At 40.8% G+C, this 144,179-nt stretch overlaps 2 protein-coding genes and 1 long non-coding RNA gene across 9 annotated transcripts; all 3 read right to left on the reverse strand.

Annotated features, from left to right (window-relative positions):
- Nucleotides 1,482-44,214, reverse strand: ATG14 (autophagy related 14). The gene is made up of 10 exons (XM_001924990.5): nucleotides 43,941-44,214; nucleotides 30,259-30,321; nucleotides 28,203-28,245; nucleotides 25,244-25,325; nucleotides 20,951-21,188; nucleotides 17,711-17,940; nucleotides 15,514-15,631; nucleotides 11,655-11,745; nucleotides 11,491-11,576; nucleotides 1,482-4,394 (listed from the first exon to the last, which is right to left on the reverse strand). Exons 1-10 carry the CDS (start codon nucleotides 44,159-44,161, stop codon nucleotides 4,088-4,090), a joined length of 1,479 nt encoding a protein of 492 aa, XP_001925025.3. The 5' UTR covers nucleotides 44,162-44,214; the 3' UTR covers nucleotides 1,482-4,087.
- TBPL2 (TATA-box binding protein like 2) lies at nucleotides 46,181-72,513 on the reverse strand. 7 transcript variants are annotated; one of them, XM_013993442.2, is made up of 7 exons: nucleotides 72,389-72,513; nucleotides 69,414-69,769; nucleotides 68,749-68,836; nucleotides 65,653-65,744; nucleotides 64,121-64,288; nucleotides 53,726-53,820; nucleotides 46,181-46,421 (listed from the first exon to the last, which is right to left on the reverse strand). In XM_013993442.2, the coding sequence occupies exons 1-7, from the start codon at nucleotides 72,440-72,442 to the stop codon at nucleotides 46,345-46,347; spliced, it is 930 nt and encodes a 309-aa protein (XP_013848896.1). In that variant the 5' UTR covers nucleotides 72,443-72,513; the 3' UTR covers nucleotides 46,181-46,344. The 7 variants fall into 7 exon arrangements, with proteins under 7 accessions (XP_013848896.1, XP_020958006.1, XP_020957995.1 ...); XM_021102347.1 differs by having other exon boundaries at nucleotides 53,726-53,784; nucleotides 69,414-69,871; XM_021102336.1 differs by having other exon boundaries at nucleotides 69,414-69,871.
- On the reverse strand, nucleotides 90,410-133,129 carry LOC110262228. Its single transcript, XR_002347029.1, has 4 exons — nucleotides 132,939-133,129; nucleotides 120,920-121,102; nucleotides 92,792-92,964; nucleotides 90,410-92,012 (listed from the first exon to the last, which is right to left on the reverse strand). It is a non-coding gene; the product is annotated as an uncharacterized LOC110262228 (long non-coding RNA).

Genomic DNA, 144,179 nt, shown 5'->3' on the forward strand with positions numbered 1-144,179 from the left:
GTGCTGTCAGATCTGTCCTATTTCTTTTTAAAGGGACCAAAGCCTCCTTCAGATTTTCTCGCTACCAGACTATCCTTCAAAAAGTATCCTTCCTACAAAAAGCACAACAAAAAAGTCACTGACGTGAGTCTTAGTGTTTTAACATCCCTACTAGAAAACATTAAGGTTTCTGGTTAAAAAAATGATTCTACTTCATCTGTGTAACTCTAAGCAGATGGTAAACCACTTTTCCAGGGTACTTTCTCATCATATCTTTAGAATGGGGTACTGGTGGTGCCTTTGAGTGGTTCATAGCTGAAGCTGAGATAATCTGCCCAAAAGCCAGTTTCACATTTCCTGGTATATTTTGTTGAAGTAATTTCCAAATGACCTCCCAACTATTAAGGGCAAAGTTATCCTTAGTTCTTTCCATCTGCTTCCACCTGATTCCCACATCAATCATGCTATAACTCTGAGGGCTGGTAATCTATGTCTACACACTAACTGTTACCCAGGGAGCCTGCAGGACTAACTCTGAAGCACATGCCCTTTCCAGGAACCCTTCCATTTCCTTGCTTGTCCCCCTGTTGCTGGCTGGTCTCCTGCAGTAAAGGGGTAGGATGACCATGACACCAGTTCATTGGTATATCTCTGAGTTGGCCTGCCTGTTCCCCAGTAATAACTCTTGGTATCCCCATCTTGGTATTATATAACCCTGCCCCATAATAATCTCACCTGGAAGGTATAGACTGTCCATCCGGAAGAGACTATGTAGTTAGAAAAAGCAAAGAAGGGGAGGGATTCTCCAAAACTACTTTCTTCTTTCAGCTTTACAGACTCCTTCTACCATTTCCCTTTCTCCCCTGTCATGGAAAGCCAAGGCAAATCCCATGTGGGCAACCCAACCTAGTGGCCCCATCGCTTCTGCCCTTCTCAAAGGGCTGTTGCCAGACACCGACTCACTGCTGGGCACCTGCATCATGTGATGGCTTACAAAGGAAAACTTCATCTTCAGAGAAAGTATGTAATGGATAAGCAACTGGTTTCTGATCTTACTAAAGATGGACCATTATTATTAATACCATCATGATGTATAATTTTTCAAAAGGCATTTTTCATTACCTGGCATTTTTTTTTTTTTTTTGCTTTTGAGGGCCGCACTCATGGCATGTAGAAGTTCCCAGGCTAGGGGTCGAATTGAAGCTACAGCTGCTGGTTTACACCACAGCCACACGGCATGTGAGCCACATCTGCGACCTACACCACAGCTCACGGCAACGCTGAATCCTTAACCCACTGATAAAGGCCAGGGATCGAACCCACATCCTCATGGATCCTAGTTGGGTTCGTTAACCACTGAGCCATGAAAGGAACTCCACCTGGCAAAAAATTCTTTTAAAAAAATTATACTATAATTTGTATAAAACAATCCAGAGTTAGATCTCATTCTTGCTACCTTCAATTTATCAGCAGAACAGCAGATCTTGAAAAAGACATACATATTTGCAAAGTACTGTTAAAAGATTTATTGTAGTAATACAATAAAAGTTTAGAAAAATTCGTATGACTCAAACTGGTTTGGAAGTTGCAGAGCAGTGGGGAACCCCTGCAACATGACACCATGAGGAGATTCTCAGACACTAGAGTTCTTTTAACAGCATGCCAGCAAGCGCTCTTCCCCAAGTTACCAAGTGGGGAATGAATCCTGTCCACTATCCAATGATGACATTGTTTTCCGCCTTAACTTACAGATGTGCAAAACTTTTCTTAGTCGTTCTCCATTATGAAAGAAGTCTTTAACAGACCATTATAAGCAGCCTATTTGGTGCCTGTGAATTTTCTTTTTAGTATTACCTTGTTTCAACAAATTATTTTATTATGGAACACATGACCAAGTTCTATGGCTTTTTTGTTTAAAAAAAAAATACCAGCTTCAATTTACATATAAAAGCTGTTTACATATGGTTCTGGCACCTACCTGAAAGATTTTAATGAGCAGCAAAGAGAGTAGAAAAAACAGTGGTTGAAATGTATATTTAGGAATATTTACAGGGTGGATCCAGTGCAAAATAATGAAAACCAAAATATCTCAGCAGTGTAAGCCAGTATGTTGGTGTTCAAAACCATTCAAGGTTTGATCATTTAACCCTAAGTAAAGTGCCTCTAGTTGATTTTAACAACAACAAAATGCACCCTATCAATCCCTACATTTCCCATATCCTGGAAAGTTATGTTGAATTACTCGTTTGTCATCTCATGGTTTTGTAAGAGGCTTACTTGAGAAAGAAAACCATGACTGTTGTGCATCTTTCAGCTGAAGTCATTCTCTACCCCTAAGCCCCAAATCCCAGTGTTCCAACTCTTAAGATTAAGCTCTTCTAAGGGTCTGAATACCTAGACAACCCCTATCTCAGGATTTTAAGTTCATTTGTATTTGTTCATGTCTGCCACAGGCACTCTCTATGACCTACACTAGAGACCTGCATGAGACAATACAACCCAGCAACCATGAAGCCCAGCACTTAAAACAGATAGCAGCTGTTTAAGAACCCACAAGCGGAAAAGCCTGTTTCCTAAGTGGAAAATTCATAAAGTCAGGGAACGTGGGACTCTTGGATAGCAATAAAGACCCTTCTGCAATTCTACCCAAAACTCTACCACACACTAAATATACCAATAGCAAGGGCTATATATATAGCACCTCGGATTTGGGGCAAAATATCAACTATAATAATTGCAACAAGAAAAGAAGCTAGGGTAGGGCAAACTTCCCAGTGATTTATGAGGTACTATCATGCTAATTACACTAACAAGGTATGGTAATAATGCCTGTTAGGAATATTTCATAGGATTTCTTTTTGTAGTTGTTTCATAGGATTTTTTTGCAGTTATTAAAAATAAAAAACTACTTACATATTTGTACATAATGCCTCTCTACAGTTTTCTTATAAGATTGTCACTAAGAGAATGACAAGACACATTAGCTGAAAATGATCTTTTGGGAAGGGAAAAGACCTTTCTCAGGATAGAGAAGACTGCTACAAGCTATAATGACTTGCTCTGCATTTCAGAGCAAAGGTAGTGTCCTTAGAGCAACAAAGAACTCCAGGAAACAAGCAGGCTAATTTTCCCGGGAAAAACGTACCACCTACTACATCCCTTAGAAAGAAACTAGACACCAGAAGAATGACCAGAGGCCACTTTAGTGGCTTTTAGCCTGTGCCCAGGCAGACATGTAGCTTCCATAAGGGAACAACCTTAATGACTTATTTTTCACTCACAGAAAATAAGTTCAATTTCAAAACATACATACATAATAGCATCGATGGTAGGGATTCAATAATCTAGATAAGAGTGAACTTAATTCCCCTCAAAATACAAGAAAATAGGTGTAAAATCTCTAGGACATTATTGCAGCCAGGATTTCTTCTCTTTATGGACAAGTCCTAAAAAAACACTTTAGTTTCTTTGGTTCATGGGGAGGAAAAAAACAAAACAAAACAGGAATGTCCGACGGGCTACAGCAGAGCAGCACAAGTGAAATCATTTTTAAACTACCTCTCCCTCACCAAGAAAACCTCACCCCTTCCAAACAAAACAAAAATCCTTGACTTTAAAACCTAATGTGACCAAATTATAAAGAAATGAAGTGTGTCAAATTGCCTGCAAAAAATGGCATAAAAACAAACGTACATTAAACAGTTTTTACCTTTCAAGTCCTGATCATCAAGAATCACTTCCTTGTGATTCAGCCTCTGAAACTGTTCACGAACCATTTCTGCCTCACAGCAACAGCACCTGTCTGTGGGGCCTGCGGCGGGATTGGTGGGAGCGCCACACGTTTCTGCCTCAACAGAGCTGGCCGCGGGTACAGGGTCTTTGCTCCAGCAGCTGGTCTGGGAGAAGGACCGTGACCCTCTGTTGTGTTAATTACCATAAACTTGTACATGGCCACTCCCTGCCAGCTGATGAGGAGAAATGCTAGTCTCCCAGCTTCAAAAAAACCCCACGGCTTAACCTCTTTTGTTCCAGGCACTATTTTAACTAAACACATAACCTAGAGCGTAGTGCTTTCTCGACGCGGATCTGGCGTGTCTCCGTCTGCTCGTTAGCGGTGTCCAGTGTAAGCTTTAAACCAGGAGGTGACGGAGGCTGCGGCTGAGGAGATCATGCCGCCGGCACTGCTGCTGGCGATGGGCGGGGACGCCTGGGAACTCCGGCTCTGGGAGACTTCCACGGGCTGGGAGGGGATGTCGCAAAACCGTGGGCTGGGCAGGTTCTCCCAGTCCGTGCCCAGGTCGGTTTCCTCGTCACTTACGCGCTCGTCTCCACTCTCGTCCGATTCTCCAGCAACTCCGGGATCCACAAACTCCATGGACTCCTCCAGGTCGGCTCGCACTTCAAAGGGTCCCGACCTGTGTGCAGATAGTGAGGGCCCTTTAAGACAAGCATCACCCTCACCACCCAAAACTGCACCCACTGCAAGTCCAGGATTGAGTAAGAGCCATCCAAGTCATGAATAAAGCCACTGCAACACACTTTGCCTGTATTCATCCCACTTTATTTGTGAAGACCCAGGTCAGAAAAAACCCTCCCACTGAGACTATGCCTGCTGGTCCAACATATGACTTCCCATGTCCAACAACTGCAGTATCTACCGTCCAGGGAGAGAATTCTGACAAAAAGTCACCTGATGTATACACCAGTGTATTAATGGAATAACAGAAGCATACGGGTGTTCTCTGCCCTTACTGAAGCCCCCAAATTATTAAAGTCTGACTCAAAAGAGGCTAAATGATAGGACTGTATGTCTGTTGGCAAAACGTATTAGTGCCAACATCAAGCTCTTGCACACGTTTTAAGATACCATTGTTTTCTAGGGACACATTTATAGCACTGAATGAGATACAACTATTTAGAATATATTCAGCTGGAATAGTGTGTACTTTTGCACTACACTTTAGGATAAAATGATTTTTATTTCTCAAAGGTCCGTATGACATCATGCCCTATGACTGCTCCTCAGTGCCACTGTGGAACCCTTGTCAGCAAACCCCACAAAGCCCTTGCTGATTATCCTCACCATCTTTCAAATGCCCATCAGCTCCTGCCTCAGGAGAGCCAGGCTGCCTTTCCTTTGTGTGGGCGGGCAGTCCCCCTACCTACTGCCCCTCCAGGGGATTTCTCTGCAGCCAGCCATAGGTGGGACGAAGACACATCAACAGCGCTACCCCCTTCCCCCCCATCCCCAAGATAAAGACACATGCATTGGTTTACCTAAGAGTTTCACTGATAGTGGAGTTCCCGTCGTGGCTCAGCAGGTTAAGAACCTGATTAGTACCCATGAGGATGTAGGTTTGACCCCTGGCCTTGCTCAGCGGGTTAAGGATCCCGTGTTGAAGTGAGCTGTGGTGTATAGCTTGCAGACATGGCTCAGAGTTGCTGTGTCTGTGGCATCGGCCGGCAGCTGCAGCTCCAATTCAACCCCCAGCCTGGGAACTTCCATATGCCACAGGTGTAGCCCTAAAAAGACAACAACAGCAGCAAAAGCTTCACTGACAGTTACTTTGGGGAAAATGACATAAAATAATATACATACATATGAGGAATAGCTTACAATTGTACAGTGTGGAGTTCCCATCGTGGCTCAGCCGTAACAAACCTGACCAGGATCCATGAGGATGCAGGTTCGATCCCTGGCCTCACTCAATGTATTAAGGATCCAGCATTGCTATGAGCTGTGGGGTAGGTCACAGACGTGGCTTGGATCCCAAGTTGCTGGGGCTCTGGCATAGGCTGGTAGCCATAGCTCCGATTCAACCCCTAGCCTGGGAACTTCCACACGCTACAGATTCAGCCCTTAAAAAAAAAAGAAAGAAAAAAAAAATTGTGCAGCCTGCTGTTTTAGGCTATGGTCCAAAATTCTTTGCACCCTGTATCACAATAAAGCCTAGAGTTGGCCTCCAATGCCCCTCCTCAGACCTACAGCTTCTGACTTACTTTTTCCAGGATCAAGCAACCTTCATTCTTCCAAGACCACTCTGCTTCTCATCTACAACACAGCATCAGTAAGAGCTAACATTTCTGTTCCAGGCACTGTTTTTAGAGCTTTATAGGTATTAATGAAATAGGAAGATGTGCCACAGGTTTCCCCTTGGTCTGCAGTGAGTGATTTACATTTCAAGGAGCCCCTGAGATTAGAGGCTCTACTTTGTAAGAGGTGAAGGGAGCAGAACGGGAAGTCTCTCCAACAGTCTCCCTACCTCCCCTGACACGCTCTTACTGCAGTGGGTGCAGTAACCACTGTACCCAGTATCTCAGCTCTTAGTATCCCTGTTCTGTTTCCTAAAAGGGGTCTTCTTGACAGTCCTTTTCTCCCTTCCCCTTTTTCTTTTCCTTGACAAGCATGTCCACCCCGAAGACATTTTCTCAGGCTCTACTCCTCAGTCCCCCCCCCCAGGCTGCCAGAGTTCCCCATATGAGGGTGGCTAATCTTTCAGACCCTTCTTAGGTCTGAGCTAGTCTCAAAACACAAGCCAGCTGCAAATCTCCTCCCTCACATACCTGGCCGCTAAGACCAACAGCCCCCTTTCCATCATGTGTCACTCCAGCCAGATCCTCACAGCACCTCACCCCACCTCCTCTCCAGGGTCCCTCCTCCTCCCCACCTACTCCCCTCATGGCAGCTGCCCATCAAAACTGGTCACAATTTAAGTGCCTTAGCCAGGCTCCCTGTTTTCCTGAAAACAAGGCTCTTGGATTCTATTCCGTTCAGCATCGCTGTCCAGGGGCCTCTGCATCCACCACCGGTTGCATCTCCCAAGCCCCCCAGGCTCCCTCATGGACCCAGATCTCCTCTTGGGTCCCTCTTGGCATGAGAGACCGCCATGACCCCGAGCCCCTCTTTAAGGCAGGAGTGATACAAGGCGGGGATGACCCCTCCTCCAGGCAGAGCTCTCTGCTCCTGGACTCCAGTTCCCTGCTTGGAATTCCACAGGGCAGAGGCCACATGGTGTGGAGAAAGTGCTAATTAATTACTTCAAGTGAAAAACAAACTAGTAGATGATCCCCAAAGCGGCCACTCAGAACAATTTCAGATCCAACACATAAATCACATCTCTGAGAACCTGCAGGAGCAGAAGATGTTTCTCCATTGAGCCGAGCCTCTCTCCCATCACTTCGGGCTCAGAAACCAATTATTTGCCCAGCATACCCCAAGCCACACACACATCACACAGAATTAACCAGCAAAATAATTAAGTCTTTTCACCTAATGCCAATGGGGAACAAAGATTGTAAAATCATTCCTCTAGCTTTCAGCTTAGTGAATAATTTCATGACACTGAAGCCGGAATACTCATTTTTCTCATGATTCTGTAGGGAGTTATTCTTATTAAAATGATTTTTGGCTTTTAAGAAGCCTCTTTTGCAAAACGTTTCAAAAATATTATCTGATAGAATATACAACCTCGAGAGTGATCCCTAATATAATCTATGAACCTTGGATGGAAACGGTATGTTAATTATGGTAAAAATTGGATCAGATAAGAAAAAATTGTACCAAGGACAAGTTGGAAAGCATCTTTTTGGGTGATCAAATTAACATCGCCAATAAGGGACATATGGCCACTGCATTTAGGCCTCCAATTTATAACCTGATCTCATTTTTAGGAAACGTCAAACTCAAAATAAAACTTCTATTTTGTGGCTGTGGTGTAGGCCGACAGCTACAGCTCTGATTCAACCCTTAGCCTGGGAACTTCCATCTGCCGCAGGTGCGGCCCTAAAAAGCGAGGGGAAAAAAAAGGGAAAAATGGTAATGTCATAGATGATGAAGTATTCTGAGAAAATATCCCAGATTTAAAGGAGGTTAAAGAGACACAGCAACTAAGTGAAACATCCAACTCAAGACTGGATCCTGTTACTCAGTGGTGGGGGTGGGAGGTGCTATAAAGGACATGATCTGCTCCATTGACACAATGTGCATATGGGCACTCAGATATTGTATCAATATTAAATTTGCTGATGGTGATCACTGTATTGTGGTTAAAAGAAAGTATCCCTATTTTTCAGAAATACATATTGAACTATTTGGGGTCAAGAGCCATAACGTATGTATCTTATAGAGTTCAGAAAAAAGTTTTAGTGTATGTAAATGTGTGTTTATTTAGACAAGAGAGACAGAGATACTGCACAAATGATAAAGCAAATGTGGTAAAAATCCTAATAAAGGTGATTCTGGGTAAAGGGTATATGTCTCTTTGTACTGCTTTCATTTTTCTTTGCAGTTTTTCTGTTAAGTCTGAATTTATTTCAAAGAAAAAGTTTACGTTGGATTCAGGATGGGCTCCTCATTCAGCTGGTCTCAGAAGAAGCAGGAAGTTGCACCCAGGTTCTATCACCCACCTCTAAAGCCTTCACTCTGACTGAGGCAGGTACAAAAGGGGCTCTTGAAGCTTCTGTTCTGACCTCCTGGCTCACAAACACGACAGCAACCTGGCTGGGCATGTTTACTCCTGTGGGACAGAGCCATCTAATCGGAGAGCTGACTTGAGGGCAGCTCAAAGAAAACTTGAGACCCTCCAAGGAAACCCAGCCTGAGAAGAAGGGTGTCTGTTTTCCCTAAAAAATCAGCCACACTGGTTATTTTTGCCAAACTGATGGCTGAAAACTAGAAAGCTGTTTGGGTTTTTTTGTTTGTTTTCCTTCTTTTTAGGGCCACACCCATGGCATATGGAAGTTCCCAGGCTAGGGGTCAAATTAGAGCAGTAGCTGCTGGCCTACACCACAACCACAGCAATGCAGAAATGCTGCCTATTCTGTTCCACCAGAGGGAACTTGTGAATTAAGGAGTTATTTTTCTTTATTCTCGATTGAAGCTGAAGATTTTTTTCATTTGATACTGACTAGCTGCATTTCTTTTCTGTAAAATGCCTGCCTGAATCCTATGCCTGTTTTTCTTTCTTTTTCTTTTTCTTTTTTTTTTTTGTCTTTTTAGGGCTGCACTCATGGCATATGGAGGTTCCCAGGCTAGGGGTCTAATTGGAGCTGTAGCTGCCGGCCTACACAATAGCTCATGGCAACGCTGGATCCTTAACCCACTGAGCAAGGACAGGGATCAAACCCACAACCTCATGGTTCCTAGTCGGATTTGTTTCTGCTGCACCACGACAGGAACTCCAAATCCTATGCCTATTTTTCTACGAGGTTTTTTATCGATTTGAAAGATTTCTCTAAGTAGTCTAGATTTTAAGCTGTTGTCTATTATAAAGGTTGCAAAACATATTTGTTGCTTGTCTTGTTTATGATATCTTTTACTAGAAACATTTAGTTTTAACACAGTAAAATAGTAAAAATACGTAACTCCTTTCCTTTATAGCTTTTGGGTTTTGCGGCTTGCTTAGGAATTTCCTCCCCAACCTATGATTATAAAACATTGTCTTTTCTCCTAGTTATTTTACAGGTTGGATTTTTTTAAAATAAGATCTTCTACATCATCTGCAATTTATTTTTACATATAACGTGGTATGAATCCAGCTCTTTCCCATATAAATACCCAACTGGCCCACCACCACTGAGCTGCTGCTATTATCTGATGTCTGCACCCCTATCATTATTAACTGCTCCCCCCAACAACCGCCACCACCACACACACACACACACACACACACACACACACACACACACACATTCACACAGGTCTGTTTCTGGACTCTCTATTCTCTTTCTCTAACTGTGCCACCTCTTTGTATGCTAACAGCGCCCTGTTTTAATTACCTTTATACTATATAATAAGTATAAAGTATACAAGCATATATAAATATACTATATAATAATTATACTGTATAATAAGGGTCCAAGCCCAACCCTTATTATTCTTTTTCAAAATTTCCTTTTGGACTCTGCTTCTAGTTGAACTTTAGAATCAGCCTGTCAAAGTTCCAGGAAATATCTTCTCAAATTCTGATCAGGTTTCCTTCTGGGCAGAAGTGGCATTTGTACCACACTCAGTCTTCCCATCCTAGAGAATATCTAAGGGGCTTGCTTTTTTTTTTTCAGTCCCACACCTCAGACAGTAGCCAGTGGACATTCAGGAAATATACGTTAAATAATTTTTCTTATTCACTGCAATGTGGAGGGAGCCAGTCACCCTGGTCAGTGGAGCCGGTCTGTCTCTCCTTTGAGTTCCAATGTCAAAGCAAATGAAAGATGGGGAAGGGAGTCCCAAAGGAACTTTCCTACCTTTTTAGTTTTCTTTGTTCTCTTTCAAAAGTTCAAATGCAGAGTTCCCATTGTGACACAGTGGAAACAAATCTGACTAGGAACCGGGTTTGATCCCTGGCCTCGCTCAATGGGTTAAGGATCTGGAGTTGCCATGAGCTGTGGTGTACATCACAGATGCAGCTCAGATCTGGTGTTCCTGTAGTTGTGGCATAGGCCTGCATCTGCAGCTCTGATTGGACCCCTAGCCTGGGAACCTCCATATGCTGCGGGTGCGACCCTGAAAAGCAAAAAAAAAAAAAAAAAAAAAAAGCTCAAATGCATTAACCAAGTCATATCTGCAGAAATGTAGAGACAGAGCAAGGAAAAAAGCTAAGCACTCAAAGAAGGCATCCCAAAGATACACCTCGTCTATGTCATGCCTCTGTGGGCTGAGACTAATAAACAGATCCCATAGACCAGTCCTGGTTTGTTTTTTTTGTCATTGACTCCTGTTTTTAAGATAATGGATTTCAAACTAGTTCATCTCATAAACTTATAATATCCTTTGTCTCCAACAAATAGTGGCTAGAGGGACTTAGTGACAAAAACAACTATGAAGAACTGTCATGAAGGAACAAGCACAACAAAAAAAATGCACAAGAATCAGGGGAGGAGTTCCCATCATGGCTCAGTGGTTAATGAATTCGACTAGGAACCATCAGGTTGTGGGTTCGATCCCTGGCCTCGCTCAGTGGGTTAAGGATCCAGCGTTGCCGGGAGCTGTTGTGTAGGTCGCAGACGTGGCTCGGATCCCACGTTGCTGTGGCTCTGGTACAGGTCGGCGGCTACAGCTCCAATTCGACCCCTAGCCTGGGAACCTCCATATGCTGTGGGAGTGGCCCAAGAAATGGCAAAAAGCCAAAAAGCCAAAAAAAAAAAAAAAAAAAAAAAAAAAAAAGAATCAGGGGAAACACTAGGCAGAGCTAAGGAGGAAACAGATGTGGATTCAAAGGAGCACCTTTGTCATCAGGGACTACACAAGAAGTCCCCACTCTAGGAATATATGAGTTCTTCTATTTCATATGTTAGAGATATTTCCTCAGAAAAATGACTATATATATGGACTATAAGGATCAAATATGACTAGCCATTGTTTCCTTCTGTACAGGACGGCGTTACCTTTGTCCTTTCTAGAGAGTTTGGGGCTAGGGATCAGACCCCTGTACTCTTGCCCACACGTACAGTAACTCTATTTAGAAGTAGTTACAACAACACTACTAAAAGAAAAGCAACAAACACCCTTCTTACCTGCCTAGGTGTTCAGAGTTCGGACTGACCAAGTACATTAGATTCCTGAGAGTATGCAGTGGTTGTAATTGATCTAAATTTACGTGCTAGAAAAAGGAAAAAATTGATTAATATTTTCAACAATGTAACAAATTAAACATTAGCTCATGGCATATTTTCCATACCTGAGAAAAGCATAGGTAAAGAATATTTGCATTTAGTTTCTTTACTGCTCGAGTAAATTTCTGTCTGCTGAGGTTTTCTCCACAAAATTCACTGTAAAACAAACATACAATTTATAAAGTTGCCATTTATCTGGAAATCCTATGTTAAAATGTTGATTTTGAAAAGTATGCTTTACACTAAAGTTGAGTACAAAACATACCCCATCTCCTTTACCTCTTCATAAACTCCACTTAACAGAAACTTTCTAAGAATGAACTACTGCTCTCACAGAGGGCAATTTCACTGCACCCATGAATGAGTATTACAAATGCACATACCCTCTGACCAAGCAATTCTTTTTTTTCCCCTTTTTTGGCTGCCTCACGGCATATGGAGTTCCAGGCCAGGGAGCAGATCCGAATCACAGTTGCAGCCTAAGCCATGATCCTTAACCCACTGTGCCAGGGCGGGGACTGAACCCGCATCCCAGTGCTCCCAAGATCCCACTGATCCCATTGTACCACAGCAGGAACTCCTGACAAAGCAATTCTACACAAATACTTGCACACTAACGAAATGAAGAATGGTATAGGATTATTCCTTGAAGTATAAACAGGGCACGTAAGAGACTAGTAAGATAATTTTGCAATTATCCACGTTAGGCCAGGTGAATGAAGGCCACTCCATGGCCCTCAGGGCCCCACAGAATCTGCAGCCGTCTGTCCTTGCTGCCTTGTTCCCTCACTTTTCTTGGCTTTGCACCTGCTCTTTCTGCCCCAAATCTCCTTCCCCAAGGACCCCCCTGGCTTGCTCCCAGCCTCCCCCAGGTTCACATGAGCTGCCACACTGCCCACTCAACACAGTAAGCCTGTGCTTAGCCCCACATTCCCTCTCTTTCACCTGCTCTCATGTTCTCCCCACATTCATCACCATCTGACATTTCGTTTGTCTATTATGTGTCTCACCATTAAAATGAAGTGCCAAGAGAGTAGAGACAGTGTTTTCATCACCACTGTACCCTCAAAGCCTAGCACACAGCAGGCTCTCAATAAACCTTTGTAAATAAATAACAAACTTTAAAAGTCAGGGGCAAAACACCTTAGTTTAGCACGATACCTTTTGTGTTTAAAGGGGGGCATGATAATAATACATAGTTATATTTACTTGAAATGCAAGGATAACTGGAGGGAGGTAGGAAGGTCTTAGTAGGTACCGGGTCAACCATAAAATTTTACCATTAAAATTTTTTTTAAACCATTTTTTTTTTCCTGTCTTTTTTTTTTTTTAGGGCTGCACCTGTGGCTTATGGAAGTTCCCAGGCTAGGGGTTGAGTGGGAGCTGTAGCTGCTGGCCTACACCACAGGCACAGCAACACCGGATCCTTAATCCACTGAGTGAGGCCAGGTATCGAACCCGTGTCCTCATGGATACTAGTTGCATTGTTACTGCTGAGCCACAAGGGAACTCCCAACCACATGTTATTTTAAGTTGCTTCCATGTCTTGGCTATTGTAAATAGTGCTGCAATGAACACTGGGGTGTATGTATCTTTTTGAATGATAGTTTTCTCTGGATCTATGCCCAGGAGTGGGATTGCTAGATCATATGGTAGTTTTATATTTAGTTTTTAAAGGAAACTTCATACCGTTCTCCATAGTGGTTGCACCAACCTACATTCCCACTGGCAGTGTAGGAGGGTTTCCTTTATTCCATACCCTCTCCAGTCTTTATTGTTTGTAGACTTTTTGATGATGGTCATTTTTTTTTTTTTTTTTTTTGGTCTTTTTGCCTTTTCTAGGGCCACTCTCGCGGCATACGGAGGTTCCCAGGTTAGGGGTCTAATCGGAGCTGTAGCCACTGGCCTACGCCAGAGCCACAGCAACACGGGATCCAAGCAGTGTCTCCGACCTACACCACAGCTCACGGCAATGCCAGATCCTTAACCCACTGCGGATCGAACCCGAAACCTCATGGTTCCTAGTTGGATTTGTTAACCACTGTGCCATGACGGGAACTCCTGATGATGGTCATTCTGACTGGTATGAGGTGATATACCTCACTGCAGTTTTGATTTACATTTCTCTAATAATTAGAGGTGTTGAGCACCTATTCATGTTTTTTAGCCATCTGTCTATTTATTTTTGAGAAATGTCTATTTAGATCTTCTGACCATTTTATGACTGGGCTAGCCAAAACATGAAAGCAATCTAAGTGTCCATCAACAGAGGACTGGATAAAGAAGATGTGGTACATACATAAAATGGAACATTACTTAGCCATAAAAAGAATGAAATAATGCCATTTGTGGCAACATGGATGGACCTAGAAATTATCATACTGAATAAAGTCAGACAGACAATTATCACAGGAGATCACTAACATGTGGAATCTAATAAAAATGATATAAAAGAACTTATTCACGGAGTTCCCATCGTGGCGCAGTGGTTAACGAATCCGACTGGGAACCATGAGGTTGCGGGTTCGGTCCCTCCCCTTGCTCAGTGGGTTAATGATCTGGCGTTGCCGTGAGCTGTGGTGTAGGTTGCAGACGCGGCTCGGATCCAGCTTTGCTGTGGCTCTGGCATAGGCCGGTGGCTACAGCTCTGATTCAACCCCTAGCCTGGGAACCTCCATATGCCGTGGGAGCGGCCTAAGAAATAGCAAAAAGACAAAAAAAAAAACAAAAAACAAAAAAAAACAAACAAACTTATTCACAAAGCAGACTCAGAGATTTCAAAACCAAAGTTATGGTTACCAAAGGGGAAACACTGTGGTGAGGAATGGTTTGGGAGGTTGGGACTGGCCTATACATACCACTATATATAAAATCGATCAGTAATAAGGACCTACTACTATACAGCTCAGGGAAATCTATTCAATAATCTGTGATAATATATATGGGCAAAGAATATGAAAAAGAATGGATATATATGTACGTGTATGGCTGATTCACTTTACTGTACACCTGAAACTAACAAAACATTTTAAGTCACCAATACTCCAATAAAATTTATTAAAAAAAAATAACTATGGAGTTCCCTTTGTGGCTCAGCAGTTAACGAACCCGACTAGGATCCATGAGGATGTGGGTTTGATCCCTGGCTTTGCTCAGTGGGTTAAGGATCTGGCACTGCTGTGAGCTATAGTGTAGGCTGCAGATGCAGCTTGGATCACGTGTTGCTGTGGCTGTGGTGTAGGCCAGTGGCTACAGCTCCGATTCAACCGTTAACCTGGGAACCTCCATATGCTGCGGGTGAGGCCCTAAAATAGCAAAAAACAAAAAAACAAAAAACAAAAACAAAACCAAACACTGTTACTTAAAAAAAAACCAAAACAATATTAAAGTGTTACAATTCACTTGTTCTTACCCATAAGCATACCCTCTGAATATCCTGGTTTTTCCTTCAGTTATCTTTTCACATGGGAGAAATCTGTGGTCTTTTTAAAGACCTCATGGGCAATTTTAAGACAATGTCATGAATTTGCACATTAGGCTTATGCAATCAGTCTCAATATCTCATGGTCAGACTTTTTCTGTCTGAATAATACTTAAATTCTTGTTTGTTTGTTTTTGCTTTTTAAGGCCACACCTGGGACACGGAAGTTTGCAGGCTCGGGGTCCAGGTGGAGCTGCAGCTGCTGGCCTATACCACAGCCACAGCAACTCCAGATCTGATCCTCATCTGCAAACTACACCACAGCTCACAGCAACGCTAGATCCTTAACCCACTGAGCGAGGCCAGGGATCGCACTCGCATCCTCATGATACTAGTTTGGTTTGTTACCACTGAGCCACAATGGGAACTCCACTGTTTTCGTTCTAATTAAAATAAACACAATAGGAAAATGAGAGAGCCATGATAAAGATGACATCACTTGCCTGTTGCACAACTTTTTGGGAAGGTTCACGTCGAGTATATGAGATAAAATGTTGACCAGCTGAGTGGCGTAGCATAGTGCAGCACTGATTGTGTAAGCAGGGTTATTATGCTCCATGTCTAAAGAATAAAAACAAGAGCCACACAGAAGAAACTTTAATTTCAACAAAAATATTAATGAACCTAGATTTCTGAGATGTGTGGTTTTATCAAGACATTATTGATGGCTATGCTTTACTCTAATAAAAGTCCATGGCTAGACATTATTATTTCATTGTTTACGACTTTTGCTGTGTGGAATGTAACCTAAGCAAATGGGCCTAAATGGACCCAGCAAAAATGAAAGTGAAGTCTGAGCTGCTTGGACGTAAGGTATTATTTATCTGAACAATTAATGCTCAAATTAAACGTCACCTCCTCAGAGAGGCCTCCCCTGACTACCCTGTAGAAAAGTAAGCTCTTCCTTGGTAGCCCCATCCCACAATGGTGCTGGTTCCGTCCATAACCCACACTCAATGTGTGATGCCTTTGATCATGACTGCTTCCTTTCCTCTCCACAGAAAGGTAAAGTCACCTGTGCCTGTCTTGGCGACATCACCTCTGTATCACCAGCACCCAGCACTGTGGGTGACAGAAAGCACATACTCGCTAAATACTTGCTGGATGGTTAAATGAGTAATCTTTCTCCACAAAAAAGAAGCTATTGAGTTTTTAAAATTTTTTTTATTTAACTTTTTAGGGCTGCATCTTTGGCATTTGGAAGGAAGTTCCTGAGCTAGAGGTTGAATTGGAGTTGCAGGTGTATACCACAGCCACAGCAATGCCAGATCTGAGCCACATCTGCGACCTATGCCACAGCTTACAGCAGTGCCAGATCCTTAATCCACTGAGCAAGGCCAGGGATCAAACCTGCATCTTCACAGATAATAGTCGGGTTCTTCTTCTTCTTCTTCTTCTTCTTATTTTTTTGTCTCTTTGCTATTTCTTGGACCACTCCCGCGGCATATGGAGGTTCCCAGGCTAGGGGTCGAATCGGAGCTGTAGCCACCGGCCTATGCCAGAGCCAAAAAACACGGGATCTGAGCTGTGTCTGTAACCTACACCACAGCTCACGGCAATGCCGAATCGTTAACCCACTGAGCAAGGGCAGGGATCGAACCCGCAACCTCATGGTTCCTAGTCGGATTCATTAACCACTGCACCACAACAGGAACTCCAATAGTCGGGTTCTTAATCTGCTGAGCCACAACAGGAACTCTAGCTATTGGGGTTTTAAAGAGTTTTTCTACTGTGGTATTTCAATCTCCATTTAGGACTGGTTAAAAAAAAAAAGTTTTTTATAAACTTGGAAACTATAAAAATAGGACCCAAAAGGCTAAAGACACTTCTTTAAACAGTGAGATCTTTTCATATAAATAAAACAATACTGACCCCCAAAGGTGAAATATCTTAAAAAATACATGTTTTCAGTCCATCCACAATGGGTAAACAAAATGTGGCATATCCATGCAATGGAATATTATTCAGCCATAAAAAGAATGAAATGCTGATACACACTACATACAATGTGAATGAACCTTGAAAACATTATGCTAAACAAAAAAAGCCAGACACTAAAGGCCACATACTACATGATCCCATTTATATGAAATATCCAGAAAAGACACATCTATGAAAACAAAAAGCAGGAGAGTGGCTGCCAAGGCCTGAGGAGTGGAGGGGGTGGGGAATGACTGATTCAAGCCCCAGAGTTTCTGTCTGGGTGATAAAAATACTTTGGAACCAGACAGAGGTATTGGTTGCACAACACTGAGAACGCACCAAATGCCACTGAATTGCTTAGTTTAAAATTGTTCATTTTGTTACATAAATTTTACTTCCATTAAAAAATATACTTTGGAGTTCCTATCACGGCTCAGCAGAAACCAATCTGACTAGGATTCATGAGGATGCAGGTTCGATCCCTGGCCTTGCTCAGTGGGTTAAGGATCCAGCGTTGCAGTGAGCTGTGGTATAAGCCTGCAGCTGCAACTTCAATTCGACCCCTAGCCTGGGAACTTCCATATGCTGCAGGTGTGGCCCTAAAGAAACAAAAATAAATGAATAAATCAATCAATCAAGCAAGCAAGCCAGCCAGCCTGAAACTTGAAAAATATACATATATTTATACGAGTTTTCAAAGACTATCCTGCTTCTCACCAGGGCCCTGCGTGGTTTTCTTTTCTTCCACCCAATTGTAGTAGGCAGAGTAGTCTCCGTTGTTGGGAAGGCTAATCCAAGGCCCCGTGATGCTAATGCTGGTGTCGCCATTGTGGTCATCACAGACCCATCTGCCCGAGAGGTAAGTCGTCCTCCGGGCTTCGGCGAGCTTGCTCACAGTGCTGGAGGTCATAGCACTGTCACTCTCTGAAGACACATCTGCAGGATCTCTACAAACCAAAGATGCATATGGATGTCAGGGGACTGGGTTTTTTAGAACATGAAATTACTTGGTAGATATGCAAAAGACTGGGAAGATGCACATGAGAAATAGGAGTTTAATTGGAATATAGAGATGAAGAATTCCATCACATATGAAAATCAAACCAGCTGTGGCACAGAAGCTCACAGCATGTGAGGAAGATGGCATCATGCATTAAGTCTTCCAGTATAAGCTCCTCAAACTATCTGGTCTCAAGACCCCATTACATGCTTAAAAATACTTTGAGGACCCCAAAGAGCTTTCATGGATGTGGGTTAGCTCTATTAATATTTACTGTATTAGAAATCTGAGAAAATTTTAGAGCATTTCCCTTTCCCTTGTGGCTCAGCAGAAATGAACCCAACTAGTATCCATGAGGACATGGGCTCAATTCCTGGCCTCACTCAGTGGGTTAAGGATCCTGCATTGCCATGAGCTGTGGGGTAGGTCACAGATGTGGCTCAGATCTGGTGTTGCTGTGGCTGTGGTGTATAGGCCGGCAGCTGTAACTCTGATTCAACCCCTAGCCCAGGAACTTTCATGTGCTGTGGATGACTCATTACATGTAACATATTTTTATGAAAAAAAAATCTGTATTTCTCAAAACAAGAAAACAGTCAAGAGTGACATTATGTGTTGACCAGTTGAGTCATCCAGCACAGTGTAGCACTGATTATGACTTCTGAAGATCTCTTTAATACCTACGTCCTTCTGTTGTTCTTTCAAGTAGATACAACATCCCATGAAAAAAACCCAACTCCTTCTGCTTGCAACTCACTTAGGGTCTTTTCCTTGAGCTACTTCAGTGTGCATGCAGCATGCTTTCTGCAGACTGTCCATCTCACTGCACCGTTCAGTCAAAAGATATAAACACGGGAATCAAGACTTAATAAAATGTAAATAAAATTAATAATTTATATTGCTCCATCAGTAATATTTTTGATGTGAAACTGGCTGGTCTTTTACAGTCCCAGGACAGGGATGGAATACAACGACCAGTTTGGTGTCATTGCCTTGAAATCTGTCAAAGCAACAGAGGTTTTACCCTCCATGGCTTTGGAGCTGCCAGTGCAAATGTCAACACAGTGAAAGGGTAAATGAAGTGTTAGCATTATTACAAAAACAGTTTTAACCTGCATGGACCCCCTGAAAGGGTCTCAGGGACCCAGAGTGGCCCACAGACCGCACTTTGAGAATTGGTGGTCTAGAGAGTGGGAATGGGGGGTGGGGAGAACATGGGAGCAGAGAGGATCAGCATGATGGCAGGCAGAAGGCACGAGGGACGGGAGACGGTGCTGAAAATGGACAGGCTGGGAAGGGCCTTCTGTGCTACACTAAGTAAGGAAGAGAAAGAAAGCTTTCCATGTCTTCTCTTCTGAGACTCGGTATTCCGCTGTCAATTTCCCTAGTCTCCTCAACTCTGGAATAGTATCTTAGTCTTGGTTTATTGTAATGTGTTCCAAGATTGAAATGTTGGCCCAAGAAAACTTAATTTAGAATTATGTTTCTATATGTCAGCTTTTTTTTCCCTTCAAAGGCCCGGCCAGCTGTCTTTCTGCCAATTTTTGATAATCCAACTTTTCCACAGATTCAAAATGCCCACTGCGGCGAGCAAGGCCAGGGATTGAACCTGCAACCTCATGGTTCCTAGTTGGATTCGTTTCTGCTTTGCCACAATGGGAACTCCCATGAACTTTCATTTCTTCTCTATTTTTATCTGCCTTTTTACTTTTATAGTTGCCATCTGTTACTAATGACAAATTACTCGGTAAGAGTCAAAGAGCAAGAGTTAGTTCCCCTTGTGGCGCAGTGGTAAGCAACCCAACTAGTATCCATGAGACCACAGGTTTGATCCCTGGCCTCCATCAGTGGTTTAAGGATCCAGCATTGCCATGAGCTGTGGTGTAGGTTGCAGATGCGGCTTGGATCTGATTTTGCTGTCGCTGTGGTATAGGCCTGTGGCTGGAGCTCCAATTCAACCCCTAGCCTGGGAACTTCCATATGCTGTAGGTACGGCCCTAAAAAGCATAAAGAAAAAAGAAAAAGTCAGAGAGCAGTTTTTCAAGCCAGAAGCAATTCCTAGGCTTTTAAGACACTAATTCTGGCAACAGAGGAAAAAACAGGTTGAAGCAGAGGCAGAAAATATTAAGCTCTAAGAAGCAATAGCTGACTGACTGTCCAGTTATAGGGAAAGGTGCAAGAGAGGGCCAACAGGACAGACAAGAAAACCCTCAACTGGATCAACCTGATGGTTAGTGAGAAAGCAAACGAAACTCTTCAGTGGAAGTTTCCAAACCTGGATGATCCCCAGCATCATCTGGGGAAGATAATAAAGTATCACGAGATGGACTGGGAGGCTGGAACTGCGTCCCTGGAACCTGTCTTTTTCTAAAGTTCCTGGATGACTAAGGAACAGCTGGGTGAAAACAACCACCACAAAGACTCCTCAGGGTGTCTGTGCACTACTGCCTGACTCAACATCCACGATCCAGTGCCCTAGGTGTTAATTACCAGGAAAAGGCTGAGTCAGCAAGTCTTGCCCACCAATTAATAGACCCCTAGGTGTTTTCTCCCACCTCAGCTCAGGATGTCTCTGTGAAGTAGGCATTTCTCACTCGCCTCTAACAGACAAGGAAACCAGACTTCCAGGCTCAAGAACCTGCTTCACAGCACTGAACTACTGAACAGCTCAACTGGTCCTGCAGCCACACCAGGTGGTTCCTGATCAGGGGCATGAGCCCACACCTCATCTCTGAGAGAGCACAGGTCTGCCCCCCGCCCAGGGCCACTGCCCTTCACCCTGGCCTCCTCCTCAACTTTGTCCCAGTGTGTACTGTTTGCTGAAGCCGATAAGACTTAAGTTTCATTACCAGGAAAACCCAGAATGAGGCCCAATAAATGAGGTGCTGACATACTTGAAAGACACTTGATCTTTGGAACCTGCGTTTTCCTAGAGTCAAAAGACTCGAGTACCATACCTCACACTAGTCTTTACTTCCTCGATTGGAAAAATGACAGAGGTGAGCTCCAATATGTGAGATCGCCGAAGATTTGCCAGACGCTCATAATGACCTCGTAAGTCAGTGGTTTTTTTTTCTACCAGGTCACCAAGTTTGCGATTGTGCCTCTGAATCTTCTCCTTTTTCTCCTGATGCCGTTGTGCTCGAGTATAAAGTTTCTGATTCTTTTCCTTGGTTTTGAGGAGGCCTTCAGAATCTAAAATGAATAAATCACACCCAACAATTATCTCTAAGGATGGTTCCTGGCTACTATGGACTCCCCACCTCTTCCTGCCCCCAAAGCCTAAATGCTTCCCTGCAGTCTCAACTGAAGGCAAAACCTCAATAAAATTAACTACAAGATGTTCACTAAGTATGGAGACAGAGTTCAGTTCAAGTAGGTATTACACATGGAGCAAAGGGGACCATGACTTAAGTGACTCTGGGTCTCCCTTTGTAATCAACATTAGTGAGCATCACTCAAGACTATCAGGTTTGAGTTTAGTACCTGCCTTTCTCACAGCAGGCTCTGAACAAAAGCCACACTGGGCAGAAAAGAGATCTAAGTTTGAAAAACTTACTGGCTATCTGATTTTCCTTAGAAAACTATTAAGTGTGCCTCAGGCTACATCCAGAGAACCCAGGGATAATCTCATGGCAGGTGATCATGCAGCAGAGAGACCAGGAGTATAGCAAAGTCACAGTGGAGTGCGGCAGCCCCCACAGGGTGGGAGCGCCTCTCATCCACCAGCATTATAAGCACTTCGAGGGGGCAGTCAGAGCCTGGTGACATAACCAAGAAAACAGGTAGACACTTTGTCCTGCTCAATGTATGTCTTTTTTATGAAGCCCTTACAGACCTGCTACAGTTATAGTGTTGTGGCTAAACTTCTCTAAAGTAGCAATAACAGGTTCTAAAATCTCAGACACCCAAGAACACCCATGGGGCTCAAACAAGTTCAAAAACAAGCTCATTATCTTTTCTCTTAACCTATTTTAAGCTAGGTTCCCTCCTTCACAATTACTTTTGACCTGTCCACTTCCTAAATTAATCTTTTGATGGCCCATTCCATGAGCTGTCCTATGGTTCCTTATATCTAGGTCTTTCATTCCCACGTCACAATACTGGTCTCACCCAAACTCTGCCTACCTCCAGTTGGCTCCACCCCACACACCTCCTGCCTCTCACTGGCTCAGTCTTCATAAAGTATAGCCAGTGTCAGCGGTTCTCCACTGCTGATCAAATACCGACGAGACCCCTCAATTCCTGGCCACCACCAGACTGGCACATACCCTATAGTCCCCTTCTGCACATCCTTCCCCCCTCTCAATTACCAGATACCTCAAATCCTTTCCACAAGGTGGAACTACTTAAATAAGCCTTGTCGGGAGTTCCCATTGTGACTCAGCGTTAACGAATCTAACTAGTATCCACGAGGATGAGGGTTTGATCCCTGGTCCTGCTCAGTGGGTTAAGGATCTGGTGTTGCTGCTAACTGTGGTGTAGGTTGGAAGATTAGGCTCACATCTAGCTTTGCTGCAGCTGTGGCATAGGCCGGCAGTTATGGCTCTGATTTGACCCCTAGCCTGGAAACTTCCATATGCCTCAGGTGGGGCCCTAAAAAGCAAAACAAAACAAAAAAAGGCTTGTCATCTCCTAACTGGGATAGAAGCAGTTGATAAATGCCTGTGGACCAAAACCACCCTCCTCAACTGAGGACCAATGAACCTAGTTATCTCATTGCAAGCATAAGGTTTCTTACTTTTTTTCCCCCTCAGATACATCTCTTCACCATTCCTGCTCAATACGAATGTCCTAAAAGTTAAATCTCTGGTTCTATCACACATTTTGCAGTAAGTTCATTCATTTTCATGATCTCTATTGAGCTCTTAACAATGCTCAAACATACCTAACTAGCCATGGCCTGAGCACCTGAACTGTATGGTGGTCAGATTTTTAAAGGACATTTTCCAGTTTATTATCAGGACTCCTCAAGGTAGCAGGAAATCATCAGTCACCCAACCTTCACTAGTGCAGACTCAGAATTTAATTCGCCCTTCTCTCCATGCCATTTCTCCTTGACCATTAAAACATTTGGATGCTGTGCCTATAATCTACACTTGCTTTTCTGGACAAGTAACTGTCTGTATCACAGATCAAATCAACTCTGAGATTTCAAATACAATCCAACTGCTCCTATCTATGCCATATTATTTCATATCATGGGACTTTAAATGAAAAGATTCTGGAGAAATATTTATCAGGCTCTACAGTTTATAATTTATGTCCTTTTCTGGATATATTTGATATTTTGACAACAAAAATCAGATATTTTTTGAAAAGGACAGAGTACTTATTAAGTAGCAATCTCTTAATCTAATCCTAGACTTGAGCTCATGCATAGCTTTCGGAATCCATTAACTCTCTTAAAATTGTTTGCAAAGTTTTATGAGTCTGGTCTAGAGGGTGGCAACCAGACTCTATTTATGTTCTAAAGAGAAGTGGTCCCCCAGGCTCACAGATCATCAGAACAGTGCTACTACTAGAGCATGAGCTATGGATCTGGCCTGTCTGCAAACTTTTACCAGACAAGAGAAGTAAAGAAATATAGATCAAACCCTCCGGGATATGGAGTTTCCCGGCCAGGGATCATATCTGAACCATAGTTGTAACCTAGGCCACAGCTGTGGCAACACCGGATCCTAAACCCGCTATGCTGCCCTGATGCTCCCAAGATGCCAGCGGTCCTGCTGTGCCATAGCGGGAACTCCAGGAACTTTTTTTTTGACATAGCTATTTGACAGTGCCATGATATCCAGGTGTACGATCATTTTTCTAGTAACTACATCATATTTCACAAAAGTATTAGTATCAGTTTACAACACATTGTAAAAGAAAGGGAAAGCAGTCTTTTACTAGAGACAGTTGAAGAACTATTGGCCTCAGTCCCCGTGCATGAGATGTTAACTTCCTAAGTTCAGGGCAGGTCCCAGGGTTCTCTCTCTACATCTTAAAAAAGGTTGCCAGGTGATCCTGATGATTTGCTAGGGATGAAAACCACACTTATGGGGTCCACTAAATTAGAACCGTATCTTTTATTTTCTGCGGTTGCTGCTTCTGTATTTTGGGGTCAGGAACCTATTAAAAAGAGCTGATTGAAGCTTTGAACTTGCTCATCAGGAGTTCCCGTCAGGGCGTAGCAGAAACGAATCCCACTAGGAACCATGAGGTTGAGGGTTCGATCCCTGACCTCTCTCAGTGGGTTAAGGATCCGGTGTTGCCATGAGCTGTGTTGTAGGTTGCAGATGAGGCTCAGATCTGGCATGGCTGTGGCTGCGGTGCAGGCCAGCAGCTGTAGCTCTCTCTGACTCAACCCCTAGCCTGGGAAACTCCATATGCCGCAAGTGTGGCCCTAAAATAAAATAAACTTGCTCATCAGAGAAGTGCACAAGCCCAGTAAATCCAGCAATTGCAGGAGGTTCTCAAATGGCCCATGGCAAATTCCTAACATGACAAACAGGGAGGAGGGGAAAGGGAGTGAACCCATGGCAAGTCATGAGCCCCTGCACAGCTACTGGCCTGGAGCCTGGGCAGAGCACAAGCCATACTCCAGAGTGGCTGCTATAGTCCTGAACACCGCCTCACTGGGGTACCCTGGTTCTCTAGCTTACTAATCCTGTGAAACTTGATGCAAGCACTTTACCAGGACAAGCATTCTCAAAGGCAGCGTTTACACCATTACATCCCACTATAAAATACTTGCTTCTGAAAGCAATAAATGGACAAGAAAGCGAGTCACAAGGTTATGATGGCAACCCATTCTAAACTTTAAACACTGATCTTTAAAAATACAAGGGTTACTTCTAAGGACACAAGAGTTCTAAAAAGACGCTTCTAAATCTGGACAACCATATGTGATAAGGTAGGAAGTACACAAATGTAATGCAAGATCGATACAGATTAAAATATGTGTAATACTCCTTGATGGAGAAAAAGCCAATATTCTGTGCTTCTGGTATGAACTAATAATTACCATACCTGAGTACCAAGAAAAATGCTGAGCTTCCTGTCAGCTAAGTGACATGGGACACATACATTCTTTAACTTTTTTAATTTAGAAAAGTAGCAGTTTATAGAAAGGCAAGCAGTAAAATCTTCCAGGTTGCTGTTGCCTCTCCCCTCCCTTCAGTCTCTCTAGTTTCTTAACCCCACAAGATTCCACATGAGCCCTTTATTAGGGATGATAGAGAGAAGTGAGCAAAATTACTTACTTTTCTTCATTTCTTCATTTCCTTTACATATAGTTTGTTTCAGTTGTTCAATCCTCATCTTGTAGGACATTATTTTCCATCTCTTAAAAAAGGTATGCAATAAATATCACAAATGTTGGTCTCTTATGATTAATTAAGATTATCCATCTGGGACCACTACTTATTTTGAGGTATATCTCAGAAAATGTAAGGAAGAAAAGACCAATATATTTATTATAGCTTTTGTAACTAGTGGATTATAGAAAAGAATAAATGTTATTCTGGTTCAGTGCAGAAACCACAAGAGAGAAGGAGAAATTTACATAGTTCTTTTATGTGTTAATAAGCACAGAGAAAAATGTTGAAGGATATTCCTTTAACTTACCCCATCTAATATATAGCTACTAGTCTCATGTGGCTATCTGAAAGTCAATTAGATTACATAAAATTTAAAAATCCAGCTCCTACTCATACTACCCACATGGCAGGTGGTACACGTCAACACTACGTGTGGCTAATAGTACATAGCCAGCAGTAAAGACAGAGAATATGTGCATCATCAGAGACTTCTATGGATGCCCAGCTCTAAACTCTCAGTGCTGGTAACTGAGGAGACCATCACTGTATCATCTCACTGATATAACAAGCAAATACTACTTGCAAAAAATAAAAACTGCAATAAAACAGAAGCTTTTTTTTTTTTTTTTTTTTTTTTGGTCTTCTTGCCTTTTCTAGGGCCACTCCTGCGGCATATGGAGGTTCCCAAGCTAGGGGTCTAATCAGAGCTGTAGCCACCGGCCTAAGCCAGAGCCACAGCAACGCCAGATCCAAGCTGCATCTGTGACCTACACCACAGCTCAGAGCAACACCGGATCATTAACCCACTGAGCAAGGCCAGGGATCGAACCTGCAACCTCATGGTTCCTAGTCAGATTCGCTAAACACCGCACCTCTACAGGAACTCCTTTTTTTTTTTTTTTTTTTTTTTTAAAGTGTATAACTCATGTAAGACTTCTTGAAAAGCATCAGAAAATATGAAACATGAAACTGCTTTTATACAACTCCAGGATTTTGGTACGGCTTCTCCAAAGAAAATAAGGGATCAGTAAAAATCCGACCTATTAGTTTTAAAAAGACTGATTATCTATTCCATAATGCCTTCATAAATGGGGATAACAGAAAATTTACAGTAACACACAAGTGTTTACCATGTTTAACACTTGTCTAAAGTAGCCTGATGATACAAGATAGAGAGTCAATTATAGGGATGTGTGGTGGTCTAAACGCTCTCTTCTCCAGTGGAGTGAGAGAAACATTTGAGAATAGATTCATGGGAGCTGGTGGATTCAGGAATGAACTCACAATTAGATGTCTTAATATATAAGTTTTTGGTTGAAAAACTTGAAACAGTAGAAGGAATTTAGAAAAACTAGGATGAGATTCTTTGATAATCTTTTCCTATATAACATACTACTTTATATACATAACATTCAGAGCATAAGCAGAATTCACTTATATCATGCTTCAAGTATTAGTTAAAAATTTTGAATGATGCTTATTACTGTGAAAAAATTAAGCATCACAAAAGAAAAGAAAAGTTAGGTTGATTCCTTCCCACTCTTCAGGGGTGATCTCAAAGTTTGATATGTGTCTTTTCAGGGTTTTTTTAAGAGAAAATATATTTAAAACATATGCACGAATAGAATCATACTTTACCCTAGCCCACCTTCTGTTTGATTTTTCATTAAAAAAATATATCTTGGGAGTTCCTGTGTGGCTCAGTCCAGGTCACTGCTGTGGCATGGGTTCAACCCCTGACCCAGGAACTTCCACACGCCATGGAAGTGCCCCCCTCCCCCCAAAAAAACAAACAAAACACCTTGACTATCATTCCATACCTACACATGAAAACTGACCACCTTCTTTTCAATAGCTACGGAGTACCATAATTATCTTATTCTATTTGATGAGTATTTAGATTATTTATATATTAACTTTAGTATCAATGACACACACAATCAACTTCTTTACCCATAAATCTCTACATTCATGTGCATTTTCTAAGAAGGAAAATTGCTGGCTATACCATATGTGCATTAAAAAAAAACCCAACAAATCACCATCAAATTGTCTCCCAAACAATTATGTCAATATACAATCCAATTAACAGTGAATAAAAGTGTAATCAATCAAACCCCTTATTTTCATATGCTATACTTTTTTGCTAGGGTCTTTAACATATAGGACTTTTAAACTTTTATGTAACCTGTCATATTTTCCTTCATGGCTTCTAAAGGTCTGCTCACCTACAGATTAAATAAATAATCTCTCATATTTTCTTTTAATATTTTTTAGTTTATTTTTCACATCTAACCATTAATCCATCTAGAAAGTATGTGTTTACAATAAGAGAGTTTTTTCAGGAGTTCCCATCATGGCTCAGTGGTTAACGAATCCGACTAGGAACCATGAGGTTGCGGGTTTGATCCCTGGCCTTGCTCAGTGGGTTAAGGATCTGGCATTGCTGTGAGCTGTGGCATAGGCTGCAGACACGGCTCGGATCCCAAGTTGCTGTGGCTCTGGTGTAGGACAGTGGCTACAGCTCCAATTAGACCCCTAGCCTGGGAACCTCCATATGCCATGGAAGTGGCCCTAGAAATGGCAAAAAGACCAAAAAAAAAAAAAAAAAAAAAAAAAGTGAGTTTTTTTCAAAAAGGACACCTCACTCTTCTTGTATGTCTATGTCAATACTGGATTTCATAGTTATTCCTTACGGCGGTTCCATTATTAATCGCCAACACCTCATTTTGGTATCTAGGTGAAATATCTGAAAGCCCACACTACAAATATATTCACGGAGGGCTGCCAAAAAACGATCAAAAATAAATTTAAATTCAAAATGATTCTTTAAGGTCTGTCAACTTAAAAACATGTAACCTCAGATATAAAAGGTATTATTTATATACTTCTTAGAGCTTACCAACTGATCTGTTATCCATTTTCCTTCCACAACTTTTAACACTCTGTATGGAGAAGAAGAAAAAGGAAATAAGTCCTTAATAAATTTGCTGAAGCTCAAAAACCCCAAATCAACAACTTTTTAAAATAAGGTCTTAAAAATGGCTGGAAACACCAAAATGTTTTCCAAAGTCCCTGCTCTCTGCGATTTTTTTTCTTGCCTCCTTCCTTCTGCGATTTTTTTTTTCTTTTCAGTGCCACACTTGCCACATGTGGAAGTTCCCAGGCAAGGGAACAACCACAGCAACTCCAGATCCGAGCCTCATCTGTGACCTACACCACAACTGGTGGCAACCACTTAACCCACTGAGTAAGGCCAGGGATCGAACCCTTGTCCTCATGGATACTAGTCAAGTTTGTTACAGCTGAGCCACAATCGGAAATCCAAACATAATTCTCAACCTTTTTTTTTTTTTTTTTTGGTCTTTTTAGGGCTGCATCTGCAGCATATGGAGGTTCCTAGGCTAGGGGTCGAATTGGCCTCTTGCACTTTTAATACAACTTAGGGCTTTCTGTAAATGCTCACAATAAACTTCCCTAAAGCCATAGCCTTTGTCCTCCATTATAATCAATAAATTCTGAGTTCCCATCGTGGTGCAGTGGTTAACGAATCCGACTAGGAACCATGAGGTTGTGGTTCGGCCCCTGCCCCTGCTCAGTGGGTTAACGATCCAGTGTTGCCGTGAGCTGTGGTGTATGTCGCAGACGCAGCTTGGATCCCACACTGCTGTGGCTCTGGCATAGGCCGGTGGCTACAGCTCTAATTCAGCCCGTAGCCTGGGAACCTCCATATGCCTCAGGAGTGGCCCTAGAAAAGACAAAAAGACAAAAATAAATAAATAAATTCCATCAGTCATAATTAATTAATAAATGATAGTTACTAGAGAATTCATGATCCAAAATGCTGCTGTCTATTTCTCTCAAAATGGCACAAGCCGGCTCTGATAAACATTTATTTTAGGAGTGAAGTGTTCTACGGAAAATAAAGTTTCTGCGACAGAGTAAGTTCAAGAAATGACGGAGTTAAATAAATCCAAGCCAGTATCTCCAAATCTAGGCATCTCCAAAGACTTCGTCTGCTTATACCTGTGTTAATCAGACTTGGGGTGTGCTGGAGAATAGTGGTTAGTCAGTTTGGGACACGAGGCTCTGCAAGAGAATTCTCAAATCCAGAGGATGAGATTCAGCAGGGATGCTTGTTAATACTCAGATTCCTGGGCCTCCCTTTAAACCTACTGAATCCTAACATCAGGATAGGATTTCAAGAATCTGCATTTTTTTACCATTACGCAAGTTAATGAATTCTTATGTAGATGATCTGCAGATCACACTTTGTAAAATCTTAACATAGAAGAATGAAGCAATAATGTCCTACAAGCGCCACCACCAATAATTCAGGTCTAATAAGCCTTCTGTCTTGGAGCCATTTACTACACATCAATTAACAGGGCCGGGGGGGGGGGGGGGCTGATTCATCCATCCAGTCACTGCCTGTTGTGAATCAGGCACCAGGTCTGATCCCAGTGTTTTCTAGAAACTTAATCTCTCCTATTTTGCTTCTCCCAGATTCAATGCTTTTCACACTTTAAAACTGTATCCTAGGAGTTCCCGTCGTGGCGCAGTGGTTAACGAATCCGACTAGGAACCATGAGGTTGCGGGTTCGGTCCCTGCCCTTGCTCAGTGGGTTAACGATCCCGTGTTGCCGTGAGCTGTGGTGTAGGTTGCAGACGTGGCTCGGATCCCGTGTTGCTGTGGCTCTGGCGTAGGCCGGTGGCTACAGCTCCGATTAGACCCCTAGCCTGGGAACCTCCATATGCCGCGGGAGCGGCCCAAGAAATAGCAACAACAACAAAAGACAAAAGACAAAAAACAAACAAACAAACAAACAAACAAAAAACTGTATCCTAAACTTAGTATAGTAAATTCACAATCCATATATCTGCACACCATAGCACAGAATTACACCATGTGGTGACTAGATAACCTCCACGAATTAAAAAGCAAAACGAAAACTCACTCTTTTTGAAATTCTTCTTGCTTGCTCTTAAGTTGGCTTAACCTTTCCTTCTTGTCTATAAACCTGTAAGAAAAAAAATTCAATGTTCATTTTTTTTTCTGTTGAATGAAATTATGCAATTCCTGAGAGCCAATCTTTTCTGCAGACTCATCCAGAAATGTCACTGTTTGAACATATCTTCTCAATGCGATGCACACAGCTTACCATTTGGTTATTTAAAACTAAGTTCGAATTCTCAGCTTTAAAACTCTTTCATGGGTTTATAAAATGTCTATAGGTTTTTTCCACCCCTAGGTTAAATGGTCTTTCAAAACAAGCAAATCAGAGCATGAAAGTGGATCTGCATTCAAGGAAACTGAGACTTCCATTATAAAAATAATTTTAATTATTAAGCTTAATTTAACCTTGCTCTCAACTATAAACTGGTCCCTTATAATTCTTAAAGAACATTTTTTTTCTAATTTTATTGCTAGATATTATGGGCTAGAAAGTTACTTAATAAAAATTATCAAAAAGGAATAACACTTTGCAGTTCACTTTCGCTGTTTGTCATATTTCTACCCTTATCCTTATTTTCTTCCCAGTACCTTATTTGGGATTTAGTTTGCTTTTTTAATTTTTTGCAGTTTAAGGCAGAAACTTAGATCAGCGACTTTAGGTCTCTCCCTTTTTAATATAACCATATAAAGTTATAAATTTCCCCCAAAGTATTGCTTACGCTAAACCCTAAAAATTTTAATATGGTGTATGTTATCATTTAATTGAAATTTCTAATTTTTCATAAAATTTCCTCTTTGACCCATATTGTTCAAATTCCAGACATGTGGGATTTTTTGGGTAACTTACTATTGTTTTCTATTTCAACTCTGATATTGTCACAGAACATACTCTATGAGATTTCAACCACTGATGTGAGGCTCTCTTGACAACCCTACATATGATAGGCCTTGGTGTAAGTTCCACTTGAAAGGTTGTGTATTCTACAGCTGCTCGGTACAGGGTTCTATCAAATGTCAACCACCTGACAGTGGCTAGCAGTGATACTCAGATCTTCTAGACCTGTGCTGGGCAGTTAGGTAGCCATCAAGCACGCGAGGCTACTGAGGACCTACAGTGTGGCTTGTTGCTTAACAAGAATTTGGGTAAAAAAAAAAAAAATCTATGACTAACATCATGCAACTGATGTAGAATGGAAAATTGCTCATGATTTTCAAAGAAACAGAGGTAATGCCACATTCTATGGAGTAGCATGGTATGGAGTCCAAGATTAGGCTTTTGGCTATCTCCTTAATTCCTAGCCTAAATGAAAACAATTTAACAGAACCATAACAGTCCTAAAAATCTCTTCCTTAAAATGATCCAGACATCTAACGCTAACATGCTATTTCTATCATCCAACATCTGAAGCATACCCAGATATCTTCTTCTAAATGGAAAGGATAGAATGGTCTAATTATGACCCTACCATTTTAAACTTCAGTCACTGGGGAAATCCCTTTGTGGCTCAGCAGTTAATGAGTCCAACTGGGATCTCCAAGGATGCCGGTTCGATTCCTAGCCTTAGTCAGTGGGTTAAGGATCCAGCATTGCCATGAGTTCTAATGTAGGTCACAGATGCAGCTTGGATCTGGTGTAGCTGTGGCACAGGCCAGCAGCTGTAGCTCCAACTTGACCCCTAGCCTGGGAACTTCCAAGTGCCACAAGTGTGGCCCTGGAAGAAAAAAAAAGTCACCAAAAATGTACAACATGTATTAAACTAGAGAGCAAATCAGGCAATATAATATGTGACAGAATTGTACACTTATGTGACAAAATTAAAATTAAATGAAAAAGTCAATTTCTCAGTTGCATTACCCACATTTCAAGAGCCACATATGTCTGGGGGCTACCTTACTGGACAGCACAGACACAGAACATCACTGCACAAAGCTCTATTGCATAGCACTGCAATAGCCAGTGATGCAGTAACCACATCAAACAGTGTTAGGAAAACTGAGAAACCAATGTGGGATGTAGACAAATTCACAGATTCACCAGTTTATCAGGCAGCAACTTCTAACACAGCATCTTACACAATACTAAGAAATCGAATCATACATTCTTCTGCAACTGGCTGCATCCTGGACATGTTACTTAACTGTTACATGTTTCCATTTCCTTGTATCCAAAATGAGAAATGTGGTATTTACCTCTACCTCACTGAGGCAATGTCATGATTCATGCTCTAAGAACCTGAAGGAGCTGACAAACTCACAAGACTCATCCAACTGTGCAAACAAAGGGTGGCATGGAGAATAAAATCCTGCTTTAGAGGCTAAAAAAGTTCCTTTTAGATCTGTTGTAAAAATGTCACTTTGCATTCAAATAAATTTGGATAGCACTGTCCAGCTTTATATCAAGCTGGTTAGTTCTCTTGGGCCTTGGATTTTAAAAAATAAAATAAAATAAAACAATAACAAACTTAAAATATAGTTTAAGATGACTGGAAAATGACTGGAGAAAACCAAACAGAAGATAACAATCCCTACTGTATCAGACACTTCATGATTAATACTATTCTTCATGGAGGAAATTAAAAATACTTGGTGTTAGCAAAGCTAAAGAGCAGATGAATATAAAGAATGTATCTGGTCAGCATGTCAACTGCTCATCAGCACACTCATCCATTCTCCATCCAAGGACTCACGGAGATTTAAAAAAAAGAAGGGGGGAAGCATATTTTATACAACATGTTTTCAAGCTGGGTTGATCACATGATATGTTTTGCATCTTTTTTGATGTCAGAACATACAGACCTATTTCATTCTTTAGTAGGTACACAGAATTTCACTGAATGGATGTCATATAATTTATTTATAGAAACTCCTATTGATTGCCATCACTTCCAATTTTTCACTATTATCAGTAATGTTAGAAAATGAGGATCCTGGTGCCCAAGTCTTTACAAGCTTTTAGGTTTTCCTATGAGAAATTCCTACAGATAAAATAAATTGTTGGGTCAAATATTTACATGCAAACAGATGGCAGGTATCTCTAAATTTCCTCTGAATCATTTCGTAATATTTACAACCTTTAACAACCTGTTTTCTTACTCTCTCCCTCAACAGTGCAGTTTGGTATTTGCTAACCTGACTGGCCTCCTACTCCTTCCCCTCAAAGATAGTTCACAATTCATTTATTTGCCCTTCTTCATTTCACTGTGAGAAATGTGAACACTGTTTCTTATCTTACTGGTACTTTTCTTTTGTTATTCCCATATGTCCTTTGTTCATTTTTTCTAGTTTTTTGGTTTTTAAAATTTTTTTTGTCTTCTAGGGCTGCACTCATGGCATATGGAGGTTCCCAGGCTAGGGGTTGCTGGCCTACACCACAGCCACAGCAACGGGGGATCTGAGCCGTTTCTGTGACCTATATCACAGCTCACGGCAACACCATATCCTGAACCCACTGAACGAGGCCAGGGATCAAACCCACATCCTCTTGGGTACCAGTCAGGTTCATTAACCACTGAGTCACAATGGGAAATCCTTAAAGGGTTACTTACTAGAGAAATAATCCATTTCCCTGTCCTACATCTTCAAATTATTCTTATGCCTAGTAACTAATTTTGTTTCTGCTCTACAAATTTTCCAAAACCTTACGCAATTTTTTTTTTTTTTTGTCTTTTGTTGTTGTTGTTGTTGTTGCTATTTCTTGGGCCGCTCCTGCGGCATGTGGAGATTCCCAGGCTAGGGGTTGAATCGGAGCTGTAGCCACCGGCCTACGCCAGAGCCACAGCAACGAGGGATCCGAGCCGCGTCTGCAACCTACACCACAGCTCACGGCAACGCCGGATCGTCAACCCACTGAGCAAGGGCAGGGACCGAACCCGCAACCTCATGGTTCCTAGTCAGATTCGTTAACCACTGCGCCACGACGGGAACTCCGCAATTTTGTTGTTTAATGGCTGTGTAGTTTTGTTTTGTTTTCTGAAAGGAATGTGCCAGTGAATGTGTACCATGTACCATGGCTTTATACTATTTCTTACAGTTTTTCTTTCCTAATTTAAAAATGCCTCCTACATTATTTACCAATTCCTCCAGACTTATGTTTGCTTTTTACTCCTAAAAAAGTACTGCCTTAAATCAACTTTAAATAGTCCTCCAGTAATAGAGACTGATGAGAAAGAGGAGTGGTTGGTCACACACCCCATCTCAGGCTTGAAGGCAGCTCTCCGGGGTCCCACCTGCCCAGGCTGCAACTTGAGGATGAGTTAGAGTCAGCCATGTGAAGCCGAGGCAGGCATTAGAGGCAGAGGACATTCTGCTGTTTCACAAGGGAAGAATTGCCCTGCCCCAAAGAATTTCAACACACTGGTGAGACAGCAGGGATGGGAGTGTGCTGCTGCTGGGGATCAGGTAAGAGCATGAGCTGCATCGCTTCATGCTGTACCCCTGCCAGAGACCTGCATGGGCGAGCGAGCCATCGGCTCTCACCACAGGTGAGACTAGTCACATCAATCTGCCCCACATGCACATAAGGGATCCTACCAGTAATTTTTAAAAAAAATCTTTTTAGGGCCACACCTGTGGGAAATAGATGTTCCCAGGCTAGGAGTCCAACTGGAGCTACAGCTGCCAGCCTACACCACAGCCACAGCAACTTGGGATCTGAGCTGTGTCTGTGATTTACACCACAGCTCATGGCAATGCCAGATCCTTAACCCACTGAGTGAGGCCAGGGGTTGAACCTGCATCCTCATGGATACTAGTTGGGTTCATTTCCGCTAAGCCACGAAGAGAACCCTTGGTAATTCTGGGCCAGGTGATAATCAACACCGTCATCACACCCACAACTCACTGAGCGCTGAGTCCCAAGCGTTAATACCTTTCATAAACCTAATCTGTGCATTTGCCTTCCCAGTCCTCTCCCTTGTCCTAGTAGTTTAGCTTTACTTTGGGCCTAGGGTTATGGTAGTAGAATAGTCCAAGAAACACTACTAACGTATTTCAAGAAAGGCAAAAAAAAAAAACCCAATGAAGAGCCCACAAAAATAACCTTTTCAAATATGCAACTGAGGGCCTTAAAAAAAAAGTGTTAAACCTTTTGAATCAGTTATGCAGTTCAATGAAAAGATCAGAGAGGAGGAAGGTTTATGTTTGAAGGAGCCAAGTGTGAAAACAATCATAAGAGCAAAACCTGGAAACTTTAGTGTCCAAGGGGAGAATGATTATCAAGTCACCTTATTGCCAGGAAGGACACTGCTCCCCCTTTGAGGATCATATCCACTATAAATAAAAACATACACAATCCCCTAAAAGTGTCTAAAGTCCTGAGGCCTCTTGACACAGATTATCTATAGGTTCCTTAAGTCAAGGGGGGTGGGGGGAGAAGTGAGCACCCAACAATTTTTAGGTCAGTGGTGGGGAACTTTCCCCATCTGATGTGGATACAGGTTTGGTAAAGAGTTCATGATTCTGGCTGTAGCAATAAGGCAGCAAGGCTTCTGGGGTAAGAGAGAACACAGATGCACCTAAGGAAGAGCACAGCAATCATCTTTATTTGAGAGGAAATGGTTAAGGAACTGAGTATTTCTTGAACTAGGATACTAACACAGCAAGAATTACTAGCCACCAAATTTTCTTCCCTTAAATTCTTCAGTCATTCAAATGCATGATGTTCACAACAAATGCAAAATGAAAACACAGTCCTTATCTGATGGTTCTTCTATGTTAGAATATTTGGAGCGTGAGAAAATACACAGCTGATCCTTGAACAATGTGGGTTTGAACTGTGTGGGTCCACCTATACGCAGATATTTTTCAACAGTAAATACTACAGTATTTAGCTGAATCCACAGATGAGGAAGAATAGTCAATATGGTGGGCTGACTATAAATTATAGGCGAATTAACCCCTGCTGTTCAAGGGTCAACTGTAATAAAAACTTACTCCACTAGGAGGAATGAAGGTTAAGTCATTAACAGGAACAAGAAACAAAGCATTGTTTAGTTTTCTCACCTATAAAATGGGAATAATGATTACCCTACTTGGTTATATGGATTAAACAAGATAAACGTGAGTGAAAGCATTAGACACAGGCACTCAGCACATGATATAGGCTAGTTTCCCTTCATTGCAATGAGTGATTTAGCACTGAATATTACTAATGTGTTAAACTGAATATATTTCAGATCTGGAAGTAAATTTAAGAATTAGCATAGCCCAGTACTAAGTAAGGCACAACCACCTGAGTTTCCTCATTTTAAACACAGGTTAATAACTCATGGCTTTGTGGTAGAGAAAAAATGAGATAATAAATGTGAAATCCTATTATAAATTCTAAAAGGTGCATATAATGCTAAGAGTGGCCAGTGATATGAACTGAAAGCAAAAGTTGAGTGCCTGTTGTGGTGCAGTGGAAACGACTCTGACTAGTCAGTATCTGTGAGGATGAGGGTTTGATCCCTGGCCTCACTTAGTGGGTCAGGGATCCAGTGTTGCCGTGAGCTGTGGTGTAGGTAAAAGACATGGCTTGGATCCTGCATTGCTGTGGCTGTGGTGTAGGGCAGCAGCTAGCTCCAATTTGACCCCTAGCCTGTGAACCTCCATACACCACAGGTGAGGCCCTAAAAAGCAAAAAAAAAAAAAAAAAAAAAAAAAAAAGGAAGAAAGAAAAAGAAAACAAAAGTTGTATTTTCTTAGCAGATCCACATATACTGGTGTAAACACAATTAATAAGCTGCATGGGATGGGAATTGTGACCATTCCAAAAGACATAACCAAAGAACAGTCAGGGTGATAGACTCTTGTCCTAAAGATGGGGAACCAGCTACCCATACAGCTTTTGCTCTGCTGAGTGGGGTACATAAATGTGGGTCTAGAAGTGAATTTTCATGACAAGAGTTTTTTTTTTTTTTTTTGGTCTTCTTCGGGTTGCACCCGTGGCATATGGAGGTTCCTAGGCTAGGGGTCAAATTGGAGCTGTAGCTGCTGGCCCACACCACAGCCACGCCAGATTCAAGCCGAATCTGCGACCTACACCAGAGTTCACGGCAATGCCAGATCCTTAACCCACTGAGCGAGGCCAGGGATAGAACCTGTGTCCTCACAGATACTAGTCAAATTCATTTGTGCTGAGCCATGATGGGAAATGCAAGAAGAGATTTTTATACAGTGAGTGACAACCAAAAAGACACTAGAGGAAGAACAGAAATGTCTAAAGGATAGGTTTTTGGATGCTGGCTGTGTCTTGCCTGTGAAATCTTCTGTAACATCTAAATTTCATGCTTGTCCTTTATTCCACCTCTCAGTTTGTTTAGCACCCATATTTCTGTTTCCTGGTAAAGGTATAGTCATATAGTCTTAAAACTCATCAGTGAAGGTAATGCTGCGTTATTCCTGAAAGTATACTTATGAAAGTAATATCCATATGCTCATAAAACATGCCCTTCTTTTTGACCCACACTTTAAAAATAATAACTGGTTCCTAAACTAGCAGGCAGATTTTCCTGGGTTGCTATGGTCTCTGAGTATCCTCAGATTATGCTTCCCATCTCATTCCCACACCTGTCATAAACTGGTGACCAACTGTTGCCAGTTTTGTGTGGAGACATTACTTCAATTCATCAGTTATCTATTGTATTGGGTAACAGTGTTAGTTTTGGTGTCAGATAAATGTATATAAGCTAGAAAATTATGTCCCTGTTAAAAGACCTATAACTGAATTCCTGCTGTGGCGCAACAGAATCGGCGGCATCTTGGGAGCACTGAGATGCAGGTTCCATCTATGGCCCAGGGAAGTGGGTTAAGGATCCAGTGTTGCCACAGCTGTGGCTTAGGCCACAACTGCATCTTGGATGTGATCCCTGGCTTGGGAACTCCATATGTTGTGAGGCAGGGAAGGAAGGAATGGAGGGAGGGAGAGAGGGAAAGAAAGAAAGAGTTCTGAAAGAAAGAAGAAAGAAAGAAAGGGAGAGAAAAGGAAGGAAGAAGGGGGAGGGAAGGAGGGAAGAAGGGAGGGAGGAAAGAAGGAAGGAACCTGCAACTTTAAAATGTTCACCAGTACAAGACCCAAAGAAGACTGTGTTGAAAGTACTGCTTGAAATCATTCTTCATCTCTTAAGGAGGAACACAAGTGAAAAGGTAGATAAAAGAGTAGAGAAGAAAATGGGCACTATTTTAGGACTAAGCCAAGATGGGAGATAAGGAAAGGACAGTGCTTGATAAGGAAACTAAGGTTGTAAGGAAGTGTTTCCTCTGAACAATGACAAAAAGCCATGAGTTTAGATACTTTTCAATCAATCTAACTGCCAAACTGATACAGTCTACAAAATTATATATAGACACATGTTCCCTTCTTGTCAAAAGAACTGTTTTTGGTTTTTTTTGTTTGTTTGTTTGTTTTTTGCTTTTTAAGGGCCACACCTGCAGCATATGTAAGTTACCAGGCTGGGGGTCAAATTGAAGCTAGAGCTGCCAGCGTACACCACAGCCACGCCAGATCTGAGCCAATCTTCAACCTACACTGCAGCTCATGGCAATGGCAGATCCTTAACTCACTGAATGGGGCCAGGGATCAAACCTGAATTCTTACCTGATACTAGTCAGGTTTTTCTTTTTTCTTTCTTTTTTTTGTCTTTTTGTCTTTTCTAGGACCGCTCTTGTGGCATATGGAGGTTCCCAGGCTAGGGGTCTGTCTAATCGGAGCTGCAGCCACCGGCCTACAACACAGCCACAGCAACTCGGGATCCGAGCCGCGTCTGCGTCCTACACCACAACTGCCAGCAATGCCAGTTCCTTAACCCACTGAGCAAGGCCAGGGATTGAACCTGCAACCTCATGGTTCCTAGCCAGATTCGTTAACCACTGAGCCATGACAGGAACTCTACTAGTCAGGTTTTTCACCTGCTGAGCCATAACAGGAACTCTCAAAGGAAGTAATTATTAGGAAACAGATTTGTTATTTAGTATCTAATTTTCCTTGATCTGCTAAACCATCAGAACCTTTTATTTAGCTAGTCTATTAATAAAACCTGAAAAATGTATTTACATTTACAGGAATGTCGATATGCACATGGCATTCAAGATCCATGTAAGCACAGCTAATGTGACTAGTTTACTGAAAAGAATCAGAACTTAAACAAAGGTATTTAAATGCTTTTGTTTTTGGTCACGTCTGAAACATGTGGAAGTTCCTGGGCGAGGGATGGAACCTGTGCCACAGCAGTGACCCAAGCTGCTGCAGTAACAACACTAGATCCTTAAACCTCTGTAAGCTTCTATATTTTACTTCCAAGTGGTTTTCTCACAGTTAGTGAGGAGATTTTCATAAAGTAAAAGAGTCTGAAAGCAAAGCACAGAATACAGAATTTTTCGTAAATACTGAAGACAGTAGAATATCTCACAATCAACCTCTGGCCCAAGAAACTGAAGGCTTATTAGTAGCTCCACTGAGAGCAAAGACCTGCCTTTCTCTTCTGTAACTGCCAGAATATTTTATGCAAATAGCCTTACCCAATGATTTTGCCATTAAGACAGTGGTCCTGGGTCTCAAGGGATTCTCACATCCTACTACATACTAGACACTTCTGGGAAGAAAGGAACAGAAGTGAATTCCTTTTTGGATTACAGTTCAGAACAGGGAACCATGGCAAGTGAAGCTGCTGAGCAGTTCTGTTACCCCTGAGCCCTAAAGTTTCTTTTTCATTTCTAAATGAGAATGGTTCTGGTATTTATTTTTCATTTTTCTGTTAAAAGAAATCCACTATTGGAGTTCCTGTCGTGGTGCAGCGGAAACGAACCCGACTAGGAACCATGAGGTTGTGGGTTTGATCCCTGGCCTTGCTCAGTGGGTTAAGGATCAGGCGTTGCCATGAGCTGTGGTGTAGATCACAGACTCAGCTCAGATCCTGCGGTGCTGTGACTGTGGTGTAGGCCGGCAGCTGTAGCTCCAATTAGACCCCTAGCCTGGGAACCTCCATATGCCACAAGTGTGGCCCTAAAAAGACAAAAAGACAAATAAATAAATAAATAAAAAGAAAAAAGAAATCCACTATTACACACTCCTCTGAAAACAATTTGTACTTCAGGGGTTTTTTTTGGTCATGCCCCTCCCCAAAAAAGAAGTTCCTAAGCCAGGGATTGAAACAAAGCCGTGGCAGTGACCATGCTGGATCCTTAACCCTCTGAGCCACCAGATAACTTCTGAACTTAAAATTTTAAAGTTGTCTTGCCTTTGCCATTCCTTCAACAATCTGCCTGCTCCATGCTACCCACTGCCACTGCACAAGTGCTGAGGATCTGACCGAACAAAACTAGAACTCATGCCTGCGTAGAACTACATTCTGGATGTGGTATTTGGATCTTCCTCAAATAAGTGACACCACTTACCATGCTCAATTCCATGAAAGAATTGAGAACTATACCAGAAAATAATGGGGGGAGAGATGGAAATAGGGACATACCTTAATGAAGGTTAGGGACGGCCTCGCTGAGACAGTGACTTTTAAATTGAGACATTAAAGGCAAGATGCTAATCAGGAGGAAAAGTGTTGCAGGCAGAGGGCACAGCATGGGAAAAGGTGGGAGTGGGGGTGGCGTTTCATGTGTTTGAGGATGTGAGAGAAGGCCCCTGCTTACTGAGCTGTGAACATGAGGGAGCATGGCATGCTCCATTTGCAAGTACTTCAGTGCATGCTCTTATGTAATTGCTACCAGAAATTTATGAAGTTAGATACCTCACCATTTTCAAAATGAAATAAGCTCAGGAGAGATTAAGAAACTTGTTCAAGATCACATAACAAGTGGTGGAGCTTGGAGTCAATTCAATGAAGCTTGAATCCAAAGATCACATTTTCAACTCAAGCTTAAAGTCAAAGTTAGATGGTAGGCAGTAACCAAATCACCTGGGGCCTAATATGCTATAGCAAAGAGCTTGAATTTAATTTTAAAAAGCCACTAAAAGATTTAAGCAAAAGAGTAACATTATCTAATTTACATTTCTACTGTGGCTGCTGGGTGAGGCCAGAGGGAGGCCAGGGAGGAGCTGTATGTGTACAAGAAAAGAAATTAATATGTAGCCAGGAGAGAAATGATAGTAGTCTGGACTAGAAAGAGAATAAAGATCTACTTTGGAACAGATCAAATTAGACTTGTCAATGATTTGGATACATGGGATAAGAAAAAAGGAAAAGCTAGGATAACTCTCAGGTTTCTGCCTTTAGTAACAAATGGGTCATGATTTATAACAATGAAGTGGTTCGGAATCAGGCTAAGCTGGAAAAGAATAGTAGATTCATTCAATAATTTGACAAATATTCACTAAGCTTCTACTATGTGAGGCTATAGCACAGTACGTAACTGTCTTGTTATCACAGGGCCTTACATCCTTGGAGTGAGGGGGGGGCACAGTTGGACATATTTATATGTAAACCATAAGATGGTGATAAGTGCTATAAAAAATAAGGCAGGTTAAGTGGGAAAGGAGGTTACTATTTTAATTAAATGATCAGAAAGAGTTTCTCTAATGCATGAGCAGAAGTCTAAAGGAAACAAAGGAAGCAGCCCTGAAACCTTCTGGGAAAAGAGTTCCTGGAGGTCTGAATAAGACTGCTGTGGTCCTGAAGCAGGCATGTTCTTGGTATGTTTGAGGACTGGAAAGGGGGCCAGGGTGGTACTGCAAGTAGGTAAGGGGAAAAAATAGGCAATCTGAGGAGGAACAGACAATAGAGAACTATGGTTAAGGCTTTTTTTTTTTTTTTTTCCTTTGGGTAAAACAGAAAAGCCCTGGAAGATGTGAACAGAGGAATGGAGGAGTAGTGTTACTCTAGCTGCAATATGGAAATAATACTATAAAGGAGCAAAGGTGGGAGCTAAAGGGGCAATAATCCTCTGGTAGATCAGACCAGGAGGTAGTGAAAGGGCTGGCTTTAGGATAGGTTTTGTAAGGCAGATGGGATTTGTTGATGGGATTAGATATGGTGGCATTAGAAAGGAGTCAAGGGGACTGGGTCTTTTGGCCTGCACCAAAGAATAAGGCTATCATTTACTGGGTTGGGATGAGCATGAAAGGAACAGATTTATGATGGATAACTGTGATATCTGTCATATCAAGATGGAGATCCTGGAGTTCCAATCATCACTCAGTGGTTAATGAACCCAACCAGTATCCCTGAGGACTAGGGTTCGATCCCTGGCCTCCCTCAGTGGGCTAAGGATCCCATGTTGCTGTGAGCTGTGGTATAGGCAGGCAGCTGTAGCTCCAACTCGACCTCTAGCCTGGGAACCTCCAGATGCCTTTGGGGGGCGAGGGGTGATAAAAAAAGAAAAGAAAAAAAAAGATGGAGATCCTCATTACAAATTTAAGTACAGAAAGAGGAGGCAGCTGTCTTCTTGATTTTACAAAGGCCCGAGTTGGAGATATAAGTCTGGTGTCTTCAGCCTATATAAGATATTTAAATTATGGGAATGGATCTAGGTAAAAGTATAAAGAGAAGAGGATCCAGAACTGAACCCGTGATAAACTCCTTAAGTTAAACAATTCCACCTCATACCTAGGATTCTTACAGTAAAATTGTTTTAATTTTTAAAGCTATCACTTACTACACACGAACAGTTTCTAAAGCCATCAAGTACATCAATGAGGCATAGCAACTAACTAAAAGATTACACCATACAAATCTCAAGAAAAAGAAATAAATTCCATTCATGAACAGAGGACTACCAGGAACTCAAAAAAATTTCCAAATATAGATGTTGTACAATCCAGTGGTTAAGTGCATGGCATAGGGCTCAGGCTGCCTGGATATTAATTCTGGTCCCTACACTTATTATCTGTGACCCAGGGCAAGGTATCGTGCAGTTTCCTTAGCAGTTACGTTGAGGATAATAACTTACTGGGTTGTTGTAATGAATACCTGAACTTTTGCACTCAAAATATTAGATCTTTTACTATCACTAAGTTACTGACACAAATGTTGGGGCTGAGAGACCTTGCAGCTAATCACACTAATTTTTCAATTATCTTAACCAAGGACTTGTCTCTGTTTAACAAATTTCAAAAGAAGGCCAAAACGTGTTCCTAAATTCAATTCTCTTAACTAAGGGCTTGCAACTCCCAGTCTGGATTTTAAAACAAAGCCAAAACACATCCCCAAACTTCTCAGCACCCAAAACAATCTTTGGAGGCAGAGAGCGGAAAAGGGAGGACTAACTAGCCTAATTAACACATTACAGTAAGCATGTCTGATAACAAGGTCCATCTGTGACAGGCTACCAGGGCCCAAAAATCTTTTATTTTATTCCCTTCTGGACTCTCCTCTAGAAAATGAACGTGCTTTCGAAGGTAAAGGTTAAACCAAGCTTCTGAATGGGAGTGTAGCAAAGTACTGAGAATCCAACTCTACAGCAGTAACAGGGGAAGACCTCTCCACAGTCACATCTATCTCTTTTCCGGAGTACCCAGGAGCATCGTGAGGTGGGACTCCTCCCCAGTGAGTTATGAGGAAATGACAACCTTCATCTTCTGGCCCCCATCCTGGAACCTGTACTCTGGGAGGAAAGCGCTAGCGCAAAGCAGCTACCCTCCCAACCTCCCCCTTCTCTCGCCAGGCTCCGGGGCACGTACTCTGGTCCCAGGCTCCTGTCTCGTAGCCGGTGGTGACTCCCGGAGAAAAAACAATGGGGCCGTGGCGGCTGCCGTACCTTTCACGGTCGCGGCCGTCGAAGTAGACGAAATCGCCGCTCTGGACGCACTTGGCGCAGGTCAGCCGCCGGCGGGTAGTGTTGCACAGCGGACACCGCTCCACCGCCACGTACAGCCCCTCCGCGTCGTCCACGGAGTCCACCAAGTCCCGGGCGAGTGGCTGGGGCCCACAGCCAGGAGCCTCCGGCGCCCGGGATCCCTTCCCACTGGGAGACGCCATGATGGCCTGAGAGAAGAGCCAGTCACGTGGGATTTTGTTTTCAACCAGGTGCATCCTGGGCGAGGAGGTGGGGCCTGGGAGGGGCCTAAGGAGGCGCCGGGAGCGCCGCGGGGGTCCCGCCACCTCCAAGCCCAGCCTTGCCTAGCCCTTGACCGCTGCAGCCCGAGGCGCTGTCGGTTTTCCTGACATCTCAGGGCTGGCCGATCTCGCGGCAGGAATTACGTTAGTGGGCCGAGTCACCCCAACAAAATGTCATCAGCTGCTCGATCATGACCAGCCTACAAGTTAACGCCTCAAATTTGTGCAAGAAATAGTAAAACGATGCCGTAAGGATTCTGGGAAAACCGATTGGGAACACAATAGGGAGTTTCTGTAATTCTCTGTGGATGTTTTTAAATTTGGCTAAAAGTACAGCGGAGTTGGGTAGGGAACTGGGTCTTGGAGCTAGACTGAATTTTGCCTCACCCACCTCCCTAATAGCTATGTAATTTGGGGCAAATTACTCACCTCACTGTGCCTGTGTTCTTACGTGATTTAAAGGTAGAGAATTACAGAACCCACCGTAACACCCTGAGGAGTCATAAGTAAATCTGTTTGGTAGGAGTCTGCTAAGTACTCTACTGATAATAGCTAACCAGTGGAAACTGTACTGAATGTGGAAATCAAAGATGTATCTTTCTGAAAAACAAATTTTTAAATTAAGGTGCAGCATTCCGCTCCTACTCTGGGCCGTGCTCTGAGAAAAAATTTGAACTAGGTAGAATTGAACATAGTTACATTTTTCCAAGTTTGTTTCTGTGGGGATAAATAGGGTGGGTCGGAGGATTTTTATCAGAGTAATTAGTGTTTGAATATGTCTATAAACTACAGAAGGAAAAATATTGGGCTCCTAGGTCAAATGATCTACACCAGTGAGTCTCAAAGATTATTTTGGCAGGCTGTAAATTAATGACTGCCCTAAATTTTCTCTCCAGCTAGGGTTTCTCTCCCCTGCCCTTCCATACCCCAAAATTCATAACTGCTTACACTAGGTCTAAAGTAGTGTACAGTGAACACCACAAACTCAGTAATTTGGAAACTGAACTGAAAACCAACCTTTCCCTCCCTGCCTATGTTTTCTCATCTTAATGAAAGACATATTCACTGACCACTTGGAATCAAGGTCCATAACTCCTGTTAGCCCAACCCTCCTTGTTAATCTCCACATCTCCATCAAATGGGGATAATTCCACAACCTAATTAGGCCTTGAGTCTGTAAACTCTGTTCCAGGCTCTTAATCTATTTTAACATAATTACATAGGATTATAAAAGTATGAAAAAAGCACAAAATCCCCAAACACTTTTCAAAATAAACTTTCAGGAACCATTCAGGTTTAGTGTAAGCTCTAAGATTTATTTTTAAGGAAGAGATAATAATTTTCTCTGACCATTTCAAAGAAAAGAATGTTTATCTTGTTTTCAGACCTTCATGTTTCATTTGTACTCTGACAAGATCCTTCACAAGCCTGTACCTAATGGCCAGGATCATCTACTTGATATTTTAAAAAGCAAAAAATATACAATTTCTATCCTACTTTATGCAGCTATATGAAATTTCTACATATTGCTATGTATTTTCAGAGAACACATGTTAATGGACTACATCTTTAACAAGAGTAAATTTTAATGTTACAATATCACTCTAGCAAGGCCCTAAACCTTTCAAATTCTGAAATGTTTACTTTTTTCATTTAAAAAATAACATAGTTATTTTGAAAAAAAATTTTCTTCACTTCTTAAGCATGAATACACGTATAGAATCACACTTTAATAACTAAAGGCAAGGAGTTCCTGTCGTGGCGCAGCGGAAATGAATCTGACTAGGAACCATGAAGTCAAGGGTTCACTTCCTGGCCTCGCCCAGTGGGTTAAGGATCCAGTGTTGCCGTGAGCTGTGGTGTAGGTTCCAGATGTGGCTTGGATCTGATGCTGCTCTGGCTGTGGCCAGCAGATGTAGCTCCAATTGGACCCCTAGCCTGGAAACCTCCATGTGCCTCAGGTGTGGCCCTAAAAAGCAAAAAAATTAAAAAATTAAAAAAAAATAAAGTCAAAATGTTCATGGAACAGTAACAATCCAGCCATTTCTGTGCTGGGCTTATGTATACATTCAAACTAATATACTGTAAGATACTGAATACTGTATTCAGGCTTTTTTGAAGTCCTTTAGAATAGGATAGATGTTTTCAAATGCTTCATAGATCTCAGAACGTTCTTTGGCACCTATAAAGAAATCCATGTTTACATAATCTTTAATATTAAAACAATAGTAGAAATTTTTAAGGCTAAAATTTCATTGTCAACCCCAATTGCTTTTAATTCAATGACATCTCTGTAGGTATCCCTGAGAAATGACATTTATTCCTGGTAAAGACAAAAGAATTTGGTGACTAGAGCCACATTTCCCTACACACATACCTAGAGCAGAGTTTTATAATACTTCTGCTATATAGACACATCAGTACATCTTTGGCTTCACAGGGAATAGTATGAAATATGGAATCTTGTTTCTCAGGGTGTCATGGATGTGACCACAGAACATGACCTTCATCAGCATCTGTGGGCCCTTAGCTACCAGCAAAAGGGACGTCCTTTGATCTGCTCACCTCTAGTAGACATTCTGATTCCCTGGTTTTGACCAACAGAGTGAGACAAACTGGAACTATTCTAAAGTTTTAAATTTTAGTGTATGGAAAGGGACTATTAGTTAGAAAACTGGGGAAATCTTGAAATCTTACCACCGTCGCCCTAAGTTTCAAGGGATCTTTAATTGTAACTGCTGTAGGTATTAAAATGGATTAAAAACATGAATTAGATACAGTTCCTACCCTTGAAAGAGATTATCAGTCTGTTCTACTCCTATCTCACCACTGCCAACCCGCTACTAACTACCTTCTACTTTCAAAACTATTCAGGCACATTATACTAAGAGTTAATTCCTGGTAGTACTTGTGTTTACATGGAACTGTCAGCTAATCAGGAAACTGTTATCTAATAGTACTGTGCAGAAGGCAAGGAAATTAATGAAAAGCATTTAAAAACTTTTATCATGGAGAAAAATGAAAAATAGTTTAAGCTGATAAATTCTTAAAAATAGTTTAAGCTATAAACGTCGAGAGGAGGAAGGCTCTGTAAGAGAGCAGGAACGACCTGTGAGAAGTGGTTGTCTGGTTTAATGACGGGACTAGTGAGAGGGAATTAGTCCCAAAGGACTAATCACCAAAAGGAGTATCACCGGATTTGAGAAGCAAGTAGAAATCAGGATTCAGAATCCAGGACGAACAATAATAATTTTAAAAATGGAAAATAGCAAGTGTTCACAAAGAGCCTGAGAAATTGAACTCTCATACATTGCTGGTGGGAACATAAAATCATTCAGCTACCATGGAAAATGGGTTGGTGGTTCTTCAAAAATGTTAAAGTAAAAATTACCATGTGACCCAACAGTTTCACTCCTGGGTATCTGGGTATATACCCCCCAAATTGAAAAAAAATCTTTAAACCAGTAACACATGTAGACACATATTCATGGTAGTACTATTCATAGTAGCCTCAAAGTGGAAACAACCCTAGTGTCTACTAAAAGATGAATGTATAAGCAAACTGTGATGAATATCATATATATATATACAATGGAATATTATTCTGCCATAAAAAGGAGTGAAGCACTGATACACACTACAGTGTAGATGTACCTCAAAAACATTATACTAAATGAAAGCAGCCAGACATGAAAGATCACGTATTGTATAATTCCATTTACATGAAATCTCCAGAATAGGTAAATTCACACAGACAGAATGAAGACTGGTGTTTGCCAGGAGCTGGGGGAGGAAGGAATGGGGAAAAAGTGCCTAATGATATGGGACTTTATTTTGGAGTAGTGGAAATGTTTTGGCACTAGACAGAGGTGGTAGTTCCACAACATTGTGAATGAACAAAAATGGTTAAATTTATGCTGTGTGAATTTCACCTCAATAAATTAAAAAAAAAACTTTTTCTTTTTAGGGCCACACCTGCAGTCTATTTAAGTTCCCAGGCTAGGGGTTGAATCAGAGATGCAGCTGCCGGCCACAGCAACACCAGATCTGAGCTGCATCTGTAACATATCTTGCTGCAACTCCAGATCCTTAACCCACTGGGCAAGGCCAGGGATGGACTCCTCATCCTCAGAGACAACGTTGGGCTCCTAACCTGCTGAGCCACAATGGGAACTCCTAAAATTTTTTTTAAGAAATCAAAAAAAGTACTTGTAAGCTTAAAATGGGGGGGGGGGTAGATAAGGGCAAAAGGTTACTTATTCATTGCTTAAGAGTTTACTTTCTGAGTCTCTACCCTTGAAGATGATGGGTAGGGAGGAGGGTAACAGAAGCTCTGTACCTTTGGGATAGGAAACATCCCTTTAGTTTTCAGCACTAAAATTTTAGTTTCTAAAGATACTGGTTTTGGAGTTCCCAGGTGGCCTAACAGTTAAGGACTTGGCATTATTACCGCTGCAGCTCAGGTAATGTGGCATGCTGTAGGCATGAAGGGAGAGAGGGTGGGAGGAAAGGAGGAAGGGAGGAAGGGATTGGTTTTATAGAAACTAAACAGTGAGTAGAGAAGCAGAAAGTAAAACACCATTGCAACAAGACTCTCTGCCTCTGGTTTGATGGACTTTTTCAGCTTCTGGAAACATTTGAATAGAACAAACTCCTTAACTGGGAAACAGTGAAGTATGGTAGATATACCAAACACACACACACATTCACCCCACGCCATTAAACCACATGAAGATTGTTTAACTTCTGAAGTTTCTGTTTCCTTATATATAAAGGACAATAGCCTTTTCATAAGGTTAGTATAGGACTGCATGAACAAATGGTTGCAAAAAAAGTCCTTTACAAACCATAACGCTTAACAAGATATAACCCATTTTTACTGTCCTAAAAGAATGTACTTCAGGATTAGGGATGTTGGGATGGCTGGTCCAAGTACATACGGCTTATCATTTGGTTCTCTGAGAGCCAGTATCATGTAATTTGTCTCCTTTACCAGGGCTGGGTTTTTGCCAGATGAGGGGTGTGTTCTATTTGCTAATCTCTTAGCACCTAAAACAATACATGTACCTGGTAAGTAGGTACCCAACATTTATTAAACATCTATCACCTGTCGATAAGGTTCATAAGCTCATCCCTACCCCTTAGCCAGCCCATATATCAATTTCCAATCCTACTTGGATTTTCTAATTCTATTCTTACACTAAGCCACAACCACATATCTTATTTTCCTAAGTGATACCATATGTGTGTGCATATAAATGAAAATCTTACAAATTGGGAGAGGGGGACAACCCAGCATCAAACCCCTCAAGGTATACATTTTACAGTATATATCAAGCTGCTATTAGTGGTGGATTACCAGGAATGACTAACTTCTGAAGTTTCTGTTTCCTTATCTATAAAGGACAATAGCCTTTTCATAGGGTTAGTATAGGACTGAATGAACTGTTTTCATAGGCCTCTAAGGAGCTGGAGGACAGGGTTAACACGTGAAGATGGTGGGCTCTGAAGCCAGGCTGCTTAAGTTCCCACATATTGCAGCATGTACAACTGTTTGAAATTTTTAAGGATGCCTAACCTCTCCATTGTCCTCATTTTACAGGTGATGAGACAGCTATTATGTACAGCCACACAGAGCTAACTAGAACCCACACAAAAGCACTCACTTATCACAAGGCCTGGCACATGACTGCCCAACATATGGTAACTATTACATCTCAGAAGTGAAAGTTGACATATTTGCTATTCATTGTTCCAACAGATCCTAGCTATACAATTCATTTTACTATGATTTAAGAAAAAGCATGGGTCCTAAATGTCACATCAACCATTGAAAAGAAGCACGGATCTGGGAAAGCAGTGTTAAGCTTGACCAAGGTCCGTTTGCTGTTTGTTGTCCGGGAACTTGACAAGTGGGATAGGAGGACCTCTTTGTCCTCAGCTCAAGTAACTATTCATTCATTCAGATGTTGCCTTGGACATGGGGGCTACAGCTTGAATGCCTTGAGGAGTAAGACAATTTTACACGGATAAATTATTTTCAAAGCCCCTGCAAATGGCATATGATACATAAATTTCAAATTACCACTCATCTGTACTATGTGCATTGGTGTTTGACAGTCTGTACCCAAGGAAGAACTGAGATCCATTATTTAATTCAGTGAAGTTCAAAGTGCATTTGTAATTTCAATACTCTAACATTTTCTAGGCAAAAGTTATTCACATTTGTTGGGACTTGGCTTTTAAAACAGCTCTGCAGGAGTTCCCATTTTGGCTCAGTGGATTAAGAACCCAGCTAGTATTCATGAGGATGCAGGTTTGATCCCTGGCCTCACTCAGTGGGTTAAGGATCTGTTGCTGCAATCTTCGGTGTAGGTCACAGATGTGGCTTGGATCCCACGTTGCTGTGGCTGTGGTGTAGGCTGGCAGCTGTAGTTCCAATTCAATTCCTGGCCTGGGAGTTTCCATATGCCACAGGTGAGGCCCATAAAATAAATAGTAAAATAAAATAAGTAGCTTGCAGAGTCTTGCCACATTGGACTAGACCATGGGAGCCTCTAGAACTCCACTGGGTGCTCCACAACCAACCCCCACTGAGGTTCTAGAGACAAGGCTGAAAGGAGGCCTCCTTGGTCCCTCTTCCAGGTTCATACCCAAAATTGGGTCCTTGAGTTTTTAAATCCCTTAGCAGGTGAAAAGAGTCTAGGTAACTAAGGTTAAAGAATGAGGAGCATTTGTCTGCAGTTTGGAGCAAAAGTTACCTAAACCATGTGGTTTCAGATAAAGTACTTTAAGACACTATGGCATAAACAGGGAAAAATCTCAATAGAGGGTAATTACTCATATTTCAGCAGTAAAGCATTGATTGGATTATACTTCATAATACATATAAGTAGAAATTTGAATTTCAGTTAATACACCTCATTCCCCCTCCACAAAAATGATCTGTGTCTTGGAAGGATAAAAAAACAGCTTTGGCCTGTTCTCTGGGCTGAACACATTAGTAAATTTTAAGAAGTGTATTGTATGGTCTTCAGTACTGTATGTTGACAACCATTTACTTTTGTGATTTGAAACTTCTAGCAAATGTGCACATGAAAAATTCGTTTTTTCCTTTTAGTAGGAAAGGTGGTCTGAATTAAGGATATTTAGAGAAACTTATTCTTATGTACGTATAATAGGAACTTAGCCTGTACTTGGCAATTTTGCACTTTTTTCTTCCTTTTTTGGCCATCATGGGGCATATGGAAGTTCCTGGGCCAGGTATCTAATCCAAGCCAGAGTTGCAACCTACACCACAGCTACAGCAATGCCAGATCCTTAACCCACTGTGCTGGGCCAGGGACTGAACCAGTGTCCATACCACTGCAGAGACACCAATGGTCCTGTTGCACCACAATGGGAACTCTGGCAAATTGCATTTTTAATAAAACAGATTCACAATGACACATAGCACACAGATGAAAGCATCCTTATAAAGGTCTTGAAAAGTATGTTCCCTTAAGTAGGGCACATATGGCCTCCATTCAATTTACCTGGCAGGCTTCCTCACCTTCCTTTAGGGCAGATAGAGGTAAACTTTATGTCAGTCACTAGGAGGTCTTAATTATTCCAGACACTAAATTGGTGGCATCTGAGGAATTGTAACTTTGTTGTATTCAAAAGATTCTTAAATTCCAAGTGGGCTTTTCCCAATTTGAAGACACATTAGACAAAAATAAACTCTACAATTTAGCATTCTAAAAAAAGATTTAATAACAGGCCCTCCATGTTTTTGGATGCTGAGTGATAACTTTGTAAATGTTTCTCAAATTAATTCAGCTAATGCAGAAATCTCAATTGTTCTAAATTGGGCAAGATGCTATAAAAACTTTTAAGTTTATTTGGAAGAATAAACATTTGAGAGGAGCTAATAAAAAGAGAAGAAATGAGAAGAAACAGACCCTATCAGATATAGGGACCACTAGAACTAAAGCATATTTAATACAATAGGATATCATAGTATAATTCTGGAGCAAAGGCCGAATTGCTGAACAGATTCGTATATAAAAATAAAGGTCAAAAAGAGTCATCACAAATTAATAAGAAGACTGTGTAGTTTTAATATGGCTGGCTAACTATTTGGGGGTAGGTAAAATTAATCTGGATCATGCCATATAAACTTGATATTCATCCTGGTACAGGAGAGTAATATGTGTAAAATAAGGCAAAAAGAGCAAGCTTTAGCAGAATGTTATGAAAGAGTCTCAATCATCTACTTCAAGAATTTTAAAAGCATTTATGCAAAATTAAGTCAACTGGAAAAAATCACAAATAAAACATTAATTTTCAATATTATGGTGAACTCATACAAATCTTTAGGGATAAAAACATCAATAAAAACTAAGTAGACAAAAGGAGTAAATTATGTACATACTACTTATGAAAGATAAAATGCTATTTACTGGATGTGTTGAAAAGTGGTCAATTTCTATTTATGATTACCACTTAAAGCAGTGAGATCATTTTAATTTATATAGGTAAAAATTTTCTTTTGTACAGTTTTGTTTTGAATGCTGCTTTGGGTTGTTAAAGATACTTAGGTACATTGCTGGTAGAAATTATGATACAGGAGAAATGTATTATACAACCCTTTATAAAACAATTTAGTAATTTGTATTAAGAACCTTAAAAATGGTCCTATTCTTAGAAAACAGTCCCATTTCTGAGCATTTCCACTAAAAAATGATTCTACACACATAAAAATAGCCACGTTTGCGCCTTTTATAACCAGCAGACAGAGAAAGAACATACAGAACATATAAACATCTGACAATGGGAGAATAAAGTTGATGCATAGCAAGTTAGAAGAGAGGTTGGAAAGCTTAACTCTGCTGAATAAACCTAGTCTGCTGCCTGTTTTTGTATAGCCTGTTTTTGTATAGAGCTAAGAGTGATTTTAGTATTTGACCCTTTGCAGAAAAACTTTGAACAGAACACTGTTCAACAATTAACAGCCTTCATTAAAAGTTTTTAACAATGAGTTAAGATAAGCAATGAGATCCTGTTGTATAGCACTGGGAACTATATCTAGTCACTTATGATGGTACATGATAATGTGAGAAAAAAGAATGTATACATAATACGTGTAACTGGGTCGCCTTGCTCTACATAGAAAATTGACAAAATACTGTAAACCAGCTATAATGAAAAAATAAAAATCATTATAAAAAATGAGTTAAGCTACATATGTTATAATGGTTATTAAAAAGGCAGGATGTAAAGATGAATATACATATCAAATGACATGAAAACATGAGAAAAAAGCTATATTGACTACTAAGACCCATAGGTGATGTTATAGTTCTACTTTTCTCCCCCCCCACCCCCAGGTAATTCTATAATAGCAAGAACTGTCTCATAGTGGTGACCAAAGCTATTTAAAAGGTAAAGCAAAGCACATGTAAAGCTACTGAATTTTATGAAAGTCAGAATCTTAGAACTTACCTGTCAACACAACTTTTCCAGATACAAAGATAAGTAACACAATTTGTGGTTTCACCATTCTGTAAATAAGGCCAGGAAACAGTTCAGGTTCATAACTGTTAATATATAAAGGAAAAAGTGAAAAATAGCACTACGCAATTATTTCCTCATGACATTTCAGATCCAGAACACAAAAGCAGTTTTAAAAAGCTATTTTAACAAAAACTTTCTGGTTAACTTGATAAAAGAAGTCTTGAGTGTCCTAGGTAATTTCTGTGGCAATCAACAACACAATTCGCTGTTTGTCATTGTATTTTTCACGTGCCAGTAATCCTAAACTATTAGAAATTAAGGTAATTTAGGGCATCAGATTGTATAAAGATCTTATTAGTTAAATGTTCTCCATCTTTCAAAAAAAGTCTATCAGTAAAAATACATAAACACATTTTCTAAATATTCAAAGTTCTTCAATAATGAGAACATTTTTTATATATTTATAAAATACAAAAATTTTTAGCAGATAAAACCTAAAAAGTGTTCTAGACCACTATTAATTTTTTTTGGATAGGTGCTGTATAAAGAAAACTAAACCATCCCAACTTTTAAAAATTCAAGACTTGTTCCTATAAATAGTAACTCACTCATATTTACTACTAAATGTAAGCTGATTTCTCTGAGGAACAAAGGATGATTGGGCTAAGAACTGCTTCTCCACACCAGCATAGAAAAGAGGGATTCCCAGAAAAGCTTGAGGAGCCTACAAAAAAGAAGTCAGTAGTTAAGAGGAAGTTGATAAATAAAACTATTCTCAAGACAATGGAGACACAAGGAAAAAACCAAATCTGAGAAATGGAACATTATAAAGCACATGAATTTTAGCACTTAAAAGGGTGAGTTCAGATCACACAGAAAAACTCCATTCTATTCTGCAATGAATAAGATCCATAGCACGGCAGATGTGAAACCTCTTATTGGCACCAGAAAGATTTATCACAGTAGAGAGGCTACCCATCTGAAGTATATGGAGGTTGTTGAGTGGACATGTCTACCTGGGAAAGCCCATCAGGACTTCTGGACACTGAGGAGACAATGATACTATGCAGAGCCCTGGAAAACTTCTGTGGGAACTGCAAGGTTGGAGTCAAGAAAGTGAAGACTTGGGGGGCACAGAAGAAATGTTTCCATCTGATCTTCTGACAAAATCTTAAGATACTAAGAGGGAAAAGAGAAAATAAAAGTCTTTGGTAGGTAAATATTTGTGAACTTTGCTAACCTGGGAAAGGAAACAGACATACAAATCTGGGAAGCATGAAGAGTCCCAAACAGAATCAACCCAAAGAGGACCACAGTAAGACACACAATAATTAAAATGACAAAAATTAAAGATAAGAAAGAATAGTAAAAGCAGAAAAGGAAAAGCAAGAAGTTACATACAAGGGAAGTTCCATAAGGCTATCACAGCTGATTTTTCAGCAGAAACTCTGCAGGCCAGGAAGAAATAGCACAATACATTTAACATGATGAAAAGGAAAAGCCTACAACCAAGAACATTCTATCCAAGCAGACCGTCATTCAGATTTCATGAACAGAGCAAAAAAGTTTTATAGACAAGCAAAAGCTAAAAGAGTTCAGGTCCACCAAATCAGCTTTATGGACCTATTCTGGGCAACAAAGTAAAGGCCACAACTGGAAACATACAAATTATGAAAGTAAAAAGCTCGTTGGCAAAGGCAAATACACAGTAAAGGTAGTAAATCAACCATGTTCAAAGCTAGCAGAGAGGTTAAAAAACAGAAGCACTAAAATAATCTGTATCCACACTAAGTAGTTAAGGAATATACAAAAGAAAAAGATGTAAAATATGTCAAAAAGAGTAATCATGGGAGGACGGTAGTAAAAAACAGGCTTGAACTTAAGAAATAAGTTAAAAAAGATACACGCACACACACATATATCTTTATATTTATTTATTCATGGTAACCACAAACTAAACATCTAAAATAGATACACACAAAAAAGAGAAAGGAATTCAAACCTAACACTACAGACAGCTATCAAATCACAAGCAAAGAGATCAAAAGAAGAAACAAATAGAAAAAACCTACAAAAACAACCCCAAAGCAATTAACAACATGACAATAAGAATACACTTATCAATAATTACTTTAAGTTGTAAATGGACAAAGTGCTCCCATCAAAAGACACAGCCTGGCTAAATGGATACAAAAACAAGATTTGTGTAAAAGATGCCTACAAGAGACTTACTTCAGATCTAAAGTCACACACGAACTGAAAGTGAGAAGATGGAAAAAAGATATTCCATGCAAATGGAAATCAAAAGAAAGGTAGGATGCAATCCTTAAATTACACAAAAATACTTAAAAAAAAAAGACTTTAAAACAAGAGACAAAGAAGGACATTACCTAATAATCAAAGGATCAATTCAAAAAGAAGATATAACAATTGTAAATACATATGAACCCAACACAGGCACACCTAAATATGTAAAGCAAATACTAACAGACATAAAGGGAGAAGTTGACAGTAACACAATAATAGTAGGAGATCTTTAACACCCCACTTAATGTCAATGGATAGATCATTAAGACAGAAAATCAACATAGAGGAGTTCTTGTTGTGGCTCAGTGGTTAACAAATCTGACTAGGAACCATGAGGTTGTGGGCTTGGCCCCTGGCCTTGCTCAGTGGGTTAGGGATCTGGTGTTGCCGTGAGCTGTGGTGTAGGTCACAGACATGGCTCAGACCCCACAATGCTGTGGCTGTGGTGTAGGCCGGCAGCTACAGCTCCGATTGGACCCCTAGCCTGGGAACCTCCATATGCCGCAGGAGCAGCCCTAGAAAAGGCAAAAAGACAAAAGAAAAAAAGAAAAGAAAAGAAAATCAACATAGAAACACCGACCTTAAATGACACATTAGATCAAATGGATTTAATAAATATATTTAGAACATTCCATACAAAAACAAGATACACATTATTTTCAAATGGACATGAAACATTCTCCAAGATAGATCGCATGCTAGTCCACAAACAAGCTTTGGTAAATTTTAAAAAATTGAAATCATACCGAACATCTTTTCTAACTACAACATCATGAGACTAAAAATTATCTACAAAAACACAAACAAGTGGAGGCTAAACAATATGCTATTAAATAATCAATGAATCGGAGTTCCCGTCGTGGCGCAGTGGTTAACGAATCCGACTAGGAACCATGAGGTTGCGGGTTCGGTCCCTGCCCTTGCTCAGTGGGTTAACGATCCAGCGTTGCCGTGAGCTGTGGTGTAGGTTGCAGACGCGGCTCGGATCCTGCGTTGCTGTGGCTCTGGCGTAGGCCGGTGGCTACAGCTCCGATTCAACCCCTAGCCTGGGAACCTCCATATGCCGCGGGAGCGGCCCAAGAAATAGCAACAACAACAACAACAAAAAGACAAAAACACACACACACACACAAAAAAAAAAAAAAAAAAAAAAAAAGAAGTAAGAGAGGCTACAACTCTATTAAAAAAAAAATAATCAATGAATCATTGAAGAAATCAAAGAAATTTAAAAATACCTGAAAAAAATATTTCTTATATGTATGTGCATGTATATGTGTGTGTGTGTATAAATATATATCTTGAGTACACCAGAAACTAACACAACATTCAACTATACTTCAGTTAAAATACCTGGAGACAAATAAAACAATGATCCAAAATTGATGGGATGCAGCAAAAGCAGTTCTAAGAGCAAAGTTTACAATGATACAAGCCTACTTCAGAAAACAAGAAAAATCTCAAAAAACCTAACCTTGCACATAAAGGAACTAAAGAAAGAAGAACAAACAAAATCCAAAATTAGTAGAAAGAAGGAAATGATAAGACTAGAGGAAAAAAATAAATGAAATAGAGACTAAAAAAAAAAAAGATCATTGAAACCAAGATCTAGTTATTTGAAAAGATACACACAACTGATAAACCTTTAGTCAAACTCATCAAGGAAAAAATAGGGAAAGCCTCTATCAATAAAGTCAGAAGTTACAACTGACATCACAGAAATACAAAGGATCATAAGTGACTACTATGAATAACTATACATCAATAAAATGGACAACCTAAAAGAAATAGACAAATGGATAAATTCCTAGAAATGTACAAACTTTCAGACTGACCCTAGACAACATGAACAGATGCATTATTTGTAATGAAATTCAATCAATTGTTTAAAAACTCCTAACAGGAGTTCCCATTGTGATGCAGCAGAAACGAATCTGACTAGGAACCATGAGGTTGTGGGTTTGATACCTGGCCTCGCTCAGTGGGTTAAGGATCCAGCATTGCAGTGAGCTGTGTTGTAGGTCGCAAATGCGGCTCGGATCTGGTGTGGCTGTGGCATAAGCTGGCAGCTACAGCTCTGATTAGACCCCTGGGCTGGGAACCTCCATATGCCACAGGTGCGGCCCTCAAAAAGACAAAAGACAAAAAAACAAAAAAACAAAAAAACTCCCAACAAACAGAAGTCCAGGACCAGATGGCTTCACAGGTGAATTCTACCAAATATTTAGAGAAGAGTTGACACATATCCTTCTCAAACTATTCCAAAAAAAATTGCAGAGGAAGGAATCCTTCCAAACTCACTGTACAAGACCAGCATCGCCCTGACACTAAAACCAGACAGAGATGTCACACTCACAAAAAAAATTCACAGGCCAATATCACTTAAGAATACAGATGCAAAAAAAATTCAACAAAACATTAACAAACCTAATTCAACAATACATTGAAATGATCATACATCATGAACAAGTGGGATTTATTCCAGGGATGCAAGGATGTGTTCAAGGTCTACAAATCAGTCAATGTGATACACCACATTAACAAATCAAAGAATAAAATTCATGATTATCTCAATAATGCAGAAAATGCTTTTGACAAAATTCAACATCCATTTATGATAGAAACTCTCCACAAAGCAGGTATAGAGGGCATGTACCTCAACATAATGTTAACAATGTTTGATAAGACCATTCCTAACATCAGACTCAATTATGAAAAGCTGGAAACATTTCCTTTAAGATCAGGAATAAGACAAGAATGCCCACTCTTGTCACATTCATTCACAATAGTATTGGAAGTATGAGCTACAGTAAATAAGACAAGAAATAGAAAGAATCTAAACTGGAAAGGAAGAAGTTAAATTGTCACTGTTTGCAGATGACATGATATCATACTTAGAAAATACTCGAGCCAGCACCACAAACTGCTAGAGCTCATCAATGAATTCAATGAAGTTGCAGGATACAAGAGTAACACACAGAAATGTGTTGCATTTCTATATACTAACAATGAACTATTAGAAATTAAGTAAATAATCCTATTCAGAATCACATTAGAAAGAATAAAATACGTACGAATAAATCTAATGAAGGAAGTAAAAGGCCTATCCTTGCAAAACTGTAAGATAGTGATGAAAGCAACTGAAGATGACATAAGATATGGAAAGATATCCTGTGTTCTTGGATTGGAAGAATTAATATTGTTAAAATACCATACTACTGAAAGCAATCTACAGATTCAATGCAATCCCTATCAAAATACCAATGGCATTTTTCACAAAACTAGAACAAGTAATTCTAAAATTTATATGGAAATACAAAAGACCCCACATAGCTAAAGCAATTTTGAGAACGAAGAACAGAGTGGGAGGTATCACATTCCCTGGTTTCAGATTATACTATGAAGCTACAGTCATCAAAATATTATGGTACCAGCACAAAAACAAACATACTGATCAATGGAATGGAATAGAGAGCCCGGAAATAAACCCAAACACCTATGGTCAATTAATCTACAACAAAGGAGGCAAGAATATACAATAGGGAAAAGACCATCTTTTTGATAAGTAGTGCTGGGAAAACTGGTAACCTACATGTTTAAAAATGAAATTAGAAATTCTCTAATACTGCATACAAAAATAAACTCAGAATGGATTAGAAACCCAAATGTAAGGCCAGAAACTTTAAAACTCCAGAAGAAAACATAAGCAGGACACTCTTTAACATAAATTCTATCAATATTTTGGATCTGTGCTAAGACACAGGAAACAAAAAACAAAAATAAACAAATCATACGTAATTAAACTTAAAACCTTTTGCACAGCAAAGGAAACCAATGACAAAACAAAAAGATGACCTACTGAATGCAAGAAAATATTTGCAAATTATGCACTCAAATAGGGGTTAATTTCCAAAATATATAAATAGCTCATAAAACAACATCAAAAAAAAAACCAAATTAAAAAATGAGCATAGACATTTTTCCAGAGAAGACATGCAGATGGCCAAAAGGCACATGAAAAGATGCTCAACATCATTAATCATCAGAGAAATGCAAATCAAAACCACAGTGATACATCACCTCACACTTGCTAAAAAAGCTATCATCAAAAAGATTACAAATAACAAACATTGGTGAGGGTGTGGAGAAAAGTAAACCCCTGTACATTACTTGTGGGAATATAAATTAGTGCAGCCACTATGGAAATCAGTATGGAGGTTTTGCCAAAAAAACCCTAAGAACAGAACTACCTTATGATTCAGCAATTCTACCTCTGGATATATATCCAAGGAACATGAAAACATTAATGCAAAAAGATGTGCACCAAAGTTCACAGCAACATTATTTACAATAGCCAAGATACAGAAGCAACCTAAGTGTCCAATAGATGAATGGATACAGAGGGTGTGACAATGTGTACATGCACACACAAAATGGAATAATGCTCATCCATAAAAAATAATGAAATTTTGCCATTTGCAACAACACTGACGGATTTGGAGGGTACTATTCTAAGTGAAATAAGTCAGGCAGAGAAAGACAAATACTGTATTTATGTGATATCATTTAGAGGTGGAATCTAAGAAATAAAACTAGGGAGTATAACAAAAAAGAAACAGGTAGAGAAAACAAACAAAGCTTACCAATGAGAGAGGGAGGCGGGGAGGGGCTAGAGGTACTGGCTTAAGAGGTACAAACTACTATGTATAACAGAAATAAGCTACAAGGATATAATGTACACTACAGGGAATAGAGCCAATATTTTATAATAACATTAAATGGATTATAATCTATAAAAATTTTGAATCACTATGTTGTACACCTGGAACTAATATAATATTGTAAATCAACTATGCCTCAATAAAAAATACATACATACTATGAAAAAAATCTTTGGTATGTAAATGATGGTGAACTGCTTTTGGCTTTGAGAACCATGATTTTAATGTACCAGCATGCTGACTACCAATTAGAGATTTACTTCATCTTATTTATTCTCTACCTTAATTCAAAACAAAGTTGATACAGGAGAAAAAAAAGGTTTTGGTTAGAAACAGAAAACATTTCATGAAGATGGAGAACAACAAACAGCTGCCAATCTCTTGGGCAACTCAATTTCAACTCATTGTTCAAGTTTCAGCTTAAACGACACTTTCCTCAGGACGTTTTCCTTGATCTCCTTCCCATTCCTTCCCCCACCCTCAGCCCATTACATTAAGTATCCTGCTTGAAGGTACCTTAACACTCCAAGAGGTGTTCTCCTTCATAGTTATATTTCATTAATGTCTTCAGTTCTGTTTTCCCTTGTAGATAGTGGTTCCATATGGGGAAAGGACCACAGCTGTATTGATTGTCTCTACCACCACAGCATCTGCTACACAGTAGCCACCTAGATTTTACTCATTTAAGAAATATTTAAGATATCTTTGGTTTAAAAATTGAAGGGAAGAAAGGAAAATGCTCAGGGAAAACTGAAAACAATTGCGGCATAGAAAGATTGATGGAGCAGATGCCCAGTAACAAGAGATACTCGTATTACCAAATGCTGATATACATATTTGTAGAATCAAGGGAGTTAAAGTAACTTGAAGTTTTAACATAAAGCAAATTTGACCTGATAATAAGTGATATGTTCCATGGTTACTCACAGGGCTATAAGCAATTAAAGAGACTCCTCATTTTAAAGACACAAACCTGCTGAGAGAGAGGTATCTTAATGCCCCAGTGTAAATACACACACTAGAGTTGAAATCCCTAACCTAAGAATGAGACTAGAAAGGGATAGCTGTGAGACTATAAAACAAGTTTCCTGGCCAAAATTTTTTTAAAAAGATGGATGAGATCACAAAACTGGCTCATGAGGAAGAAAGAACAGTGATGGACTACTCCAAGTGACTAAAAGTAATGCATACAATGAATTTTCATCATGCCCTATTGGCAATTTTATCCTTCAGAGGTAGAAGTAGTGACAAGGGACACCGCCACTCCAGACTTAAGTCTGACCTACAAAGACGATCTTGGTGAAAAAGAAATGAAATTTGGGAGGAATTGTGCACATCACTTTAGAGCCCTAATGTCCAGAAAGGGGAATGCTAAGCTAATATAGACAGATACCTTAGAATTGAGGCAGACATCTTTCACACATTCAGAAAAAGTTGTTTCAGAGAAAGAGAGACTAGAGGTCCAAGGTTGAAGATCTGAAATATAAGGTGGTGCATGTGTTGAAAGACTCTTAAAAATGAGGGTTTTACTATGAATCTATGAGTTATTCCAAGATTGAAGAAAGAAAAGAACATATAAAGAGGCAATGTCTTGCCTATTGGGCTTCCCAGTGAACTCAGTGGGTACCTCATATACTTAATAAGCATATGCTGCAAAAAAATGATGCAGGAGTTCCCTTCGTGGCGCAGTGGTTAACGAATCCGACTAGGAACCATGAGGTTGCGGGTTCGATCCCTGCCCTTGCTCAGTGGGTCAAGGTTCCGGCGTTGCCGTGAGCTGTGGTGTAGGTCGCAGACGCGGCTCGGATCCTGCGTTGCTGTGGCTCTGGCGTAGGCTGGCAGCTACAGCTCCGATTTGACCCCTAGCCTGGGAACCTCCATATGCCGCGGGAGCGGCCCAAGAAATGGCAAAAAGACAAAAAAAAAAAAAAAAAAAAAAAAAAAAAAAAAATGATGCAGAGAAAAAAAGAAAATATAATCAAGGGGAAAATAAATATTGCCGAAAGAGTATCAAAAAAGTGAAATCTCAGAATGAACAATACTTTTTGAAAGTTGGGAAAAAACAAAGCAATTTCTAACTTCTGTTCAGGTCATGTCTCAAAGGAAAGCTAACAAATGTTAGAAAAAGCACAACTATTTGATCCTTTCCCACCGTATTAAACAGAATGATCGCTCAAAGGTAAAGGGAAGGATAAGCAGAGTGAATGGACTTCAGTTCAAGCTCCTTCAAGAGAACTTAAGAGCATCTGTGGTTCTAAGCCAGTTCAAGTGCCCTGGCCTCAGTGCGTATCTCAAAGGGTGGTGGGATTTGGTGTTTGTCGGTCAACTTCTGTCACTGCTCTCTGGGGGCCTGAGGCAGGCTGGGAGAAGCACCAAAGGAGCTGAGGCAGTTGAGAGGAGGAGAAGCGTTTGCTATTGAAATAAGTTACACGGAGTTCCCGTCGTGGCACAGTGGTTAATGAATCCGACTAGGAACCATGAGGTGTGGGTTCGGTTCCTGCCCTTGCTCAGTGGGTTAACAATCCGGCATTGCCGTGAGCTGTGGTGTAGGTTGCAGACGTGGTTCGGATCCCACGTTGCTGTGGCTCTGGCGTAGGCCGGTGGCTACAGCTCTGATTAGACCCCTAGCCTGGGAACTTCCATATGCCGCGGCCCAAGAAATAGCAAAAAGACCAAAAAAAAAAAAAAAAAAAAGTTACGTTCGAAGAAGCCAGGCAGGCTAGAGATACTCCCCCAGGAATATGAATCTGTGACAAAACAAACTGTGGTGGGGGCTATAGCTACACACACAGAAAAAGAAAACCTTGAACAAACTCAACAGGACAACAACTAGATAGGATTGCCTTCATAGCATGTGCAATGGTTTTTCTTTTTTCAATCTTCTCTCCAGCCCTTTCTCTCCTCACTGGCTGTCAGCCCTTCCTATTTACCTAATCCCTAACAGACCTGTTTATCTTCTCTCCATTGCCACCCCTGCCCCAGCCAGGTGTGCCTATTTTAGAAATCCGTACATCAGTGGGTCTCAAGGTGTAGGCCTCTCGCCAGCAGCACCAGCATCACCTGTGAGATTGTTGGAACTGCAAAGCCAAGCAGAATCTCTGGGGACCTCAGCCCAGTAGCAATGTGGTTTGATAAGCTGTCTGGGTGATTACTATGCAACTGAATTTTGAGAATCACTATTTCAGAAGATATGGACAAATGTGGTAACCAACGAGGACATAACTATAGCATCTTAACCCTTTCACTTATTGTGAGTTTAAAAAATACACTTTCTCTGAAAGTTACATTCATATAAGCAGCCCATAATACGACTTTAATATCTTGGTAACCTCAAAGTTATGTTATGCAACGATCGTACCTACTGAACTCCGGATGGGTTAGCACCAAACCTTCCAGCCTGATAGGGAACCTCACATCACAGCTTCCAACCATGTTCTGAATTTTAAAATTGAGGAATCTGGCAGGAAAGCCCAGCTTCTGCACCACACGAGCATACTTTCTTGATGCAAGTCGAGACTGCTCTTCACTGGGGAAGGGTAAACACAATTAAAGACTTCTTAATCACCATGACGGCTATGCTAGGTGGGCTGTATTCACACACTTCTCTGGTTTTAGTTTTAGCATTTGTATCGTGTTTATCATTCAGTGTATCCTATGAACCTGTGAATTTTGAGGACAAGGACCTACCTCTCTCACTTGTATCCCTAGCACCTAGAAAAAAGTATGGTACAATGAATACTGTTTTTGTGTTTTGTTTTTTGGCTTTTTAGGGCCTCACATGAAGCATATGGAAGTTCCCAGGCTAGGGGCTGAATTGAAGCTGTGCTGCAGGCTCTGCCACAGCCACAGCAATGCTAGATCTGAGCACCTATGCCACAGCTTACAGCAATGCCAGATCCTTAACCCACTGAGCGAGGCCCGGGATTGAACCCTCATCCTCGTGGATTCTAGTCAGGTTCTTAACCCACTGAGCCACAACAGAACTCCAAACATTGTTGAACTTAAACATATTTTTTCATTTGTTGTCTTTCACATAGAAGTTGATTTTTGTCTTTTCTTTGTTTTAAGTGCTTTTAGATAAAATTAAATGAACACCAGGTACATCTCTTGGGAAAGAAGAAACTGGTACAACCCTTCGGGGGGGAGTTTACTACTCATCTTCTAACACTTAGAAGGAAGAGAAGCTTTCCCACAATTTTCTGGCCAAAGGATGCACAGCAGCACAGGGCACCTCTGCCGGAGATCCAGGAAAGATGAGCCTTTTAATGGATGCTGAAGATCCTGAGTGAATGCTCAAGCTAATGGTCAAGAAATGTCTAATTTCCCTCCTTTAAAAATTCTGTTCATCTGTCTGCCTACCACAAGGAAAATACACAAGAACTACTTCCCCAGGTCTCCAACAGGATTTACCAAGACTATAGCTATTTTTGTCCCCTTTCTAAATACACCTTACAAACAAGTTGTAACAGCATAGTGAGGCCTCCTCCTCCTTCACTGTGGGGGACTGCAAAATGGGATATAAGTCATTATTTTGAGGCTGAATGTTTTTCATCCCAAAATTTGGCATTTCGAGAATTTAACTCTTCAGCAAAGAAAAGTATTTTGCTTCTATTTTTTTTTTTTTCTTTTTAGGGCCACACCCATGGTATATGGAAGTTCCTAGGCTAGGGGCCAAATCTCAGCTGCAGCTGCCAGGCTATGCCACAGCCACAGCAATGCCAGATCCTTAACCCAATGAGCAAGGCCGGGATCTAACCCATGTCCTCATGCATACTAGTTGGATTTGTTACTACTGAGCCAGTACTCTGTGATTTAGAACATTAATGCTATCTTTTCTTGTTTTATACACTGAATTATTTGTCAGGCATGGTGGAGGGTGGTTCCTCTTACCTTTTGGCTCCTGTGCAGACCATTTTCCCAGAGCTAAATATGAGGGCTGTTGTCCTGGGCTCTCGGATCCTCATTATGACAGCGGCAAGCCTCTGCACACAGAAGCCAAAAGGACAATTAGCCTCTGCTAGTAGTTAATACTACTCTGGACCAACAGCTGAGCTGGACATGAAAGCAGTGTTGAATAAATTGAAATTTAATGGGAAAACTGTAAAATATAAGGTTAATGAAATGATTATAATTCTAAAATATTCTTATAAAAAAAGAGATCATAAAAGATGTAAAGCTAAAATTTGAGTTAGACCCAATGCTACGACCTTAACAGATTTCATTATGTTCATCCTCATGACAGGCCTATGTTGAGCCCATTTTAATTCTCATTTAGTACACAGGGAGACTAAGTAGTTTAGCTTCAACATTATGCAGGAAACAGTAAAGTTGAGATTTAAAACTACGACTAATCACCACAAATAACAAATGCTAGAGAAGGTGTAGAAAAAAGGAAATCTTCCTACACTATTGGTAGGAATATAAGTTGTTGCAGCCACAATAGAAAACAGTATGGAGGTTCCTTAAAAAGCTAAAAATGGAGTTGTCATGTGATCCAGCAATTCCACTCCTGGGCATATATCTGAAGAAAACTATAATTCAAAAAGATACATGCATTCCTATGTTCATGGCAGCACTATTCATAATAGCCAAGACGTGGAAACAACCTAAATGTCCATCAACAGATGAATGGATAAAGAAGATGTGGTACATGTATACAATGAAATACTATTTAGCTATAAAAAAAGAATGAAATAATGCCATTTGCATTATGGATGGACCTAGACATTATCATAATAAGTCAGGGAGAGAAAGACAAATACCATATAATATCACTTATATGCCGAATCTAAAAAAAATGACACAGAAAAGTCTATCTACAAAATAGAAACAGAGGAGTTCCCATCATGAATCAGTGGTTAATGAACCCGACTAGGATCCATGAGGATGAGGGTTCAATCCCTGGCCTGGATCAGTGGGTTAAGAATCTGGCATTGCCATGAGCTGTGGTGTAGGTCACAGACGGGGCTCAGATCCTGCATTGCTGTGGCTGTGGCGTAGGCCAGCAGCTATAGTTCTGATTTGACCCCCTAGCCTGGGAACTTCCACATGCTGTGGGTGTGGCCCTAAAAAAGAAAAGAAATAAAAGAAAAGAAAACCATGAATAATCAGACTCTATGCTTTTTGCTTTTATATTTTTTTTCTCAAAGATTCTTTGAAGGAAAAATGAGTATGAAGTATGTTACAGGATTGCTAAGAATCTAGATGTACTAAAAACCAGCCAAAATATAAAACATAATACATATATTGATGGGCATTCTGAAGATGTCTGACAAAAAAGTGTGTTTTTCCAGTTCTTGCCTGCCATAGCTCTCAGTATGTGCCCTAGGCTGGCAGCATTCACAAGTCCTCTAGGTGGTGCTGATGCAGGAGAGGATGGATAACGACTGGTCTGCCACACGGACATGTCTCTAAATGATGTGTCCTCCTGCTGGCCTACATTGACTCTCACCTCCCCTTCTCTCCCCAGTGAAGCTGAGAAGGAAACTAGGGTGGGTACCATGCAAGGCTGAAGTTCCATGGGTCGGGGCCACTCCACAGGACAATAGGTTACTTGAAGGCCAGACTGGCAATTTCAGATTTTAAGTGTGGACAGTAAAGAACCCCGAGTCAGCACTACACAGAACCGATCAAGTTCTTTTAATGTTTCCCAGGTATTTACTAAAAAGGTAGCACTCTCACTTGGTTCTCATTTAAATTCTTAAGGCAGCTTAAGCGCCAAGCCAGAATTTTTCTGGCTGTCAAGTCTGACTGTGGACAGATCCTATACACTAAACTAAAAAGAGAGGAGAGCTGAGGATGGTGGAGAATAAACCATGCTTAAAATGCTGATTGCTCAATAGTGCAGTCAATCATAGCTGCAGCTACAAAAGTCCTAGCTCATCACTGGGTTTCTGTCCTCATCATAGCCAGCTACATGATATGAAAATAGGAAAGTTCTGTTGCACTCCATAACATTCAGGTAACATTTCAATTGAGATTTCAGCAACAACTCTACCACAGCAAGAAAAAACAAATACAATCCATAAACAGTGAGGCTGGCAAGGTCCTCTGGGTTCCTACTAATAATGGCCTTTTTCATCCAACTCCCTAAATCCTCCATCACCCAAGACAGTGAAATTTTCTTAGTCGGGACAGGGCCTCACTCATCTTTGTACTCCTAAGTACAGAGCCCAACAATTGTTAAATGTTGATTGAATCAACAAATCTAATTCCTAAGTAAACAGACCATTGAAAATGGGATGCCTGGCCTTGGAAAGGACACAAGAAAGAATAGATTTTCTTAAATTTTGGGTGGAAAAAAATCCCTGCATCTTATACTAGTAAGTAGATGTTTGGACTTTACTCTTTAAACAATTGAGCTTTCTCAGGTAAGAGAAACTATAAATGGAAAAAACAGACAAGCATCAGCTAATGGGACAACAATTAGAAAAAATAATTTCCAGACATATGATGATACTGTAAGAAAGTTAGCACCTCCATAGTCAGGCTGAAAATAGTTATACTGAAAGATTTTTCCAAATGATAAGGGAAGGATCTTGACTTTTAGGAACTGCTCAATAATTGCTCAGTTCAGCACAGAAAATGATATTATTTTTTATAAGTTAGAAACAAAGGATGAAGCAATTAACCTTTGAGTTGCCAAAAGCTGTTAACCAACAAATTTTTTCTTTTTGAAAAATAAGGAGTTCCCATTGTGGCTCAGCAGATTAGGGGCCCAATGTTGTCTCTGTGAGGATGAGGGTTTGATCCTCACTCAGTGGGCTGAGGATTGGGCACTGCTGCAAGCTGTGGCGTAGGTTGCAGATGTGGCTCGGATCCAGCATTGCCATGGCTAGGGTATAGACCACAGCTACAGCTCTGATGCAGTCCCTGACTCAGGAACTTCCATATGCTGCAGGTGTGGCCATAAAAAGAAAAAAAAAAAAAAAAAAAAACAAAATGAGGTAGAAGCTAATTGTTGAAATAATTACTGAGAAAACTTACCTTTGGGTTATATTCTGCATTTTTTGCATGCAAAGCTATTTTCTTCAGATCCAATTTACAGGCCAGGTTTACAGTGGAAACTATATTCCTAAAGAAATAAGTGGACCTAAGTTATACTAGATATAAAGAGTAAAAAATAATTAAAATGTGTTAACTTCCTCATTTCATTGGTTTAGATGACTTCCTAGGGGGAGAATTATTTCAAATGTAAAATGTATAGTAATATGGTCCCCAGTAAAATATGAAAATCCTAAAGTACTAAAATAGCTTTTTCTAAAAGTTCATGACTAGCTAAAATAAGGCTTTAGATCATTTTCAAAATGCCTCAAAATAGAAAACACAATATTCAATCAACTCTCAAACCAAATTCAATTTTATTTTTTTATCCTTTGTGTTTTTCCAACACCAACCATGATTTTCAGCAACTATATTGCTTTAGTATAAACAATACAATCCTTTAAGAATTAACTCTCTCTTAGAAGAACAAGAGTTAATGCTTCATTTTACAGATAACCAAACTGTCTAAAGTCAAAGCCATTAAGAACTGATCAAGCAAAGGATGATGAAATCTGAAGTTCTCTTCCCTACTCTATTACTGTCACATTCAGGACTATAAAATGTGTACTCAGAAGTGTTACCCATTGAAAACCACAACAACAACTTACTGTAGTTGAGGTACAATTCCAGAACATTCTGAAACTGGGATCATTGGTGTCATGGGAGTTAATGACGTCAGAGGCAAGAAGTGTTGCTTCTCAGGAGAGAGCTGGACTGACTCAGCATCACCAGGGTGCAGAGGTGAATGGGAATTTGACCCACTGCCACTGTTTAAGGCCAGGCTAGCATCCTGTTGGCTGGGTAATGGCAACCTACTTGGCTGACTTAGAGTTTTACCATTTTCTTCAGTTTCAGGCTGGCTTCTATTGACAGTCTGGTCTATATTTTCTTGGGTAAGCTCATCTGGTAGGAAGCTAAGATCCATAGACGAGAAGTGGCCAGATGTTTCTTTGACTTCTTCAAGCTGTGAATTAAATGCAGTCTCTGGATTGGATGAATTAAGTATGTGCACATCATAAGGCACAACTGGGCTGAGCAGGGGTGATCTGGGTGGGGCAAGGTCATCCTAGGCCATTCCCAAAACAGACAAAACACACAACAAACAGAACATCACGTCACACCAAAGGGATAGCTTGTATTCATGACCTGCTCTTTCCACACAGCATCATTGAACTTCTCCTATAGGGTTACAACACACTTAATGAAAACAGAAAAGCCTAGGTGAAAATGCAGAAGCATTTTTCATAAAGAGTTTTCTCTACTTTGGTTAGTAGTAAGTTGCTACTCTAAATCCAATTTTGTAATTGAGGCAATTTGGCAACTACGGTCTAAACTGCACATATGTTGAAGAGTACAGATTTAAAGATTCTGGGGGAGTTTTAAATTCACATTTTAAAAAGAAGAACGAAGAAAAGAAGTGAAGGAAGCTGAGTAGAGAACCTTGAGTAGAGAACCTTGAGTGCTAATCAGGGCCCATCTTTATTCCTTCTAATCAAAAGAGAGCTAAGAAATCATTCCATTTATGTTAATGTACAATAGGAAAAAAGTTATTGAAATGTAAATGGAAAGACTCATTTAAATCAATGTATTGTATTTCCAGTCCAAGGAAGGCTGCTCCTCTTTCATTACCATCAACCCAGGGAATGAGGTATGCAACTGAGGGAAGCAGCTATGTAAAATTCATGGCCTTCGTTATAGAAAAAAATCCCCGGTATATAATACATTACTACCCGCTTTGCCCAAGTTGCAGGTCTGGATTCTAGATTTTGAGCACTGCTGGCAGGATAACCTCATCCCTTAGAAGGTCTTACTTCTGACAACTGAGCATTCAGGAATGCCTGTGCTGCATCTTCTTGATGACAAAGCTACCTCAGGTACTAATCTGTCTGGATCCTATTGAATTGTTCTGTTACTCTAAGTCCAGCAGATGGCAGGGGTGACTAATATTATAAGAAAACACTTAGAAGAATTCAGTTATTCTCTTGAAATAAGATTTCTTGGAGTTCCTGTTGTGGCTCAGTGAGTTAAGAACCTAATATCCATGAGGATGTGGGTTTGATCCATGGCATCAATCAGTGGGTTAAAGGATCCGGTGCTGCCACGTGCTGTGGTGTAGGTTGAAGACGAGGCTCGGATCCCAAGTTGCTGTGGCTGTGCTGTAGCCCAGCAGCTGCAGCTGCAGTTTGACCCCTAGCCTTGGAACTTCCAAATGTTGCAAGTGTGCCCCCCCAAAAAGACAAAAAGTATATATTTCTGACCTTATTTCTCTCTTTTTTTTTTTTGGTCTTTTTAGGGCAGCACCCATGGCATATGGAGGTTTCCAGGCTAGGGGTCTAATCAGAGGTGTTGCCGCTGGCCTACGCCACAGCCACAGCAACACCAAATCAGAGCCATATCTGTGACCTACACCACAGCTCACGGCAATGCCAGACCTTTAACCACTGAGTGAGGCCAGGGATCGAACCCACAACCTCATGGTTCCTAATCAGGTTCATTTCCACTGCGCCACAAAGGGAACTCCTTTTTCCCTTTCTTTCCTTCTTTCTCTTTCCTTCCTCCCTTCCTTCTTTCCTTTGGCTGCGCTTTCAGGGCCAGTGATTGAACCCAAACCACAGCAGTGACAACACTCAATCCTTAACCTCTAGGCTATCAGGGAACTCCTAACCTTATTTCATTTTGAATTATGTTATTACTCTCTCTTTCCCTCCACCCTCCCCCACAGATGGGCCCTAAGGAAAAGTGGGGTGAGGACAATGCCCCAGATTCCTCTCCATTGCTTCTCTGGCCTCTTGTTCTAGCTGGAAAAGATCCCATCAGCCAGCCGATTTGTATTAAAGCACTAATATTTACAATAATTGGTGTCTCTCCTTTTTCCCATGATGGCACTTTAGCAGAGGACAAAGCTTCCACCCAAAGAACTAAACGTCAACAAGGAAATTTAAGGCAATGGCAACAAGATATCGAAGGGGGATGTTTTATGGCAGTGGTACCCTGACAGCCTCCTTTCCAGCTCACTTGCAGAAATACACCTCAGAGAATATACTTACAGAGTATTCCCTGCATCCTTGGATTTATATCTGAAGAAACTTTTTGTTAAACTTCTTTGCAGAGCCATTAACTCATCTTTCCCAGAACCTTTCCTGCCTGGCCTCCTTTGCGATGTTAAGGCTGTGGGATTTCTACCTCATTGCTAATCATTGTCTCTTTAAAAATCTCCCTTCTCATAAATTGCTCTCTTACCTTTATTTTTGAAGATACCTTCCACTCTTTTCTACAGTTCATAAATTAAAAAACAAAAACAAAAAATCCTAAGAATCACAAACTGATCACAGGTGCCTCCAACCTGGATTCACGCTAGACCAAGTTCGAGTGCTGCTGGCAACCTTGGGTAAGTTATTTCATCTCTCAAAGTTTCTATTTTTTTCCACGAAAAGAGGGAGATAATTAAGCCCACCTCCTAGGGTCACTAGTTTTTAAAAGAGAAAATGAAGGCAGAGTCCTTGGTGCGCAGGACCCTGCTCTCAGCCATAAGGCAGGACGAGGGCACAAAATCTGGGACAGTGCTGGTGGCTTCCAGGCTCACCTGGGCGGCCCACCGGTCCAGGTAGAGCTCCAGGTACATCTTCTCCTCCTCCATGGGTGGAGGGCTCACTGTCTCAGGTAAGGAAGTTGGAAATTTGCAGGAAGGGCCAGCGCTACTTGAGCTGGGCAGCGTCAGGCCAAGCACGCAGTGAGCAGGAGCCATTTATCAGCCCTGGGGTTCACGTGGCGAGGCGGGGCCCGGGAGGGGGCTGGGGCCTAGTGGGGCCAGGTGTGGGCCCTCGGCCAGTCCACAATGGTTTGAGGGCATGGATGGTGAGCCAGGGAGGGGGGTGCGGTACTCAGCACCAGGCTCAAGGTCTGGTCTCTGAGCAAGGAAAGGAGGGCTGGGGCTGGCCCTGGGACGGGAAAACTCTTTTTGCCAGGGTGCAAGCACTGCACTCTGTCTGCAGCTGAGAGACAGCTCAGCCTGCAAATCTGGAGATTTCTGTCAGTAACTGCAAATGCTGCCTTTGCCTCCTGAAGGAGAGAAGGTGCAGCCGAGGGCTGATAAATGGCTTCAGGTTTTGTAGATCTAATTAAGGTCCCAAATCAGTCAACTTTAAGAAAGAGAGACAGATTATCCTGGGTGAGCCTGACCTAATCTCCTAATCAGGAGAGCCCTTAAAAGGAACTGGGCTCTTTGGGAGAAAGATCCAAAGCTTAAGGAAGAATTACCATAAGAGAGATTGTCCACTGCTGCTTTGGAGATGGACGGGGTCATGTTGCAAGGAAGGTGGGTGACCTGCGGAGCTGAGAGTGGCCTGCATGATAGCCAGCAAGGATATGGGAACCTCAGTCCTGTAGCTGCAAGGAACTGAATTTGGCCACAACAAAGAAAGGAGTTCTTGAAAGGAGCTCAGCCTGGCTGCTGAGTCAGCTTACATTCATTTCAGCCTTGTAAATTCGGAGCAGAGAACCCAGCCATGCTGTGCTTAGACTTCTGACCTGAACACCTGTGATCTTATAAATCGGTGTTGTTTTAAGCCACCAAAATTGTGGTAATTTGTTACTCAGAAATAGAAAATGAATACATCATAAAAATATGAATAAGAAGTAGGGACACAGATTTGAGGTGATCTGCAGAGCAAATGATAAGGTAAATTAGGAACTCCTGCTGTGGCACAACAGGAACAGTCGGTGCCTTGGGAGCCACTGGGATGAGGGTTCAATCCCTGACCCTGCACAGTGGGTTAGGGATCCTGTGTTGGTGGAGCTATGGCTTAGGTCACCACTGTGGCTCCAAACTGATCCCTGGCCTGGGAGCTCCATATCCCAAGGGCAACCCAAGAATTCCAAAAAAAAAGCTAAGGCAAGTAAAATGTTAACAATTCTAAATTTGAAATTATTTTCAAATGAAAAGTTTCAAAATGAAACTTGAGTGACTGTTTTTCTAGATGTTTCCAGTTTTGGTAAGAGTTAATTTATTCAAAATCTTAAATTCTTCAATTTCTAAGAATCAGAGATCGGTATGGTTTGAATAATAATTGGTTGCTGGCATTCACTGAACTCTTACTATGGGCCAAGCACTAGTCTAAGTATTTCATATATACAAATTCACTTAGATACTACAACAGCCCTGTGAATAAGTATCCTTTTATTCTCATTTTATAGTTGAGGATACTGAGGCACAGAGAGGTTAGTAACTTGTCCCAGGTCACCCAGCTCCTATTCATAATATCTGATTCTAAAGCCACATGCTATGTATCATCCGTCATTGAAGTCTACATGTGACATTTTTTTTTTTTTTTTTGTCTTTTTGCTATTTCTTTGGGCCGCTCCCGCGGCATATGGAGATTCCCAGGCTAGGGGTCCAATCGGAGCTGTAGCCACCGGCCTACGCCAGAGCCACAGCAACGCGGGATCCGAGCTGAGTCTGCAACCTACACCACAGCTCACGGCAACGCCGGATCGTTAACCCACTGAGCAGGGGCAGGGGCCGAACCGCAACCTCATGGTTCCTAGTCGGATTCGTTAACCACTGTGCCACGACGGGAACTCCTACATGTGACATTTAGTAGTTTGTTTTCATCTTAATTGTGCTTCTTTTTTTTTTTTTTATTTTCCCACTGTATAGCAAGGGGATCAAGTTATCCTTACATGTATACATTACAATTACATTTTTTCCCCCACCCTTTCTTCTGTTGCAACATGAGTATCTAGACAAAGTTCTCAATGCTATTCAGCAGGATCTCCTTGTAAATCTATTCTAAGTTGTGTCTGATAAGCCCAAGCACCCGATCCCTCCCACTCCCTCCCCCTTCCATCAGGCAGCCACAAGTCTATTCTCCAAGTCCATGATTTTCTTTTCTGAGGAGATGTTCATTTGTGCTGGATATTAGACTCCAGTTATAAGTGATATCATATGGTATTTGTCTTTGTCTTTCTGGCTCATTTCACTCAGGATGAGATTCTCTAGTTCCATCCATGTTGCTGCAAATGGCATTATGTCATTCTTTTTTATGGCTGAGTAGTATTCCATTGTGTATATATACCACCTCTTCCAAATCCAATCATCTGTCGATGGACATTTGGGTTGTTTCCATGTCCTGGCTATTGTGAATAGTGCTGCAATGAACATGCGGGTGCATGTGTCTCTTTTAAGTAGAGTTTTGTCCGGATAGATGCCCAAGAGTGGGATTGTGGGGTCATATGGAAGTTCTATGTATAGATTTCTAAGGTATCTCCAAACTGTTCTCCATAGTGGCTGTACCAGTTTACATTCCCACCAGCAGTGCAGGAGGGTTCCCTTTTCTCCACAGCCCCTCCAGCACTTGTTATTTGTGGACTTTTAATTGTGCTTCTTAATCTGTTTTGATTCTGATGGTTTTCTCTTTGGTTTTTGCTTCAGAATTTGTAATATTTTGTACTTTGGCAAAGAAGAAGAAAAGGAGAAAAACCAAAAAAATCCACCTTATCCAAAAATCTTAATTCATTATTTCTTAATTTACTATTGTAAATATTTGAATGGGAGTATATGTAAACTTTTATTGGGGACTCCACAATATAAAGTATTCTTGTTAATGTCTTTAAGAGAGTAACATCCAAACTTAGATGGACCATGTCAGTGATCATGAAGACTCTTTGAGAGAGGTCAACTCTGTGAAAAAAAAGGCTTTTAACTCTTATTTTAAGAGGCTTTGTCCCTCATCATAGAAAATATTAAAAATTACATCTCACATTAGATGTAATTTGTAACCATTAATAGTTGAATTGCTGTGACTAGTTGATATGTCACATTTTATAGACATTTAATCAAATTTACTAGCTTCAGTTTTGGAACTTAAAAAGCTTTTTCTCAGCTCTCAATTTTATTTTCTCTTGACAGGCTTCTGGGCCCTGGGCATTGGGCCTTAGCCTCTAACCTGCAGTCACACTGCCATAAAACAGAGGTGGAACTTCACTGTTGAAGGACTGTTGGGAAACTCTGTTTCACTAGGGGGTGCTCTTTCATCTCCACGAAGGGAATTTCTTTGTTTTGGGGAGCAAACAGCTTTTGGAGCCCAAGTACAAAGGGCTCCATGCCTCCCCTTGATGTTAAAATAAAAAGTGAATACTGCTCTGTGTCAGAAGACCAGGGGATACTTCCAGAACTAAATAGGATTAGTCACTGTACAGATCAATGCAAATATATTTGTACATATTTGTACAAGGAGATTCAGTTTTTTCAGTGGTTAACCTCACTGAAAATGCTTGTAGGGTAATCTGGGTTCATATTATCTTGATATGCACTCTATGTGAGGGGCAACTGTGTTGTCTAGGAATAAGCTGAGAAGCAAGTGTTTGCATTAATGTGATTAGGTTTCTTGAGGCTAAGATAGGAGAACATTTTTTTAATGCGGTGGCAATTTTGCTGGACTTAGTCTTCTCTTTCTTTTAGGAGTCCTGGGCATTCATTGTGATGAATTTCTTCATTGTGCTGTCAGTTCTCCTGACAGGGAATTTATGCACAAGGATATGAAGGATTTGAGCTTTGCTTGAAAGTCTCATCTAGATCAAAATTTGATGAATTTTTATCCTTCCAGTAATCATTTGAAATAAAAACAGCCTACAATAACTCATCCTTCCCCCTCTCAGTGGATATGGAGCATACACAGCAGCATCTGGGAAGCAGCTTGTGTTAGAACTTAATGGAGTCCTAGCTGTTGCAAATGACTTTCTTCGTTGCCATAGCCTTGGCTCACAATCTCAATCCATTGAAAATCCTGAATGGTAATGGCATCACAGTGTCTCCCCAATAATGCCACTGCTTTCTTTCTCAGGTGGTACCGTGCTCTGGATGTGCGAAGACATGTTGGATTTTAATTTTCCAGGAAAATGGCTCAACTTTCATGTAAAATTAAAGAGACAAGGTAAAATTTCACAAGCTTAAGCTTTGTGCAGTGGCAGTATTGTAGCCAATGAGGTTTACCTGAGGAGCAATTATTGCTATTTGAAAATTTCACAGGCTTTTTAAAAATTAATCCCTATTATTTTATTTCTATATGGACATATACCATCAAAGAGTTTCTACAATAAAGAATCATTATTTTTTTAAAAAACATATAAGTAGGAAATGTTATTTCCGAGCATAATTTTAGCAGTTGTTACATGGAAATTGAACCAAATCAGTCAGTACAGATTCTGGGCAGAAGAGAGTTGCTTTACCATTTCCCAAACTGAACCCATCCAGGAAAGTCTGATCCCAGATAACAGCAACCTGCCCCCTGCCATGCACTGCAGATTAGGTTTTACAATATTTGCTTGGGAAAAATACATAAAAGGATTTCAGCTTCTGTTTTCTCACTGAACTGCACTTTGTACACACCTCACTGCAATACAAATCTTTGCACATGCCTGCACTTGCCTGCTGTATAATTAGAGTCAAGTTGGAAATGACTCTCCAATACCATATCTCCCTCCCCAAGAATGAACATGTAAACATTTAATTGTGATATACATCCTCTGGAAACTTGAAACATGTTTATGTTTCTTATGCAAAATCTGGTTAAACTTGTGAAATTGCAGCTGTTTACCCATCTGTGAAGAGTTTGCCTCAGTAGTTCTAATTTTGGGAAATGCAAGAAGATTGCTATTTTCATTCTCCACTTTGGTATCAAATGGACCTCCTTTTTGTATTTATGGAGAGAGAAATATATGGATGCATGTTGGGAGATAGGGATGTTCAGTGGAGAAGAGCCTCAACTTGGGATATAGATAGTCGGAATCTTTGCTTAGTCATACACAAGGATTGTGACTTTAGGCAAGTTATTTAATATCTGGAAGCCTTCAGTTTCTCTCCTGAGAAATGGAGCTAATCATAGTTCTCTCCTAGAGCTGGAGTAGGAATTACAGGAGATAACTGGTTGAGCACAGTGTCTGGCACATACTGAGTGCCTAGTCAGCGCTGGTGGTGTTACTAGGAATATTATCTGCAGCTAGGTAGGAGCGACTACCAGCCCTCACTCCTAATAGTGAACATCTTTAAGAAAACTTTAGAATATTCTAAAAGACAGAACCATTTGTCAAAAACTTGTCCTTTTAGAAATAATCCATGGAATCACATGGAGGAGAATATGGAGTGTAGAGAGAACCACAGTGAACTGAAGGCTTCCAAAATACCAAGAGGCCCTGGAGGGGAGCAACTTTTGGGAGGAGGCCCAGGGCCAAGGTGAGTCAGCACACCTACCCAGTTCCTGAGAGAAGGCTTCCTAGAGTCACTGAGTCACTCTTCCCTGAAACCAGGAGTTAGGTTCCCCCCCACCTCCTTTTTTCCTTTCTATTTCAGTCACATCAGGGCTGCGAAGTACAATCAGAATAATAAAATATAATTATCATGATGACAAATCTGCAGATGATGTATTTTATGAAAATGAATTCTCCTTTTGATATGCTGTGCTTACTCAGAAGAGCCACTGAGTGGCACATTTGCAAACTGTACTTCTCGTAGGTCAAAGGGAGTAACTCTTGGCAGAATTGTCCTAGGAGTGACCAAGAAGAGACTCTCCACCTTTAGGGAAGACCGGGCACTTTGCTGCTGATGAAGTGCTGGATAGAGCACTCATCCTCTTCATAACGTTTCCAAACACGTCTCTGTGTTGACATTTTTATTTCAAGACAACGTATCCGTCATCGTCTCCCAATATGGTCACTCATCCGTTACTCTGTGCAAGACACTTCAGATGCCGTGGAGGATAAAGAGATCTTTAAAGAACTTAGAATATAGTAGGGAAGCTGAAAATCACAACAATGATAATGATAATAATAGCACTAACTGATGACTTACTATGTCCAGCACTGCTTTAAGTTCCTTAAAATGTCTTTGTACCAAAGCAATGCTATAAGTAGATGTATCTTATCATCTCAGGGTTTTACCTTTTTTTTTTTTTTAGGGCTGCACCCACAGCATATGGAAGTTCTCAGGCTAGCGGTCAAATCAGAGCTGTAGCTGCTGGCCTACACCACAGTCACACCAACTCGGGATCTGAGTCGCATTTGCTGCTTACACCACAGCTCACAGCAACACTGGATCCTTCAGCAACTCACTGAGGGAGGCCAGGGATCGAAACTGCATCCTCATGGATACTAGTCAGATTCGTTTCTGCTGAGCCATGATGGAAATTCCTATCATTTCAGTTTTATTTACTTATTTATTTATTTTTTTGTCTTTTTGCTATTTCTTGGGCTGCTCCCGTGGCATATGGAGGTTCCCAGGCTAGGGGTTGAATCGGAGCCGTAGCCACCGGCCTACACCAGAGCCACAGCAACAGCAACGCAGGATCCGAGCCGCGTCTGCAACCTACACCACAGCTCACGGCAACGCCGGATCGTTAACCCACTGAGCAGGGGCAGGGACCGAACCTGCAACCTCATGGTTCCTAGTCAGATTCGTTCACCACTGCGCCACGACGGGAAATCCTCATTTCAGTTTTAAAGATGAGGAAACTGAGGCCTGTGGGACTCAGGAAACTCACAAAAAGTTAAGTCCTGCATACAAACACGCAGTAACACCATGTAGAATTTAGTTCAATGTCCTGGAAGTTTATAGGAGGAAAAGATTATTTCCTGTGGATTGGCATCAGGGCATACATCACAGAGGAGGCTGCCATATAGCAAAGTCTTTTAAAATAATTTTTTATTATAGTTGATTTACACTGTTCTGTCAATTTCTGCTGTAAAACAAAGTGGCTCAGCTATACATATATATATATATATATATACATTCTTGTTCTCATATTGTCTTCTATCGTTTCACAAGTAATTGGATACAGTTCCTTGTGCTATACAGCAGGACCTCATTGCTCATCCATTCTAAATGTAATAGTTTGCATCCACTAACCCCAAACTCCCAGGCCATCCCACTCCCTCCCCCTTTCCCTTGGCAACCACAAGTGGTTCTCTACATCTGTGAGTCTGTTTCTGTTTTTGTGGATAGGTTCATTTGTGCCATATTTTAGATTTCACATATAAGTGATATCATATGGTATTTGTCTTTCTCTTTCTGACTTACTTCACTCAGTATGAGACTCTCTAGTTCCATCCATGTTGCTGCAAATGGCATGATTTTGTTCTTTTTTTATGGCTGAGTAGTATTCTAGAGCAAAGTCTTGAAGGGCATAGGGGGTTGAACTGTGCCTTCAAGAATCTTGTTCTCCCAAAACCTGTGAATGTGACCTTATTTGGAAAATGAGTTACTGAGCTGTAATTAAGTTGAGAACTTGAGATGAGATCATACTGGACTAAGGTTGGGTCCTAAATCCTTTAACAAGTGACCTTATAAGAGAAAGGTGGAGGGAGATTGCAGATGCAGACATGGAGGAAGATGAATGCCATGGGAAGATGAAGGCAGAAACTGGCAGCTGGAAGCCAGGGTGCTGGCAGCCGCAGATGCCAGGAAAGAGGCATGGAACAGATCATGCCTCAGAGCCTCCTGAAAGAACCAACCCTGCCAGTACCTTGATTTTGGACTCGTGGCTTCCAGGACTGCAAGAGAATACATTTCTCTTGTTTTGAGTTACCCAGTTTGTGACAATTTGTTGTGAGAGCTCTGGGAAACAAACACAAAGAGTATGTGAGAATCGCTGGGAAACAACAGCTCAAGCAAAGACACTGAAGGAAAAATACAGAGGTTTGAGTGTGTGTCTATTTTGGTTTGGCTGAAGCATAAGGATCCTAAGAGGGAACAGGCTGTTTAAGATGGAGGTCATATCCTCTGATGGAGGGATTTGAATGTCAGGTTAGGAAATGTAGATTTTGTTTGCTGAGCAATGAGGAACTTGATGAGAGTTGTATATTTAGAAAATTAAAGTGTCCCTGAGCTGGCAGAAGGTGATAGGGTCCTGAATTGGGGCAAGGGCAGTGGGGATGAAGAGAAGAGATGGAGGAAAAGTGTCTTGTAGGAATCCGAGAGACTTGGCAATTAAGAGATCTCAGTCTGACTTGCTAAGTAGCTTGATTCATATTTTACCTGCTGTTCTTTATGCACTTTTGTCTTCTGGGCTGCATCATACCCACAAGGTAAATGAGCTACCCCAAGTCTTTTGGCTGCCTGTCAAATTGGATTATTAAGTTGTTCAGGCTTCCTCGCAATCAGGCTGTGCTCAAGGTTGGGGACTTTTTCTGAATCTTGGAATTATCTTTTTGGCTTTCTCTGCCTCTGCTCCTCCTATGTGAGCAGAACCTTTGGAAGTTGTTTTGGTGCCCTTAGTTACTTCTTCTTGGCTCCCACACACCTGAGCTGGGAGGAGGGGGCAGGGTTTCAGGGCTGTTGTGCTGCCCTCACTCCAGCATTCTAGAATAGCCCTTGTCTTAACATTTGATGCTAAAGTGTGATGGAGCAGCAGCATTGATCAAGCTATGACATCTGGAACAGATGCAAATCTCAGAGCCATCCAGAAGATTTGGACATTGGCTATGCCCTGGGGACCTTTAATGTGGTCTGAGTCTTCAAGCTTCATTGGCATCTTATTCCTTTGGTTGGAGTCCCCAAATAGCACTGACCCTCTTGATCTGGCTTTAGATTATGAGACCAATGGGAGGAAAAGAAGGGGAGTCAGAGTTTCCTGAGGGCTGACTCAATGTCAGTTATCATGCAAGGTGCTTTGCACATGTTATCTCATTTCATCTTTGTGTCAGAACTCTGAGGCAGATGCTATTATCCTCATTTTACAGATGAGGAAATTGAAGCTTAAAGCAATTAGGTCATAGAGTGAGTGGTGCTGCCAGGATTCAACCTTGGGCCTTTCCCAGAGACCAAACCACCTCCTACATAAGAGATTATTTTCAGTCAGTGCCACTAAAGCAGTAGAATTCAGTTTGGGGCATATGTGCAGAACTTTCCTGTGCCTGCTGGTTTTTTTACTTCATGTCATGATTTTGTATGATCGTTTCTCCTATGGTCCCTCCTAGAGCCTAGGCACTGACCTTGTACTTCCTGGACCTCTGCTCCAAGAATGTTTGAAGACTTTCTAGGCTGATGAACTTGTGCTATTTCCCAAAAGAACAAAAGCGTATTTCAGCATCAGAGTGCAGTTTGGTCATACTGGGAAAGAGGGAATAAAATGGGTCCTCTTATGTAGCCTGCATCTCTATAGTGGTCTGGGAAAAGGAAATGGCTTTGACACAGTGTCATGTTGGTAGTGACTGCAAAACTTGTGAACTGGGAAATTCTATTTGCAGTTTCCAAACCCAGGCCAATATCCCCAAGTCCACAACCCTAACAGTCTTGTGCATGTTGTTTTGTCCTATCTTCCTCCTGCTCAGTCCCAGAATGTGTTTTTCCCTCCTTTCTGCAATTCCGATCCTAAAATTCCTTCTTGGCTCAGTCCCAGCTTCCTTCCTCCATTAAGCACCTCCTGATTAGCTTTCCTTTTCTGGTTTCCTGCAACAAGTTTGCTTCTATGACACTCCTCCCCAGCTCTCTTTCTGATTCTGGGTCTGTGCACTATCTCTTTAATTGATTGTAGCCTCTTAGAGTAAGGAGCGTGGTCTTCCTTTTGGTGCCATGGGCCTGGCCAAATGCAGGGCATACAACAAGGGCATTAATTACTGATTGAATCTGTAAGTTGCAACTACATTTTTTTTTTTTTTTTTGTCTTTTTGGTATTTCTTGGGCCGCTCCCGCAGCATATAGAGATTCCCAGGCTAGGGGTCCAATCGGAGCTGTAGCTGCTGGCCTACACCAGAGCCACAGCAACTCAGGATCCGAGCTGCGTCTGCAGCCTACACCACAGCTCCCGGCAACTCGGGATCGTTAACTCACTGAGCAAGGCCAGGGACCGAACCCACAACCTCATGGTTCCTAGTCGGATTCGTTAACCACTGCACCACGATGGGAACTCCACACCTACATTTTTGGAACACAGACTATCTTACAAAATCTCATTGTTACCCCACTGTGTATAGAATAAAGTGCAAATTTCTAAGTTCGAAATTTTTTTTAAGCAAAAACAAAAGCAAAAAAATCAAACCTCTCCATCTTCACTTTCCAAACTACTTCCAGCTTCTGAAAAATTGTTAGCGTTGCTCTTATAGTTCTCCCAGCTGGAAACACCATTTCCAGATTCTCTGCCCCCTGGAAATTTTCCCTAGTTTTCAAATGCTGCCTTTTGTATGGAGCTGTTCTTGATCTTCCAAGACACAACTAAGACACGATTTTCCTTCTGAATGCCTGTACCATGTCACTTTAGCTCCATTTGGCCTTTATTCCATTTAACCTTGCCCTATATTTATTTCATCATTTACACTCCCTCTGGACTGCACACTGCTTAAGGAGAGGAAGGGTGCTGATTCACTTTTGCACCCAGTTAATGCCTAACGTAGGATAAGCAGCCTTTCATTAAGCCTGGCTAGGCTTGGCATAATTCCTACCCGATAGGAATCAGCAACAATTCTAAAGTGCTTTCTCATAGCAGCTGCTTGTAGAGGAGCTAAAAGAGGAGGGCTAGGAGAGAAGGTACCTGTTTCTTCCTTCTTTACACCTCCCTCCCTGGTGGCAGAGGCAGGGTTCCTATGTCTCATTCTGCACACTTAGTTGGCAACCTCTCTTTGCTGGAGAGAAAATGGAAATCATTCCCGATTCAAGTGCACACAGCACATCAGAGACAGGCCAGGGCCCCTATGGCTTATGAGTCAGCAGGCATTAGACCAAGCTCATCTCTTTCCTTACCTCTAAAAGCCACAAGGCAGAGAACTCATTATCACCGCACAGGGAATCATGAGTATTAGGCCAAGGTCAGAGCAGCCTGGATTGTTGCGGGGGCTGCTTTTTCTTTTTCTTTTTTTTTCCAGGGATGGTGCAGTGAGCCAGTTTCCTTCAATTGCTCATGACTTACATGACTTGCTGACAGTGAACCAGAGACATCCATTGACATCATTAGTCGTGTGAGCCAGATGTCAGCAGCTAGCTGTTTCAAACTTCCCCAGCTTGCTGACCTCATCTGGTCCTTTATGATTTAGGAAAAATTATCTCCAGTCTTCATCCCTTATGCAGGAAGTAGCCCAGATGCTTTCCCAGTAGCTCTGAAAAGTCTTCCTCCAGCACAAACAGAAGGACCTACCTTCTCTGTTTCCACTGCTTTCTTGCATTCTGCCTCCCGTTTGCCCTGTTCCCTTTACATATAGTGTGTACTTACCAAAACCCTTACAAACCGTCAGTACCCAGAGCACCACTGTGGGTGCCACAGACTTTATTGATGTTTTGGGAAATGCAGTGCATGCATGCATGAGTGTGTGTGTGTTAGGGTTAGGAATCTTACATCACAGAGAAGAAAGGCAAAACACTTGCAACTGAATATTTAACCATCTCAGTTTGGAAAAGTCCCTCCACCATTCCATCCTCTGGAGAACTTCCTGTGGTCCTCTCTTCCCCTCGGCTCCCTACCAGGTTGCTGGACCCATTCTGGACCCTCTTCTTGGACTTCTCTTTGCTTCATTGTGGTTCACTCAACAACTCTAACAATTACTGTACACTTCTGATGTAAAACAGTTTAACTGTTTTCCTTTCTCTACAAATCATCCAGATGCGGCCTAGAAGGCCATCCTAATAACTAAAAAGTGCATTTAAGATGTTTCTAGGAGTTCCCGTCGTGGCGCAGTGGTTAACGAATCCGACTAGGAACCATGAGGTTGCGGGTTCGGTCCCTGCCCTTGCTCAGTGGGTTAACGATCCGGCGTTGCCGTGAGCTGTGGTGTAGGTTGCAGACGCGGCTCGGATCCCACGTTGCTGTGGCTCTGGCGTAGGCGGGTGGCTACAGCTCCGATTCAACCCCTAGCCTGGAAACCTCCATATGCCGCGGAAGCGGCCCAAGAGATAGCAACAACAACAACAACAAAAGACAAAAAAGAAAAAAAAAAAAAAGATGTTTCTAACCAAGTTCTCTGCCTGAGGAGAAATTCTGTGATCAGCTCCGACAGAAACATTTTTTCTCCCCCCATCAGTAAAGAAAATGAAATTACTTATTGTTCTAAGTATTTCAGTGAGCTGGGTACATTAAAAAAATAATAATGCCTCCAGCACAAAAGGAGGGGAAAAGAAAGCAGAAATGATAGTAAGCATAGGTTGTTCATCTTAGGCCAGGGATGGGCAGTTCATTACCCCTCCTTCTCCTGGAAGGTATACTGTAAATATGGCCCTCTTTTCTGCTAAGCAAGGACATGTCTCAGAATCCTTCTCTACAGTGTTGATTCAGCTGTCATTATGAGTCCATGGGAGTGGACGAGAAAGACTAAACCAATTTGCCACCAATATTCTAGATATGCTGTGGAGCAAGTTTTATGCTTTTGGTGATTACTTCTATTTCTATTCATTAACAGTTGCCAGTTTGGGGAAATGAGTAGAGTGTAGAAAATGAGATTTCTGTGTCAGTCAGTATAAACTGACCCCCAAATCTCAGTATTTCTTGCTCATGCCTCCCATCCTTTCAGGATCTGCTGAATGTCTGCTCTGTGTCACCTTTGTCCAGGGAGTCAGGCTACCAGAGCAGCCTCCATCTGGACCATTGCTGGTCTTGTGGCAGAAGGAAACAGGTCATAGTGAACCCTGTACTGACTCTAAAATCATCTGCTTGTAAGTAACTCATGTCGCTTTTACTCACATTTCATTGGCCAACCTAATGACAGGGAGGTAGGCAAGTATGATCCTCCCTAAGGCTGGGAAGCAAACACAGTAATTCTATTTATATCTGACACTTACATTTTATTGTTCTTAAATAAATGTAGTGAAGGAAAATAAAGAACTTTCTGTTTATTATCAGATTTTAATGGCTATATTTTATTCTTCTTACTATATATAGTAGAAATCTTATTTTGAGGTTTAAAGAATAAAAATACACATTTGATGTGATTAACATCAGGATTCTTATTATTCAATGTCTTTTCTTCAGCTGGGATATAATTAGTTTTAACAGAAGGCTTCTTAATAGTCAAAATACATTATAGTATTAATGTAGAATAAAATAATAATCTTAGTGATTAAATTTGGACTCTAATTATCCAACAGAATAGTGTTGTCTTTAATGTAGCTTCATAGTGGAATAAGGTAAACCTAACAATATTAACCTCATGAATCATGCCCTCTTTAACCTTCTTTTGGTGATGGTGTGGGGGGAGGCTGTGTGCAGGGGCTTGATGTGGGAACTCAGTTCCCAGATCAGCGACTGAACATAGACCACAGTGTGAAAGTGCCAACGCCTCACTACTAGACTACCAGGGAACTCCCCACCACCGCTTTAACATTTTGAAAATATGTTTTACACTTATACATACTTTTAATAGAAAATAATCTTTTCAGGAGTTCCCGTCGTGGCGCAGTGGTTAACGAATCCGACTAGGAACCATGAGGTTGCGGGTTCGGTCCCTGCCCTTGCTCAGTAGGTTAATGATCCGGCGTTGCCGTGAGCTGTGGTGTAGGTTGCAGACGCGGCTCGGATCCCGCGTTGCTGTGGCTCTGGCGTAGGCCTGCGGCTACAGCTCCAATTCAACCCCAAGCCTGGGAACCTCCATATGCTGTGGGAGCTGCCCAAGAAATAGCTAAAAAGACCAAAAAAAAAAAAAAAAAAAAAAAAAAAGAAAGAAAAGAAAAGAATCTTTTCACATTGAAATATATTAAAACGGATATCAAAACAATGATTACATGCTGTGATAATTATTCACTTCATCCCATTAATGTAAGAGTTTCAGCATGTGACATACAAAGCAGTTTCTAAAGGATGTATGGAAGAACACTAGTTTAGAAAATGTTAATAGATGTTACATTTAAAAAGATTTAGTGAGGAGTTCCCATTGCGACTCAGCAGAAATGAACCCAACTAGTATACATGAGGACTGAGGACACAGGTTCCATCCCTGGCCTTGCTCAGTGGGCTAAGGATCCAGCATTGCTGTGAGCTGTGGTGTAGGTTGAAGACATGGTTTGGATTTGGTGTTGCTGGGGCTGTGATGTGGGCCAGTGGCTACAGCTCTGATTCGACCCCTAGCCTGGGAGCCTTCATATGCCACAGACGTGGCCTTAAAAAGACAACAAATAAACAAAATAAAAAATAAAAATAAAAAGATTTAGTGATTCAAGGGTTCAAGGAGTGCTTGGTTAAATACACTAAGCAGGTTTCTGTAATGCAAAGTGTTTCCTAATCTTCATGATGCATTATTGGTACATAAGCCATTTATCTGGTTATATTCTTCAGAACACACTCTGGGAAATGCTGACTTACACCTTTCAACCAGTCCCATCACAACTGCTTTTCCATCTCACTGGAAAGCCAATCCTTCAAGCCTTCTGTTGGCTTCTAATTAACCAGCCCTCTGCTTTCTCTGCTTCCCTGTTCATCCACCTTAGACTGAATGAGTCATCATTTTAGTAACATGCTTGGCCAATTATATAAGCCCCCTTATCTCTTATTTGTACCAATCTGGCAAAACCCAGCTGTGGATGAATCCAACTTTCTGCTTTCACCAAGCCCTGCTGGAGAAAGCCATATGATAATTAACTTCAAATGGGCCCTTGCTACCTGGCAATCCTACTCTGTTTCCTGTGCAGTTTACATCCTGCTCTCTCACTCTCCCACGCCCTATCACACTATATCAATCCCTTTTTACTTACTGGATTCTACAACTACCTCTCCCTACCCTACTCATACCCTACCCACCGAGCTTCTTTACCTAGTACAGTTGTGCCTGGTTTCCCAGTCCTACTATAGCTGCCCCCATTCCAGACTCCTTTTCCCCTGTGTGGATAGCAGAAATGTCTCCTCTGTCTAAGAACAATTCCTCTACTGGTACTTTGATTTCTATACCCTCTCAACTTTCCCAGGACATGACACTATTGATTATAATTTCTTTTTCTTAGAGTCAATTTTACTTTTCAATTGTTTTTACATATGTGCCTCTCCCATTATGAAAAGGAAAGAAAGAAGAAAGGAAGGAAGGAATAAAACAGAGGGAGAGGAAAATTCTCCCTTGACATCACATTCTCTTCTAGCTAGTGAGCACTTCCTCCCAAAGTCTCATATTTCTATTTCCTCTTCTTCTACTCTTGACTCAGTTTGCTTCCATCTAATGTTTTAAATTTAAATCAAGATTTATCACACGTATGGTAATGTAAAATCATCCTAAATGTACAGCACAATGAGTTTTACATATTTATACACCCCATGTAGCTACCACCCAGATCAAGATATAGAGCATTTCTAAGCACAAAAAGTAACAATATCCTCAATGTTTAGAAACTTGTTATCTTCACTTAGCAATATATCCTGAAGGTCAGTCAACAGTAGTGCATCAACACCTTCATTTTTTTTCTCAACTGAAAATTGTGCTTCACTATGTAGCTGTGCCACCATTTATCAGTATTCTGCAGGTAGACATTTAGATTGATTCCAGTCTTTTGCTATTACAAATAGTTTTCAACAAAGAGCTATGAACAGACATCATTTTGTATTTCTGCCAATGTATGTTTGGTACAGATTCTTAGAAGTGAAATTACTGGGCCAAAGGTTAAGTACATTTGTAATTTGGCTAGATGCTGTCAAATCCTCTCTATAGAGGTTGTACCATCTGCATTCCCAGTAGTACTATATTCCCCCCCACAGACTTGCTAACAATATATGTTAATACTTTTGAATATTATATGCTAATATTTTTTTCTTATTTTCTTGCAGCTTACTTGAGCTATAACTGACATACAATATACAGCACACAATGTGATGAGTTTTGTCATATGTATACAACAATGAACCATCCTATAATCAAGATAATGGATACATACATCTCACCCCAAAATGTCTTTATGCTTCTTTGTAATCTGTGTTTCCCTGCACAATCCCATCTCCAAACATTTTAATTCTCAAACACCCTTTTCTCAAGGTATCAGGAGGAATGTCTCCCAACACAAGGGAGTAAATTAAGAGAGAAGGAAACAGGAGGGAGAAAAGACAATCCTTTCTCAGCCTGAGAGTAAAGGAAAGTTCAACCTATGGCTGCAATTCAGGCTGACAAACATCAGCATGAAGGGCAACCAGTATGGATTTGGAGCGGTCATAAGACTCTAGGACGGATGAAGAAGATGAAATCGGGAGTTTCCTGTGTAGCTCATCGGATTAAGAACTCAATGTTGTCTCTGTGAGGATATGGGTTTGATCCCTGGCTTCCATCAGTGGGTTAAGGATCCTGCATTGTCATGAGCTGCAGCGTAGGTCGCAGATGTGTCTTGGATCAGCTCTTGCCCTGTCTATGGCTTAGACTCCTGGCCCAAGAACTTCCATATGCTGCAGGCGTGGCCATAAAAAAGGAAAAAACAAAATTTAAATCAATGTAAAACTTGATATCTCAAAAAATTTGGAGTGGAGACTTAGAGACATAAACAAAATGTTTGTGGCTGAAAGCTCAGAAAATGAAAAAGATGATAAGGAAAGAAAGGAAAAATTATCCTAATAGGCCAAATTGCTCAGCTATGGGTAGTATTTGCATTGCAACTATAATGTAAATATTGAAGCTGATTTAGCCAGAATTATGATATGGGTCTCTCAGGGGAAAGGCAGAATGGGAGAGGCAGTGCATGTGGTAGGGGTGAAACAAGGCTACATTCTTATCTTCCCAGAGGGCAAGCTGGAAGAGGTTTTTTTTTTTTTTTGGTGGGGGTGCTTTTTAGGGCTGCACCCATGGCATATGGAGGTTCCCAGGCTAGGGGTGGAATAGGAACTGTAGGCGCAGCCACAGCCACACTAGATCTGAGCCCTGTCTGACCTACACCACAGCTCAGGGCAATGCAGGATCCTTAACCCACTGAGAGAGGCCAGGGATCAAACCTGTGTCCTCATGGATACTAGTCAGATTCGTTTCTGCTAAGCCATTTTTCCTAGAATAGCCAGTGACTGAGTGGCATGGGACACAGCGAGACTGGCAATGCTTCCTCCAGAGATCCCCACCAGGCTGGCTGAGACTTTGCCAGCCTTGCACTGCTGTACTATTCCGCTGCTCGATTCTGCTTCTGCTTCCTTAATGTCACAGGTGTTGATCCCTGACAAACATCTTATACCCCAAGCTCTGTCTTACTATCTGCTTTCAGAGACCCTAACTGGCAACATGACCTATACCATGTCCCCTTGGTTTTCGAGTATCTCAGCTGGTTGGGATTTTTTACCTGATGAAGTGAACCAAACCTTAATTTTTGTGGGAGCTCAGCCTCTTGTGGCCCAGTTGCTATCGAGTTATGTGGTTTTCCACTTACTTCTACCATTGGCAGTGGAGGAGGCAGTCCACTGGTTCCCTTGAGTTCCATCCATAATCCTTTTTCCCCTCACTGTGCATCATGTTGCCAGTTGGGGTCTCCGAAAGCAGATAGTAAGACAGAGTTTGGGGTGTAAGATGTTTGTTAGGGATCAACCCCAATGACTTTAAGGGAGCAGAAGCAGAATTAAGCAGTGGTATAGAACAGCAGTGCAAGGCTGGGAAAGTCTCAGCCAGCCTGGTGGGGATCTCTGGAGGAAGCATTGCCAGTTCCTGCTGTGTCCCATGCCACTCAGTCACTGGCTATCCTAGGAAGAGTGTGGTATGTACAAGGTGGCTAAGGACCTGATATCTGGAAGCTGGCTGCTGACCGAATTGCCCGTAGCTGAGCTGCAAGTCTTTCTTTCAAAGGATTCTAGCTGGATCATCTCTGCATTTTCCACAGGCAGCAATTTCATTTCCCCTTAGGAGCCAAGCACAATCAGCCCATCAACATTGTAAACCCTTCTTTTTATGTCTGTTCAGCCAATGACATGTGGAAACCTCAAATTCCAATCCATTAGAACCATAATTGCCTCTGCTAGTTGAAGCATTCCTCCCCTGGGCATGACAAAGCACGGAACTTTGAAGATGAGCAATGAAAATTTTGCAAGTAGGTCACTGAGTGGAATGATCAAAGGTGCCTCCTCCACCCCATTTGTCATTTGGAGCACATAGTTGAAAATATTGTAGTTTTAGGAAAACAGAGATTAATGTGTTTTTGTCAGAAATGTACTCCTAGAAAAAAAATCTGCATGTAAGTCAAGTTGTGGCAAACTGAATTGTGTTTTAAATGCATTTGAGGAGTTCATAATGTAAAAGAATTGTTCAACAAAAAGAAAATTTTTTGTTAATCAGTCACTTTTCACTCTCTAACCTCCTTTTCCCACCTGCTCTCCATCTCCAGTAAAATTAATGTATCTTATCAATTAACGTGTTTGATATTGAGTTTAGAAGTAATACACACCTGCACTGTTAAACTACAATTTAATATCCTATAATATTTCCTGGCAATACTGGTGTCTTATTCCTGGTAAGAGCTTATGAAATTACCCCAGCAGGTGGTAACAGAAAAGTGAATGTAAAACCTTTCTGTTAGTGAATGAGAAAATTAAATAAATGCCCCTCTGGAAGGGCCCTAAGCACTTAGTCTCATTAAGAAAAATGCACAGTAGGAGTTCCCATCGTGGCAACATGATGCACAGTGAGGGGAAAAAGGATTATGGATGGAACTCAAGGGAACCAGTGGACTGCCTCCTCCACTGCCAATGGTAGAAGTAAGTGGAAAACCACATAACTCGATAGCAACTGGGCCACAAGAGGCTGAGCTCCCACAAAAATTAAGGTTTGGTTCACTTCATCAGGTAAAAAATCCCAACCAGCTGAGATACTCGAAAACCAAGGGGACAGGGTATAGGTGGTGGAAAAATAAGTCATAAACAATTCCACTATCACAGTGAAATTTGAACATACTTTTCTCAGTAACTGCTGTATTAAGTAGACATATAAACAAACAAGCAAAAAACCCCACCAAAAAATCCTTATCCCCAACAAGGCTATGGAAGATTTGAGCACTATGATCAATAAGCTTGATTTCCTGGACAGACAGGAAAGCTTCCACTCAGTAACTGAAGAACACACATTCCTTTCTAGCATACATGGAATGTTAGGGTACTCTGTTCGTGCCACAAACAAAAATCACAAGAAATTGCTATCATACAGAGCACAATGTTAGACCTTAAAGTAATTAAGTTAGAGAATCAACTTACTCTCTTCTAGACTTCTCCACTTCCTTTTTAGAAGGTACAGTACATTCACCAAATACCAGGATAGGCTTGATCCCATGAGACAGTAATATGTTTACAAATTTCCTACAAAATCCTACATACCTATAAAAATAAAGAAAAACATTTAAGGAATAAAGAAAAACATACATTCACCTTTCAATAATGACTTCTCCTCTGCTCTCCATCCCTGATCCTCCACCCTACCCCCCTCTCCAAAAACCAAAAAGGATTATTATTGTCCATTGTACTTAAGTCAATCATACTAAGATCTGTGGACCTTTCCACTAGGAGATAAATGATATATGCAAAAAAGAAAATACACAAGTGTCCAAATCTCTGTGGTAAATCTCTGCCCCCAAACTATGCTATGCTTGCTTGTTTTTCTATTGTTCCTATTTAAAATATAAACAGAATATTTGCCTTGTATCACATAAGGTCACAGAATCAGGACTGGATGTCAACAAGGCCACGTTTTTTAGCCCCAAGTGAAGTAAAAGAGAATCAGAATTCACCTTGTCCCTTAGAAGCAAATGCCTTGTTTTGTTAACAGGGTTTAGCAGTGCATTGACTGTACCCAAGAAAGTGGGAGTCTGAAATCACCATGGATTTTTAGATGATTGTGACAAGGTTAATCTTAGATAAAGAATAAAGGAGAGTCTTTGGTCTTTGTCCACTGGTGTCCTAATACTCTGGCTTATGAGAATGCAAACCAGACCTGTATCTCAGAAGGAAATGTTTCCTGATTTGGCAATATCCTAAAGCACACACTCTCCCTTCGTGATAAACCTGGCATTGAATGAGAATGATCCCACTGAAGAATTAGTCTTCATTATAAGTCTTGTTCTTAGTTGGCAAAGAATTAATACAAGGTTCAAACTTACTTATCGGTAGGCTCTCCTTTGGCTAGTTTTTCAGCACATGCAACAGCTCCTGTGTGAAGCCAGCAGTGTGTATCCATAGCTACTACATGTCCTTTATATATCCTCACTGGACAGGTTGAGAAGCTTCTTTGATAAACTGCAGTAATCCTTGGATCCCCAGAGTGCCAAGTTAACTACAGGATGTGAAAAGAGTAAGGGAAAGCAGTAACATTTAAAACAAAATATATTTACCCCCCAAGTCTGGAAAAATAAAGAAAAAGAACGTGGAAACTGGAAAAAAAAGAAAAGAAAAAGAAGTCGTAAATACTAATTTTGGTATTTATACAACATTGCAGAAATAAGAACAATTTCATCAACTCATGTTTTCTTCTCTGCTGTGTCATGTATGTGCTTATGTACTTTAATTTCCCCTCTTCTTTCTTTTTCCTTTCTTTCCGCAGTTACATAGAGACAGCATACTGGTGATAGTTAACTTTAACTTTTATTCTACATATTACAGATGATAAATAAAGACTATGGCAGAACAAAAGACAAATGGACATCTCCTAGATATCCTGGACTTAAGCTGGATGTAGTAACTAGACTTTGAGAATTTATTTATGTATTTATTTATTTGCTTTTTTTTTAGGACTGCACCTGTGGCATATGGAGGTTCCCAGACTAGGGGTTGAATCGGAGCTACAGCTGCTGGCTTACATCGCAGCCACGGTTACAGCCACGCAGGATCTGAGCTGCATCTGCAACCTACACCACAGTTCACAGCAACGCTAGATCCTTAACTCACTGAGTGAGACCAGGGATTGAACCCACAACCTTATGGTTTCTAGTTGGATTCATTTCCTCTGCACCATGACAGGAACTCCAACTTTGAGAATTTAAAGAAGGGGTGAATATATTTTTGTTTGCATAAGGTAACTTAATTTTGTTGGGTGAAAGTGCACTGGGAATTATAAATGTGAAGAAAGGTATTTATTGATACTGGGCTATGAAGGAATGGAGAGGAAGAAGGAAGAGGAAGAGGAGGAGGAAAAAGCAGAGAAGGAAGAGAAGAGGAAGAAGAGGGGAAGCTTAAATAGGAGATGAAGAATTTCTTTAATAAATCTAACATTTACTGGGCACTAGAATTAACTTATGTAATGAGTTAAGTCATTTAATCCTCAGGACAGCACTATGAGAATAGTACTATTATCTCTAAGATGAAATGGAGGCTTCTGTAGTTTAACTTGGCCACAGTTGAATAGTGTTTGCCCTCAGGCATTGTGTGTATAGAACTCATGTGCTATATGGACTTATTTTACGTAGCAAAGATATGTCATTTTTTTAGGTTTCCCAGCATCTGAATCCCAAACTATGTTTGGGAAATTGTCCTTCACAGTCTGGGTGGGAGACAGAGCCCAGTGGCTTCTACAAATCTGAAAGTGCTGATACTCATTTCCTGGTTTCCCTTGCATCTTGGGTGTGGATGTGTGATCCAGGCTGACCCATCAGGTGCATGATCTCTGGTGACCACTGCAACAAGATCAAGTTTCAGGAGCACAGGGGCAGTACTGCTAGTGGTAGTCTCCAGTGCCCAGTGCCAGGGATGTGGGGCCATAAGCTGCTATTTCCACTCCTTGGCAGTAGCAATAGGCCTCTCCTCACTAGACCAGTCTTGAAGCATTATTTCGGATGTTCTTGGCTATAAACACTTCAAGGTTGCTATGCTGCCTTCCTAACAATTCTGAGGTACCCAATATTCTGATTTGTAGCAACAGCCTTCATAGATGTTCAGCTTTATTTATAAAATGAAATAGTAGCTTCACATACATAGCTCACAGTTTTTTTTTTTTTCTATACCAGGCACTGTTTTAAGTGCATTTCATACATGTGTCAAATGAAGTCTTAGAAACTCTTAAGACATCACTTCAACAATTGTCCTCATTTTACAATGAGAAGTCCTAGGTATAGAGAGCTTAAATGACCTGTCCAATGTTATGCAGAGATGTGATTCAAGCCCAGGTAGTCTGTCACCAAAGTCTATACTCACCACCAGTCTTTTTCCCAGAGCTCTTTCTTTTATAAAATCTTTGGTTTTGAGTTATCCTTTCTTAGATAACTACATTTTATCATCAGAGTTTTGTTTTGTATTCTTTTTCAAAAGAGCTCTTAGCTATTGTTTTGTTTGAGTTCTCTCATGCTGGAGCTTATTTGCCTTTTGCATTTATTTATGAAAAACAAATTTGTAAATATAAACTCTTTTAATATAAATTCCTAGGTCACAATTTCTTATAAAACTCTCCAGACATTGTTCTGCTTTCTTTTGGAACAGATGATTTTTGTGGTGAAGTCTAAGTGTCACTGGATTTTTCTTTCTTGTGTGAAACTTTTTATTTTTTGATTTGTACATAATTTTTGCTTTTCTGATTGGATTGGTCCTTTTCCCTTCATTAGAATATATCTTTGTTTGGAGCAAAACCTCAGTTTTTCCTGGTCATGTTATGGCTTTTTGTCCTGAGGACTCCAATTTTTATTTTGGAATAGTTTTCTTCTATCACTTTTTTTGTAAAAAATTTTAAAATTTGTTTGGTTCTACTCTTTGGGAACATCAAATATGTGTCATTACTTAGACATTTCTTCAAAGAAGACATACACGTGGCCAAAAGGCACATGTAAAGATGTTCATCATCGCTAATTATTAGAGAAATGCAAATCAAAACTGCAGTGAGATACCACTTCACACTGGTCAGAATGGCCATCATTAATAAGTCTACAAATAACAAATGCTGGAGGCATGGAGAAAAGGGAACCCTCCTACACTGCTGGTAGGAATGTAATTTGGCACAGCCACTATGGAAAACACTATGGAGGTACCTCAGAAAACTAAAAATAGAGTTGCCATATGATCCTATAATCCTACTCCTAGGCATATATCCAGACAGAACTGTAATTTGAAAAGATACACGCACCCCTATGTTCATAGCAGCACTATTTACAATAGCCAAGACATGGAACAACCTAAATAGCCATTGACAGACAAATGGATAAAGCACGTGGTATGTGTATCTAAGTGTAAACACACACACTCACACAAAATGCAGTATTACGCAGCCCTAAAAAGAATGAAATAGTACCATTTGCACCAACATGGATGGACCTAGAGATTACAAGCAAAGTAGGTCAGAAAGAGAAAGAGAAATACCGTATGATATCACTTATATGTGGAATCTAAACTATGACACAGCCAAGGGGGCTTGGGGGAGGAAAGGATTAGGAGTTTGGGATTAGCAGATGCAAACTATTATATATAGGATAGGTAAATAAGGTCCTTTTTGTACAGCACAGGGAACTATATTCAATGTCCTATGATAAACCATAATGGAAAAGAATATGAAATATGAATAGGTATAGATGTATAACTGAATCACTTTGCTGTACAGCAGAAATTAACACAACATTGTAAATCAACTATACATCAATAAAATTTAAAAAATTAAAAAACTATGTGTCTGTTAGAGCTACTTTGACTTCTGTGTCTATCATCTTCTCTAATGTTTTCTATATCATTTCCCCTTTCCATCTCTTTCTGGGGTTTAGAAAAGCGTGTCATTTATGTTCTTTAAAATGTTTTGATTGTGTTCTTTCCACTTTTATTTGTCATGTAGTGTATTTTGGTAATGACTTTCTATCTCCAGTCTACCATTTCTCCTGAGCTCTGCTGGCTTGCCTTTTATCCCTATTGTTTTTTGAACCCTTCCTTTGTTTCCTTGGATAATTCCTCTTCTATCTATATTCTTTATCTTTAGTTTGATTACATGCCTTTTCTCTTTTCTTCCTTCCTCCAGAATATATGCAGACAGCCTGGATGGTTTTACGATACCAACAGGGGAAGATTTGTGGGAGGAGGAGGTCAGGAACAATTGGGTAGTTTTCAGCATCCTATAACTGTGACTTCCTCTTTCCTAAGGGTTCACATACTCTTCATATTTGGCATTCAGGAGGTTAGTGTGGTGTGCAGAAAAATCCCTGAAACTACCTCTGAAAACTCCCTTAAACTCTCTCTTTATCAGCCAGCTCCTAGATCAGATTAGAGACAAAACAACTTACTGCTATCATGGGCTCTCTTTCAGCTGTCCCTCCCCTGCCACTTTACACTGCCGAACTGGAGTCTCACTAGGGGCAACCACTGCTTCTGCCATGGTCTCCCCACGTCCCTTAGTCTTGGTGCTTCAATTAAAGACTCTTTGGAACTGTCATCTATTTTCAGAAATATATATACTCCCACCTGAGGTCCAAGGCTCTCAGTGTTCTCCATCATTTCTGTTCAAATTTGAAAGTGTGTGGCAAACATTCTTCATGATTGATGTTTGGAATGGTATTATTTCCCAGTTTCACTGAAGATGGGATTAGGAATCAAGGAGTGGCTTATCTACATGGTTCCAGGTGGTTCAATCTCTCATGAGATTACAGTCATCTCAAAGCTTGAGTGAGGCTGGAGAATCCCCTCCCAAGCTATAATAGTTGCTGGCAGGTTTCAGTTCTTCCCTGACAATTGACCAGAGGCTTTAGCTCCCACCACATGGGCCTCTCCAAAGGGCTGCTAACACATAGCAACTTGCTTCCCCAGAGAATGTGATGAAAGTGATAGGAACAAAGTTAGAGGGAGCATAAGAGAGCACCCCAAATAGCAATCATATTCTTTTTGTTTGTTTCTTGTCCTTTTAGGACCGCACTCGTGGCATATGGAGGTTCCCAGGCTAGGGGTCTAATCAGAGCTGTTGCTGCTGGCCTACTCCAGAGCCAAGCAATGCCAGATCCGAGCCACGTCTGCAACCTTCATCACAGCTCATGGCAACGCTGGATCCTTAATCCACTGAGCAAGGCCAGGGGTCGAACCCTCAACCTCATGGTTCCTAGTCAGATTTGTTTCCGCTGTGCCACAATGGAAACTCCAGCCATCATATTCTTTTATAACAATTCCAAAAGTGACACCATTACTTCTGCTGTACTCTATTGTTCACAAAGATCAACCCTGGTACAAGGGGAGAGAGGACTGCACCAGGGCATGAATACCAGAAGGTAGGGATCATAAAGGCTATCTTGGAAGATGGTTACCACAAGCATATGTGTGTGTCTACTTGTACATGTATGTATATGTGGAAATGTATATATAATATCATACACACACAAGTTAACTAGAAGAATGTTTACAACAATTCTAATTTTGAATGTACTTAACACTATAGCTTTAAAATATATGAATCAAATACTGATAAAACTACAAAGAGAAATAGATAAATCCCCCATCATAGTGAAAGATTTTAGCTCCTTTACCCAGTAATGAATAGATCAAACAGATCCAATAAAAATACCAGTAAAGATAGATAATTTTTTTTGTTTGTTTGTTTTTTGCTTTTTAGGGCCACACCTGCAGCACATGGAAGTTTCCAGGCTAGGGGTCAAATGGGAGCTGTAGCCGCTGGCCTACACCATAGACACAGCAATGCCGGATCCAAGCTGCATCTTCGACCTACACCATAGCTCACAGCAACACCAGATGCTTAACCCACTGAGCAAGGCCAGGGATCAAACCCACATCCTCATGGATACCAGATGGGTTTGTTACTGCTGAGCCACAATGGGAACTCCAAAGACAGATAAATTTTGAATACGACAATTAACAAGCTCCATATAGGAGTTTCCTTGTGGCACAGCGGGTTAAGGATCTGACACTGTCACTTCAAGGGCTTGGGTCGCCATGGGCACAGCCAAAAGATTAAAATAAAAAAAAAGCTTGATTTAATGAGTGTATATAGGATCCCATAAAACAATTTGAGAATGCACATTCTTTTCATGCTACACAGAACATTACAAAATTTGACTACTTAATAGTCCACAGTTTTTTTAATTAATGATTTTTACTTTTTTCCATTATAGCTGTTTTACAGTGTTCTGTCAATTTTCTAATGTACAGCAAGGTGACCCAGTCACACATATATATATACATTATTTTTTCTCACTTTATCACACTCCATCATAAGTGACTAGATATAGTTCCCAGTGCTATACAGCAGGATCTCATAGCTTATCCATTCCAAAGGCAATTGTTTGCATCTATTAACTCCAAATTCCCAGTCCTTCCCACTCCCTCCCCTTTCCCCTGGCAACCACAAGTCTGTTGTTCACATCCATGATTTTCTTTCTGTGGAAATGTCCATTTGTGCCATACATTAGATTCCAGATATAAGTGATATCATATGGTATTTGTCTTTCTCTTTCTGAATAGTCCACAATTTAAGTGTCAATGCATTTTGAAGAACTGGAAACACAATTTTTGACCACAATGCAGTTAAAATTCAAATGAATTTATAAAAAGATGACCATGAAAATCTTAGTTGCTAGCAAATTTTAAAATAAACTGCTAAGTTATTCGCAGGTGGTAGAGGAAATCATAATGGAAAATTTAAAATACACAGAACTGAAAAATAAAAACAAGTGCAAAATGTAGAAAATTTAGAGATTCAGGAGTTTCCATCGTGGCGCAGTGGTTAACGAATCCAACTAGGAAGCATGAGGTTGCGGGTTCGATCCCTGGCCTTGCTCAGTGGGTTAAGGATCCGGCGTTGCTGTGAGTTGTGTTGTAGGTTGCAGAGGCGGCTCGGATCCTGCATTGCTGTGGCTACAGCTCTGATTAGACCCCTAGCCTGGGAACCTCCATATGCCGTGGGAAGCGGCCCTAGAAAAGGCAAAAAGACCAAAAAAAAAAAAAAAAAAAATTTAGAGATTCAGCTACAGCAATGCATAAAGGGAAATTTGTAATCATAAGTGGATAATTTAGAAAAGCTAAAAGATCAAAAATTAATGGCAAATTTAAGTTATTAAAGTTACAAAAGAATAAACCTATGAGCAGTAATAGAAGCATGGAAATAATAAGACAGAAATTAATGAAAACAAACGTAAAAAGGAATCAAAAAGCAAAAGCCTGGTTCTTTAAAATTACTAATAAAATTAACATACCTCTGGAAGTTTAGTTTAAAAAGAGAGATGATGAAAAAAAATAAAATATAAAGAGAGATGATGCCTGAAAAACCCTCTCAATCAGCCTCTGATGCTCATGTTGGGATCCCAGCAGCTGCCTTTTTCTTTCATGATCAAACAAATGATCTCTGTCCTAGTGTTTATGAATCACAGTTGCAGAATTCTTGTTGATTTGTCTATTTTTTCCCTTCTCTGAGTTTATCTTTTACTTCCAGGGGAGGCATTTATTTTCAACAGGCCACAGAATCTTTCTTTTGTGGCATTATGCTAAAGGTATGGCTTTGGAGTAAGACATACTCCATTTAGACCTATAAAACTATGAAGTATCAGGGCAATTTATTCAACATGGCAATTTTCAACTTTTTTTTTCTGCTCAATTTTCTCATTTGTTAACAATGATTCTTATCTTGCAGGGTAGTTATGGACTGAATGTTTGTGTCCCCCTAATATTTATATGTTGAAACCCTACCCCCCACCTTTATACTCCAATGTGATTGTATTGGGAGTTTTTTAGGATTGGGTCATGAGGGTGGTGCCCTCAGGAATGGGATTAGTGTTCCTGCATGAGTCACGGGAGACAGCTTGCTCTATTTTATTGCTCTCGGCCAGGTAAGGATGCGACTAGAAGTCTGCCCCTGGACAGAAGGCTTTCACCAAAACTCAACTATTCTGGCATCCGCATCTCAAATTTCCAGCCTTTAGAACTGTGAGAACTAAATTTTTGTTGTTTATAACCTATCCATCCTATGGTATTTCTGTTAAAGCAGCACAAAACCATTCTATGGTACTTCTCTTAAAGACAGTAGTAATAAGGTTAGAATAAAAGTACTTAGCATGATGCTTGGAACCCAGTAAACACGCAATGCACGCTGATCATTATTATTATAATCCCCATTCCCAAGGGCAATTTTCTGTGTATTTTAGGCATAAATAGATCTTTGCATTTTTTATTCTAATTTCTATCAATCATCTATTGACTTTATTTATTTGGGGAAAGGGCACATTTTTTAATTTTGATATTTAAATACCCTTTATTGATATGTAATACCTGAGATCTCTGGGAACATGATGGTGATGGCTTGTGTCTCTAATTGCCTTTAATGTACTCACAGCCTCCCTGTGAAACTGTATCAAGTCCTTATGAATTCTCTTAACTATTCAGATGGCAAAGTCTCTTGCTTTCAAGACTCTCAACAGTGAATTGATATTTAAATAAGTCAGCAGGCCAGGAGTTCCCGCCATGGCTTAGTGGTTAACAAATCTGACTAGCATCCATGAGGACACAGATTCAATCCCTGACCTTGTTCAGTGGGTTAATTATCTGGCATTGCCGTGAGCTGCAGTGTAGGTCGCAGATGCGGCTCAGATTCCAAGTTGCTGTGGCTGTGGCGTAGGCCAGCAGCTACAGCTACAATTCACCCCTTAGCCTGGGAATCTCCACATGCTGCAGATGTGGCCCTAAAAAGAAAAAAAAATAACTCAGCAGGCCAGATGGTATCATTTTCCTTGTGGTTATCTCACAGATGCTCACAAGGCAGTTTTTCTCACACCTCCGGCCTCTTTAAACCATTTATTAATATTTGGCCCATTTGTGAACTGAAATTTTTAGGTGAAAGTTTTAAAAGATTGATCATTAGTAAAAAGTAATATTAAAAATTCATGAAGATCATTTCAGATTTTTAAGAGAGATGACATTGAATGCAATTTTTGTCAAGCCAGTGTCAAAAATAACTTGAGCTGTAGGTCACATTGGTTTCTTACTATTTATTTCTAACTCAGAAAATTCAAACTCACAACCAAAAGTGGCTGAGAATAGTATCAGGCGTGAATAGTACCAGGATTTTCTTTCAGACAATTTTTGCTATTATTTGGATAGATGTGGATAACTATTTTCAAAGAGCAACATCCCCCATCCCATAGCTATTTGCAGTAATCCTCTGCTCCTCCTTTCATTAGGTGAGCTCTCTTCCATCCTCTGCATAGTTTTTCCCTTTGGAATGCTCCTTTTTGGAACCCAGCCATCATGCTTTCAGAAGGTGCAAGCCATCCATGTGAAGGAGAACCTAGGTGTCCCAGGGACAGCCCCAACTGTGCTCCCAGCCAGCAGCCAGAATGGACTGCCTGCTCTGTGCATAATGCCATTCTCAGACAGAGGAATCTTCCCCCTGCTCCCCAACCCCCTTTCTAAAGTTTGCTTTATGCCACTTTGCTTTTATGAAAGACCTTGTTTAGTGCTCACTTGTTTCTACAAACCCAAAGAAATCCAAAGGGAATTCGTGTTTATAGTGAAAGGTGAAATTAATGTTTAGCCTTCACTTTGCATCAGCCCTTATACAAACATGCAGCCAGAGCAGCAAGGGAGGCACCACCAAGCTCCCTCCCAGGAAACTACTCTCAGCATCTCATCATCAAGCTGCTACATCTTTGAATTGTGCACATTCCTTAGCAAGATGTGTCCTAAGGTAATTGTATCTGTGCTTTATGCCAGTTCGGCTTAAGAAAGCTTTCCTAGGAACACTTCTTCTGATAGCAAGGAAACCTGTAGCCCAGCTCCTGGTTAGGCTGCCCCAAGGGAACAGCAGTGGCTCAGAGACAAGCTGTTCCTGCTGAGCCCTGTCCAAATTACAGAATGTATACAAACATACGATGTTGTTTTAGACCACTAAGTTTGGGGGCAATCTGCATGCAGAAATAGAAAACTACTTTAGGGCTCCATCAGATGCCAGGACTGTAGCTTATCACACTCAGCCACTGAAGTTTTAACCTGTTGGCTTAAGAGAGGTGGGATAAATGGATTCTCATTCATTCATTCATTCATTCAAATTCATTTTTTGGTCATAGTAGACTCTGGAAGTGATTAATTCACTGTTGCACCTTTTGACTGTGATTTCAAATAGGCTGATAATATCATTGATTTATTTCCCAGATATCTGAAGAATCATCAGGAGTTAGTGAAAAGTTAAGGTCTTAGTGATTGAGCCAATTGTACACGATTCAGTTTTCTGAAGAAATCCTGATATTTTATCCTCAACATTAAAAATCTAGATAAATGGGAGTTCCCGTCGTGGCTCAGTGGTTAACGAATCTGACTAGGAATCATGAGGTTGAGGGTTCGATCCCTGGCCTTGCTCAGTGAGTTAAGGATCCAGTGTTGCCGTGAGCTGTGCTGAAGGTCACAGACGTAGCTTGGATCCTGCTCTGCTGTGGCTCTGGCACAGGCCGGTGGCTACAGCTCTGATTAGACCCCTAGCCTGGGAATCTCCATATGCCATGGGAGCGGCCCTAGAAAAGGCAAAAAGCCAAAAAATAAAAAATAAAAAAAAAAATCTAGATAAATGGTGCCTAAAGTCAGCTTCAGGTAAGTTTCAGATACACCTTATGCTCCTGAGATTTCCTTGGATACTCCATCCTAAAACCCTTAGCCACTTATTCTACCCCAGCCACAGTCAAAGCCAAAAAACTCCACTGTAGCCCCCAAGGTTCTGCTTCCCGAGCCTGACCAGCCTGTCACTGTGAGCTGGGTCACTCCTTTTGCTGGGATCCTCATCTAGGCCAACTATCCCTGGGCCTGGTAGTTCTGGTGCCTCCTGTCCCTTCTGGATCTGGATAGATACCATACCTCAGGGCATGGGGTCTACCTTTCCAGAGGTCACCAAAGGGTCTTTTATTTATGAAAGTAAGTTCTCCAGAGACATACAAACAGTGTGGGTGTGTGTAAAACAGCCTACTATTCTCTCTGAATAAAGTACAGTGTGGATTAGCATTCAGGTGTAGCCTCTTTTTATTTGAATATCATTTTTTTTGTCACACCCACAGCATATGGAAGTATCCAAAGCCAGGGACTGAATTCAAGCTTCAGCTGTGACCTATGACCATAGCTATGGCAATGTCAAATCTTTTAACCCATTGTGCTGGGCTGGAAATCAAACTTGCACCTCTCTAGCCACCCAAGTGGCTGCAGTCAGGTTCTTAATTCACTGTGCCACAGTGGGAATTCCCTTTAATATCATTCTTATTACATACCTTCCTGGTGCTTTCAGTGAAGATCTCAGCACACTTCTTCCTGTTAAGATTATGACTCACAGGGAGTTCCCGTTGCAGCTCAATGGTAACAAACTGGACTAGCATCCATGAAGACGCAGGTTCAATCCCTGGCCTTGCTTGGTGGGTTAAGGATCCAGTACTGCAGTGAGCTACGGTGTAGGCTGCAGACACAGCTCTGGCGTAGGCCAGCAGCTACAGCTCCAGTTTGACCCCTAGCCTGGGAACTTGCACATGCCAAAGGTGCAGCCCTAAAAAGCAAAAGGCAAAAAAAAGATTATGATTCATCGAATTTGGGTAACCAAACAAATAATTAGCATGGGTTTTTAGGAATAAGGAGAACAAAAAGTCATCAAGAACTTCTCACTCACATATTATATCACAATATGCCAAGGGCTGATTTATACGCTGGTACGCATCAGTGATTTCTTCCTACTGTGAAGTACTAGCATGCATGCACAATGGGTAGTAACTGCTCCTCCACCATGTGTGCCTTTGTTATTAGCTTCCACAATAGAGTCATTCATTAAAGGATTTGCCAATAGCTTTTTCTGTCTTCTCTCTGAATATGATTCTTATCTTTTGCTTTGCAACTATTGTTCAGCAATGCCATGACATGTATCTACTTTTAATAAGACTTATAAGAATGAATGATAGGCATTGTTTTGCTCTAGCAGCACATTTAATCGCTTTCATATTGGAGAACATTATTTTCTGTTTGTCTTAGAATAGAACAGATGCTTGGTTCATCTGAGTGGTCATGTTGCTTTGTTTGAATATTACACAGAGGATTCATGCTACTATTTGACAACATTCTGAAGCAGACAACATGCTGAGAACTGGAGAAGAATAAATTGATGAATGAACATCATTCAATTTCAAAGATTCATCGTATTTCCTTCTTGTATTTTTCAACTTTGGTTACTTGTAAGAAATCAGTATACTCATAGACTCACTTGTCCCAGCATGACTAGGCTCACAGTCTATATTTATTCTAGATTTCTGGTCACTTTTTATATTTATCTGGTTATTCTCAATTATAGGGTTTATATTATTATTTTCATTACTATATTTACACTTCAATGAACAATTTTTAAGCTACTGTTGCACTGGACATAAAAATATAATAAAGAGTAAACAACAAATATAAGCACTATTAAATGATGTAAAAATATGTTCGCTGAGATAAATTATTCCACATTAATTGAATATAACCTGAAGCAAACTGATTGAAGTAGTCCTTGTAACATATTTACAACTCTAAGAATGTAATGATTAAAAAAAAAAAAAAGTGGAGTTCCCATTGTGGCACAGTGATTAATGAATCCAACTAGGAACCATGAGGTTGTGGGTTCGACCCCTGGCCTTGCTCAGTGGGTTATGGATCTGGTATTGCCGTGAGCTGTGGTGTAGGTTGCAGACACGGCTCAGATCCTGCGTTGCTATGGCTCTGGTGTAGGCCGGTGGCTATGGTTCTGATTAGACCCCTAGCCTGGGAATCTCCATATGCTGCAGGAGCAGCCCTAGAAAAGGCAGAAAGACAAAAAAAAATAAATAAATAAATATTAAAAAGAAAAAGGTGATCCGTGTAATCAAGATGGCAGAGTAGAAGGATGTGAACTCACTTCTTCTCATAAATACATAAAAAATACATCTACCAATGGAACAATTCTCACAGAACATCTACTGAACACTAGTAGAAGTCCTCAAACCCTGGAAAGGACAAGGAACATTTCCACATAACCAGGTAGGATGAAAAGAAAAAAAAGGGGGGGAGGGATAGGATGGGACCTGCACCCCTGGGAGGGAGCTGAAAAGAGGAAAGTTTCCTGAATCCTAAGAAGCCCTCTCACCATCAGAGAGATCAGCCAGGACAGAAAGGGAGCTTCAGAGGTTCAGAGGAGAGTGTAACAACTGGTCTATGGCATGCGGAACAGGGAGAGACTTGCACAGACAGTCCTGCCACCACCCTACACGCCCCAGCATGAGATGCACATGCAGGTGGAGGCTGGGGGCTGGAACTCAGGGTTTAGTGGATAGACCCGTGAAAAGACTGCTATTGGCTGTTTGGGACAGCCTGAAGGAGCTGGAATGTGGTACAGATGCAACTGGGGGTGTTTGTGGAGGAAGCCCGGGTCTGCCATAGAACTGAAGTGCCAGTGTTAAGTGGCATGGGAAGGGAGAAGAGGGGGGGTCCCAGAAGCCTCTTTCTCCACATTCCAGCCCACCTCCAGGGGCTCTAGGAGAGTGTGCCCCAGCCACTACCTCAACAGATGCCAGCAGGTTGTCCACGTGCAAAGGTGGGGCTGAAACCACAACTGAGACCTAGCTGAGACTTAGAAAGCAGAGCTGAAATCTCTCCCTGTGGCTGTGTGGGCCTCAGATTTACACCTCCATCACCTGCTGTGTAAATTCAGAGCCTGAAGGACATCTGAGTGGACAATAGTTGCTCCCAATGCTGGGGAGGCCCTGGCCTTAGCAGCTATGGGCTTTGTGGAAATGTGCATGCAGGGGCTAAGCCAGGCCAAGTTCTGAGTTCCAGCCATAATTCCCACAGCAGGTCCAGGTATACAACTAATACAGTCCTGGGGCCTGACTTCAGTGGATCTGTGCTGGTAGCCTTGTGGAAACAACACCTGAGGGGCACCAGGGCCAACTGCCAGCATTCCCAAGGTTGAGTTGGGGCTGAGGACAGAGCCAATAACAGTGTACTTTGTGAGCTCAAACAACAGATGACAGGTGACACAACAGAGCACAGTCACTGGTGAACATCTCTGGCAGAGGAATATGCAGTGGCTTCTCTCTCAGGGGGAGCAGTCCATTCCTTACCTACCTTATACCACAGCTCAGAAACAGATTTGGCCTTCCACTCCAACAACTAGGGAACAGACCCTGACACCCTGACAGGGCAGTGAAAACCAGAGAACAAAGAGGAGGTGTATCTCAATATCCAGTGCAGGCTCTGGTCACCATAACACACCTCCTATCAAGGGGATAATGGCAAGCATACACTGAGAAAAGAGGCAGCAGTCATTCACACTAAAAACAGCTCTCATGTAAAAAAATATTAAGCCCACACAAGCTACTCAGAGATGATCCCACATAAAAATAGCCCTCTAAGACCACAGTAGATAACTGTTCCTCATAAGTAAAATGAAGAAAAAGAGGAGCCGCTCCCAATTAAACGATCAAGAGAAATCCCCTGAAAGAATAAACAATGAAATAGACTTCACTGAGCTTGACACTGAGTTCAAAAGGGAGATAGTGAAAATATGGAAGGCGTTTAAAAGGATTATTGGTAGAAATGCAGATTACTGTAAAAAGGAACTAGAAACTACAAAGAGGAGTCAAGAAAATTATAAAATTCATTTGCCAAGATGAATGTTGAGCTAAAAGCAATGAATAGCAGAATGAATAATGCAGAATAATAAGAAATAAGAAAAATCTCAAATAAACAACCTAACCCATCACCTAAAAGAATGAGAAGGAGTTCCCCCTATGGCACAGTGAGTTAAGAATCCAACTGTAGTGGCTTGGGTTGCTGCAGAGGTGTGGGTTGGATCCTTGGCCCAGTGAAGTGCATTAAAGGATCCCATGTTGCTACAGCTGTGCCATAGGTTGCAGCTAAGGCTCATATTCAAACCCTGGCCTGGGAACTTCCATATGTTATGGGTGCAGCCGTTAAAAAAAAAAAAAAGAATTAGAAAAAGAAGAACAAACAAAACCTAAAGTTAGCAGAAGGAAGGTGATGATAAGGACTGGAGAAGAAATGAATAAAATAGAGATTACAAAAACAATAGAAAGAAAATCAATAAAACTAAGAGCTGGTTCTTTGATCTTTGAAAGGGTAAACAAAACTGATAGACCTCTGGCCAGGCTCACCAAGAAGAAAAGAGAGGAGACACAAACAAAATAAGAAATGAAAGAGTAGAAATCAAAACTGATACAACAGAAATACAAAAACCCATAAGAGAATACTATGAAGGATTACATGCCAACAAACTTGACAACCTAGGTGAAATGGACAACTTTCTAGAAATACACAGCCCACCAAAACTGAATCAAGAAGAAATAGAGGAGTTCCCGTCGTGGCGCAGTGGTTAACGAATCCGACTAGGAACCATGAGGTTGCGGGTTCGGTCCCTGCCCTTGCTCAGTGGGTTAAGGATCCGGCGTTGCCGTGAGCTGTGGTGTAGGTCACAGAGGTGGCTCGGATCCCGCGTTGCTGTGGCTCTGGCGTAGGCTGGCAGCTACAGCTCCGATTCGACCCCTAGCCTGGGAACCTCCATATGCCGCGGGAGCAGCCCAAGAAATAGCAAAAAGACAAAAAAAAAAAAAGAAGAAATAGATAACTTGAATAAACCAATCACTAGAAGTGAAATAGAATCTGAAATAATTTTTAAAAAAACTCCTTACAAATGAAAGTCCAGGACCAGATGGCTTCAGAGGTGAATTCTATTAAACATATGAAGAAAAACACATACTAATTCTTCTCAAACTTCTTCAAAAGATTGAAGAGGAAGGAACACTCCTAAAGACATTCTATGAAACCACCATTGCCCTGATACCCAAACCAGAAAAAGACACCATTCTAAAAAAAATCAGGCTAATATATCCGATATACATAGATGCGAAAATTCTCAACAAACTATTATCAAACAGAATCCAAAAACACAAAAAGATCATACATCGTGATTAAATTGGAATTTTTTTTTTGTCCTTTTTTTTTTTTTTTTTTTTTTGCCTTTTCTTGAGCTGTTCCTGCGGCATATGGAGGTTCCCAGGCTAGAGGTCTAATCAGAGCTGTAGCCACCGGACTGTGCCAGAGCCACAGCAACGTGGAATTCGAGCCGAGTCTGTGACCCACACCACAGCTCGTGGCAACGCCAAATCCTTAACCCACTGAGCAAGGCCAGGGATTGAACCCTCAACCTCATGGTTCCTAGTCAGATTCATTAGCCACTGTGCCATGATGGGAACTCCGTAGAATTAGATTTAGAATGGAGGAGCTCCATGATTAAACTGGTTTTATCCCAGGGTCACAACGATGGTTCAACATACAGAAATCAATCAATATGATACACCACATCAGCAAAAGAAAAGACAAAAGTGACATGATTATCTCAATAGATGCAGGAAAAACATGTGATAAAATTCAGCATCCACTCATAATAAATACCCTTACGAAAGTGGGTATAGAGAGAACATATCTCAACATAATAAAAGCTATTTATGACAAACCCACAAACAATACTCAATGGTGAAAAGCTGAATAACTTCCCACTAAAATCTGAAACAAGACAAAGATGCCCACTCTCAACCGCTTTCATTCAACATAGTATTGGAAGTCCTAGCCACAGCAATTAGGCAAATGAAAGAAATAAAAGGTATCCAAATTGGAAGAGAAGAGGTAAAACTGCCACTATATACAGAAGATATGGTACTATATACAAAGAACTCTAAGGACTCGACACAAAAACTCCTTGAACTGATCAACGAATTCAGCTGCTGTGTATGTTAGTAGCAAACCACTCATAGCTGCACCTTTTATTCCCCCCCCCGCCCCCGCCCCCACCCCCAGATAATTGCTCTACCAGAGAGAACCAGCTCATCTAGAGGTGGCTGGGAGGTTGTTAGCCACTTCCCCTCACCCTACCAGTAACTGACTGATGTGGGGATCAAAGCTCTTGCCTCAAGGGAGGGCTAACTGATGCAAGACACATTCCAAAGCCCCAAATAGGAGCAGTGTGAAGATAGACTCCAGCTGAAAGTATGGCTTTGCTTGGCTTTTACTCCTGTCCTATCCTGTTACCCTTCTACCTTGCAGGTTTCTCCAGAGAGCACTGCTCAATAAATGACTGACCAATCCCATCTCAGGCTTTACTTCTAGGTAACCAGACCCAAGTCTTTAAAAGTTATTATGCTCATTCTTTCACTGATATGTCTAGAAGTTTCCAGGTTTTTTAATTTAATGGTCCAGTATAGTTTTTTAAATTTTTATTTATTTTTTTAAATTTATCTTTTATTTTTGTTTTTTCTTTTTTGGCCACCCTGTGGCATATGGGGTTCCTAGGCCAGGGATCATATCCGAGCTGGAGCTGCAACCCACACAGCAGCCTGTAGCAGTACTGGTCCTTAACCACTGTGCTGGGGTGGGACTCAAACCTGTGTCCCAGTGCTCCAGAGACACTGCCAATCCAGTTTCACCCAGAGGGAAAGTTACTTTTTTAAACTGGCGGACCATCATGGGGTTATTAACTTCTAGTTTTGCAAATAAAAATTGAGGAAAAATCCTATGACAGACACTATTGCTAGCATATTAAAATTTCATGTGCTTTTGTTTTCAGAATCCAGTTTTATTCAGGTATCTGGTAGTCAGGGGATTCGGGTTAATTGGGCTCATCTTTGGCAACAAGGAGTGAATTTTGATAGTATAAGCCAATAATGTAATCCCCTTGCCACCAATCTGTGTAGGAGTGAGACTTTACTTAGTTTTAGCCAATGAGATCTAAAGCAGGAGTTCTGGGAAAGGTTTTTCTTTCTTTCAAAAGGAGAGGTACATGAAGAAACAGTGCTCTTCAGGGTAGGATTGGGTTGTAGGACTTGAAGCTTATACAATTTGGGGGGCCCTTTTAAGGAAGAGGGTATACAATTGTCTTGCTTTTTCACAGTTTACAAAAATATATGACCAGGTGAATGCATTACTAGGGTCCTCTCCAGGAATTTGGAAGGAACCTGTGTAAGCAAAGGATTCTAAATATTGAGCTTCTTCAGTTTTTTGGTAAATCACTACTGGCAGCCTTTTTTTCTTTTTCTTTTTTTGGCCACTCTGCAGAATATGTAGTTCCTGGGCCAGAGGTCAGATCTGAGCTGCAGTTGTGACCTATGATGCAGTTTTGACCTTTGCTGCAGCTGCGGCAATGCCAGATGCTTTAACACACTGTGCCAGGCTGGGGATTGAACCTGAGTCCTGGGACTGCAGAGATGCTGCCAATCCTGTTGAGACATATTGTTGTCTTCATGGGACAAATGGAACTGTTGCAGCCATCTTGGGACCATGAGGAAAGTCACCTTAAGGGGACAAGCCAAAACACTGCAGATGACTCAGTGAGAAGGAAGGAAACTTGTTGGAATCACAGCACTGGATCTTCCTTGGAACCCCTTTAAGTTTCCATTTAAGTGCAGGCTTCTTGTATGAAAGGTGCTAAAAATCTTTACTATTTAATCTACTTTTCAAATAATCTATAAAAAGCATCCAAAGACAACTATCATTTACTGTCTCCATTGTTTCACACACACACAAATACGCACAACCCTAAATATGTAGAAGGGAGATAATGTCAGAATATAGGATGGTCCTTTACATGAAAATAAATTGGCTTTATGAAGACATGGAAACAACCCAAATGTCCATTGACAGATGATTGGATTAAGAAGATGTGGTATATATACACAATGGAATACGACTCAGCCATAAAAAAGAACAAAATAATGCCATTTGAAGCAACATGGATGGAACTAGAGACTCTCATACTGAATGAAATAAGTCAGAAAGAGAAAAATAAATGCCATATGATATCACTCATATCTGGTATCTAATATAGAGCACAAATTAACCTTTACACAGAAAAGAAAATCATGGACTTGGAGAACAGACTTGTGGTTGCCCAGGGGGAGGGGGAGGGAGGGGGAGAGAGTGGGAGGGATTGGGAGCTTAGGGTTAACGGATGCAAACTATGCTCTTGGAATGGATTTACAATGAGATCCTGCTGTGTAGCACTGAGAACTATGTCTAGATGCTTACTTCACAGCACAATGGAAGAAAAAATTATGTATACATGTATGTGTAACTGGGTCCCTATGCTATACAGTGAGGAAAAAATAAATAAAATAAAAAAAACCCCAAACAAACAAACTCTCTACTAATAGACCATTAAGTAAAAAAAAAAATAAAAAAATAAATTGGCTTTATGGAAAACTCAATTCATTATCTTTTTTTTTTTTTTTTTTTTTGTCATTTTGTCCTTTTAGGGCTGCACCTGCAGCATATGGAGGTTCCCAGGCTAGGGGGTCTAATCAGAGCTGTAGCTGCTGGCCTACCCCAGAGCCACAGCAATGCCAGATCCGAGCTTCCTCTGCGACCTACACCACAGCTCATAGCAACACCGGATCCTTAACCAAGGATGCCAGGGATCGAACCCACAACCTCATGGCTCCCAGTCAGATTCGTCTCTGCTGTGCCATGACAGGAACTTCGATTATCTTTTTTTTCTCATTGGCTGTATACCCAATGAAAACTTCACCATGGTATTTGGGCAGCACTGGCCTATACCAGTGTTACTCAAAGTGTGGTTGATGGACTAGTGCCAGTCTGTGAGCTGTTTGTTACCCACCTATAATGAGATAAGTACCAAAACTGAGAGAAATTTTAAAAACTTGTACAGCATTTAGAGATTTGACAGTAATTTTGTTATAATTAATGAACCAATATTGATACATTATTATCAATAAAGTCTATACTTTATTCAGATCTCCTTAGTTTTTATCCAACGTCCCTTTCTATTCCGGAATTCCACACAGGACACCATGTTACATTTAGTTGTTATGACACCTTAGGCTCCTCTTGGCTGTGACAGTTTTTCAGACTTTGCTTCGTCTTGATGGTCTTGATAGTTTTGAGAACTGATCAGATGTGTTGTAAAACATCCCTTGCCATTAGGGTGTTTTGTTTGTTTCTTTTCTCTCTTAATTTCACTGCAGCAAGTAACTTGAGCATTGACAGCCAAACTTTCTCCATTATATCACATTCTGTGGTGGGTTATCACTGTCACAGTCATCTTTTTTTTTTTTTTTTTTTATGCTTCCTCTGATATATTTGTGTTGATATAAGGAGTCCCCTAAACCTTGCTTCTTTGGGGATTTTTTCTTTGATCCTTGTGTCGAGAAACCTTGCTATAATGAGCCTGCTTGGGCTTTGATGATAAAAGCCTCACTCAGTATGTGTTTCCTCTCTGGAACTTGATTTCTCCAGTTGCAAGATGTGTGTTAAACAGTGTATATAAACCATTGTATGCCACTTCCTTTTATTTATTTTTGTAATTTATTAAAGTATAGAGGGGTTTTTTTTCCTGTGTTTAATGTAATAGCCTGTAATTTTTGGCTTAGATCTCCTTTTTGCTTTTGAAGCTTTTGATTTCACCTTGAAAACCTAGCTCTTATTTCTTGCCTTACTTATTTTGAAGGACACAGCCATGAGCTTGAGTTTTTTTTTATTGGTTGTCCAATAAGTCAACTAAGTAGGTGTGGAGGTTTTTCAAGAAAAACCTTTGCCTTAAGGCTTTTGACTCTTATTTTAAAATTGTGTTAGGACTGTCCTTGCCCCTGTCGTGATCTTTACATAACAGGTGGCAACACAGAAGGATGAAGAAAAGCACATGTAAGACTATATTTTTATTCAGTGATGTTCATGTGTAAGATACTATTTCTGCCCCAGCATTTCTCGGCTTGCTTCAAAGGTAAATTGCTCCCGTTTATTGCAGGAAACAGGGAACAGGGATATATTTTTAAAATGTTGTGCCAGAGCCATTTTTTTCCCGAATGTATTTCTTTGGAATAATATTATTTTCTTGCTACACTTTTGTCTGTATTTGCCTCTGATCTGGAACTATAACTTCTAGATGTCTGTTGTGATTTGTTTATAGCCTTTCCTCTTTTTTTTTTTTTTTTTTGCTTTTTAGGGTGGCACCCACGGCACATGGAGGTTCCCAGGCTAGGGGTCTAACTGGAGCCACAGCTGCTGGCCTAGCCACAGCCATAGCAACGCGGGATCCGAGCTGCATCTTCGACCTACACCACAGCTCATGGCAACGCTGGATCCTTAACCCACTAAGTGAGGCCAGGATCGAACCCACAACCTCACGGTTCCTACTTGGATTCATTTCTGCTGCGCCCTGAGGGGAATTCCTCCTATCTCATTTTTTAAACAATTCAAGGAAAGACAAATTATATATTCTCCTGTAGGTCTTTCTTGCCAAATGTGATTTTGCCATGGGGTCATTTGTTTATTCGCTCATTCATTTATCCATAGAGTCAGCACATGTTTAGAGAGAACTTGTTATGGGGCAAGGCTAGGGTGAGGTATTGGAGATACAGTGGTGAAGAGAGACAAAACTCTTAATGAGAAGCTTTTGATTTAGTGGGAAAGAGACACATTAAGTATATATTTGCATATATATTTAAAGATGAAGAGATTCTGATCAAGGCTGTGCAGAATAAGTAAAATTGCCCTAGTTTTTTGATTGGAGATGGGGTGGGGTACAAAGGCTTTCCTTTTTAGAGAAATGGCATTTAGACTGAGACTTGAGGGTAAGGTAACTGATCAGGTGAGGTGGAACAAAAGACCTTTCTACAGTGAATCCATATGCTGGGCAAATCTGATTCTCTTTGCTTTTTTCTTTATCCTGGAAGAACTCACTCATTCAAATAATATTGAGAATCTACTATGTGCCAAGCAGAGATGAAAACTTGTGTGTGGAAAGAATGTTGTATTAAATGCCCTTTAATGGTAAAGAGAAATAATTTCATTTATAATTCTGAGATCAGTTTTGCCTCTAGAGTTTATTTCTTTTATTTCAGCAATTGATTATGAAAATACTTAAATAATAGCACTAAGGATAGAGGGGTGGATATTCATCATAATAAAATAATATTAATTGTGAACTTATCAATAATTTTTTCTGAGTTTCAATTTCTTCCTCTTTAATATGATGAACTTGATATTGTGCAGTGCTTCTCTAAGCTTGAAGTTTTGGTTAAGAGTCACTAACTTTCAGTGTTTGTCTATGAGAAATAATTTTGGCAGCATTATTACTTGGAAAGTTTTGCATAAAATATACCAAAGAACTACTTCTGTGAATATGGTTTTGAATTACATGAAGATGTTTTCAAGATCTTATTTTAATACAGCTGTCAGTAAATTTCTTATCATTGTTTATTTCTGTTTCAATTCACCAAATATACTATTGCTTGGAAACTTGAACTCAAGGAACACTAAACTAATCAAGTGTATATTCAGGCAAGTATAATCAGTTATGTAGTTAATTATGTATATAAATTTCTTTTTTAATCTACTGCTGTTTAAGCCCTGAGATTTAAAACTGTTATTTGGAACTGGAAAGCAAAATTTAATGCCAGGCATTAGATATTTTCCCCCTCCTGCTCAGTTGCAGAAAATTACAAGATACTAAATCTCAGCCTGAGAGTGCAGTTATGAAATGTTATATTTTTCATGTAATCTGTGCACACATATATACACTTATATTGCTTGAAGGGATATGCAAATACTGTTAAATGTGTTACTGTTTTGGCCAGAAACAAAACCTCTGGCAAAAGACTGAGAGAGGGCTATAGCATTATGCCAATTTTAAACCGGCTTCTATTATTCCTCTTCTGATTTCTGGCTGAAACATGAGCCACCTTTATCTTTCTGCATAGATGGCACCAACCCAGCTATTCCCTCATCAAAGTAATTAATAAAGATTCCAAATGAGTCATAATTTCATATAAGGAGTGGTTTTGGCAAGAAGATGACTTGGCTGAACTCTCTTGCTTCTCTTTATCCAAAGAGAATATTAGAGTCCTGGCTGCATTTCTGCAGTGTATCCCTATACACCACCACCTGCCACAGGATAGAATGGGAGGTTTTGCTTCCCACTCTAAAGATGACAACACAGAGAAGAAAACGTCTACTATACTCAGGAGGGAAAAATAAACCTAATAACTGCTTAGGTGGGGAATGGGTATGGGGTCTGATAAGGTAGGATTGGAATACTGTTTTCATCAGCTATTTGCTGTATAACTTCAGGGTCCCTTTCTAAAAATGGGGTAATGACACTGTAACCTACATCACAGCCACAGCAACACAGGATCTGAGCCACATCTGTGACTTACAACACAGGTCACGGCAACACCGGATCCTTAATCCACTGAGCGAGGCCAGGGATCAAACCCGCATCCTCATGGATCCTAGTTGGGTATGTTAACCGCTGAGCCATGAAGAGAATGCCACCCCTTGCTTTCTTAAGATGTAGGTCAGTATACTGACATTTCTGTGGAAAAAAATAAACTAAAATCCACATTGAAAAGTGATGAAGGCCGAGGAGTTTACTTAGGAAAAAAAGAGGATTACATTGCACAACACCTACCAGGCTCTTTAAAACTCCTCTTACAACACTTTTACTTTGCCAGATTTCAGTACCTATATCAAATTTCATATGCATTAGTTAGGGTAATGATAAGTTACCATAACAAAGAGTCCAAAAATGCAGTGATCAAAAGAAAAAAGGGTTTTTTCTCTCTCTTGAAACAGCTAGAATGTAAATGATCCTGGTCAGCAGCACAGCTCTGCTCCTCTGTTATTCAAGAACCCAGATTCATTCTAAAGCCCTGTACTGATATCATCTGCATAATAAAACTGGATGGATTCCAGATGGAGGGAAGGGAAAAGAGGGTGTTGAGGCACAACTCTACATCTGAAGACCCAGGCTCATAAATTCATATTTCACTTCTGCTAACATTTTATCTTAACTTGCCGATAACTTAATCACCTGACCACACCTACTGTAGCAGTTTGCAAACTGGCCACAATTTTTCACTCTGCCCTATACCTAACCTTTTTCATGTGACTTTGCAGCTCATCTGATTTAAGAGGTAGAATTTGTTTCTCTTCCTCTTCCAACCTGGCCTGGACTTGTGATTGATGAATTATGGCAGAAGTGATGTGGCAGTTCAGAGCCTAGATTTCAAGGGCTTTCTACTTTACCTCTTGGATCCTTTCTATCTGCCATGTGAAAAGTGTCCATTTTATTTATTTATTTATTTATTTATTTATTTTGTCTTTTTGCCATTTCTTCGGGCGCTCCTGCGGCATATGGAGGTTCCCAGGCTAGGGGTCGAATTGGATCTATAGCCGCCGGCCTATGCCAGAGCCACAGCGACGCGGGATCCGAGCCATGTCTGCAGCCTACAGCTCACAGCAACACCAGATCCTTAACCCGCTGAGCAAGGCCAGGGATCGAACCCACAACCTCATGGTTCCTAGTCGGATTCATTAACCACTGCGTCACGATGGGAACTCTGAAAAGTGTCCATTAAAAAAAAAAATATACAACCTAAAAGTTGAGAGTTAAGTTTTATTTGGGGCAAAACAAGGTATATAGCCTGGGAGGCAGCATTTCAAAAAGCTCTGAAATACCACCCCAAAGAGGTAGGGGAAATGTCAGTATATATGAGATTTTGGTGACAGGGCAGGGGTATGGAGGTACCTGCAACCGAGCACACATTTTTACAAAAGGTTGCTGCTAGTATCTTGACGGTTATTGCTAGTCACACAGAGCCGAAGTCACCATGAAGGATGTTAGTGCTTTTCTAGATATGAGGAGATGCAAGAATTAGACTCACCAAATCTCCTGAAAATATCTATTGGAAGACCTGTTCTGCCAGTTTTCCCAGAGGACAGAGTGCCTCACTCCTGATCTCCAACCTAAGCTCCTTTTGGGGGGGTGTTCAGGGTTGGCAGCTACAGCAGCTCATGATTCAATCTGTGTAGAGGCAGAAGGCAAGCAGCAATCTCCAGTTCACAAAAGTGAACAAGTCTCTGTGAATAAATCCAAGTAGCCTGCTGGAAGATGAGAGACCATGCAACAGAGATGAGACTCCCCAGCTGAGCCCAGCCCAAATCCATGACCCACAGAATTATGAGCTAAATAAATGGTTATTTGCTTCAAGTTGGGTTCTCTGGGAAGCAGATGCTGAGACGGACTCAGGAATACAAAATACCTGTGAAAGGAAAAGGAAGGAAGCAGGGTTTGGTGGGGGGCCATCAGAGCATGATGTTTCTGACAAAGCTCCATCAGCCCAGTGAGGAGGTCCAGAGCAAAAACTGCCCCTTAGAGAAGCCCTGTACTGGACAGAAATGGCTAGACCTTTGTACTACTGCCTTTCTTTAGTCATGGGCTAGGTCCTACCATGAGAAGAGAATGGCTTCAGTGTGAAAGCTGTCAGATAATTTCACTTCTTGCTTCCAAGTAGTGAGTTCTCACTCGAAGACTCTGAATGGTTTATCTCCATGTATGCCACATTGTTTTAAACTAAGTTTTAGGGTTATTTGTTATGCAGCAAATGCTAACTGATTCACATAATTGTAAGTGAGGCTGGGAAATATAATTCAGCTGGGCAGCCTTAGCAAACAAAAGTATCAACCATTTTTAGAAAGAGAGTAAGTGTAGATATGTATGTATGTATGTAGGTGATCACAAATGCTTAAGTCAATATTTAGCCTTCATTACCTACCCCCCCTTTTTTTTTGGTCTTTTTGCCATTTTGGGGGCTGCTCCCGTGGCATATGGAGGTTCCCAGGCTAGGGGTCTAATCAGAGCCATAGCCACCAGCCTACGCCAGAGCCGCAGCAACTTGGGATCTGAACCGCATCTGCAACCTACACCACAGCTCATGGCAACTCCGGATCCTTAACCCACTGAGCAAGGCCAGGGATCGAACCTGCAACCTTGTGGTTCCTAGTCGGATTCGTTAACCACTGCGCCACGATGGGAACTCCTTCATTACCTACCTTTATGTAATTGTATGTATTGTGAAAATGACAGCTAATAATATATAAAGTACCTAGTATAGTGCTCAAAGCTGGATCCAGGTTTTGTGGACCAGAAGCTTATGTAACTTGAAGGTCCTTTTTTAAAGAAAAAGAACACAAAATTATACAAAAACAAAATGAAGTGCAAGACCTTAGAAAGGCCCTTGTAAGTGACAGCCCTGAAACTTCTCCTTCATTAGCTTTATAGTAAATCTGCTCCTGATGATGCTGATAGATGGTAGATGTCGTCAAGTGTATGCTATTATTTGTCCATGAAAACAAATTCACATAGCCGTTAATTTATTAGTCGTCAGCATTTGCACAAACAAGATGTCATCAAGTTCACTTAGGTGCAAAATATACACCAACTTCAATTTCCTTTTGAGGGGAGTGGGAGGTCCTTACCATAGGCAGAGGTCACTCATTCTTTTTGTCTTTCTATACTATGAACCTGTGACAGGGAAATCTGCAGCTTTGGGAGGCAGAGTCAGGCTTTCACTCTAGAAGCTGAAACTACCAGAAATGCACTTTCTGAGCCTGCTGCAGCCAAGGCAGAGGCATAGCACCAATCATTCAGAGTACATGACCTGGACTTTGAAATGAGAATAATGGTGAGAAAGGAGCCCAGTAGAATGCGGTCTGGTAGCTGTTTGGAGACACAAGTGCAGTGTCTCTGGCAACAGTGCCCAGTGTCCAGTGTCGGTGGGGTGGAAGTGCAAGTTGCAGTGGCTGCACCCAGGGACAACAGCATCAGTGCATAGAGATCCTGCACCAGTCTGAATATAGATCCGGGCCTGGTTCTCAGTTGCCCAAATCACCTTCCATGAAATGTCTAATACCTTTTCAATAGATTTCCTTTCTTGCTTAAGTTAGCCAGAGTAGTTTTCTCCTGCTTGTGCGTGAAACCCTGACTGACATACTACACACGGATTTTTAATTTCAGCAAACCCAACTGGGGAGCAGGAAATGTTCCCTTCCATTTTGGGTGAATTCTTACATCTGGGGATGCTGTGGAAAGAAGACTGCTTACATGAGAATCCAATGAAAAGCATTTTCCTCCTTCAAGTCAGATTATTTTTTTGATGTTTTCAGCCGTTTACTTGCTATATGACCTTGCTATATGGCCACACAAGAAACTCGGTTTCTGGAGTTCCCGTTGTGGCGCAGTGGTTAACGAATCCGACTAGGAACCATGAGGTTGCGGGTTCGATCCCTGTCCTTGCTCAGTGGGTTAACGATCTGGCGTCACCATGAGCTGTGGTGTAGGTTGCAGACTCGGCTCGGATCCTGCGTTGCTGTGGCTCTGGCGTAGGCCAGTGGCTACAGCTCCGATTCGACCCCTAGCCTGGGAACCTCCATATGCCGTGGGAGCGGCCCAAGAAATGGCAAAAAAAAAAGACACACACAAAAAAAAGAAACTCAGTTTCTAAAATTTCTAAGATATCACTTAGAATGCATGCACCTGAGGTTGGTGTGAGACTTAAATGTGACAGCATATTTGAAAGTGATCTTTAAATTAAGGAGTCAACAAATCTAAGTTATTTTTAAATATAAAAACACTACCAAGCTCTTGCTCCAAAACTAATACAATAATTCCCCCCTTTGGATAGTAATTACGAGCCTTTACATATTCTTCACATAATCTGAGCTTGTTCCATCTTGTTGGTATAGTTAATTGGTAGCATTTACTGTGTCAAATGTACATTTGTAATTTCCTTCTTGCTGTATAAGTTGTAGGAGTCACCCATCTCAACTACCCTTAGATTTTTTTTTAAATTTGTGAAGGAATAAATTTTATCATTTGGGTTCTTAAAAAAAAAAGAAACGTAATGTGGGAGAAAATAATAATTTCATGATTACTTATTCAATCCACAGATTGATCTTAGCTCTTAGCACTTAGCTCTTAACACTGTAAACCAGTAATAATGGGGAAATAAAATCACTAAAAAAGAAAAAAGAAATTATCATGCTAAGTGAAGTCAGTCAGACAGTGAGATACCAATGTCATATGCTATCACTTACATGTGGAATCTAAAAACGGACACAATGAACTTCTTTGCAGAACAGATACTGACTCACAGACTTTGAAAAACTTATGGTTTCCAAAGGAGATAGGTTGGGGGGTGGGGGGATGGGCTGGGGGTTTGGGATGGAAAAGTTGGGTTGTAATGATTGTTGTACAACTATAATTGTAATAAAATTCATTGAGTTAAAAAAAGAAGAAAAAAAGAAAAATTTTCATTTTTTGGCCTTTAGTTACCTATTGTTGAGTTTATTTTGTATATTATTATGCATTGTTGCATAACACACAGCTCCAAATTTTGTGCCACAAGACATTTTATGATACACACAGAGTCTGTGTGTCAGGAGTTCAGATGGGGGACCTAGGAGCAGCTTGTCTCTGCTCCATGATGTTGAGGCCTCACCTGGAAAGGGACTGCTGGTACCTCAGAAGCGGTGACTGGAATCATCCAGTGGCTTCTTCACTCACAGATCTGCTGGTTGTGCTGGGATGACGCAAGGCCAGACCCGGCTGGGATTCTTGCCTGGAGCCTGGAGGTTTGGCCTCTCTGTGTGGTCTGGGCTTCTCACAGCATGGCAGTTGGGTTCTGAGAAGAATTATTCAGAAGAAACTTCAGGAGAGGGAGCATTCCAAGAGAACCAGGCAGAAACTTTCTGACATTTTATGGATTAACTTCAGAATTCAGAGTGTCACTTCTGCTATACTCTATTGGTCAGAACAGCCACAAGCTTGCCCAGATCCAGGGGAGGGGAACCACAGACCCCACCATTCAGTGGAAGAAGAATCAGAGAATTTGAGGGCCACATTTAAAACACATACTTTGGAGGATTTTTCTGTATGGCTTCCACAATATTCTCATACATACATATGTATTTAAATACATTTTAAAAACAAAGATTAGACCATACCATGAATTCTGTATTAAGCATGATTTTATGTAACAAGAAAATGAAAGTTTTTCCACTGACCAAAGAATGGATTAAGAAGATGTAGTACATGTACACAATGGAATACTACTCAGCCATAAAAAAGAACAAAATAATACCATGTGCAGCAACATGGATGGAAGTAGATATTCTCATACTAAGCGAAGTAAACAAGAAAGAGAAAGACAAATATCCTGTGCTATCATATATCTGGAGTCTAATATACGGTACAAATGAACTTCTCTACAGAAGAGAAACAGACTCATGGACTTGGATAATAGACTTGTGGTTGCCAAGGGGCGGGGAGGGAGTGGGATGGACTAGGACTTTGGGGTTAATAGATGCAAACTATTACATTTGGAGTGGATAAGCAATGAGATCCTGCTGTATAGCACAGGGAACTATATATAATCACTTGTGATGGAACATGATGGAAGATAATATGAGAAAAAGAATGTGTATATATATGTATATATATGCATATATGTGTGTGTGTATATATATATACGTCACTTTGCTGTATAGCAGAAATTGACAGAACACTGTAAATCAACTATAACTAATCTTTTTTTAAAATAGAAAAAAAAAGGTTTTATTGAGATGATGTTCACTCCCAAGAATCTTTAAATTTTGAGAAGTTCTATACAATGATCTTAAAATGATCACCAAAGTATATTTTAGAGTTTCTTAAAGGTTAATTTAGTCAGAAAAATAAAATTTGGGAACAATGATAGCCATTGAGAGTTTAAAAAGTCTAAACAATGATAATGTTTCTAATTTCAAAGATATCATGTGAATTATGGAGTTCCCGTCATGGCACGGTTGTTAACGAATCCAACTAGGAACCATGAGGTTGCAGGTTTGATCCTTGGCCTTGCTCAGTGGGTTAAGGATCTGGCATTGTGGTGAGCTGTGGTGTAGGTCACAGACATGGCTCAGATCCCACGTTGCTGTGGCTCTGGCGCAGGCCGGCGGCTACAGCTCCAATTCGACCCCTAGCTTGGGAACCTCCATATGCTGCGAGAGCAGCCCAAGAACTGCCAAAGAGACAAAAAAAAAAAAAAAGGTATTGTCTTTTCATCTGAAGATAGGACACTAAACCTGGTCCTATTATTAAAAATGAGAATGAAATAAGGTGTTATTTCATGTGAAATATTTTTTACGATAATGTGAATTCCACATGGGAGAATCATGGTTTAACTTTGTGTGGTCATAGGTAGGGCATTCCAAACATGGCCATGCATCAAATCACATGGGTGACATTCCCACTGTGGCTCAGAGGCTTAAGAACCTGACACAGTGTCTGTGAGGATGCAGGTTCAATCCCTGACTCAGTGGGTTGAGGAGCCAGTGTTGCCACAAGCTGTGGTGTAGGTCACAGACATGGCTCAGAACTGGCATTGCTGTGGCTGTGGTGTAGTCTGGGAGAAGCAGCTCTGATTTGACCCCAAGCCTGGGAACTTCCATATGCTACAAGAGCAGCCCTAAAAAGAAAAAAAAATCACTTGGGGGCCTGTGCACCTGTAGACTGTCTTTGAGTTCCTCATCAGTATATTTAGAAGTGCTTTTCTCTGAAGACTTCAAAGATTCTACTTATGTAGGCCAGCAATTTAGGCACTGTCTTCTTGTTAATTAATAAACTGTTTTTTTAGAACGGTTTTTAGGTTCACAGTAGAAAGTACAAAGTTACCATATACTCCCTGTCCCCGCATACAGACAACCTCCCTAATATCAACATCCCACACCAGAGTCAAACATTTGTTATAATCGATAAACCTACATGCCGAGAGAGGATTAAGATGGAGGAACAGAAGGACTGGAGCTCGACTTCTCTCCTAAAAACAACAAAATTCACAACTAAAGGATGAGCAATCTCCACCCAAATGGACCAGAAACCTTAAAAAAGATACCCTACTCCAGAAGAAAAAGAGGAGGCCACATCAAGAGGTAGGAGGGGATATTTCATGATATAAACAACTCCATACCTCCCGGGTAGGAAGCTCCACAGACTGAAAACTAACTGGTTCACAGAGAGAGACTCACCTACAGGAGTGAGATTTCTGAGCCCCACATCAAACCCTCATGTGTGGGGTTCTGGCACTGGGAGAAAGAGCCCATGGAGCATCTGTCATTGAAGGCCAGTGGGGCTTGTGCGCAGGAGCTCCACAGGACTGGGGGAAACGGAGACCCCATTCTTAAAAGGCGCACACAGACTTTCACGTGCACTGGATCCCAGGGCAGAGTGAGGTCTCTACAGGAACCTGGGTCAAACCTGACTGCAGTTCTTGGAGGACATCCTGGGAAAACAGGGGTGAACGTGGCTTGTTGTGAGGGAAGGACACTGAAAGCAAAGCTCTCAGGAATATTCAGCAGCAGTGCCTTTCTCTGGAGGTGGCCATTTTGGGAAAATCTGGCCCCACCCTTCAGTCAGCACTGAGAAGCCCCAGGGCAAACAACAATCCAGGTGGGATCACAGTCCTGCCCCTCAGTGAACAGGCTACCTAAAGACCCCTCAGACACACAGATGCCTCTAATCCCATCCAGAGACTAAGCCCCACCCACCAGAGGGAGTAGAATCAGCTCCACTTACCAGTGGGCAGGCATCAGCCCCTCCCATCAGGAAGCCTACAGCAAGGCCCCATACTGACTTCAGCCCACAAGGAGGGCAGACACCAGAAGTAAGAGAGGCTACAACTCTATTATCTATAAAAAGGTCACCACACCAAAAACCTATAAAAATGAAAAGACAGAGGACTATAACTCAGATGAGGGAGAAAGGAAAAACTCCAGAAGATCAACTAAGTGATGAGGAGATTCTTAGCCTCCAGGAGATTCTTAGATCAACTAAGTGATGAGGAGATTCTTAGCCTCCATTGACTTTAGACTGTCGATGCTGAAGATGATGTAAGACGTTGGAAATAAACTGGAGGCAAAGATGGATACCTTACAGGAAACACTGAGCAAAGAGATACAAGATATAAAACTTAAACAAGAAGAGATGCAAAATACAAGAACTGAAATAAAAAATTCACTAGAAGCAACCAACAGCAGAATACAGGAGGCAGAAGAATGAATAAGCGAGGTGGAGGACAGATTAGTGGAAATTACAGATGCAGAACAGAAAAGAGAAAAAAGATTGAAAACAAATGAAGAGAGTCTCAGAGAACTCTGGGACAATGTTAAATGCTCCAACATCCATATTATAGGGGTGCCAGAAGGAGAAGAGAGAGAGAAGGAGACAGAAAAAATATTCCAAGAGATAATAGCTGAAAACTTCCCTAACATGGGAAAGGAATCACTCACTCAAATCCAGGAAGCACAACGAGTACCATATAAAATAAACCCAAGGAGGAATACACCAAGACACATATTAATCAAACTGACCAAAATTAAAGACAAAGAGAAAATCTTGAAAGCAGCTAGGGAAAAGAAACAAATAACATACAAGGGAACCCCAATAAGGTTATCAGCAGATTTTTCAGCAGAAACTCTGCAGGCCAGAAGGGAGTGGCATGATATACTCAACGTGATGAAAGGAAAAAACCTCCAACCAAGATTACTTTACCCAGCAAGGCTCTCATTCAGATTTGAAGGAGAAATCAAAACCTTCACAGATAAGCAAAAACTGAGAGAATTCAGCAACACTAAACCAGCCTTACAACAAATACTAAAGGAACTTCTCTAGGCAGAAAAGAAAAGGCTGCAATCAGAAACGAAAATACCACAAATGACAAGGCTCACCAGTAAAGGTATATATACGGTAAAGATACGAAATCATCCATGCACAATTATACCACCAAAATCAGAAATCATGAGAAGAGGTGGGTACAAATGCAGGACACTGGAGATGAACTTGCAATTAAGAGAACAACAGCTTAAAACAATTTCATATACATACAGACTCATATCAAAACTTCAGAATAACTTCAAACCAAAAATCTACAATTGATACACAAACAAGGAATCTCTGGAGAAGAAATATATCTCACAGTGAATAAGTGTATAATCCACCATGAAGGGGGTCATTTGACATCATTCTTGGAATGCTGAAGTCTTTTTAGATCTGATTCTGATTTCCTCTCCATCAAAGAATTTATGATAATTATAATTAAATAATGCAACTGTACAATTAAATAATACAGTTTTACAATTGTATTATTAATAACCATTTCTCTCCATGGTAAAATGTAAAGTCTATAATGTCTTCTTTATCACATCACCTAGAATGGTGTAATGCCTATATTGAAGAATCAATAAGACGTAACAAATTGTGAAGACATATTTATACAGTTGCACTGTTTTTTAACCAATTTATGCATTTTATATTTTACTTATTTTCAAAGGGTGTATTATTTTTGTTATTCTTACCAGTTAAGTTATTCTTTTTATTATGCTATTTAAAATATTTAATGGTATATAAGGCTTTCTTCTTTATAAATTTTAGTTGCATAATACACATAATTTTAATATAATGCTAATATTTAAAGAAAAATTGAAATGTAATAGGTAATACTAAATAGAAAAGATGAAAGCCATACAAAATGAGATAAAGTATAGAATAAATTTCCTATTTGTCTCATATATTTCCCATTCCACTTCTCCAGAGGGAGTCACTTAATCTCTTTCTTAAGATCCATGATATAATAATCTGTGTGAATGTAATTGTGTTTAAATATGTGCATTTTATTCTGTAAAAAAAAAATTAAATTAAAAAAAAAAAAACCCACATGCATACATCGTTGTCACCCAGTGTCCATAGTTTACCTTAGGGTTCATTCCTGCTGTAGTGCATTTTATGGACTTTAACAGATGTATATTGACGTAGATCTAACATCATAGTAGAATGGTTTCAACTTCCTTAAAAGTTCTCTATGCTCTGCTTATTCATACCTCCCTCTCCTCTAACCCCTGGCACCCACTAATCTTTTTATTCTTCACAATTCTGCCTTGTCTGGAATGCCATATAGTTGGACTCTACCATATTTAGCCTTCCCATATTGGCTTCTTTCAGTTAATAAGATGCATTTGTTTCCTCCATGATTTTTAATGGCTGGTAGCTCACTTCTTTTTTATTGAATATTCCATTATCTGTATGTACCAGTTAATCCATCCATGCTGCCAAGTTTTGGCAATTAGGAGTAAAGTTGCTATAAACATCCATTTGTGGGTTTTGTATGGACATGTTTTCAATTCATTTGGGTAAAAAACAAGGAATACTATTGTTGGATGGTATGTAATAGTAGTTTAGCTTTGTAAGAAATGGTCAAACTGTCTCCCAAAGTGGGCGCACTATTTTTGCATTCCCACTAGTAATGAGTGAGAATTCCTCTTGCTATACATCCTTTCTAGCACTTGGTGTTGTGAGTGTTCTGGATTTTGGCTATTTTAATAGGTGTGTAACTGTGAGATAATAGCAAATATATAAATATCCACCCCTGGTTCCTGGCAAAGGCTCTTAAAACCTCTGTAATTTCCTTGGAGTTCCCATCGTGGCTCAGTGGTTAATGAATCCGACTAGGAAGCACGAGGTTGCAGGTTCGATCCCTGGCCTTGCTCAGTGGGTTAATGATCCAGCGTTGCCGTGAGCTGTGGTGTAGGTTGCAGATGCGGCTCGGATCCCGAGTTGCTGTGGCTCTGGTGTAGGCCACAGCCAATTCGACCCCTAGCCTGGGAACCTCCATATGCCGCAGGAGTGGCCCTAGAAAAGCAAAAGACCAAAACAAACAAACAAACAAACAAACAAACAAAAACCTCTGTAATTTCCTAAGAGACAGGAGTACTAGGAAGAGTCATTTGTTCTAATATTTGGTCTTTGACTTCAGTTCCTGACACAGAGTTCCTAAATCCCTTGGAATTTCCTGGGGGAGAGCAGTGTCTTTCGTTCTAACAAGGTGACACTTAGTAAGTTCCTGGATGGGGGCTGGTCATCAGAAAGACCAAACCATGCTGAGACACTTGGAATTTTCAGCCCCACCTCCCATTCTCCAGAGAGAGGAAAGAGAGGGTCAAAGATGAGTTAGTGATGGATTATGACTAGGTGACATTGGCCTGTAATTTTTTTGGTGGTATCTTTCTCTGGTTTTGGTATCAGGGTGATGGTGGTCTAATAGAATGAGTTTGGGAGTGTCCCTTCCTCTGCAATTTTTTTGGAATAGTTTCAGAAGGATAGGTGTTAGCTCTTCTCTAAATGTTTGATAGAATTCACCTGGGAAGCGATCTGGTCCTGGACTTTTGTTGGAAGTTTTTTAATCATAGTTTCAATTTCAGTACTTGTGATTGGTCCATTCCTCTTTTCTATTTCATCTTGGTTTAGTCTTGGAAGATTGTACTTTTTCTAAGAATTTGTCCATTTCTTCTAGGTTTTCCATTTTATTGGCATGTAGTTGCATATAGTAGTCTCTTATGATTCTTTGTATTTATGTGATGTCTGTTGTTACTTCTCCTTTTTCATTTCTAATTTTATTGATTTAAGTCCTCTTTTCTTGATAAGTCTGGCTAAGGGTTTATCAATTTTGTTGATCTTTTCAAAGAACCAGCTTTTACTTTCATTGACCTTCTCTATGGTTTTCATTGTTTCTATTTCATTGATTTCTGATCTTTATGATTTCTTTCCTTCTACTAACTTTAGGTCTTGTCTGTTCTTCTCTCTCTAGCTTGCTTTAGATGTAAAGTTAGCTTGTTTATTTGAACTTTTTCTTGTTTCTCGAGTTAGGTTTGTATTGCTATAAAACTTTCCTCTTAGAACTGCTTTTGCTGCATCCCATAGGATTTGGAGTGTTGTATCTTTGTTGTCATTTGCTCCTAGGTATTTTTTAATTTCCTCTTTGATTTCTTCAATGATCTGTTGGTTGTTTAGTAGCATGTTGTTTAATCTCCACGTGTTTGTGATTTTGCTGTTTTTTTCTTGTTGTTGATGTCCAGTCATAGAGCGTTGTGGTCGGAAAAGATGCTTGATATGACTTCAGTTTTCTTAAAGTTACCAAGGCTTGATTTGTAGCCCAGGATGTGATCAATCTTAGAGAACGTTCCGTATGCACTTGAGAAAAATGTGTAATCTGTTGCTTTTGGATGAAATGCCCTATAAATATCTATTAAGTCCGTCTGGTCTAATGCTTCATTCAGGGCCTTTGTTTCCTTATTGATTTTCTGTCTGGATGATCTGTCCATTGCTGTAAGTGGGGTGTTAAAGTCCTCCACTATTATTGTGTTGTTGATTTCTCTTTTTAAGGTTGTTAGCAGTTGCCTTACATATTGTGGTGATCCTATGTTGGGTGCATAGATATTTTAAATTGTTATATCTTCTTCTTGGATTTATCCTTTGATCATTATGTAGTGTCCTTCCTTGTCTCTTAAAATATTCTTCATTTTAAGGCTATGACTAGGTGATAAAATGTTCATAAAAACACCCAAAGTATGGGATTCAGTTTACAAATTGGTCAGAATGTGGAGATGCTGTGAGAGTGGTACTCGGAAAGAACATGGACGCTCTGACCTTCTTTTCACATACCTTGCCCATTTGGGTGTTCACTTGTATCCTGCATCATAGCCTTTTATAAAAAACTGGTAAATAGTGAAAACTGTTTTCCTAAATTCCATAAGCCACTCTAGCAAATTAATCAAACCCAAAGAAGGATTAGTGGTAATCTCCAGTCTACAGTCTGTTGGTCAGAAGCACAGGTGATGGCCTGGACTTGGCATGTGAAGTGGGGGCAGTCTTATAGGAGTAAGCCTTTAACCTGTGGGATCTGATGCTGTCTCCAGGGAGATAATGTCAGAATTGCATTAAATTGTAGAACATTCAGCTGGTGTCATAGAGAATTGTTTGGTGGGGGACAACCCTCTCATATCTGGTGAGGTCAGAAGTGAGTATAGTAGTCAAGTGAGATTAAAAGAGAAGAACTGAATATTTCCTACACAGTAGAGTTATCTCATTGTTTTAATTTAATTTCTCTGATGACATGAATTTTTTTTTCAGATGCTTATTTGCCATCTCTATATCTGCTTTGGTGAGGTGACTGTTTAGGTCTTTGGGCCATTTTTTAGTCAGGCTCTTTACTTTATGTTTTATAGTTCATCATATATTTTGGATAACAGTCCCTTACCAAATGTACATTTTGAAAATATTTTCACCCAGTTTGTGGCTTGTCTTTTCATGCTTTTGACTCTTCTATTTTCAACCTGTTTCTTTTGCACTTAACAGTGCTTATTCTACCTGCTTATTTTTCATCAGACTCCATTATGAGAAGACTGGTTTCTTGGCACACATACTCTGGGCATAGGTTGGCTCTCTCAGATTCAAATAATGCTTTTTTTTTTTGAGGGGAGAGGCCACATACAAAGCAAGTGGAAGTTCCTCAGCCAAAGATCAAACAAAACCACAGCAGCAACCTGAGCTGCTGCAGTGACAATGCTGGATCCTTAACCCACTGCACCTGCAGCATATGGAAGTTCCCGGGCTAGGGGTCAAATTGGATCTGCAGTTGCCAGCTAATGCCACAGTCACAAAAACATGGGACCTATACTGTAGCTCACAACAATGTTGGATCCTTAACCCACTGAGCAGGGCAAGAGATCAAGCCTGAGTCCTCATGGATACTAGTCAGGTTCATTACCACTGAGCCACAATGGGAACACCCTCAAACAACTTTTTAATAATACTTGCAGATATTCTTTTCTTAGAGCTTTGAAAGACAAGAGGAAGACTAATTGAGGTGATTGAATCCATACTATGGAATGAACCATGTACGACATCGCTTATATATAACTATACACTATGTATAGAGTTATGATAATTTACAGGTGTAATTAAAAGACTTTAATTTTTCTGTTTTCTGCATGGTCCTTATATTCAGCTCAAGTATTGTCTTTGATCATTTATTTCCTACCTCTTACAATAGACTAAAAAGGCTCAGACTACAGAGATTTTGTTTTTTTCACCACTGTGAGCCTAAAACAGCATCTGGCACACAGTAGCCTCTGTGTTCACATTTGATGAATAAATTTATGAGCAAATGGCTCCAGGGTCCTATATCCTTCAGATATTGGTGAGACCTTAAGGCAGGTGTAGCTACAGGAAATGTGTGTGTCTTGGTCCTAGGCTAATCTCTTTTCTTTTCTTCTTCTTCTTTTTTTTTTTTTTTTTTTTTTTTTTTTTAGGGCCACATCCATTGCATGTGGAATTTCCCAGGCCAGGGGTGGAATTGAAGTTGTAGTTGTAGCTGCCAGCCTACGCCAGAGCCACAGCAATGCAGGATCTGTGCCACAGCTGCGACCCACACCACAGCTCATGGCAATGTCAGATCCTTGACCCACTGAGCGAGGCCAGGGATTGAACCCAAGTCCTCATGGATGCTAGTCAGGTTTGTTAACCACTGAGCCATGATGGGAACTCCTTGTCTTTTCTTCTTCAGCTCTGCTTGTACCTGTCTTCAGATCTTCAGATATATCTTATATCAAGTGATGACCACATCACTTTATACTGTCAGAGCAGATGCCTTCCTTGCAAGGAATCCTTTGTTCCCCTGTCTGAAATTGCTCAGAGTGCAGATTTAAAGTACAGAGTATCTAACAAATGTATTTTTATGGCTTTAGTTATAATATATGTGACTCTAATTCTGCAGAATACTTGTTACAGCTGCCAGGAAATGCCCCTGAATGCTGGCCATCAATTGCCTTCTGCAAGAACTGTGACAGCTGAAAGAGTCTCAGGAGGAAGAGAACAACTTTCAGTCTCTGCCTGGAAAATCTCCCATGCCTCTTCTCAGAAAACCTCCTGCCCATCATCTCCTTGGTTAGGCTATCATACCTGGCTGAGTGAAAAATAAAACCCGTAACTTTGCTAGGGTTTCTATTTATCTATGCTTGTGTGGTGAATATAGGGTATTAGGCACAGTAGAAGATACTCATTAAATACTAATTGATTGATTAAGCCTCATTATTATTATTTGCAGTTAATAATTAGGAAATGTGTATCTGAAAAGTTACATTACACCAAAGAAGATATACAAATGGCCAATAAGCACATGAAAAGATGCTCAACATCATTAATTATTAGGGAAATGCAAATCAAAATTACAAAGAGATATGACTTTACAACCATTGAGATGTCTGTTATAAAAGTGTTTTTTGGAGTTCTTGTCTGGTTTAGCAGGTTAAGAACCCGACTAGTATCCATGAGGATGTGGGTTTGATCCCTGGCCTGGCTCAATGGGTTAAGGATCCATCATTGCCATGAGCAGATGCAGCTCAGATCTGTCATTGCTGTGGCTGTGGCACAGGCCAGCAACTGCAGCTCCATTTCAACCCTTATCCTGGGAACTTCCCATATGCCATAGGTGAGGCCATCAAAAAAAGTGTTTTCTATTTGCTTGGGGCTTTTTGGCTGCACCCACAGCATATAAAAATTCCTGGGCCAGGGACCAAACCTGAGCCACGACAGTGATCCAAAATATTGCAGTGGCAATGCTGGATCCTTAACCCACTGCGCCACAAGGGGACTTCTTTAAAAAGAAGAAAATAAGGATGACGAGGATGTGGAGAAATTGGAAGTTATGCATTCCTGGTGGGAATGTAAAACTGAATTGAACATCCACTGTAGAAAGTGGTACAGTGGGTCCTCAAGAGGTCAAATGTAGAACTTGATCTATGAATTTCACTTTTGGATATATACCCCGAAAACCTGAAAGCAGGGACAAGATCAGATATTTGGTCACCCATGTTCATGGCAGCATTCACAACAGCCAAAAGGTGGAATCAACCCAAATGTCCATCAGCAGGTGAATGGATAAACAAAATGTGGCATAAACATACAATGGAGTATTACCCAGCCTTAAGAAGGAGTAAAATTCTGAGGCGTTCTATATCATGTATGACATCATTCAAAGTGAAATAAAGTAGTCACAAAAGGTCATATACTGCATGGTTCCACTTACAGGAAGTACCTAGAAGAGTTAAATTCATAGAGGTGGAAAGTAGGATGGTGGTTTCACTTAATGGGCAGAGTTTCAGTTTGGGAAGATGAGAAGTTCTGGTGTTGAACAGTGATGATGGCTGCACAACAGCGGGAATGGACCTAACAGCACTGAGCTGTAAACTTAATGGTTAAGATGCTCAATTTAATTTAATTCAATTTATAGTTTACCATAAAAAAGACTCTCCTCAAACCACTCTGTCACTGGCAAAACCCACCAGGGTTCCTGGGAAAAGTAAGATGGAATCTAGGTATAAAGATACAGTCTAAGAGGTCCTGTCTTGTTAACGAATGCCACTAGGATCTGCGAGGATGCGGTTTGATTCCCAGCCTCGCTCAGTGTATCAAGGACCTGACCTTGCCATGAGCTGTGGTGTAGGTAGCAGACATGGCTCGGATCTGGCCTTGCTTCGGCTCTGGCGTAGGCCGGCAGCTGTAGCTCCTATCTGATCCCTAGCCTGGGAACCTCCATATGCCAAGAGTGCGGCCTAAAAAGCAAAAAAAAAAAAAAAAAAAAAAAGTCTAACCTGTCCTTTTCCGCTTCATGTAGTTTCCCCTGCTCAGAAAGTGCCCGTCCAAAGGCCTCGGATCCAGTCCTTCAGACCAGAGTTCCTCATACCAAACGGGAGTGCCAATACCTCGGCTCCGGGCGTGTGCAAAAGTGCTGCCGGCCAACCCTCAACTCAAGATGGCGGCACCGGGCTGTTCGTAGAGAGCTGCGCTGGGCACTGAGCCTAGAGCCTGAGCAGCAAATGCGCCTGCCCAAAGGAAACTCCGCCCCATCCCCGCCCAGCCAATCGCTACAAAGCAGCGCCCAGCACAACCTTTTTTTTCAGGGAGGTCAGGTGCATCTCTTTATATGCAAATCTAAGAGTAAAGCTTCACCTCGCTGCTTTTTTTTTAAAGGGCCGCACCCGGGGCATAAGGAAGTTCCCAGGCTACGGGTCTGTTCCGCAGTCTCTCAAGAGCAGGCAGGTTCACTCTGGGGTTTTCCTGATTCGTGCAACTGAAAGAAGATTGGGGGTGCCCCAGGTAGGTCAGACACCCCTTTATGAGCTTCACAGGTGGCAGCCACGTCTCGGAAAGTCCCTACCGCCTTATATACCGGTACAAAAAAAGTCCACCAATTTGGAGTTCCCGTCGCGGCTCAGTGGTTAACGAATACGACCAGGAACCATGAGGTTGAGGGTTCGATCCCTGGCCTCGTTCAGTGGGTCAAGGATCCAGCGTTGCCATGAGCTGTGTTGTAGGTTGCAGACTCGGCTTGGATCCTGCGTTGCTCTGACTCTGGCGTAGGCCAGTGGCTACAACTCTGATTAGACCTCTAGCCTGGGAACCACAGGTACTGCCCTAGAAAAGACAAAAACAAAAAACAAAAAAACCCCCCAGCAGTTTGACAAAATGTTACTTAAGAGGTGGTCGTCATCCCACCCTACTGTGCCTGCATCTAGGTAGATACTGTTACCTAAGAGTTCCAAAATCATCCTTCACCAGCTCATTATGGCTGTCAGCGGAAGTCAAGCGAAAAGAGCCAAGCGAAGCCATTTTCCCCACAGGTTCTAATTCAAGTAGCAGCTGCCCGCCTATGCCACAGTCTCAGCAACCAGGATTGAAGCCGCGCCTGCGACGTACACCACAGCTCACGGCAATGAGGAATCCTTAACCCACTGAGCGAGGCCAGATCGAACCCCCACCCTTGTGGATACTAGTTGGATTCCGTTCTGCTGCGGCACAATGGGAACTCCAGCTTCCCCTCGCTTCTGAACCTAGCTGGGTTTTGTTCTATTGGTTCAAGTGACACCGGCCAGAAGGACCTTTACTGGACTAACTGGATAAGGTCAGTAACAACATCACATACAGCTGCATCTATTTTTATATGAAAAAAAGAAAAAGAAATGAAAAAAGAAGTAACACTAGCAGTAAGTACTTACAATATGTTTACTGTTTGTCCAACACTTTTTTAAATACTTTATATGAATTCAGTTAATCCTGCCAATACCCAATAATGAACTGGGCTCCATTATCATCTCTAATTTACAGCTAAGGAAATGGAGGCAGAGAAAGGTCAAATAACTTGCAAAAGGCCATACACCCAGTTAAGTGGTGGAGCCAAATCAAACCCAGGCACCCTAAAGAGATGCTCCCCTTCCTTGCTGCAGCACACTGCTCTCTAATCCTGTAAGATCCTAATACGAGTGCCAGTTAACACATAAGGCTTTAAGGAGAGAATACATCCCTGCTCCATAATGAGAATCAAACAGCTAACTGAGAGTCCTCTGAGGCTGCTACTGCAGCTCTTGGATTCCCCCATTTGACAAGCTCTGACTTCAGAAGTTTGAGTCCTTTGGGCAGTGACAGGTAGATTCTTCTAAACTGTTACTGCGATTAGACTAGCAGATAGTGTGGAAAACACTGATGCGTGCCCTGCCTGGTGATCCTTTGGGATATACTTTATTTTTAAATTATGACATGAGCATTTCATTTTGTATTGGCAGGTACACAGTTAATGGAGCAAAAGGAAGCCAACTAATAATTTCCAGAGAGGCAGAAAGCTCAAAAATCCCAACCGAGAGTCATTGAGTATTCACATTCTGTGGCATTCTCTCACAAAATCAGGAGTTCCTGTTGTGGCTCAGCAGAAACGAATCTGACAAGGATCCATGAGAATGCATGTTCGATCTCTGGCCTTTCTCAGTGGGTTAAGGATCCTGTGTTGCCATGAGCTGAGGTTGCAGACGCGGCTCAGATCCCACGTTGCTGTGGGTATTGTAGGCCAGTAGCTACAGCTCCGATTCCACCCCTGGCCTGCGAACCTCTATATTCTGTGGGTGTGGCCCTAAAAAAAAAAAAAAAAGACCAAAAAAACCCCCCAAAAAATTAGCACCCACAGGCCATTTCCACTCTCCCATTTCTGATAGGCGTGCACTCCTGGAAGTTAGCCATGAGGATTGTGGTCTTTGCTGTGCTTTGTTATGATTTCAGGGATTCTCCACTAAGAGAGCAGAACTGAGTCTAACTAACCATCATGTCTGAAATGATCTTACCTTTTAGAAGCCATCAACTGTGAATTTTTCAATTGTTTGTTGTGATAATAGTAAGAGTTGCATTAACTGAGAGTTTACTAAGTGCCCGGCACTGTACTAAGCACTTTGTGTATCTTATCTCATTTTTACCTTACAACAGCTCCCTGAGAGGTATTTTTACCTGCATTTTATGATCAAGGAGGCCCAGAAAGCTTAAGAAACTGCTAAAGTCCATACATCTACAAAGAGACAGAGCTGGGATTCAAAGCAAAGTCTTTTTGAGTCTGTTGCTTGTATAACAACTGTTGCTTAGTTATGCTTTTTGCTTCAAAAGAAGAATGCATTTACATTAAATCTCTGGTAGGTAAAAAGTAAAAGTGGTAGGATTTTATTGGGTTGAATGATTTGAAAGGGCTGTTTTTGTAGGTCAAAACAGGAAAATATTGGCAATTTCATAACTAATAATTCATAACTGAGCAACAAATAAATATTCTTTTTCATAGCCTGAGAATGCTATTCAGCTAATATGCCCATGTTTTGGATTACTGTTAAGTTTTGGCACTATCCTGAAAGCATAGTTTCCCTGGATAACTATGTTGGAGCCCTGCAGCCACCCTCCTCCATATAAACTTTGTAGAAAAGAAAGTTTCCTGGGAGAAAAGGGCTACTGATTAGATCTTCCTTCTTTGTGGGCCACATATAGGGAGAGGGGGAGAGGAAACACTTTTTTTTTTTTGTCCATGCCCACAGCATACAGAAGTTCCTGAGCCAGCAGTTGAACTCATGCCACAGCATTGACCCAAGTCACATCAGTGACAATGCCAGGTCCTTAACCTGAGCCACCAGGGAGCTCCAGAGAAAGCACTCTTCATACTGACTTTTTCGGGAGATAATGGGACTTGCCCATAATGGGATGCTTCAGGTTTTTAGGATCTCTTCTCTCCAAATAGACAATCCTTGCATTGTTTGAACTATTAAAGATTACCTCTGAATGTCTCTTCCATCATTATCCTATAGTGGCAATTATAATATGTGTTCACATATACATAGTTTAGTTAATGTTGACAAAGAAAAACTCTCTTCCTTTCAAAGCAATGTATTTCTTTGTTCTCATTTATATCAAAATAGCCTAATATAGGCCTTTACAGTAATACAATAGGGAAGTTCCCGTTGTAGCTCAGTGGTTACGAACCCTACTAGTATCCAAGAGGATGAAGGTTTGATCCCTGGCCTTGCTCAGTGGGTCAAGGATCTGGTGTTGCCATAAACTGCAGAATAGGTTACAGATGTGGCTCAGATCCCGTGTGGCTCTGGCTGTGGCATAGGCCAGCAGCTTCAGCTCCGACTTGCCCCCTAGCCTGGGTATGGCCCTAAAAAAAAAAAAGAAAGAAAGAAAGAAAAAAGGAATACAATAGAAAATTAAAGTTTTTTAAAAGGAAGGAAATTCTGACACATGCACAATATGGGTTAACTTTAGAAACATTATGCTAAGAGGGGAAAGGGAAGGGAGTGGGATGGATTGGGAGTTTGGGGTTAATAGATGCAAACTAGGGGGGTGGGGGGATGTACTGAGGGTTTAGGATGGAAATGCTATAAAATTTGGTTGTGATGATTGTACAACTATAAATGTAGTAAAATTCATTGAGTAATTAAAAAATAGATGCAAACTATCGCATTTGGAGTGGATAAGCAAGGAGATTCTGCTGTATGGCACAGGAAACTGTATTTAGTCACTTGCGATGGAACATGATGGAGGATAATGTGAGAAAAAGTATATATGTGTATGACTGGGTCATTTTGCCGTACAGTGGAAATTGACAGAACACTGTAAATCAACCATAATGGAAAAAATTAAAATCTTATAAAAATAAATAATTTGAAGAAAAAAGAACATTAGCTAAGTGATAAAAACCAATCAAAAAAGATAAATAATATGTGATTCACTTATATGAGGTATCCATAATAGCCAAACCCATAGAAAGCAGGATGGTGGTTGCCAGGGGCTTGGGGGATGGGAAAATAGAGAATTATTCTTGAATGAGTATAGAGTTTCAGTTTTTGTTTTTGTTTTGTTTTTTTGCTTTTTAGGGCCATACCCACAGCATATGGAGGTTTCCAGGCCTACACCACAGCCACAGCAACGCAGGATCTGAGCCACATCTGTGACCTATGACACAGCTCATGGCAAGGCCAGATTCTTAACCCACTGAGTGAGGCCAGGAATCAAACCTGCCACCTCATGGTTCCTGGTCAGATTTGTTTCTGCTGCACTGCAATGGGAACTCCTAGAGTTTCAGCTTTGCAAGATGAAAATTTCTAGATATTGATTGTACAACAATATGAATTCAGTTAACACTACTGAACTGTACTCTTAAAATGGTTAAAACAGTAAATTTTATGTTATATGTATTTTACCACAATTTTTAGAAAAAAGATTGCACTTTTTAAAAAGTCCAGGGAATTCCCTGGTGGTGCAACAGGTTAAGGAAGTGGCGTTGTCACTACTGTGGCTCAGGTCACTGCTGTTGCACAGGTTCAATCCCTGGCTTAGGAATTCTGCATGCCATAGTTGTGGCCAAAAATAAATTAATAAAAAATAAATAATATTAAAGTCCAGTTTTCCCAAGATTTCTTATTAGTTATGCAGGAAGATGTGTGAGTTGTCTATGAAAATTATTTAGAATGCAAAAGTAAAGACAGCAGTTGATTCTTTTTAGCTAGTCCTTGAGAGCTCTCTGAATAGAGAAAGCTAATTGACAACTTTTCATTTAATGCCAGATTTGCTATCTGTAAGCATCTATAGGCTTTGAATGTAGTAGTTGTATGTGCTTTCCAGAACAAACATGGAGCTTTAAAAGTATATTGACAGTGGGTTCTCTCATTAATTTAATGGCCTAAGGCAGAATTTCACACTGTTAGATGTTTGTTTTAAAGAGCAGAGCAACCCGAATGCAAGCCTTTTTTCCTCTTTTCCATGCCCAAATATTCCAGTGAGTAGTTTCATGAAAATCAGCATCAGATTTATATCTTATATTACCTTTAATACTGCTAACTGAAAGTACACCAAAAAAAAATTTTTTTTGCTTTTTTTCTTTTCTGTTTTTGAGGTGACAGGAAGTTATGCCTTTGTTCTTAAAATGAGGAAGGATCAAGAGCATTTTATATAACTCTTTGGAGTACCACTTAAGCCTCATTGCCAATTCTGTGTGAATGGATGCTCAGCAAACAAAGGTGCAGGTGTAAATGTTAAGAGCTTAAGAGAAGTCACAGGTGTTTTATAAGAATTAGGTAATTATGATGTGTTAGAAATGAAGAGGTGAGAAAGTCAAATGCAATGGAAAAAAAGAGCACAAAGATACTATGTAATTAAGCTTCAAGATCAAAGAATCTAAATAGGATCTTAGCTTTCAAGGAAAACTCCTTAGGTAGGAACTATAGAATATATACTTTGTTCCTTTTTTTTTTTTTTTCAACCAGTATGCTATTTTATTGGCATTTACTTTTCACCACCAAACACTGAGATCAAATATAGGCTGGCCATATGTTCAGATTTTCAAAATAAAGATAAATGGACATACAACTTTAAGGGTACAATATATTAAACACTGCATAATAAACTCAACAATTCGAGAAGATCTAGGGAGTGATGTAACTATATACTTTTAGCAGAAGTGTAGGGACGAGCTCTGCAGTTTGAGGAAAAACCTGTTCAGGGTTAAACAGAGGCCCTTAGCTGCTGATAAAATCTCCTCTTGACTTTAGACTTGAACCAACCAAGGAGTCTATCAGTATGCAAAACCCAATGAATTCAGTAACAGGATAGATAGGATTTGGCACTTGCCAATTTGGATTGGGTATCCAGTCTGAAGCAAGCAGGGTTGGCTGGAGTCTGGAAATGTTGCAGCTCAAGTCCAGGATCTGCAGGTTAGAACAGTAGACCAGAGACAATAATTAGTGCACTCTTCAAATATCGCTTATTTCCAAACAAGTTCCTAGGGTACTTTCCTCAAAGAGGGGAACAGGTAATTTGCTCTTAATTTTCCTGTATTTCATACCATGTATTCAATAGAAGTACTGAATATTTATTGTGAAAATACCTTTCCAGAGGTAGGATGACTATCAGTGAAATTTGGGAGGCAAATTTCCCAAAGTTACCCTTTCATGCCTTGTGAAGATGGGTTTTGTTGTTGTTGTTGTTGTTGTTGTTTGCTTTTTAGGGCCACATGTGCAGTATATGGAAGTTCCCAGGTTAGAGGCTGAATCCAGAGCTGCAGCTGGCAGTCTCCGCCACAGCCACAGCAACTTGTCTTTGACCTATACCATAGCTCACAGCAATACTGGATCCATGACCCACTGAGCAAGGCCAGGGGATCGAACCCACATCCTCATGGATCTTAGTCGGGATTGTTAACCTGCTGAGGCCCAATGGGAACTCTACAAAGATTTCTATTTATTCTGTTCTTTCTGTAAATCATATTTCCTATTGTTATGACCTTGTCATTCTATTACTAGTCAATAACCATGAGTGATTAAAACTATCTTTTCCACTGATCATTTTGAAATAAAGCCTCATCAATGACTATTTATTGTTGAGTTAGCTCATGAGTCATTTGAGGTTTCCATGAGCTGCCACTAAAAGAAAACCTTATCAGAGGAGTTAAAAAATAGGGGTTAATTTTTCTCATTACAAGAAATCTGGAGGATTTTGGCTACTGACATCTGTTGAATAGATTAAGTTGTCAGGACCTTGACTGGGTCAATGAATCTCAGGCTTTTGGACCCAGAACTTTTTCACATTGTTAACCATTATTGTTAAAATTTATTGAGTCAAAGTTTTATTTATGTAGGTTCTATCAATTGATATTGACTGTGTTAAATCATAAATTTTAAAAAGTATTTACTGATTCATTTGAAAATAATAATAAGCCAATTACAAATAGCATATTTTTATGAAAAATAACTATATTTTCAAAACAAAAAGAAAAAAATCAGTGAGAAAATTAGCTTTGTTTGGAAATCTCTTAAATCTTTTGCTTAGTAAATAATAATTGTGGCACAGCGGAAACGAATCTGACTAGGAACCCTGGCCCTGGTGGGTTCAATCCCTGGCCTCACTCAGTGGGTTAAGGATCTGGCATTGCCATGAGCTGTAGTGTAGGTTGCAGATGAGGCTCAGATCCCACGTCAGATCCCATGCTGCTGTGGCCGTGGCGTAGGCCAGTGGCTACAGGTCTGATTGGACCTCTAGCCTAGGAACCTCCATATGCCATGGGTGCAGCCCTGAAAAGACACACACAAAAAGAAAAAAAAAAAAAAAAAGAATCACTAGATTCTCATATCTCCTGCAGTCAATCTGTTGGGCCATGGTCCTCTAATTAAAGTATGTGAAAGAAATCTGGTGTCACGTAGATACATAGTTAGAAAAGAGATGACATTGAGAACTCCCCGGCAAAGGCCTAAGGGATGCCCAGCATCTTTGGGTTGCCTCCTGGTGAAAAGATTACTATGGTATTTCTGATTTTTGTTTTCACAGCAGAAAACAAAACAGGGGAAATTATAGGACTTTCTCATAAGGCTTTTCTTCTCTGTTAATTTCCCTTTCATCTGATTTATCATAACTGGATATTAAGCCAGCATCAGAGCAATAATTAGCCAAGGGGAGTAAGAAGATCACGACTGATTGAGAACTGGGAACTTTCTGGGGCTGGAGAAGGAGTCACCATCCTTGGAATTAAGAAATCTCCCTCTGTTTAGCGTTCCTAGATTTAGCAAATAAAAATACAGGACATCCAGTTCAATGTGAATTTTAGGGGAGTTCTCATTGTGGTTCAGCAGGTTAAGAACGGAGACTATGTTAGTTTATTAACCTGATGATGCCCAATGAGAACTTTCCTTTCCAGGTAGAAGCACTTATATTTGCATTTCCTATTAGTGAATCTACATGAATTATCTTCAGATTTCAGAAATTATCACTGCCTTTTTCATTGAAATTCTCAATACTAATTTATGCCTCAACAAGATTGTAAGGAAGCAACAAAACTAAAGGAACTGTGATGCTTTTTTTTTTTTTTTTTCAAAGCAAACACTTTCCCTGGGCATCAACAATGTGGCAAAATAAACTCTTTTAATACTCTTTACTGCTTGTCTTGTATAAATCATTACCAACCTAAAGAAATGAAGCAGGAAACTCTGATGGGAAAGAAAAATAATGTCACTAGAGATTGCGTTTTTCTATGGAACTATGATACCATGTGACAAAGCATTAAATCTTTATTTTTAAATTTTTTACTTATTTTTTTGCCTCTTAGGTCCAAGACTGTGGCAAATGGAAGTTCCCAGGCTAGGAGTCGAATTGGAGCTATAGCAGCCAGCCTACACCACAGCCACAGCAACACAGGATCCAAGATGCATCCAAGACCTACACCTCAACTCACAGCAGTGCTGGGTCTGTAACCCACTAAGCAAGGCCAGAGGTCGAACCCAAATCCTCATGGATACTAGTTGGGTTCTTAACCCACTGAGCCACAACAAGGATGCCTCTTTTTTATTTTTTTTAAACTAGCAGTTCTGAAAGCCCCAAAAATCATTCATTTATTCACTTAATATTTATTGTGTGCCTTTTCTATGCCAGGCTCTGTGCTGGTGATATAAAAGTGAATTAGGGAGTTCCCGTCGTGGCACAGTGGTTAACGAATCCGACTAGGAACCATGAGGTTGCGGGTTCGATCCCTGCCCTTGCTCAGTGGGTTAACGATCTGGCGTTGCCGTGAGCTGTGGTGTAGGTTGCAGACGCGGCTCGGATCCCGCGTTGCTGTGGCTCTGGCGTAGGCCGGTGGCTACAGCTCCGATTCAACCCCTAGCCTGGGAACCTCCATATGCCGCGGAAGCGGCCCAAGAAATAGCAACAATAACAACAACAACAAAAAAAGACAAAAGACAAAAAAAAAAAAAAAAAAAAAAAAAAAAAAAAAGTGAATTAGGAGTTTCAGTTGTGGCTTAGCTGGTTAAGAATCTGATTAGTATCCATGAGCATGCTTGTTTGATCCCTGGCTTCATTCAGTGGATTAAAGGATCTGGCATTGCTGTGAACTATGGTGTAGGTCCCAGACATAGCTAGGACCTGGCTTGGCTGTGGCTGTGGCTGTGGCCAGCAGCTGCAGCTCCAATTCTACACCTAGCCTGGGAACTTACATATGCCAGAGGTGCAGTATTAAAAAGAAAAAAAAATGAATTAGACATGACCTCAGAGTGTTAGTAGAGGGGATGAGAAATGTGAAGAAATAACTCACAGCAAAAAAAAAAACAACCCAAAAACAAACAAACAAAAAAACAACCAATTCTTTTTTTTTTTTTTTTTTTTTTTTTTGCTTTTTAGGGCTGCACCCACAGCCAATGGAAGTTTCCAGACTAGCGGTCTAATCAGAACTACAGGTGCCAGCCACAGCCACAGCCATAACAACGCAGGATCCAAGCCATGTCTGCAACCTACACCACAGCTCATAGCAATGCTCAATCCCTAACCCTCTGAGCGAGGCCGGGGGTGGAACCTGCATCCTCATGGTTCCTAGTCTGGTTCATTACCACTGAGTCATGATGAGAACTCCAAAAAGAAATAATTGTAATAAAATCTTTAGTAGAAAAATGAACAAGAGATAACATTTACGGTTAAGCATTGAATGAAACTCTATATTAAGGATGAAATTCAATAATCAATATCAATAATCGCATTTAACCCTGCTGGTAGGCATATATTGTAGGCATTATTATTATTTTCATTTTGCTGGTATATGAGAAAATTGAGCTCAGAGATGATTAAAGATTTGCCCATGTTAGTAAGTAGTGGGGTGGGATTCAAACTGATGATCTCTAGGGAGTTCCTGTTGTGGCTCAACAGTAATGAACCTGACTAGTATCCATGAGGATGTGGGTTTGATCCCTGGCCTCGCTCAGTGGGTTGAGGATCCAGCGTTGCCATCAACTGTGGTATAGATCACAGATGCAGCCCAGATCCCACATTGCTATGGCTGTGGTGTAGGCCAGCAACTGCCAACTGCAATTTGACCCCTGGCCTAGGAACTTCCATATGCTGTGGAGGGTGTGGCCCTAAAAAGACGAAAACAAACAAAAAACAAACTGGTGATCTCTGGCAGGTGAGGGAAGATTTTAGTGAGTAGATGACCCTTGAAAAACAATTAGCTATTTCCTGATAGGAAGGATGGAAGGGATGAGTTGAGGATAGGGCCATCCTGGAAAGAGAAGAATATGTAAATGGGTGCGATGTAGGACGAACCCAGCTTGTGAGGAAGCAGGGAGCAATTGTGAGAAAGCCTAGCATGGGCAGGGTTTGGGGTGAGGTGCAGGGGGTGCTGATGAAGGAGCAGGGACAAGCACAAGGTCCTTGAGTCTCACTGAGGAATGGTGGGTTTGTTCCATGAGGGGTTAGTAGGCAGGGGAGTCATAGGATCATATTTGTATTTCAGAAAAATTACTCTGACAGCAGTATACTGTCTATAGAGAAAGGGAAGCAGGGAATTATTTGTCTCCCTGGTTTAGGAGACCAGGAAAGTAATGCCACTTCTGAGAATATAATTTAAAGAAACTCTGAAACATCTGTTCAAAGAGAGCAATGTGGAACTCTTTGCATTAGCAAAAAAAAAAAAAAAATTCCTAAATGTCCTTTGACAGAGAATATATAAATAAATTGTGGTAGAGTCACTTGGCAAAATACCTTATGGTAGTTAATGT

This window comes from Sus scrofa, chromosome 1 (genome assembly GCF_000003025.6).
Source record: "Sus scrofa isolate TJ Tabasco breed Duroc chromosome 1, Sscrofa11.1, whole genome shotgun sequence".
In the NCBI taxonomy this organism is placed as follows: Eukaryota; Metazoa; Chordata; class Mammalia; order Artiodactyla; family Suidae; genus Sus; species Sus scrofa.

Bases quoted from the DNA above. Each gene is read 5' to 3' on its own strand.
- ATG14 (XM_001924990.5), bottom strand. From the start codon at position 44,161: ATGGCGTCTCCCAGTGGGAAGGGATCCCGGGCGCCGGAGGCTCCTGGC. The intron at 17,941-20,950 runs GTATGGTACTCG...TTTGGTTTGTAG, and splicing joins GAAGTAAAGACTAGTGTGAG to AGATCCTGCAGATGTGTCTT. The intron at 4,395-11,490 runs GTAAGAAGGGTG...ATCTGCACACAG, and splicing joins AACTCTGAACACCTAGGCAG to GTCGGGACCCTTTGAAGTGC.
- TBPL2 (XM_021102336.1), bottom strand. From the start codon at position 72,442: ATGGAGGAGGAGAAGATGTACCTGGAGCTCTACCTGGACCGGTGGGCC. The intron at 65,745-68,748 runs GTAAGTTTTCTC...TTCTGTGTGCAG, and splicing joins ATGCAGAATATAACCCAAAG to AGGCTTGCCGCTGTCATAAT. The intron at 53,821-64,120 runs GTACGATCGTTG...ATATATTAACAG, and splicing joins ACCCATCCGGAGTTCAGTAG to TTATGAACCTGAACTGTTTC.